Genomic DNA, 144,179 nt, shown 5'->3' on the forward strand with positions numbered 1-144,179 from the left:
TTCAACATCCATGTTACCTACGGGTTTCTTTGCCATTGTTTCAAATTCAGGAGATGTCTCAGCTAATTTTCTCTTTGTCTGTGGTGTCGAGTTTGCTGTGTATTTATTTTGCATACTCTTTTAAAGGAATAAGTTTAATCCGGCTTTTTCAAAAAACGATCACGTCTGGTAACGCCAATTTATTATTCACAATAATTAATTATCGTGGACATAAACCATAACCTATCTGTCATATAATGAATGCACAGGGTGGCAACACTTTGTTAAGATGACAGATGTCATTCGTTTGTATTGATTTGGTATTTGTTTACTTACTGCCTCGGATAATGTTGTGAAACGGTTAACATTAACAAAAAAAAAAAAAACAATATTTTACCACTTTCCAGGCAATTTGTGAAAAAAGATATGAATTTCGACTTTTAATTTGTGAAAAAAACGGTCGTCGCTGGCTATACACACTCCGCACTTTCTCCAACAAGTTCCAGGATCGTAAGTGTTTCTATTGGTAGGATTCTCAGCCTTCAATTTTCCATGTGGACACCAATAATTGATGTAATACAGGAGCTGCCGCAAAACGTGTATGTACTATTTAACAGTGCGTTTCCTTTTTACAGCTTTAGACAAATCCCTAAACGTACCATTTTGTGCATTTTAATATCTAAACGTACGAATTTCAAATAAATACCCAGTCACCCGATATATACTCTCAAGCTGCATCGTTATTCCAAATTTCAGAGCTCTAGCTCAATCTTCAAAGAAAGTACCATTTTGTACGTTTTAGTACCAAAATGTACGAATTTCACAAATTACACGAATTTCATTGTGTACCTGTATCCCAAGATTCAGAGCTCTAGCTTAATCCCTTAAAAAGTACCAATTTGTTCGTTTTAGTAGCTAAATAAACGGATTTCAAAAAAATCTAGTCTCCCAATATATACTGTTAAGGTAGACGAAAATGTGCTTATATGTACTATTCTGCACTATTTTTAGTACCAAGATGGTCGAATATTGGAATAATAGTTCTATGTATATGCGAAATTTCGAAATTCTAGCTCAATACGTAAAGAAAGTACTAACCTGTACGTTTTAGTACCTGAATGTACGAAATTCAAAAAATTCGTTCAGTTGCCCAATATATGCTATACATCTGAAACTGTATTCCAATTTTGAGAGCTCTAGCTCCATATGTAAAAAATAAAGTACAATTTTGTATGTTTAAGTACAAAATTGTACAAATTTCAAAAATAAAATCTTTTTGTCTGGTTTATACTGTCAAGGTGTGCCAGTATTCAAAGTTTAGAGCTTTAGCTCAATCCACAAAGGAAGTACGGTTTATTCCGTTTTAGTGTCAAAATGTGCGAATTGCAAAGAAAGTATCATTTTGTACGGTTAAGTAGCTAAATGTACGAATTGCAAAAAAACTTCTAGTCGTCCGATATATACAACAACAACAAATACTTGTATCAAATTTCAAAGTTTTAGCTCAGTCAATGAAGAAAGTACCATTATGTACGTTTTGGTACCTAAATGTATCAATTAAAACAAGTAAGAGCGTGCTAAGTTCGGCCGGGCCGAATCTTATATACCCTCCACCATTGATCGCATTTGTCGAGTTCTATGCGCGGTATCTCTTTTTAGACAAATAATAATAATTGAATAAGAACTGTTATCCTATTGGAGCTATATCAAGTTATAGTCCGATTTGGACCATAATTGAATGCTGATTGACATTGTAGAAGTCATTGTGTAATATTTCAGTTCCTTCGGATAAAAATTGCGCCTTGTAAGGGCTCAAGAAGCAAAATCGGGAGATAGGTTTATATTGGAGCTGTATCAAGCTATTGATCGATTCAGACCATACTAGACACGTATGTTGAAGGTCATGAGAGAAGGCCTTGTACAAAATTTCAGCCAAATCGGATGAGAATTGCGCCCTCTAGAGGTTCGAGAAGTCAAGATCCCAGATCGGTTTATATGGCAGCTATATCAGGTTCTATATCGATTTAGGCCATACTTAGCACAGTTATTGGAAGTCATAACAAAACACCTCATGCAAAATTTAAGCCAAATCGGATGAGAATTGCGCCATCACTTGGCTCAAGAAGTCAAGATCCAAGATCGGTTTATATGACAGCTATACCAGATTATGAACCGATTTGAATCATACTTAGCATAGTTGTTGAAAGTAATAAGTAATTTTAATTAAATCGGACGATAATTGCGCCCTTTAGAGGCTCAAGAAGTCAAGACCCAAGATCGGTTTATATTACAGCTATACCAGATTATGAACCGATTTGAACCGTACTTAGCAAAATTGTTGGATATCATAACAAAACACGTCGTGCAAAATTTCATTCCAATCGGATAAGATTTGCGCCTTCTAGAGGTTCAAGAAGTCAAGACCCAAGATCGGTTTATATGGCAGCTATATCAGCTTATGGACCGATTTATACCATACTTTGCACAATTGTTAGATAATACCAAAACACGTCGTGCAAAATTTCATTCAAATCGAATAAGAATTGCGCACTCTAGAGGCTCAAGAATTCAAGACCCGGAATCGGTTTATATGGCAGCTGTATCAGGTTATGGACCGATTTGAACCATACTTGGCACAATTGTTGGATATCATAACAAAATACGTCGTGCAAAATTTCATTCAAATCGGATAAGAATTACGCACTCTATAGGCTCAAGAAGTCAAGACCCAAGATCAGTTTATATGGCAGCTATATCAAAACATGGACCGATATGGCCCATTTACAATACCAACCGACCTACACTAATAAGAAGTATTTGTGCAAAATTTCAAGCGGCTAGCTCTACTCCTTCGGAAGTTAGCGTGCTTTCGACAGACAGACGGACGGACGGACGGACAGACGGACGGACATGGCTAGATCGACATAAAATTTCGCGACGATCAAGAATATTTTTACTTTATGGGGTCTCAGACGAATATTTCGTGTAGTTACAAACAGAATGACGAAATTAGTATACCCCCCATCCTATGGTGGAGGGTATAAAAACATCGTCAATCATTTCCTAGTTGTACCTGCATGCCAAATTTTAGACCCATAGCATTTTTGGTAAGAAAATACGAAATACCAATTTTTAGTATCAATATTTACGAATTGTGAATAGATCGTTTAGTCACCCATCAATTATTTCCTAGATGTACCTACACACACACTTTTCGACCTCTAGGTCCATTTGTAAAGAAGGTACACAGAAAATACTAAATGTAAGACATCTGCTACATAATAATAAGGGTGAAATGAAAAAACAGAAATTTTTACTGGCAACGGGAGAAAACGTACGTTTGGTACCGGATCTCTCTTAATGGGTTCTCAATGTAGATCCCCAGACCCACTCTATTTTCTAGTCATGTTCCATCTCTATAGCACGATCTCCCAGATGGAAGTACCAGAGTTCCCTCAATCCAAGACTGCGCCTCTGGCAGCAGTGTCCCGCACTCGACCTCAAGTAACATCTCAGATATCCGATCGGAAACCTCTTCGGAAACGATGGTATGACCTTCTCCTATCCTCTAGCCATTCTCACATCTCTCTAAGACTTATAGCCACAGTGGCTGCCTCACACTAAATCTGTACGTCAATGGGTCGGATATCTAGAATAGTCTCTAGTGCTCCAATGGGCTCCGCATATGTCAAGAAAACATGTTCTCTGAAGCTCAGGCCCCATTTCGAGCCCTTAGCCTGTCTACAAAGAGCCCAACAACAGATATCGTTCTATTAAGGAAACGTGGTTCAAGTTTAAGCTCAATGATAAGGGGCCTCCTTTTTACAGCCGAGTCCGAACGGCGTGCCGCAGTGCGACACCTCTTTGGACCTCACAAATGTTGCCAGCATTAGGAGGGGAAAACCACCGCTGAAAATTTTTTCTGATGGTCTCGGCGGACATGCTAACCTCTGCGCTACGGTGACCTCTCCTTATTTATGTCATGAGACCCACTATATATACACCTGTTTCTTTGAATATGGTTTATCCAGTCCTGTTCACCCGGACCCTGTTCACCCGGATCTTGTCTAAGGATTGGATCAGTGTGTCGGTCTGCACATTGTTAAAAGCCCCCTCGATATGATTGCATACTGCCTATGTGTACGTCTAAGCATCACAGGATTCTTCTATTTTATGCAGTCTTCACCGACCTTCTCTTGACATAGGCATGCTGTTAGTATTACAACTTGCCTTGCCGGTCTTGGGTTTAAACACCACCCTTGTCTCCTGCCAGACTTTCGGAGTAAATGAAAGTCCTAGGCACGCTGTGAATATATTGGCTAGATGAGGTGACAGAGTCTGCCTCTTTCTGTAGTAACGCCGGAAATATTCCATCAGGTCCGGGTGATTAAAATGGTTTGAAGCTCCTCAAGGATTCCTTCACCATAAATTCCGTAATTATAAACCTTCGATCAAAGTTATTATTCCAAGATTCCGGTGTCTCCGTAGAATGGTGGAAAATGGGTTTTCATTAAAAGCCTCGACATGTCCTCCGTTGTCTCTGCTCTCACTCCCATGTCGTCTACTAAAGTTTCAGTTTGGACATGGGTTTGTGAGAGAATTTTTTTATCTTGTCGGCGTCATTAACACCATAGACCTGTTCGCAGAAAAGCTTCCAGGAGGCACGTTTTTGCCGCTCTAGTAATCTTATTGTATTCGTTGAACCGTGTGTAAAACACATCCCAATAAACTTCCGCTTTTTTACTACGTGCTCTGTTAAAAAGTCTGCGGACCTCTTTCCCAATATTGCGAATTTCCCCGGTCATCGAGGGTTTTTCTTGGGCTGATTTCCTTTCCCGAGGAGGACAACTATCTTCGACGGACCCCACCAGTGCAGTCGTAATCCTGTTGACTTTTTCGTCAATGTCCTCTATGCTCGGACGATCTAAATTATTTAGCCCAAGTCTTCTTCTGAGTAGCCTTCCCAATTTTGTCCAGTTGGTTTTCAACTAATTACGGAAGCTTATCGGATTCGGCACTGGCCGTGCTATTCTAAACACAATGTAGCGATGGTCAGAGAAAGAGTGTTCCATGGAAACCCTCCAATCCTGAACCTCATCGATCAGATTTTCCGAACATATCGTCACATCTAATACCTCCTTCCTAATCCTATTAACAAAGGTAGCGGTGTTACCAATATTAATTGTTATTAGGTCGTTAGTATTCAAGAACTCTGCCAGGGCTTGGCCCCCCTTATTAGTGTTAGTACTACCCCACGAAATGTGGTGAGAGTTCGCATCGCACCCTATTAGTACATCGTTTCTTGTCTGTTTTGCTTTCTTCACCAGCCATTGCAGCTCCGACGTGGATGCCGGTGTCAGAGAGTTCAAAGGCAGATAAAGTGATGCCAGGTATGCTCCATCGTCTCCCTTCCTCACCAATGTTGCATCCGACGTTGACAACTTTGGGAAAATATATAATTCAAATTTTATCACTAATAACGCAGGTCCTCGGACGAGTACCAGTGTTAGTATAGAATAATTGTTAGTTAATATGGTTCAGTCCAGAATCTTTGTTTTGGGTCATCCATGGCTCCCGAATTATGGCAATATGAATCTTGTCCTTGCTGATTTTCCCCATCAGAGCGTGTGTAGCAGTCTTGCTCCGGTGGAGGTTTATCTGTATTATCTCAATCATTGGTCCTCAGGTAAATGGGCATCTTTGAAGTAGAGGATCGTCTGCTCCCCGTTCTTTAGACTGCATTAACTTTCCTGTCACTGTACTGCCTAATGTCATCGTTTTAGGTTCATTGCCTAGTCTAGTCTTCCGACTCTTCATAAAGTCGGTAATGGTTCCATCACCGGGTCCCTGTTCGTTAAGCTGTATTGGGTTTCCATTTCCTTTACTGCCTGATGTTTCAGTACTAGGATCCTTGCCAATCTTAGTCTTCCAAATTTTAATCTCCGCAGTAAATGGGCTTCTTGGGAGCAGGTGATGGTACAATCATCGGCTCCCTGTTCGTTGGGTTGAGTTGAGACTCCTGTCGCTGCGCTGCCTAATGTTTCAATACTAGGATCTTTACCTATTCCAGAATTCCGAATCTTGAAGTCGGTGATGGGTCCCTGTTTGTTAGGCTGTGTTGGGTCTTTCTCCACTGCATGATATTTTAGTATTAGGATCTTTGCTTATCCTATTGGGAGAGGCAATGATTGTCACGTTGTCAGCCCCCTGTTCGTTGGGCCGGTGCTGAATAACCTGCCACTGTATGGGTGATGTTTCAAAATGAGAATTTCTGCCTATCCCAGTCTTGAAAAAGACAGCTTTGCTCCCGTAGTGCGCCATGTCTTTAGTCTTAGCCAAACTCGTCACGGAAATTTGATCAATGCCAAACACAAGGAGAGTTCATTCCTCCTTCTCCTCTCTGTGGAAGACCTCTCACTTCTCTGCGACCAAACCTTGGTTTTGCTTGCCAAGAATCCCAACATGCGATCCGTCGCAAATTTACTGCCCCATCCCTTGGTGGAGACCGTCGCCTTTGTGAGCTGGAGGTTATCCATCTTTCTCACCAGGTCGAATTTCGCGCTCTCCCAGGGAGCGTAAAGATGTCCCTCCTATACTCGCAGCTCATCATTTGTATGGGCGGACCCTCTACAGAATTCCACACATGTTCGAAAATCCGAACGTTAACCAGATCCTCCACTTCGGACCGATTATCTACCGGATGCACAGCCGAAATTGATGACTGCATAAGTCAGCTCATCCTGTTGTGCATCCTTGCCACTCTGCCGTTAGAAGGAGGCTCCTTACCAATCTCAGCGACCATCTTCCCCTTCCGTGATGGCTGTGGTCTCAGTTTGGAAGTCATAGTCCTCCATGGAGACTCGGAGGCCGTGCTCGCTTCCTTCGTTTCTGTTCCAACTTTGTCTACCTCCACAGGACATTGTCTGGAGCGGGATGGCTGGCTTGGTTTTCCCAGAGTACTTGAAAACGGGGAGCTCTTTGTCTTCTTCAGTATTTTAGTAGCGTTATGCTCTTCGGGAGATCTGATTCTTTCTCACCTTTACTTTAAGGCTGGGGACGAACTGTGCATCCCTCTGGTTTATCCGTTTCTTCCTCATTAATTAGTCTGACGACTAGTTGTGCGCTTAAAGCATTACCCTCGACTACAGGTGCCAAGGCACCCACACCTATATTAGAGGAGGACAACACGCTACGGTCTGACGCCACCACCGCAGATGTTGAGTCTTTGGAGTCTATTTCTAACATACTCCAAAAGGCTTTAAATTTTTTTGTAATAGTCCGAGTTACGGATAGATTTTTTTTTTTCTTTGAGGAGCGAAATAAAAACAAGTCCACTCAACGGCTACAATAGTTATATTTTTCTTAATATTTGCTGCGTTTTTATTAGACCTATCCAGTGCAAGTGAGATGTTCTGGATAGAATATCAGTGCAAAGTTGCACTGGTAAGTTATCGATATAATGTAGTTATCTCATATAAGTTATCTCACGCGAAAAGCTGTTAACAGCCGGCCAGGTTTGACGGTACTCAAATGACTTTTGTTTGCATTCTCTTTTTATCTTCTTTCGCGATATTCTCTGCTCATGTGCGCACATGTGTGTGTTGGCAAAACGTCGATCAGCTTGAAGACAACATGGCGCATTGTACCATATGGTTTGTGGTTGTTGTCCACAGCGCCTCGTGTGTTTGTCCCCCACGCCCTTAATTCGGACTTCGTCGACCCAAAAGGCTTCGGGTTAACCAATTTGATGGCCTTCACTGAAATATCGTCTGCCTTTTCATTTCACCTTAATTCGTTATGGCCCGGCACCCAAACGATGCGGATTGTGCCATCCTCAAAACAGGCGTTTATCTCCTTCTTACACTGAAAGACTGTTCGTGACCTTACCATCCTCGTTACTATTGCCCTTATGTTAATTTAATTTTAATTTTAATTTTCGTTCGTGACCTTACCATCCTCGTTATTATTGCCCTTATGTTAATTTAATTTTAATTTTACTTTCCGTAAAGATGTTCACACTCCACGTCCTCACGTTAGTACCACACCACCTCACGCATTCCGTGATCACCCGGATCTCTGCTTGCAAGACCGTATTATGATTAGGCAGTCTAAAACAGATCTCAGTCTCTAGGTTCTCAATGTAGATTCCCAGGCCCACTCTGTCCCCTTGCTTTGATCCATTCGTGTAACATGATCTTTCAGACGTCAGTTCTAGGGTTCCGTCAATTCAAGACTTTGTCGCTAGCGATCGTGATACTCATCGCTCCGCCTATGCCAAGACATTATGGTCTCTGAACCTGATGTATGGTCCTAACGTTGCACTTTTTCTCCATAGCAGTACATCAAACTACTGAGGTGTAAGTAAGTATTGGTCTAGTCACGCTCCTGTATAGCCAGTGGACTATCCTCAGATTCAGGCCCCATTTCGAGCCTACGGCCCGTCTACATAATGCCCAACATCTGTGAGCATTCTGAGTACGCTCCTGAATGTGACACTTCCAATTAAGTTTCCTATCCAAGATCACTCCTAAGTATTTGACCTTCTCAGATATCGACATAATTTTTTTTAGGAATCGTGGCGTCAAATTCGCCCGCCTTCGTCTTCCTCGTGAACAGGCATATTTCAGTCTTATTTGGGTTAACATTGAGACCCCTGGGTGTAGTCCAGTCATATGCTATATGCAAGACCTTTTCAGACCTTCTGCATAGCTTGTTCTGATCCTTACCCCTTAGAAGTATTATAACATCGTCTGCATAGCACGCTATTGATAATTCATTCCTCATTTTCATGGCTTTTCTTTAAGGAAAATAAATTTTCACGTATATTCGTCGCTTCTCTGGTAAAATATCTTTCGATGGATGTCAATTTCATTAAAATTCATTAAGCCGTTGACCGTTATATGTACCATAAAACCCTGTTTATGCTTAAATAATATATATATGAGTCCATTAATAGGGGGTGGGGTGCTATTTAAACCAACTTATCGTTTCCTGATATCGCTTCTAGCACGTCGGCCGTAAGGCTCACAACATTCCAGAAATGCAGACGATTTTCGGTTAACCTTATAGCAAGTTTACGATCTGGATTTAGGTAAATCCAAAAATAAATCCTGACCGTTTACGCGCATTTGTTTGTGTAGTTTTTCATTTGTAAAAATTAAAATTCCAAATAAACGCGACAGAAAAGTTGGTGCACCACCAACAACAGCAGAAGAAAGTGTATATACAACAACAGCCCCCACCTCCGCCACCTACAATGCAACAACAATATCAACCTCATCCCCAAGAGCAAACTTATCTGCAAATTATTCACCAACAGCCGCCACCACCGCCTCCCCAACAACAGCATATTTTACAGAGCCCCAAACATCTGCAGGTTCAAGTACAACTGCTAACCAGCAGCAGCAACAACAACCTCAAATAATCTACAGAATGCAACCGCATAGTCACAACAACCTCAACAGCAAACCCAGCTGGGCAATGTACAACTGACAGTGCAACAGCAACAACAGTGTTGTCTAATGGCTGGTACTATGTTAATTTTTCAGCGTTGAAACCCCTTTTTCGGCTATTACTTTTTTGACACATTACAAAAATAACAATTTTATTAAAATTTTACAAGTATTGAATGTCATACTGAATGAAATAACCAAGTTTTTTTTGCTTTAAATTCTATTATCTAAAAAAGGAATCGGCGAAAATATCGCGAAAAGCGAATATAGTACCAGCCTTTAGGCGATAATCGCATTGTAAATTTTACACCACAATAAGCAGCAACGCAGCAGCAACAACAACAGCAAACCTCAGCTACAGCACATACAACTGCAAACGAACGGCTTGAATCAAAATCCATCGGCTCATATGGTGCAGCAAACATTACGGTACATCAGGCGGCGCAACAACACAAGCCATCTCGGCATCAACAAATGCTGCAGAATGTAGTGCATCACCAGATCCAAGTACAAAACATTCAGATACCGAAGCATCCATTCAACAGAATTCTGGTTGTTGTTGTTGTAGCATTGTATTACACACTTGCCGATGAAGAACTCCATCGGATCAATCCGGAACATATAACCGGTTGCCATGTGATTGCAGAATTCTGGTGCTCACCAGCTGCAGCAACAAACCCAAATGGTAGGTCAAATAACAAATCCAAACGGAGCTACAATACTTTGAACTACTGGTGTATGAGGCAGAAAAATAGGACGTTTTGCTCGCATGCCAGGCATGACTGCTGGAATTACGACGTCAGATGTTAATGCAACTGCGTGCATTGGAGGTGGTGGTGGTCGGATTTTAGGCTCCATTCGACCGCTAAGTGTACGGAACTCATCTAGCCGATGGCAGTGATCAACAGCAAATACACTTAGTACAAGCTCAGCCACGGAATCCAGGTGTTGTAGGCCGTTTTAGATCGCCTGGTGTGGGAGTGCAACAACAATCGCAGCAGTAACCTCCACCGCAGCCACAACAACAGCAGCTAGCTACTCCACAACCGTCGCCACTACAATCTTCCGCCTCAAACTCAAGTACAAAAGCAACTAGTAGGCGGTCGCACCTGGTAATATTGCAGGTACTATTCTCACCACTTATTATGCGGCCAAGGATGATGTTAAAAATCGTCTATTAAAAACACAAAGTGGGGCGCATATGACGTTAGCCAAGTATAAAAGCCGTAATGCTGCTGGCAATTCCACGCCGATTGTACAAATTCGAATACTACGTGCATAAAACCTCTGCCACAATCGCCAAAAATCTCTTTACCGGCTGCTAGTTAGCCCCTTGCACTCTGACCAAGCGGAAGTTCGTGTAACCAATGCGAGCCCTGTGCTTAATAGGCCGCCGGCAGGTTCATCAGTCTATCGTACATCGTACAGTAACTACGAGATACAGACACAACATGTCTTACAGAATAGAGATCGTAACAGTGCCAAAATGGTAGTTATATTGGTGTCGGGAGAGCAACGCTTGACGTTCACACTACTGAGAGAATCGTGTACGAACAGGACCTGCTCGAACAAGTGCGGGATCCATTTGATTATAACACCACAATACAGTGTGTCGAAAATCCTGGCGCAAACATAGACTTTGTGGTGACGGTTGGCTTTCCGGTACAGGAATCTGCTAGTGAGTTTATATCTTGAGCCGAGCCGAGCAGAGCGTTCAGATAAGTTGGCAACCGGAAAGTTTGCAGCAGAATTCTTCTCAGGCCAATTCACATGACTCGGAAAGTAAAACAGCTGCACAAAGTACAGCGCAGCATGCCGCTCCAGCACCCGCACCAGCAACATCAGCTACTCCAACTAAAGTTGTTTCCACATCTGGCATAATCAAGCCCAGCCCCATCGGAAAGTTTTACTAAGGATCGAACGGCGGCCCCACATTCATCAGTTGCAAATACAATGATAGCAGCAGCTTCCAACTCACCAAAATCTAACAAAGATGTTGCTCAGCGTAAACTTAAACATTGCGATTTAAGCGGTTACGATCATTCGAAATGCGAACGACGCAAGCGTGTATTTGACGAACCACCCAAAAAGATACCAATCAAACAAGCAAATACGAAAGCCACATCAACAGGTAACTTTAGTAATTTGAGTGCATCTGCACCTTTGGAATCTACCAGCCCCAACGCAATGCCAATGGAGAAGAAGCGACATCATACTGATAATGCTACAGCTGTCGGTGGTTCGCCAAGAGGCAAATCGTCAGTTGCGTACAATCCTAAAGGCCCTCCGACTAGAGAACGTAGTCCCAAAATCCGACCAAAAAATATTTTTGGAGACCAAGCAATTTATCTGAGCTGCCGCAAAAGCTAAATTTTAACGCGCCAGACATTATTTTTGAACTTTGAAATACTCAAAAATGGTGGTGAAAATCGAATGCATATGGAATCGATTGCTGAATACAAATTAAGATTGGTCACGGTGTAACATTACCTTTAGTAATTATTAACATAAATAATAGAAATAAAAGTAGATAACAATTATTTTCAATGTTTTTTTTTTTTGGTTTATTAGGGGGTGGAAAAATCAAAAACGGTTTGGTACTGCAATAGAACCAATAACAGATTGGCATTGAAACCAATGCCAAACGGTGTTGCTTTACTATCATTACCGTATGGTACTGAAATGAGCACGTTTGGTATCAACTTTTCTCTGTGTGCGATGATGACGAGTTGAATTTTAGGAAATACGATATAATCGCCATTGTCAATCAATTACATGGCAGCCGGTTGTACGTACCGGATTGACCCGATGGAGTCCTTCATCGAAAATAAGAGGTCCTTGCTAACTGCCGAACAACGCTTTCTTTTGCGTTTGCTGCACTAAAATAAAATATTACTTTTAATGCAATATTACTTTTAACTAAAAATTAATTAAATTTTTTTGTCCATTTAACCGTTTTTAATGTTTGACAATCAGCTGTACAAAAATAAACATTAATAGCAACAGTTGCATTTTTTGGTACTTTTGTCGATTATTCCAGCCATGAAATCGGATATATTTGAGATTTAAAAATAAATCCTGTACAAATGGAGTTCCTAAAAACTCCATTTGTACAGTTTGTACAATAATTGTACTTCGGGAAAATTGGTCATAGCTTCAAGAGAGTCTCAATACAAAACTTTGCATTCCTATTGCGGTGGTTTAGATCATTTAGCACACATAATGTATAGTTCTGTCCAATTCCTAAAATGTCAAGTTCATGATATGTACACGCAAAAAACTAATTTATTAGCCATAATAGAAATTTTCGAGAAAAAATTTGTTTTCTGAAAACCATTGGGACTTAGCGTACGATGAAATTGAAAGATTTTATATGATAAATTAATGTAAGATTTTTTTCCCCCGGAATTTAAAGGAATTATTTTTTTTTTGTTTTTTTTTTTTATTTGATGTGAGAGTAAACAATTAATCATTTGTCTTTATAAGTAGAATAAACATGATTACGCCAAATAAAATAATTTTTCAAGTATTTAATATAAAAAAACCAATTTTTTGCATTTTATTTGAAATGGTAGGATGAGACTCTATTTGTTCTCCATAACTGTATATATCAACCAAATTTAGGTAAAATCGCCATTTACGACACCCAAAGGTTCATACAAACATTGGTCTATATGGCAGCCTTGATCCGATCTAGGTCGAATTCTGCACGAACGTCGAGGAAACTAACACAACTTAATGTTCCAAATTTAAGTGAATATTCACCATTCTTGGAAATGAGTTAATAAAAGATCTCCAATATGAGATCGGTTTATGTGGCAACTATATCCAACTTTAAAAATAACTAGCCACGAATAAATGAGGCTTTTATGAGTCCAAGGCCTAAATCGAAAGATCAGTCCATATTGCAGCTATATCTAAACATGATCTGATATAATCCAAACTCGGGAGTTCCAAATTACATTAAAATCGGGTAATAAATACGACTTTTAGAGAATCAATAGTTTGAATTGGTAGATTCAAGCGGCCGATATAGGGGCTATATATCGAATGTTTGGGCAAAGTGACAGCTCAATATCTTCTTACCAATATGATTTTAACATTTATGTCTATACTAATCTATATAAAGGGGGGCTAATCTATGACCGAAATATTGTTTTTTTGTACTATATCATCCTGAATTATATAAAATGGAAAGACAATTTAATAATTCAGTTTGATGTTAGTTTGTATGTATTGCAAGATATTCCCCAATATACAGTCTACTTCACTATATCCTCCAACAATAATTTTAAGAAAATAATTAAGATTAGTCCATTACAGTGAAGTGGGATGCTATTTAAATGAGCGCCAGTGTATCCAGTTAAAAATTTTTTGTTCATTTATTTGTAAAGCACATCATTTTGGGCGCAGCCGCATTGCAAGACAGTGCATAAATTGTGTGTCAAAACGAAGTGAAATATATACCTTAAAATACATTCATTAGTAAGGGTGATTTAGTTCATATGCAGAGTTTTAAATCATAACCGGTCGTGTATATGGTTACTGTGCTTAGAACTGCATTACAATTAAATTGCGATAATTCTAATTAAAATATAGAACAACATCGCTAGCTTTGACATCGTAATCAGGAGTGTTCAGAAATCATTATGCCTATTGGTAGTATTTTTAAAAAAGCTTCAAGTTTTTTACTTGGTGAGGAAAAAGGAAAAAAAATCGATATTTCATATGAAGACAACGAAATTTTGTTTTGCAAAAATAACGTTTGCATTCATCCCCCAATTGTTGCGAGGCAACAATGTGATATTTTACATCATCCCGGATATCTAACAGTTACAACGAAAACATTTACTGACCAACATAACAGTGCAAAACGTCCGACGTTGCTTTTATCTTGGATTCCCAATTCAACTTTATGCAAATATCCCTCTAATGATGGTAAATCGTCGTCACGATGTGCGAAAGAGTCTCCAGTCTGTGAGGAGGGCCAGAAGTCGAAATGTAACAACGCACCTGGTAAAAATGAAGAAACATTTAAAACATTCCAAGATTGCAATCAGACTAATACAAATAAAGATGATGACATTGCCACAAGTGCAGATATGCTTGAACTAAGAAATGAATTGCAGCCTCTTTTGGGAGGAAAGAGGGCATCACTAGAAGATTTAGAAGCACTGATAAAAAAAAATCCTATTACCTCTGTTAACATAACAATATCGAATCCTCAAATAGAAAATGCCCATATACCGCAAACTTATAACTGTATTGCACTTACGGATGGAGAGGCTCATAAACAAGAATCAGATGGATCTATTTCAGACGACAACAATCCAAACTGGATGACTCCTGAGTTATTAGCTTTCAAGCATAATTTATCGTTTCCTGATAGCGCTTGTAACACCCCGACCATAAGGCGCAAAACCGTCCTAAAATGCAGACGATTTTCGGTGGACCTTAGCCAGATGCGCTCATTGCGATTATTTTTCAACGACAATAATTGTACTTCGGGACAATTGGTCATAGCTTCAAGAGAGTCGCAATACAAAATTTTGCATTTCCATTACGGTGGTTTAGATCATTTAGCACAGGTAATGTATAGTTCCATCCAATACCTAAAATGTCAGGTACAAGCCATAATCGAAATTTTCGAGAAGAAATCTTCTTTCTAAACACCGTTAAGACTTTGTTTCAGGGATGATAAATGAGGTTAGCATAATGGTATTGAATACAAGTTAAAAAGGTCATATGAAAAAAAAGCAATAATGTTAACAGTTTTGGGAGCTTTGAACAAATCAAATGGATTTGGGTTGCGCGTTAGCGGCGCAGTAATCTTTCACAACTTGAAAATGTTTTTTAATTAAGTTTTTTAATAAAAGTAAAAAATAGTATAAGTTACTATCTTTTTACAACAACAGAAAATTATTTTCCTAATTTTTTAAGACCATTTAAGCACGGTACTCTTTTTTTAGTTAAGTAAAACTTCGTCTTCTTGGTTTGGCTCGAGGTCATCGAATACTACAAAAACTGGTGATGGCGTTTTATTTAATTGTTTTATTTGTAATTTTTACTAATATTTCGAACCAATATTTTAACAAAGAAGTAATTTTACAAATAATATATACATTTGAAAATGATAGCATTTAGTAACAAAAAAATCGACTTTTCCTTTACAAGTTCGAATAAAACTCTTTTATTTTTGTCTGTATTTTTATACCAAATTCCTATAAATTTGTGCACAATTGTCTGTGTCTTTCTTAAAGTTCAAACGTTTGTTTGTAGGGGTGTCAATAATATGAACCATTTCTAAAGTAAATCGTCATTTCTGATTGGATTCTTGTGCTAGTATGTCTACGTCTGTAATATTTGGTGTATGTCCTGATAAAGTGCAATGTGCTGCAAGTGCAGTTTTTTGTCAGATTTGTGAGATGATAATCTTGTTTTTAATTTCGTTTTGGTTGTTCCTACATATGACTTCTGACATAAATTAGCTTCATCCCCGTTACATTTAATCTTATAAACTACATTTGATTGTCCTCCTTTCTCATCCTTGATTTAGTCCTGCTGAATATACTATTTAGTGTGTTTTGGCTTTTTAAAGCAAGCTGGTATTTTTCCTTGTTGTATATATTGGAATTGGTAAGCCTTTCCGAAAACCCTGGAATATGCGCCGTTTTCTTGAAGATTTTTGGTGTTGGTTCTATTTCGTTGTTCGCTGTTCTGTTCTTGAAAAATTTTGTAACGTCCTTAATGGCGTTGTTTGGGATGTCATTTAATCGAAGCATTTGTTAAACGTTCCTTTCGTTTTGCTTGATGATATATTTTGTCCCTGATTTTTAGCACTCTGTCGATGAAATTAGTAGCCATATTTTTTTTATTCTTCTCAAATGATTTGAATAATAATTTATGAGTCTCCCAGATGCTGTATTTTTTGATACCAATTTAATTTTAACTTATTTTGATGTCGGTAAACGACGGTGTCAAGATATGTCAATTTGTTGTTTGATTCACATTCCATTGTGAACTGGACTTGTGGGTGGATGGAATTAAGAACCTGTAGAGTATTTTCCATTTCCGTTCTTTCCAACACACAAAATATATCATCCACGTATTTGGTCAGAAATCTTGGTTTTGTTGTCATTTTCTCAATTGAAGCGTCTGGTAAGTTTTCCATTACAATATCGGCGATTATCGGAGAGATGGGCGAACCCATTGGCATGCCTTTGATTTTGTAAATTGTTCGATTACCTCGAGACAAAGTTATAAAATTCCAAAGGTCAACAATAAAATCACAGAAATTAAGAAAAACTTCAACAAAATGTCTTAATTTATTTAATCATATTTACGGTAAATTTTTGCACCAACACAATCCTGCCATTGTATTACACTAAGATTAATTGTACCTAATTGCTTCATTTAAATTTGCACCCGTTCCTTAATGAAATGTTCACTGCATTTCCATTTTTGCTTCTTTTAAGTCATTACCATAAAAAACATCTTAATTTTTCACACATTTTTCATTTGGAGGATTTTGTATATATTATATAGAGTACCAGCCCTTAGTGATGAAAAGTAGATTTTAATGACTTCGATATAAAATCGCACCTGTTGTCGAAAATGGTAGGCTTATCTTTATAAATGTTTTGTTTTGTTACATGGGAAACATCAAATGCATCAAGATCCTCAAACTGTTTCCAGAAATAACACTCCCAGGATTTTTCAGGAAAATTTTTGTTTGAAATTTCGAGCTATAAACAATTCCTGACTTTGTACAAACCAATTTTCACTAAAACATGACCTGATGCGACGGGGAAATATTTTTTTAAAGTTTCATCCGTCCATTTTATGCTCTTTCCGAACTCGAACTACAATTATTTTAAAACAGTTCTATTCTTGGTTTTTTTCTATCAACTCGGCGTTAATTGGTGCCGTCTGATTCTGAACATTTAGCTCATTACAGCCGAGTCTGAACCCGGACTATAGGTTAAGATAGCTCCCAAAGAGTGTATTTCGTATTTAATTGCTTTTCTATGAATAATTTATATCACTATTTATCTTCCAAAAATGGTCCGCATTGAACAACATTTCGACACAGTACTAATATTAAGCAAATATTTAAGGAATATGAAATGAAGAAAGTTGCTAATGTTGATAGGATATGCTTAGCCGGTGTCTTTTTTTTCTTGAGTCGTCAATATATGTATATATGTATGTAGGTTAGGGTTTGACTGAAAAGTGGGTGCAGATATTAATCCGCCCCATGTCACTATGGACATACACCTAACCCAGTAATCGGCTCGTTGTGCGCTCTAAAAACTAACTTTGAAAAATAATTTTTTTAAGTTAGGAATTCTTGTTTGATCCATTGAGTGGAGCGGACGTTTTGTTATTTCGCTCCCCAAGAATTTTTCTGTAACTCGTAATAGGTTATTATTATTATTTTTGGAAGAAATATTTATCAAGCCGTGGCATGTTGTCCACTACTGAAACCTCGACTGGTGGAGCGGCTGCTCCAGGCTCCACTATTTTCAATTTTATATGGGTTCATGCAAATATTCCCAATCAAGTAGAATGGGAGCTGGCCAAATCAAAGGGGGACATGATTACTTCTGTGGCATGGTGGCCTTCAATACGATATGCATAGATACTAGTAATTTTTAGAAAAGGGGTAGAACGAATTCTCAAAAAAATTTATTAGCAATTGGAGTCAGTCATTAATTGAATCTTGATTGTGTTTCTCTCACGCGTTTATTTCTTCTTCTTTTGCTTGCCTTCATCAGATACAGTTCTACTTGAAGAAGCCTGGCTGGGTTCTGGTCTTGGCTTTTGCCATTCCAAAGGTTTCTTTCGGAACATGGGCCAGGGAGGAATTGCTAGTAATGAAGCCAAAACAAAACCAGCTTCCAGGGTATAACCAGTTTGGGAAAATTGTTGAATTATTGCTCCCCAAATCAGACCCACCACTCCAAACAAAGTGATGATGCAGCGAGAATACATCTCCGCTTTGTGTTGGCCAACAAAATCCATATGAGTTTGTATATTTAAGTTGAACATTTTTTTCAAGAACCAAGAATTTGTTAAAGCAATGTACAAAAATAAAACACGTAAACACGTCGTCAACGTCAATACACAATATGGACCTTGTCGACAGACGACTGATCAGCAAGGGCTTTCGACGAACACACTTGGTTCGAGTCTTAAGGACAAGGCCGAACCTATTCAATCTTTGCATGCCTATAATTTGCCTACGCCATCGGCCTTCCCCAGCAAACCAAAATGCCCTTTTAGAAAATGCATAGCTCTCAGGTTATGGAGAGACTTAGTGCGAATGATCCTAAGACTCTCACTTATAGGGAGAGAGGCTCCCTAAATTGGCAAGGGAGTGACATACTCAATGGACTGTCATCAGTATACTCCGATGTTTTTGTAGAATTTCCTGGGTCTCCTTCAGTTTGTGAAGATGCAGGCTGGTGTCGGGGCCGATAAAGACTAATTGCCTTTGGGAATAAACGCTCAGTCGAAATGTATCGTTGTGCGCAAAAAAAGATTGGTGAGATCTGGCCAGGCGCATCACTAGATTAAGTCAAGAAGGAAGATATTTCTTCCTCAGATCCTGAATCCATACTTGGAAGACTAGGGGAATGTAATCCCATACTTTCAACCACCAACTGGAGGATTGTTAGATTGGATGAGGCTGATGGTGACCGGAGGCATGCAATATTCGTACTAAACTCCAGCTGTCTCGCAGACCTCAACAAGTCTGAGGGGTTTTATCCTACGGATTCAACAAGTTGAAACTGAAGGTCTACTGAAACTGAAGCGGTGGGGTTGGGGAATCAGGAGATGACTCAGCAGTTGTTGCTGAACACTTGCCTGGGGAACTATCGACCACATCGCTAAAGTCTGGCGGATTGGAGGAGACAGAAAATCCCTCTGCCACAATCGATACAGGAGGAGAAGGCATCGAAACGGGACCCGACAAGCCCTGTGTGGGTGCGGCATCCGGTTGCACTGGGCTCAAGGTGTGCGCCATCGGGGAAGGACGGGTCTTAAAAAGTACTTCGACAGAAGCAGCTAGTGAAGCATCTAAGGAGGAATCGTCCACACCGCTAGAGTCCAGTGTCCTGAGGAATATTAATCTGGCCGATGCCACTATAGACATACACCTAAGCAAGTAATTGGCTTGTTGTACGCTCTAAAAACTAAAAAGTATCCTCGAAAGTTAGAAATTCCATTCTACTTACAGAATCTTTAATTGTTTTTCATGCCACTCCCCTTCAGTTGGCTCATGTCCGGCATAGTGTCCTAACTTGAGTGCCGGTATCTGTTAGACGCGAAAGCCGGCCAATGACAAGGGAAACGCTCCAACGTCTAATCATCTTCCCCACATGCCCTACACATGCTATTACTTGCCGCACCGATTTTACAAAAGTGAGCTCGTAGTCCTATGTGTCTCGTCATGATACCAATAGCTATAATGACCTCATTCTTACTTCCTCTCAGTAATAGTCTCGTCTTCTCACGAGCTGGATCGCCCATAGGATTTTCGCCGTTCTACCGATCGTTTACTGCTCCACAGGGTTGTATGAGTATTCATCGCCCACGCCCTTAACTCGTACTGCGTCGACCCGAAAGGCTTCGGATTAACCAAATCTATTGACAGCAGTCCTCTGGCCTTCATCGCCAAATCGATTTCCTTTCAATCCCCCTTACTCCATTATGGCCAGGCACCCAAACGATGCGGATTTTGCCATACTCAGAGAACGCGTTAATGTCCTTGCAAAGAGTAGTCTAAAGGTTTTTCTTCTTCCGTCACTAAGCACTGAAGATTGAGTAGTAGCCATCCTTGAAATTAATAAGTCCCATTACTGGCTGGCTTTGTAATACCGGGTATAAGCCGATCTTTATTACCCGGAAAAGGCAGGAGGTACTAGATATTACCTTTGTATCGGAAGATATAAGCGCAAGAATATGCAACTAGGAAGTGTAGGTTGACCACATCTTCAGCCTTGGAGAAAATACTGCAGAAGTGGTCCCTCGGCTGAACGGAAGAAAGGCGGATTGGGATCATTTTCGACACAAATTCTGCAAGTCTATCCCTTCTAGACCAGAAAACGAAGTGGAAACTACAGAGGATATAGACATAGTGGTCAAGCGGATCACGAAGGCCCTGAAAGTCTTGCTTGTGTCAGCATGTCCTAGTGCCAAGCTAAGGGGCAAACAGCGACCGCCATGGTGAACCCGAGAGCTGGTTGGTCTAAGGAAGGACTGCAGAAAACTCTTCAACAAAGCGAAAGCCACAAGAGCACCACTCGTTTGGGTCATCTATAAGGCTGAGCTGAGAAAATATAAGGGCGAGCTGAGAAGGGCTCAGAACAGATCTTGGGTAGAATTCTGTAACTCCGTTGAGGATACTTCTCAGGCCTCTAGGCTAAGGAGGATTCTGTCGTCGAGACCTATTACGGTGGGGTAAATTCAGAAGTCAGAGAATGTATGGACAATGTGTAGTGAGGAAACACTAGAACTACACATTACCCTGGAAATTATCTAATGGACAACGTGGCGCCAGAGAGGTTGTCACTCCTTTAAGTCGCCAGACTCTGATGATTTATACCGGTTGAATTACAAGCTGTGCCCGATAGACTGGCTATTTAGACTTACGGAGATATACTCTGCTTGTATCAGAATGTTATATAAACCTATGGGATGTCTTAGGCAAAGATCGCCTGTCACGGCGGTAGCATGCATATAGTAAAGGCAAATCCACTTAAAAAGTTTTTCACGACCTAGTCAGCTACATAGACCGTTCTCTCGCTGTCAAAGAATGTATAATGTTGGCATTTATTGACATTGAAAATGCTTTCAATAATGTAAAACCGGCGTCAATCACGAATGAGTTGATCAACTGTACCGAACGAAAGTTTATTAATAACTTACTTACCAAAAGATGCATTACGGCAGGCTTGGGATCTGTGGATTTAAAAATTGGGTCAGCAGAGGAACACCCCAAGGGGGTTTGGACCGCAAGTCATGCTTTGGATATATACTGCAGTTTTCAGACCTATAATGCTATATGGTGTTGCCGTCTGGTGGAGGGCGCTTCAAAAGTCCACTTACTGTTCAATAGTCAACCAGATCCAAAGAATGGCTTGTTTGTGCATCACAGCCGCACTGAAGACGACGCCATATGATGCTACATCTAATGCCTCTGGGCATAGTGGCTAGACAAATTTCTGCGACCACTGCCGTAAGGCTAAGGGAGCTTTCTCTTTGCTCATGTGGCGGTTACGCACATTGTGTTATGATACACATTGTGTTATGATACTTGATACAATATCCGATGTTCCAGGCAGTGTGAATTACACCCTACCTGAGCCCCGACATGTAGTTTAAGTTTTCACGACTAGTCACGAAGGACAACGAATGATAGATGGTTACAAAGAGGGGGCAGTGAGTATTCCAAAACTATGTGACCTAATCAAGACTTGAAAAGATCTACCGCTTTGCTGTCACTGGTTAGAACAGACGTCTCAGTCATTGAGTACGTCACGACAAGTCACTGTCTAATCGGAAAACATGCTGACAGACTGAAGGTTGCCAGCAACGACTTTTGCAGAAGCTGTGAGGACATCGAAGAAGAAGATACTATAGAACACCTTCTGTGTGTTTGTCCCGCACTAACAGTCAGAAGGGGTTCCAATTTAGGTTCTCATTTCTTTGAGAACCTGTCTGATTTAGCGGATGAGAACATTCGAAAGCTGTTGAGTTTTTTAAAGCGATCTGTATGGTTCAACGCTTCTTCCTTCTTCTGTTCCTGTGGTGTTACAACAAACTTAGACAAAAACGTCTAAGTGAGTCTGATAGCACTGCCACTTAAACCAAACCTAACCTTATCTAGGAGTTTCGTGCATCTAATAAAATCCTTAATTGTTTTCCATACCTATCTCCTAAGTTGGTTACCTTTCGTGCCTCACCTGAGTAACTGTGTCTGTTAGCAGGGAAAGCCTGGCAATGACATAGGAAATGCTCCAAAGTCTCTTTATCTTCCATCACTTGCCACACCTGTTTTGCATAAGTGAGTTCGTAGTCCTATGTGTCCCGTTATGACACCAAAACCTAAACTGACTTCCTTTTTACTTCTTTTCAGTAGTAGACTCATCTTCTCACCATCTGGACCCCTCCTTAAGATTTTCGCGGTCCTACCGACTATTTATTTTCCTGTTCCACAGCGTTACATGTGTATGTCGCGCTCTTATATCGGACTGTGTCAACCCGAAAGGGTTCGGGTTAACAAAGTTTATCCACGGCAGTTATCTGGCCTTCACTGCCAAATCTTCTCCCATTTATTCCCCCTTACTCCGTTATGGCCCAGCACCCAAACGATCTTACATAGCAAGGCTGTTCGTGACCTTGCCATACTGGTTGTTATTGTCCTTATGGCCATTTTAATGTCGGGAAATATGTTCATACTCGACGTCCTCGCGTTAGTACCACACCACTTCACACATTTCGTGATCGGCCGGATCTCCGCCTGCAGGACCGTATTGTGGTCAGGCAGTACAAAACAGATTCCAGTCCCTGGATTCCAAATGTAGACCCCTAGGTCCACTCTGTTCTTCAGCTTTTATATGTCCATGTAGAAGGTTTCTTATCGTCGCCTCGATTATACAGCGATGATATGAGCTGCTTCCTGCCTCAATCCCTTCTCCTATCGCCTTATGTCTCATAGCCGTAGTGGCTGCTTCACATTTAATCTGTATGTCAATAGGTCGGATTTCTAGAATAGTCTCAAGTGCCCTATGGGCGTGGTCGTCATTGCTCCGCCTATGCCAAGACAACATGTTCTCTGAACCTGTTGTATAGTCCTAACGTTGCACTTTTCCTCTATAGCAGTCCACCAAACTACTGAGGCATAGGTAAGAATTGATCTAAACACGCTTCTGTAGAGCCAGTGGACTATCCTCAGATTCAGGCCCCATATCGAGTTTATGGCCCGTCTTCACAGTGCCCAACAGCGGTGTGCCTTCTCAGTACGCTCCTGAATATGACACTTCCAATTAAGTTTTTATCCAAGATCACTCTTAAGTATTTGGCCTTGTCAGATATCGAAATTGTTTTATTGAGGAAACGTGGTGCGTTAAATTGGCCCACCTTCATCTTTTTCGTAATCAGGCATGTTTCAGTCTTCTCTGGGTTAACATTGAGATCGCATGACATATGAATATATATTAAAAAAAAGGGTTATTCTTGAAAAAGCACCAAATGACTCGCCGGGACTCTGGTACTTTCGATGTTTGAAAAGTATAAAAAAGTACAAAATTGTCAATATTCCTGCTTTTTTGCGATGAAATTGCAGGATCCTATATGATAAATTAATGCAAAAATTTCGACGAATACAAAGCTTGCCCATTTTTTCTGATAAATAAGACACGTTAAAATGAATTTCATATGACTTTGTATAAGTAAAAAATATCTTCTTATATATTTTTTATACTCTCCACCATAAGTGCGGGGTATACTAATCTAGTCATTCCGTTTGCAATCCCGCGAAATATTGCTGTGGGTATATATAATCTAAAACAATGTCCGTTCGTCCGTCTGGGGAAATCACGAAGTTATCTGCTTGGAATTTGCACAAATAAAACGTATTGATGTAGGCCGTTGAAGATAGCAAATCGGCAATATAGAAACCGATCCATTGATATGACTTCTTTATCTCCTAGAGGTCGCAATTCTTGTCCGAGTTGGCTGACATTTTGTTCGTTGATCTCTAATATGACCTCTAATTTTCGTGTCTAGTGTACTCAGAGGAAATGTTACCAAACATGCTCATTTCAGAACCAGGTAACGAAGCATTACTATCTGGTACGGATGAAACATAAAATTATTAGTACCATTTGGTATTAGTTTTATTACCGAATTGTTATTGGTTTCAATACCAAACTGTTATTCTTTTTATTACCACACTGTAATTGGTTTTAGGACCAAACCGTTATTGTTTTAATACCAATCTCGTTATCATTTGAACATCCCATCTCCTAATGAACCAAAATAAACTAGTAAAAACGTTTTAAGTTGTTGAACTTTGTATACCCACCACCATGAATATATTAATCATACTTTAAATATTATAACTCCGCTAACATGTCCATACCTATATCCAAATTTATTTTTTTTATTCTTAAGTCTATAGATGCATATGTATATACTTACAGACTAATATAAATATACATATATACAAACAAAATTGATATTTATCTAGGATTCAAGTATAGTATAATTTTTTTTTTTAATTAGTATCTATCCTCAGCAAGATCAAAAAGATGGTAATATTTATTAAAATCTAAACAAATACGACAAAGAGGATCATTATATGCAAAATCGCTTTGATGATATCGAATATTAAGCAGTTGAAAATTTCTCGTTGGCCTTGGAACGTTAATATTAAGCCGGCTCAACAAAAATTCGGACTTCCAATTCCCGTGTAAAACATTTGCGATGAAAGTGATGATCAAAATTTTCCTGCCGCTACTGAGAGTAGGGAGCTTTATTAAATTTAATCTAAACGTATAAGAAGGAAGTGTTTGATAATTCCAACAACAATTACGAAGGTAAAATAGTAGAAATTGTTTCTGTACCCAAATAACGGATCCATATTTAAGTGTACTTCGGACAAGAGAAATATATAAGTTCATAGTAATTGAAGGATAATCAAATTCTTTACTCCATCTTTTCATAAATCCAAGAGAACTCAAAGATTTATTCATCATCATAGAAATATGTTATCTAAAATTTAATTTACGATCTAAGAGGATGCCAAGATCTAGAAAGGTAATTCTTCACGACCGTTAAGATGATAACTATTTGACAAGTGCTGCGTTCTATAAAAAGACATTAAATTACATTTCGAAATATTTAGTTCCATTAAATTTACATTACACCGCAAACAAATGTTATCAAGATCGAGTTGTAACAAATACTGCTCAGAAGAAACACAGAGCGATTAAAAAATTTTGACGTCATAAGCACACATTAAGATTGAAGAATTTTTAATAACACAAGATAAATCATTTATAAGCAGATTAAAAACAATTGGACCCAGATGACTGCCCTGTCGAACACCGGATTTCACAATAATTGACTTAGAAAAAGAATCGCCGAAGTGTACATTCCGAACAGGAGAAACCCCGATTTTACCGAGCTAAAACAAAAGTAGGTCATGATTGACTTTATCGAACACCTTACTAAAATCGGTATCCATCATAGACAAGAGTTACTAACTGTAAAACATTTGTAACGGTTGATCGAGCATTACGAAATCCGTGTTGCGCATCTGAATAAATTGAAGAAACTTGATGGGAGATGTTATCAGACATAATCTTTTCAAGAAGTTTAGATATAGTACTTAACTTTGCAATGCCTCTGTAATTTGATACGAACCAACTTTCAGATTTAAATAGGGGAATAATATAGGATTTCTTCCAAAGTTCAGGTACAAGCCCTAATTTTATTTCTAAATTTATTTATTTCAGAAGACAATTCTAAAAAAATTGCAATTAAAACTACTCCTCCACCTTTTTTTGAATTACTATTCCGTTTACATCGAAAAGTTTGGTATTTTGATCATAAAATGTCAGAGTTGATAATATTACATTTGAGCGAAGTTTCAGTAAAAATTATAATATAACAAAAACAAAAACTATTAGTGTACAAGGAAGATAATTTGGTGTTAAGCCCTCTAGCATTCTGGTAAATTACAGATAAAAAATCTTTAGGTGGAGTAATTAGGTTTTTGGAGCTTCGATTGAGGATGAAAGTAAAACTACAAAACCCGATCTTGGGATGACTTCATTAATAAATTCGTGAACAACGGTTCTAGGTGGCCAAAAAGTTGGATTCACCACGTCTTCAAAAACGTCTTCCGGTACAAATATATTTAATGAGGCCATTCTACGCTTCTCAGCAAATTGAAATTTTATAACTTCAACATCAACATTTTTGTTCAGATTCCATTTTATGTACGATATGATTTCATCAGATGATGTTTCACCAGCGAAACGCGAAGCAAAAATAGTCTTTTTTCGGTACAAGATTTTTTAGCTTTCCATTAAAGTAAGATGTCCCGGGAGTTTTAGATAGTATTGTACCAGGTGACGTAGCAAAAGAATAAAATATATTGTATTCAGAAGATATTGTGTTCACTGCATCCCTACCATTTGGGATGAAGTTTGCAGTTGGAAACTGAAAATGTGTAGAAGCGCTATTTACGGCGGCTCCAGTTGCTTCAACCACGTTGATAAAAGGAACTGAAGTTGTAGATATTATTGACATCAATGGGTTTCTTTCTTTTCCTTGTCTGAAGAGTCTGAAGGAGAATGTAGATATTTCTCAAAACAAGCAGCATTAGTGAGCATTTCTTTATATTTATCCTCAAGTAAGTTGTCTACAGTGCCGGCGGCTAACCCCACGCACTTCGAATGATATAAAGATAAACAAAGCCAACATGAGAAAATGCATTCGGTTTCATTATCAATTTTGCAGTTCGACTTGGAGCAACTCATTATTATTAGATTCAATCACTAGTGTGGTTTAAGTATCAGAGGTGAATACAAGTGGCTTTTCGAGACAGCAAACAAATAACAAAAAAGCTAAGCGAGTTCAACAGCCTTTGGTGTGGTGAGTAGAGTAGAATTGACAAATATAGGATAGACACAGAACAACAACGACGATGACAGCAATTACAACAACACCGGAGTAAGACTATGGTTCGATGGTTTGTTCAAGAGAGTACAATAACAAATTAAGGAACAAATAAGCTCTCACTATTGATAACAAAGAACAAACAGGAAATAAGAAAAACACAATCAACGACGGAATGATGAAAAACTGTTCTTAAATTTGCACCACAGCTAGTTAAAAGCGCTTTCAAAGATTTGTGAAACACAATGATATACAATCTTTTGAGTATGGATTTTAGCAACTTTTAATTTATCAAACAACAGATATAGATGAGAACAGTATGCGCAAACAAAAACACGTCCGTACGGTTTGACAACTTAATTCTTGAGACTGGTCTGGATCATATTTACACAAGCCTCTGTTTCGGCCAAATCGGACAATAAATCCTCTTTTTATAAGTTTAAGACCCAAATAAGAGGATCGGTCTGTATGTCACCTATAGTCTGGTCTGGACTATAAGCTGGTCGGATGACGGGAGGTCACTGTGTCCAAATTCAGCGAAGACAATTTGTTCAATTTCAGCGAAATCGGATAATAAAGGCGTCTTTTACAAGATATAGACACTATCGGCAGATCGGTATATATGCCTGCTATATTTAAATATTGACTAATCTGGGATGAAAGGAGGTGAAGAAAGTTGAGTAAGAACTTTCTTTTTAATGAAACCTTACCTGGCAGAACGTTGCAGGACACTTTCATTTACCAAAAGAGTAGCAAAGGCACGCAGATTTCAGAAAGTAGAAATCTACTACAAATCCTAACGACCAATGTAGAAAATGATTGCCTTTGACCTAGAGAGGGGAGAGAGAAAAAAAAGACAGACCAAGTAATGTTTGAGACGAGTATTTTATTGTCACCTTCCTTTGTGCGATGTGTGTAGTTTAGAGGACAATAAAGTAAAATTGCCAACAATAATGCCAAGTTACAGTATAGGATTTACAGAGATGGGAAGAGATTGTTAAAGTTAGGGTCAAATCTCAATTTATTGTTCAACAAAGTTGGACAGGAAGCTTAAAACAATTCACTTAACAAATTTCAGAAAACACGGTTAACAAATGCAGTTTTTATGGACTTAAGACCCATAATCCGCAGATCGGTCTTAATGGCAGATTTATCTAAATATAGTCCGATTATGAACCATATTTGGTTCGGATATCGGGAGTTTTAATATCACTCGCTATTTCAATTTTCACCGAAATGGTATAAGAATTGCCATTTTTATGGGATTAAGACCATAAATCAGATTTGGCCCGTTCAAGAACTTAAGACGAATTTGTGGCAAATTTCAACTCAATATCTCAATTTTTAAAGGTTGTAGCGTCATTATAACATACGCACGGACAGACACACGAACATTGTTAAATCGTCTTAGAAATATACGACGATTCGAAATATATACAATTTGTAGGCTCGGAAATTGGCATTTTGATGTGTTGCAACAGTCCTATGGTGGTTTTATGCACACCACCTAGGACCGTTTATAACACATTAAAATTAATTTTATTTCGATTATGTATACTAATAATACAATTAATTAAATCGAAAAATTATGTTACACCGTGACCAAACTTGATTCTTTGTATTCAGCAATTGATTCCATATCCAGAATTGGTTTTCATATGAATAAATTAACATAGCATCGATTACCACACAACAGACCGTATCATATTTTTGATAGAGATAACATCCTTAGAGTTTGTACTACATATTTCCATTTTCATCGTTTTCGAGTATTTTAACACGTTTTTACGCACACAAATTCTACAAAAAATTTATTGAATTAAAAAAAAGAAAAAAACATTTTATGATAGCGTCAATATGGCAGATCCTTGATTGTGACAGCGAACGGGCGTGTTTTTATTTGCTGCGTATTTAATTAAAGTTTTGTGTTGTTTTCCCCACCTAAAAGCTGGTACTACGTTTTTTTTGGGCAAAAAATTTCCGAAAATCATTCTTTCGGTGCTATTACAAGTTTACCACATTTTATTTCCGATTAAATATTATAAAGAAAATAATTAGATTTTATTTATTTTCATTGGTATAAGTTAAATAAGCACAAGTTTCCAAAAGCCTTTACCAACATCTTCCAATTGTTTAAAAATAATGTTGTTGTAATTGCAAGACCACAACACGTTCTTTTACATTCGTCATTACTTCGTACAGATTTATTGCAATAGCTTGCTATGAATGAAACATTTCTATTTATTTTAGAAGTATATTTATTTATAATTATATACAGACTAGCTGACCCGGGCCCGCTGCGCTGCGCCTTCTTTTACTTTATATGGAAGAAAAGTTTCCTTGGAATATTTATTTTCGACAATTAAAGATCTTCTAGTGAAATACCATGCTAACTTGACTAACAGTTTAACAATATAAGTGCCTTTATCTGAATCCCCTATGATCTTTATTGGTCTACGAATTTAAGTTTGGATGTAAGGTGTACTCCATTCTTAAAATACTTCATTTCAGCCCGATATTCTCATGACGTCTGATTTAGTGGTGTTTTCGGGGGTGAGGTGGTCCCCCAGATACTTGGCCCTGAAAAAATATTAGCATCGTGCTCTTCTCTCACATGCCATTTATTTAAACCCATATTGCCATTGGCTTAAGAGGAGTTTACAGGATGAGGTGTTCCCCAGACACATGGCCCCAAAATAGGTTATCAAATTCGTTTTCTTATCTCAAATACCTTTCATTTGAATCTTTCAATTTGTACCCTTTGGGGGTGTTTTGGGAAAGGGGTGATGCCCTAAATACATGGTCCTACATTTGGATATCAAATTCGTATTCTACTTCCAAATACCTTTACTTGAGCCCCATATTGCGATTGGTCCCGAAAGTGGGTATTAATTCTTGATCTACCCCCGAATACCTTCATTTAAACTCCACATTCACATGGTCGGTAAATATGCCCGATTTAGGGGTGTTTTAGAAATTGGGGTGGTCCCCCAAACACTAAGCCCGGAAAATACAATATATCAGCAACGTGTTCTATTCTCATATATCTATATATCATTTATTTGAAACCCATATTGCCATTGCCCTCAAAATTGGATATCAAATTCGTTTTCTAATCTCATTTAAACTCCTTATTGCAAAAGTCAGCAAATATGTCCGGTTTGGGGTATTGACTCTAAAAACTATGAATATGTAGTTCCACTCTCTTTAAGACCCAAATTGCCTTGGTGAGCAAATACGTCCTATTTGGGGTTGTTATGGTGGTGGGACGTCCGCTGGACAATTGGTCCCTAATGTTGATATCAGATACGTTGTCTACTCCCATATCTCTTTAATTTGAGCCCCATATTTCCAAGGACAATTGGTCCCTAATGTTGATATCAGATACGTTGTCTACTCCCATATCTCTTTAATTTGAGCCCCATATTTCCATAGTCGGCAAACATGACCGTCTTGGGGGGTGTTTTGGGGAATGGGCGGCCACTCAGTGAGTTGGCCTTGAAAATATATATCGGATTCGTGTTTCACTTTAAAAACCCTCTTATTTGAGCTTCATATTGCAATTGTCAGAAAATACTTCCTATTTGGGTGGTGTTGTGGGGTGGGGTGGCCCCATAGACTCTTATCCCGAATATTGATATCAAATTCGTGCTTTGCTCCCAAAGAGCTTTCATTTGAGCCCCATATTCCTATGGTCGTAAATTTGTCCTCTTTGGGAATTGTTTTTGGTAAAAGGCGGCTTCCAAACACTTGGTCCCACATTTGGATATCGGATTCGTATTCTACTCGCAAATACCTTTCATTTGAGTACCATATTGCCATGGTCGGTAAATATGTCTGATTTAGGGGTGTTTTGGGGCTTGGGGTGGTCCCCCTAGGACTTGGTCCGACAATTGGATATCAGATACGTTTTCTTATCCTAAATACCTTTCATTTGAGTCCCATAATGTCGTGATTGGTCTAAATATATGTTTGGTAGGTTTTAGGGTGGGGCAGCCCCCCTAGGTACCCCATCCGAAATTTAGATACCAAATTTTTATTTTTAAGGTATTATATGAGAGCACACAAAATTTCGCTTAAATCGCACTACCCATCTCCGAGATCTGGCGTTTCTGAAAATTAGGGTAAGGGGGAGAGTCCGCCCCCCTTCAGATATCAAAAAAGTAGCATTATGCACCATCTGTGAAAATTTCAAGAAAATCGGTTCAGCCGTTTCTGAGTCTATAAGGAACACACAAACAAACAAACCTACAAACAAACACAATTTTTTATATATAAGACACTTTCTTATTTATGCAGCCTCAAATACAAAATTTTCTCCACCTCAAGTATGTAAGTAAATGTGAGCAAGATCACTGACACTAACAAACGTTTAGTTACAGTCAGAAGTTTGGCGATCGCGTTTTTTTTTTTTTTGTAAGAAAACGAATTGCTACATCTCTCTTAACTTTAACAGTGGGATAGAATATAAGTAATTTGAGCGTCGGATGATATCTACCCTCAGGACTTACAATCGGATCATTAGAACATAAACATAACTCACATGGTTGATTAACGACAACAAGATCGAGTAATTCAGAAAATGAATTGTTTGTGTAATTAATTTGAAAAAGACCAAAATTTCACAATATGCCGATGCATTCATTGGAAATGCCATTTGGTATCACGGGTATTAAATCATGTGATTTGGACGAATAAATTCTGTTAATTTGAGGAAGATTAAAATCACCAAGGGCGATCAATGTGTCTCTTGGTTGAGATGACTGAAATGCTGATTGGATTGCAGATACGTGTTTTACATAAATATCCTCACATGAAGAGTGTGGGACGTAAGAACATGAAATAAATATTGAAACTTTTTTCAAAAATATCTTTACCGCTACAAATTTAATATCCAAGGAAGATTCCACCATTTTTTTCTTCAGAAGAAAATTCAGTGGAGACTATTAGCACACCACCGCCAGATTTTTTCATTTTATCGTTCCGATCACGCCTATATATTTGATATTTGGAATATAATATTTCAGAATACTATACCTTAGGCCACCGTAGCGCAGAGGTAAGCATGTCCGCCTATGAGGCTGAACGCCTGGGTTCGAATCCTGGCGAGACCACCTGAAAAATGTTCAGCGGTGGTTTTCCCATCTTAATGCTGGCAACATTTGTGAGGTACTATGCAATGTAAAACTTCTCTCCAAAGAGGTGTCGCACTGCGGCACGCCGTTCGAACTCGGCTATAAAGAGAAGTCCCCTATCATTAAGCTTAAAACTTGAATCGGACTGCATTCATTGATATGTAAGAAGTTTGCCCCTGTTCCTTAGTGGAATATTCATGGGCAAAATTTGCAATACCTTATTCTGAAGCCAAGTTTCAGTTAAAGCGATAATATGATAATGGGCATTAAAGCTATCTGAATAGAGAGGCCAAAGTTTTATATTTAACCCTCTTAACCGATAAACTAGAGATATGTAATCAGCAGAAAATGAAGTTTTTTTTTTTTTGAATAATTTCAGAGTTAGAATTAGTTGGACGTAAACAACATCAGATCGAGGCGTATCCGTGAAGATATACCCTCGGGTAAATGCCTTAGAGGGCCAAAAATCAGGGTTTATAACGACTTCAAAAATGTCTTCTGGAATAATGATTATTCGGAAAAAAGCTTTGCTGCGCCATTCATGGTACTTAAATTTATAAACACTCATTTCGACATCAATGTCAATCTTTGATTTTATATAAAATACCATGTCATCGGTGGAAGTTTCAGCAGCGAATTTGGCTGCTAAAATCGCTCTCTTATTCGGGGCAACTCTTAGTGGTTTAAGAGTCGTAGCTGGTAGTTTGGGTGTAGCTTGTGGACTGTAAAATTTTGTTGTGCCAGACGGTAATGCAGAGGCGCTAGGAGCACTCGATGAAGCAGCTATTTTCAATGGCGTCAATGGGCCAGTAGGCGGTAGAATATTAAGTCTCGTGTAATCCGCCACTAAACTGATTGATGGTTGCTGATCCATTGAAAATTCAATGTTAGACGGAACTGCGTTTATATTAGGATTCACTGGTTTTCTTCTTTTACGCATTGAATCGATGCGTGATTGCAGAAAATTCTCCAGGCATGATGCATTTTCAAAAACCGTTTTGTATCTTGCAAATTTTTCCATTAAGGCGAGTTTTCTTAAAAGATGGATAAAACTCAACATCGAATACTTTACACTTTGCACAACACCAATGAAGTCTTTTGTCTTTTCTTATGTTATCGGCAGTTCTTGCAGAAAGTCTGACGCACTTTGCGTGATAAGTCGTATAACATAGCCAGCAAGATACCATAGGTTCTTCGATTTTTTTAATTGGACATTTCGATTTCGCACAGATCATGTTGAGGTAAATAGTGGACAAATGATCCTATTGGGATACAGTTTTATTTCAGTTAATGTTAAAAAGTGAAGTATAGTTTTAGGGATAGATGGTAAATTTAGTCGCAATTGGTTTGGGTCACAATAAATTTTTACTGAAAAGCTCTACTTATTGAAATTACAACAAGGAAGCTCTCTATATATTTGTGAGAGATGTACAGCAGTTGCACTAGACACTCTTGTATTCGTGTTATTGTTTTGTTTTTAGTCTTCTTTTTCTAACTTTGCAAATACATATTTGCACATCTTTTTATGATTTTTTATGTCTTTTAATGCACTTTTCAATATACTAAACGCAAGAAATGTGTCACCAGATCGATTCAAAATCGTGTTTTTATTGTTGTTCATATTAATCACGACTGAAACTATGAAAAATTGCGTTTTTAATACGAACTTTCATAAACACACTTTATGACAGCTTTTTATGGTATCTCTTGTTATTAGTAAATTCTGTATGTTTTATTATTTTTAAATTAGTTATTATTAAATTCTGCATTAATAATGTCTGCCCAAAAAGAACAAGACTTCAAACGTTGCTATTTATTTAAGACATGACATAGATTTTTTACTGTACTTTCAATTAATATACAGTTCTCTTACAAATTCTTTACTTCACAATGATTTATTGATCTACTTATTTGTTTTACAACTTGCTAACTGCTGTTTGCTGATACGTTCTCAATACGCGCTTTCAGATAAGACTCCCTCGTGTTGCGTTTTGCCACTGCCTTAGGGTTGGTATTCTATTCTGCTTCCGGAAGAGTCGTGGACATTTTAATTGTTCCGCGAGCTAAATTTGACAGCAATCAAATGTTTTTGTTTCCATACCAAAACACGTTTTTTTATCTGCACTTATTGTTTTCTCTCTTTAATTTATTTTTTTGGAAATAAAAAACGAAAAACGAACCATTGAAACAAATAAAACATACAAAAATTGGCAATGGTTTCAAATTTTGCTTTTTGTTGATTTTTTTGCCATTTTCCTCACTATAAGCAGTGTACTACTTTTCCGCCTATTTTTAGCCAAAGTTTTTCCGATTTTTTTATGGAGTTTGACAGTACTGCACTTGAAAAACTGAACAGAATACTCAGCTTTATATACCTCTTGCTGGCCACATCCATGTTTCGACCATGTCCGATCTGGTAACCTCGTTATTTAGTAACATCTAGATAACATAAATCTTTACCGATGTCTGCGTACGTGACCAATGTTGGCAAGCACATACAGTCATATATGACGTTCACATAACAGACAAACACATCCACTTACAAACATAAACAATCATGAACGGATATTAAACGGATATTAAACTAAAAGGAACCTTAAAACTAATAAACCCCAATTGAAACACTACCCCCCGCTTAAGTCTGTTCAGCCCGAACAGGACAGTTCCCGTTTTGTGTGAGGCCAACCGCTTTAGATGTCTCACTTTCATTTTGACCTTGGACTTTCGTTCTTCTGCTATACTGCATCGTTTATTTTGCAGTTGACTACGCAGTGACTTTCCCAATGTTTTTGCAATTTCGGACATAATCTCTTCTTGGAAGCCTCGTTCCTTCCTGGCTATTTTTATTCGACGGTGTATTGAAATGTTCCTACCTTTCTTTCCGTAGTCTTCATGGCAATTTGTTTTAAAATCCATTACCTATGCACCAGGTAACTTTAACTCGCATCCGAACAAGACCATAGACATTGTCTGCGATGTTGTATCGTGTACTGCAGGTCTATATGGCAACATAAATGTTGATATGTGCATATCTTGATCTTCTGGCATTCTTCCGGGTTACGAGCAAAACTTTTCACAATGCTGTCGGATTGCGGATGGCGACGCCATGTTCTGGTATCATCTGGTTCAATCGCCGACATTTTACCTGTTCCACAATCTCAATTCTCTGACACCCTTCTGATTGGTTCGGCTTTTGTAGTCAGACATCTAATAAGGATATTATCACGCGATGTTCTGGTATCATCTGGTTCAATCACCGACATTTTACCTGATCCACAATCTCCATTCACTGGCACCCTTCTGATGCTTCGGCTTTTGTAATCAGACATCTAATAGGGATATTCTCACCCTAACCAAGTTGTTGAACCAAGTCATCACACGATGCTTCATATCCAGGTCAACACCGAAGGTAATCGTAAAATCGGCACCAATAATAATTTATTCCACAATATCGTCTACAATAAACTCATTTAACGGATCGATTTTCAACTCCATAAGAACCTTTCCTTTGACTATTGCGTGATCCCCCAAGGCCGTATGCAATCTCACTCTATTTAACGGAGTTATCCTTTCTTTTACCAAATCTGACCTAATAAGAGTTTTTGATCCGCCCATATCCAACGTTAAGATGCGCCTGTCCCAATTGATGTAACCGGATGTAATTAAGTTGGTGTTTTCCTGTTGAACTATGGCTACCGAGATTGTGGGGCCATTATCCATGGATGTCAGATCATGCCCTGATGAAATAGCTCGGTTTAGCTTTAAAAGTGGCTCTTGCGAGGAATTTTCAGCCAAACTTTTATATCTCTGTGTTGAAAGTGGCAATGTCGATCTAAAACATTCCAGTCTCGCTCTACATTCCCGGGCAAAGTGTCCAGGTTTGTCACAACAAAATCATTTTATCTTTGGCTTACTTGTTTCTCGTTTAATTTCTTCCACCGCCTGCTTTATTGCGTCCTTCACAAACTCGATTCCTCGTACATGGTCTCCAACTTATGCACCTCGTAAATCTGGGGTTTCGCAATTATTCTAGTCGTTTCTTGCACAAGAGCAAAATTTGTCACGCATGTGTCGCACATTTAATTTCAGAGTCACCCAAACCATTTACGAAGGTCTCAATATTCCTGCGGTCCACCAACGGATGGCTTTGTCCTGGATATGCCACCATTACTAGTCGCTCGATCTCAGTGGCGAAATCCTGCAGCATCTCATTTTTTTCTGCACTCGTCCTCTCATTTTCAGTCTATAGATATCTTGCTTATATTCTCCCCGTACTTACGTTGAAGTGCAGCTATAACTTCTTCATAATTCCCAGTATAACCTCTGCAGCACTTCCCTTTAATGCAGGCAGAAGTTCTATCGCCTTATCCTAATCGCTCCATGAATTTCGCGCAGCTACAGTCTCGAACAGGAACTTAAAGACATCAAAGGCTGTTCATCCGTCAAACACTGCAGGCTTGGTTTTTATAGCGCTGTCGATAACGCGCACTGGTCCGCCCTTTATTTCCAATTTCGACATTTTATTCTCCATGTCCAGAAATTTCTCATCATACGTCAGGAACTTCTTATCTGGTTCCTTAATTGGGCCTTCTACGTTTTCCACTCTTTTTTCTATAGTTTTAGAAATTTCCTGAAGTTTCTCGTTTAGAATTCTCGCTTTGTTTCGCATCCAATTCATCCAGTTTTTCTTCCATTCTTCTGGAATTGTCTTCCATTATTTTTCTGGAATTTTCTTCCATCATTTTGATAATGTCAGCTAGCATTGCTGTAAAATTTATATCACTTGGAGCTACTTTCCAAACTTCAACGCCAACGAACTCATATTCGTTGATGTCAATTTTACGGCGCTCAAATTCCTCTAACAAACGTCTTTGTAGTTCCGCCTTATTGCCGGTATTTAGTAGCTCCAGTTTACGTAACTCCTTTTTCAAGTCTTCTACACGTAGATCGGTGAATTTCATTGTAGAAGTTTATAACGTACTTTCACTTCACCAGTTGTAACGTTTTTACTGTATACGTCTTACTTCCAATTCAAGCACAGTGCTTTTACAATTACTTTACTTCACAATGATTTATTGATCTACTTATTTGCTTTACAACTTGCCAACTGCTGTTTGCTGATGCGTTTTCAATACGCTCTCAGATAAGACTCCCACGTGTTGCGTTGTGCCACTGCCCTATATACCTCTTACTGGCCACGTCGATGTTTCGAAAATACCAAATCTGGTAACCACGTTATTTAGTAACATCTAGATAAAATAAGTCTTTATCGATCTCTGCGTACGTGACTAATATTGGCAAACACATACATTCATACATGACGTTCACATAACAGACAAACACATCCACTTACAAACAAACAATTACGAATAAACGAATGACAACAATTAACAATGAAGAAATTCTAGAAACAATGTTTGATGACGAAATAAAAGAACCGTTACAATTTGAAATTTAAATTAACGGAAATTAAACTAAAAAGATCCTTAAAACTAATAAACCCCAATTTTAACAATATTTTTGGTAAATTGCACTGTCAGTGTAGAAAAGTTCTGGTTGGGGTTTTATACTTTATGAAGAGACTTGAAGATTTAAACTGTCATTATAATGATATATAATAGTCGCGGGTGACTTTATTAGTAATGTGTGATACCAAGATATATTCATTTACAGGTAGGAGGTGTTGCCCAACATCAAAATATTGAGTTCACTATCTGTCCAAATCAGTGATTAGTGCAATTCTGATTTTGTGTTTATTACAGTTAGCGTTATTTTTCGTTCGTTGTGTGTGCTATGGTTCTTAACTATAATGAACACACATCCAAAACTCGCGGAAAGATAGTGCACTTCGCGAGAAAAAATCATGCTCAGCTGCTGAATGCTAATTCTTTTGGTGGCAGTGTACCGCAAACAGCTGAGTGCAAATTTTTCTCGCGGAGTACATTATCTGCCAACGAGTTTACATAACGTTCAATTATGTGTGTGTATTACAGTTACCCATTTGTCCAGTCGAGATCGAATTGGCACCAATTTTGTCTCTGCAATTCCATATTATGCAAAATTTTAAGAAATTTAGTTATTTATAAATCTGCACCCAGAAAAACAAGTTTACTGATGTCGGCAAAACTTTTCAGCTGATTTTATATGAAAGATTGACGAAAGATGTTGACCCTTACGATTCCCAACTACCAAAACATGAAATGCTCCTTTAAATTCGTTAAGCTGTTGTAAGTGTTTTTGCCGATGATCATAAAATGATTGTCAATCATATTTTTCATTTTAAGTAATACACACTAGAGCTCACATTAACCGCAACACACGCAGTCACTTTTCAAAGTTTTAAAGTGCTGAAATTAATTTATGTGCTTTGTAATGGCTTGGGTAAAGAAAAAAAGGGGCTTGAATCCGAGGAAATTCCACTGGCTCAACAGGAGCGTGATGAGACCAATTCTTACTTGCGCCTCAGTAGTTTGGTGGACTGCGAAGAAGAAAAAGTAACATGTTGTCTTGGCATAGGCGGAGCGACGAGGAACACGCTTAATGGGGCACTGGACACTATTCTACATACATATTCAGTGTGAGGCTGCCACTGCGGCAATGAGACTTAAGAATGGATAAAGGATACGAACAGGTCATACCATCGCGATATGATCGAGGCGGAAATTCGGATGGATTAATAGAGGTTTACGATTGGATACCTGAGATGGCACTTGAGGTCGAGTGCGAGACACTGCTGCCAGAGGCACAATCTTGGATTGACGGAACTCTGGTATTGCCATCTGGGAGATCATCCTTCAAAGCTAGAGGACAGAGAGTGGGACTTAGATCTCTTTTCGACTGCCTGAGCATAATGCGGTCCTGCAGGCGGAGATTCCGACGATTACGGATTTCGTGAGGTGGTGTGGGGTTAACGCGAGGACTTCGAGTGTGAACATCTTTACGGACAGTAAATTGGTCAACAGGCCAATAATAACCCGGACGATAAGGACACGAAGAGTCTTACAGTGTAAGAATGCGATTAGCACCTTCTCTGAAGATGGTACGATCCTCATCGTTTGGGTGGCGGGTCATGACGGAGTAAGGAGGATTGAAAAATTAGACGATTTGGCAGGGAAAGCCAGAGAACTGCCGTCAATTAACTTAGTTTACCCGAAACATTTTGAGTCGATGCAGTCCGCACTAGGGAGTATACGAACGTGTAACGTGTAACACTGTACAACATTAAAAATCCTTTGCGGAGATCCGGATCGTGAGAAGACGAGTCTATCACTAAAAGGAAGTAAGATGGATCTCAGTAAAGCTTTCGGCATCATAGTGGGACACAAAGAACTACATGCTTATTTATGCAAAATCGATGCGGCAAGTGATAGCATATGGGGAAGATGACGAGACGTTGGAGCATTTTCAATATCAATGCATGACTTTCGCGGCTAATAGACATCGGTACTTAGGTGGGGCCACAATACCAGGCATGAACCAATTAAGGGGCGTGATATGAAAAACACTTAAGTATTTCATAAGTAGCATGAAATTCGTAACATATATTTTCTTTTTGGATGTTACTTTTTAGTATTTAGAGCGCACGGATTCCACTTTCGGCCTACCTTTGTATGTGTTAGTGACACAGCAGTAAGCAAAACAACAACATTCGGGGTGTTTTATTTACCAATTAAGAGGATTTCTCGCTTAGTTTGAATGGAGGAAAATCCTATCCCCGATTAGTTAAGTAGCTAGTCTTATCGCCGCATACTATCGCCGTTTATTAAATGATATGGTGTGTGGGGTATATCATTCAATTTGAATGACAAAATTAGAAGAGGAAGAACGCAACATATTTATTCAATGATTAAACGTACTGGAAAGGCAAAATTGCTTATTAATTTAAATAAAATCACTTTTATGACTTCCGAGCAACATTCATTTAAAATTAAAATGAATTATATCGTTTGTCTGTTTGATATTTAATTATTACGGATGTGTGCCAGTGCTCCCAACTTAAGGTTAGATTGAAAAGAGGATCTTGGTACAATTAGAAGGTAAAGTTTTAAGCCCAGCTGATTAAATTTTCCAATTTCACAGTTTGGATTTTAAAAGTTTCTTACATTTTGTTTCTTTTTTCACATTTTTATCGTTTGAAATTATAATTCACAAGTTTATTATCATAACTCTTTTTATTTTATGGCTGCTACACATGATAATGCAAAATAAATCTACAATGTCAATTTGACAGTGTACTGAAGTTTGACAGCCTAGTGGGAATTTTTGCACCACCATCGCCACAGCGTTGTATCGTTGTTGCTGCGTTTTACCTTCTAATTGTACAAAGGTGAGGATATTAGACCACCACATGCCACTATGGACATACACCTAAGCCAGTAATCGGCTTGTTCTGCGCTCTAAATGCTATAAAAGCAACCCCGAAAAAGAAAATCTAAGTTAGAAATTCCGTGCTACTTACAAAATCGTTAATAGTTGGTTTATGTCTGGTATTGTGTCCCCACCTAAGAAATGCTCCAACGTCTCATCATCTTCCCCGCATGCCCTACACATACTATCACTTGCCGCACCAATTTTACATAAGTGAGCTCGTAGTCAAAGCTTTACTGACCTCCTTTTTCCATTCTTTCACTAAAAGCCTCGACTTCTCACAATCTGGATCTCCCATAGGATTTTCGCTGTCCTATCAACCATTTCGCTGTTCCACAGAGTTACATGAGCATTTGTCGTCCACGCCCTTAACTCGGACTGCGTCAACCCGAAAGGCTTTGGGCTAACCAAGTTACTCCTTTGTTATTTCCAGTTACTCCGTTATGGCCCGGCACCCAAACGAAGCGGGTCGTCAAGATTAGACCATATTTGGATAAAGCTACCATATAGAACGACTGTGCCAAGGGCAGCAGTGCCTTGCACTCGACTTCAAGGTTCATCTCAGGTAACCTATCGTAAAACTCTTTCCTTCCTCCCAAGGAAAAATTCCTCCTCAATCAGCATCCGTAATAGGTCATTTATGGTGGTCACCCAAAGGAGCGGCGATAAAATGCCCCCCTGTGACACTATCTCCCTTATATTTATGCCATGGGACACACAATTTATCCACTTGTTCCTTAGCATATGGTTTATCCATTCTCTTAGGGCCGGGTCCACCCTATACAGGTCTAAGGATTGGATCAGTGTGTCTTCACATTTTAAAAGCCCCATCGATGTCAATGTATACCGCCAATGTGTACGTTTTGGCATCGAAGGATTCTTCTATTTTATGCACAACCTCGTCCAGGGCAGTCTCCACGGACCTTTCCTTGGCATAGGCATACTATTTGTATTTACTATTTGGTTTGAAGCTCCTCAAGGCTTTCTTTATCATAAATTCTGCAATAATAAGCCTTCGACCAACCTATTTATTCCCAGATGCGGGTGTCACAGTGATTCCCGTCGTATCCTGGGGAAATACGTTTTCATCAAAAGCCTCAACATGTCCTCCGTTGTCTCTGTTCTCACTCCCATGCCGTCTACTAACGTTTCAGTTTCGACATAGGTTTTTAAGACAAACTTTTTCATCTTGGCGGGGTGATTAAGGCTATCGATCTGTTCGCAGAAAAGCTTCCAGGAGACTTGTTTTGCCGTTCTGGTTATCTTTTTGTATTTTTGTATATGGGGATCTGGGCCTTGAAAATTTTGAACTCGAGAGGTTTTTAAATTTTTTTAATTAAAAATTTGCCATATTTGAAGTGCGTATAGCACCCGTTTAATCAATGAAAATACTTTTTTTTGCCAAGAAATAAATTTTTTTTGTCATTTTTCGACTTTTAAGATGTATAACTTTTAACAAAGTCGTTGTAAATTTTGTTACAAATCGAAATCATGCATAAAAATGAAAATCGAACAAATGCCTTTGCAAATTGCAAAAAAAAATTGCACAAAAAATTAAAGTCGAATGTCTCCGAAACCGGTGGAGATATTGCAGAACTTTTTGTAGGGATTTTCGAGCACTATCCTGTAAAGAAAATCAGACCATAAATGAAGATTTGGCAGGCCGAACAATTTTTTAAAATACCGAGGCATCAAGTTTTAGGAACCTGCCAAAAGGCACCCGGACAGCCTAATGACTTAAAATTTTGCCAAAAATTTGTTGCTAACACCTCAGCTCTAAGCATTTCAAATTTCAAAGAGATATCTCTACTTGTTCTCACACGCATATTTTTTACTGTTTTTTTCTCTATTTTCTACCACTCTGGGTCGCCGGGTCCCTGTTCGTCAGGCTGTATTGAGTCTCTAGCTCCTGCACTACCTGTTGTTTCAGTGTTAGGATCTTTGCTTATTCTAGTCCTCCCAATATTGAGAGAGACGTTGATTGTCTCGTTGGCCCCAGTTTGTGCACGGCCCGGTGTCTCAATATGAGGTCTTTTGCCTGTCCAAATATTCATAATCTTGAAAAAGACAGCCTTGCTACCGTAGTGCGCCACGCGTTTAGTTTTAGTCTTAACCAAACTTGTCACGGAGACTTGATCAATACAAACCACAAGGAGAGTTCCTTCCTCCTTCTCCTCCCTGTGGAAGACCTCCCACCTCTCTGCGGCCAAACCTTGGTTTTGCTTGCCCAAGAATCCCAACATGTGTTCCGTCACAAATTTACTGCCACATCCCCCGATGAAGACCGTCTCCTTTGTAAGCTGGGGGATGTCTATCTTTCTCACCACGTTGAGCTTTGCGCCCTCCCAGGGAGCGTGGATACCTCCGAGGAGCTGTTTGACGGTATCAATACATTCCGCCGACGAAAAACGCAGTGTAATAATATTCCCTCTATACTCGTACCTCATCATTTGTATAGGTTGACCCTCCTCCGATTGAGACCGATTATCTGGTGAAAACCTACCGAATGCAATGCCGATATTGATGATTGCATAACTCAGTTTATCCCTTTTGTGCTTCTTTGCTACTCTGTCGTAAGAGGGCGGCTCCTTACCATTCGCAGTGACCATGTTGCCCTTCCGTGATGGCTGCGCCATCCTTTTAGAAGTCACAGTTCTCCATGAAGACTCAGGGGCCGCACGCGCTTCCGTCGTTCCTGTTCCGACATTGTTTCCTTCGCAGGACACTGTCTGGGATCTCCATTGCGGGAGGGTTAGCTTGGTTTTCCCCGAGGACTTGGAAGCGGGGAGTTTTTTTCTTCTTCAGCATATTAGCAGTGTTATGCTCTTCGGGAGATCTGATTTTCTTTCCAGCTCCGTAGAAGTGCTTGGAATGTCAGTTTCATTCCTTCCAGCATCCTGCACTTTTGCGCTGCCGGTACATACTCCTATGACCCTTTCGTCGTGCCCCGGATCGCTTTCTCGGTCTGCTTGTAAGCTAAGTAAAGCCATCATTCACTTCTGCCGCCATTCCGCTGCCCTCATCTCTCGGTTCGGCTGCGATGACTGTTTCACCTTTATTTAAAGGTACAAAGTATTTAACGGGAAAATATATATATATATATATATATATATATATATATATATATATATATATATATATATATATATATATATATATATATATATATATATATATATATATATATTTACTGCTATAATGGTAATTAAAATAACCCATTTACCATTAGGGTGATGACTTTTTGTCTTTTTTCCTCAAAAACAATTTCCTGTTACACGAATGATTGAGTTTTTTCCTATTAATGACTAAAATGACATTTATTCCATTTAAATATTGAAAGAGGTTGCGCACAAGCCACTTGGAAGTTTTATTTTTGTTTTTTATTTTTAAATCATATAAATCCAAAACTGGAAAAAGTGTCATGGTTTATAACCTTCGCGAAAAGCCACAAAACTAATGAACAAAATGAGACCTTCATTATTAAAATTTATGCATATCTCTCGTTTTTATGTACAACTAGCCGAATCGGGCCCGCTGCGCAGCGCCTCCTCCAACGCTCTTATACCTTTTATTTGAGCCCTATATTGCAATGGTCGATATGTATATAAGTCTTGTTTTGGTAGAGTTTTTAAATGGGAACATTTAGCCCCAAATATGGATATCAGACACGTGTCATTGAAGCGCAGAGGTAAGCAGGTCCGCCAATGATGCTAAACGCGTGAATTCAAATCCTGGCGACAATATTGGAAACATTTTAGTGGTAGTTATCCCCTCCCTATGTTGGCGACATTTGTGAGGTACTATGCTATGCAAAGAAGTTATGTAAAAAGGAGGTTCCTTATTATTGGGCTTAAACTTGAATGGGAAACAACTCATTGATATGTGAGATGTAGACCCTCTTTTTTAATGAAATGTTTAGTTGAAAATGTTTGCTCTACTAAATTATACTTTTCTTTGGACTCCTTTATAGTTGTGGGTAAAAATTATGTTCGGTTTAGGGTGTATTTTTGGAGTGCGGTGGCCACCCAGACGCTTGAAAATTAAAGTAAGTATAAGCGACAGCCGATGGTGGTTTTTGTGTTCAGAAATGCGTTCTGCCTGGCTGTCTGAGAAGATATTTATGCCAATCTTCGTAATGACATTATATCTTAGATATTCCACCACTTCCTTAATTGCAAGGATTTCCGCTTGATACACACTGCAGGAGTCGGCTAACATTTTCGATATGACCAGTTCTAGATCTTTAGAGTTCACCCCAAAGCCCACCTGGTCGTTTAATTTGTAACCATCAGTAAAGAAGTCAAGTTACATAGACTGTTACCAGGGATATCGTAGTTTCAATCGGTTTTTTTTTTAAAAAGCGACTCAGGTAGGGTGTAATCCACGCTTCCTAGGACATCAGGTATTGTATCAAGGATAACATAGTGTCCGTAGCATCCACATGACCAATGTGAAAGCTCCCTTAACCTCACGGCAGTGGTCGCTGCAATTTGGGTAGCCACAATGTCCAGAGCATTAAATTCAGTGCCTCAGGTGGTGTAATCCTCAGTGCGACTGTGATGCACAAACAATGTAGTAGATGGACTTTTGAAGCGCCGTCCACAAGACCACAACACCATATAGCATAATAGATCTGACAATTGCAGTTGTTGTTGTTGTTGTAGCAGTATGTTGTGTTCTATCTTTCGTCTGCTTGATTCTGTTGAGTGGCAAGACCCAAGAACTCCGCGACTAAGATGGGGTGCGTCCAGTGGGATCTGGGTCTGAGTCGAGAGGGTCTGGCCGGGCAGTAATACAGGTGACGTGTATCGTGCGGTCCCTAGTTACAATCGGGACATACTTCTTGCACGTCGGCATCAATCCTTGCTCTGTAGGAGTTGAGGTGGCTGCATCTGCCGGAACGTAATTGAGCCAGAACTACTCTGCTTTGCCGGGGGAAGCCGATTTCTTCAGGTGCAATGGGAGGCGGTCGTTCTCCAAGGACTACATTCTCCTGGTAGCCATTTATTGCATCTGCTACCGTGTATGGATGAATGTTGTTTAGACCTGCTTGATGTGCCGCTTGATCTAGAGGTTCCCTCTTTTAGCGCTGCACCTCACGCTCTAGATCACGTAGATCTACCTTAAGGCTTCTGGGCGGTGGATATCTATCCACAAGATGATGGTTTGGATGGTCTTTGCGCCCAAAAGGTATTGCTTAGACAGCATGTAGTTATGTCTTCGCACTGGTAGGATCTTTGTCTCCTGATGGAGGTGGTCCAGATGAGAACTGAGGAGACAGCCCGTCGCAGTTCGGAGGGCGGCATTCTGACAGATCTGAATATTATTCCACTGAGTGTCACAAAGTTGACGAGACCACACTGGCGCTGCATAACTTAACACAGACCGGCCAATTGCTTTGTACGATGTCAACAAGGTTTCTTTGTCTGCACCCCAAGTGCTGCCACCAATTGACTTGAGGACCTTGTTTCTACTTTTGACTTTATCGCAGATTGCTATGGCATGTGGGGAGAATGTTTAAGAGCTGTCTAATGCGACGCCAAGTATTTTGGGACACTTGATGGTCGGAATCATTTCTCCATCGACCATCACAGTCAGCTCAGTATTCACCTAACGCGTATTTGTAGTGAATAATGTGGCTGAAGATTTGGTGGCAGATATCTTCAGATTTCTTGGAGCGAAATATGAGGCAAGTTCATTAAGGTAGACGTTCAACCTATCGCAGATGTTGGGGAACTCCCTGTTTCACTCTACGGTGCTTCGACTTCTTATCCCTAAATTCTACAAATGACTGGCAACCACACAGATAATTCGCGACCCATCGTTTCAGGCCTGGCTGGAGGAACGTGTTGGCGATGGCGATGGTGTCGAATGCCTTCGACAGGTCCAGTGCCACGAGGACCGTCCTATCACATGGCCTGGGCTGATTGAAGTCACGGCAAATGTGTGCGGTGATGGCATGCAAAGCTGTTGTAGTGGTATGCAGTCTTCGAAATCCATATTGATGCTCGGCGAATGGAAATACTCTACGAGGCTCGGGAGGAGTAATGCCTCAAGCGTCTTTGCCACTGGTGAGAGAAGGGAGATCGGTCTGTACAACTCCCCCAAACTCGGGTCTTTTCCAGGATTCAGTAGCGGGATCACTCTGCCCATTTTCTAGACATCGGGAACTATAAGAGTGGTCAAAAACAGGTCGAGGACTGTGGTAAGGTACTCAACTCCAGATGAATCCAGATTTTTCAACATGAATGTAGAGAATCCGTCGGGGCCCAACGCCTTAGATGATTTGGTGCCACGGATGACATTCGTAACTTCGCCTAGGTAAATTGTGACGGCTTGTCATCGGCTCGGAGACCACTGATGCGGCGAATGGCTTTCCTCCTTGCCCTGTCACACTCGGGATGCACAATAAATTGACGGTTGAACAACCTGGCGCATCTCTTCGGATCAGTCACGGTTACTTCGCCAAAAGTGACTGAGGTCCTGTCATCCCGTCTACCGGGGTTCGAGAGTGACTTAACAGTGGCCCACAGTTTGCCTAAACCGGTGTCTAAGTTACATTGCTCCAAGTGTTCCAGCCACAAATTCCGCTTATATTCGTTGACTACCCTGTTTATTTCCAGATTCAGCTTACTGATTGTGGGGTTTGTGGGATCCATACAACGAATCCCATCACGCTCATTTGCGAATACCACTGCTTGCGCCGGTAAATTGGGTCGCACTTGGGGCTGCGTTAATCATGTCTCGGAATTTCCTCTCGGCCACTAGCACATCAGAGGGCGTGGCAGTTCTCTGAATCGGCGATTGATATACTCTTTGAAGCCAACCCAATCGGCCTTCTTATGATTGATAAAGGTCCGGCGATCGGAAGTTATGAAGTCGGGGGGTCGGTCGATGGTGAGAATTATAGGGAGGGGGTCTGACCTCAAAGAGATGACGGCTTGCCAGGATACGTCACTCAGAAGATCAGGGAATGCAATGGAGATGTCTGGCGAGCTGCTGCACCTCCTCGTAATCCTAGTGGGGGCATCCTCATTCACCGTGTAAAACGTGGAGCTTTCAATCTGCTCTGCCAAAGCTGTGTCACGTTGGTCGTTACCTAGAGGAGAATGCCATGAAGTGTGATGCGCATTAAAGTCCCCTAGAACCAGACGATTAAGGCCCAGATAGCAACTCACTTTTGTCGAGGTTGTAAGCCTATCCGTTAATCGGGACACAGCTACCAACCGGCGGTGTGTACACATTGTATAGTTCTATCTCGGCAGTACCGGACCTGACTGCTATCCCCATGCATTCCATGTAGGGGTCATTAGCGCCATGCGCAGGCGAGATGGGTCTATATTGCACGAAATTGTGTATCACGAAGGCCAATTACCCACCTCCATTCCTTGAGCGATCCTAACGTAGCACATTGTAACCGTGACAACTGCGCAAGCTGCAGGTGTTGGTCAGCTTTGTGTCCTGGATCGCTGCGACAAATATGTATTTCCGATTCATAAAATCCACAAACTCGTCGATCTTGCCACGGAGACCGTTGCAGTTTAACTGCAAAAACGATACACTTCCCGGCACTGGCCTGGCAATATTTGGGTTGGGATGCTGCCGTTGTGTAAATTGTCGTACAGAAGAGGTCAGGGGGGTCACATAGTCCGACGATGAAGACGATGCTTGTGACCCACTGCTGGCTATGTTCGCACGACACCTTGTGAGGCCTCACAAGTCTTGGGTCTCTATAATGGTTAGTATTCCACTGTGTCAGAAAATACTGTAATTTTTTGGTAGTTCACATTATTTCAAATATTTTATTTGTTTTTGACTGTTTGTGTAGTTGCTTTTGAAAACATTTCATTCTAAGAAAATTTTCTAGTGCGACAGAACGAATTGTCGGAAATTTTTAATTATTAAAAAAAGAAAAAGAAAATAGATTGGAAATTGGCTACAAAATTTTTGATTTTGTTTTCGTGTGACTCAATCGTTACGGAGTGGCGTTTTTCTTCGTAGCTATGAATGGATTATTTATCGTGAAAAAAACTTCGATTTAAAAGGACATACAAGGACTCATTGACTGTGAGAGAAAATCCCACAGTTACAATATCTTACAGAAATTGCATAACGGATGCTGTTTTTATTATAAGTGACATGCATCCTTTCTAAGGACTTCCATTCAAATTAAGGCACAATTGCAAGATAAATGAAAACCACCAATTCAACGCATTAGGAAGACCCTAGGTTTTTGAGATTTAATGACGTTTTCGAATTCTGAGCTGCGCAAAAATCTAAGCTGATTGATGTAAAATTACATTAAATCCAAAATCATCAACATTGCAGCATCGACCAAAGGACTTTCAGAATATTTTCATCACTCTCAAAGGCTATTTTTTTTTTATTTAACCCATTAATGTTATTACATACATTAACTTTACCAACTACATCGTTTTGTTATACATCACAAAAAGAAAAGGTTTTTGACCCCTCATCAATATTTACAAGTGTTTGTCAATGTTTGGGGGTAAAACCCGTGAGTATACCTATATTTTTGTACAATACTACGCTGAGACAAATGTTAACATATAATTAATTTCACTTTTACTATCTAAAATGTTAATTAATTATATATACTTATAACTTTTCATATACTTACATATATCACTTATAAGAATTTTGTTAAAAAACATTTTTTCCCTCCATTTTATTATTTTTTTTTGTTTGTTCACTAATGTATGTGATATAATTGTTTAATTAAACTTGAATTAGTAGATATGAATTGCTAAGCAGTTTTAAATAATTTCCAGGAAAATGAAATAGACTGGTCAAAGATTATGTGGGCTGACAGAATTATATAATAGTCGGCAAGGTAGGAAGGGACACGGCTATTGATGAAGAAAGAATTCCATCTTAATTTCTTCATCCATACCTAACTACATTTCGGTTATATAAAATGGTCATCATTAACTCTTTTTTTTTTATAGCTACCTCAACTTATTTGTTTTTGTAATTGACCGAGGTTCGTCTCTTTTAGTAAGAACACCCCCAATGCCCTGAGCATGGCCAAGACAATAGGTAGAAAACGCGGGAAAGAGACAGAATCTGTTTGATGAGGGTCGTTACAACCTTGCGACATAACCAGTATGACTATACTCCCGTAGTGAAGTGAGGCCAGAGCATGATCGGAAATGTACCCACTCCATGCACCGGTTACACCTCACCGACACCGACCGATGATAGAGACGGTTCTGACAAACCGATCAGAACCAGGTTCCGGGGTTCTTTTCAATCTCGGACTAGAATCGTGCGGAGAAGGCACTCCGGGATGTGCCTCTCCCATGACGAAAAAAGCGCTTGCCGGTGGAATTCCATCGGGTCAATCCGGTACGTACAACCGGCTGCCATAGGATTGACAATTGCAGTATATACCCAATGCATGACACGCAGTCTAAACCCCCAACTTTTGCCAATGGCTCTCTTGCATGTGTATAGGGAAACTCTCCCCTAACCGCAATTGTCACGTCATCAGCATACGCGACCACTTCCAGATACAATATATTGTTAATGGCTGCATTCCAAAGTAGATGAGACAGTACACCTCCATGAGGTGTTTCTCTGCTGACGTAAGTTATTAATAAACTTTCTTACGATAGAGTTGATGCCTAGAAGCTCTAACTCCTTCATGATTGACGTCGGTTTTACATTATTGAAAGCACCTTCAATGTCAAGAAATGTTACCATTGTATATTCCTTGACAGCGAGAGAATCCTCTCTGTAGTCAAATAGGTCGTGAAAGGCTGTTTCAGTGGATTTGCCTTTATTATATACATGCCGCTGCCGCGACAGGCGATCTTCAGAAATATTTACCCTAAGATATGCTTCTATTAACCTCTCTAGAGTCTTCAGCATAAGATGACTGACTAATAGGACGAAAATCTTTCGCCTTCGTGTGGTAGAGTTTTCCTGCTTTCGGAGTGAAAATGACCTTCGTGTACCTCCATTCCTCAGGTATATATGACATTCTGATACAAGCAGAGTATATCTCCCAAAGCCAGGAACTACGACCATATTACGTAAGTCGGTAAGAAATTCCTGCTCCATTTCTGTCCTATATTGTGATTGGTCTATATGTCCATTTGAAGGGGAGTGCTTTTTGGAGGTGGGATGTTGTCTCAGACACTCCGCCCAAATTTGGATGTCAAACAAATTCGTGCTCTACTTCCAAACCCCTCTCATTTAAGCCCAAAATTACCATGGCCGATTAATTTGAACGGATTGCAGGGCGTTTTGGGGCTGAGTCTGGCAATGCGTCACTTTGCCTAAAAATATGTACCAAATTCTTCCTTTACTCCCAAAAACATTTCATTTGAACCCCATATTGAAATGTTCGGGAAATAAGTGCTTTGGGGCTTTTCTACTCGTAAATACCTTTCATTTGAGTCCCATAACCTATTTGAGGTATTTTAAAAACGTTAAGTGCCACTTAAATACCCTTAACAAAAATTTTAATGTTATTTTCCTAATCTACTCCCAAATTGCTTTCATTTAAGTCCCATATAGCCTCGATCGGCTAATATTCCCATTTGGCGGTTTTCGGGGGTAGGGACATCTTAATCTACTCCCGAATATCCGAATGCCATCTTGACATGAACATCCACTATGTCTGTTTGGAAGAGTTTTGGGGTTGGGGCGGCCCGCTAGGTATTTAGACTCAAATTTTAATACCATATTCGTATACTACTCTCCAATACCTTTCATCTGATATTGTTCCGATCGATCCACTTTTGCTTTTAGTGGTGTTTTTGGGGTAAGGAGGAGGATCTGCCCCCTTCCGGTATCGAAATATATTGGGTTGCCCAAAAAGTAATAGCGGATTTTTTAAAAGAAACTAAATGCATTTTTAATAAAACTTAGAATGAACTTTAATCAAATATACTTTTTTTACACTTTTTTCTAAAGCAAGCTAAAAGTAACAGCTGATAACTGACAGAAGAAAGAATGCAATTACAGAGTCACAAGCTGTGAAAAAATTTGTCAACGCCGAATATATGAAAAATCCGCAATTACTTTTTGGGCAACCCAATAATATAGCCTATTGTAACGATCCTCACTTCAGATCCAATTCTTTCCTGACCATTGCTACCAAAGATTCCGACCGTGCTCAGGGCTTGGGGGTGTTCTTGTCCAAAGAAATAGATCTCAACCAGTTACAAAATATTTAAGTTTTACTTGGTAGCAAATTATTTTTAATAACAACGATGGACCAAATCAATGTAAAGGAAAATCTGTGTACTTGTATATAAGGTGTTGTTGATTGTACACGATTTACGATTCGCCCTCCCAACCATGCTAACCGTATTATGTCGGCCCACTAACATTCTAAACGTTCATGCCTTCAATTTAGTGGATATAATTCGACGTTTATATTAAATAAAATGCCACATCAATCAATATTTAAACCATATAATATTTAACACAAATCAAAAACAAACACAAAAAAAAATAATAAAAAGTGGAATGACAATTTTCAATTTGTTACAGATATGCAAATTGCAAAAAAAAATGGTATTTATGATTGTTTTAAATTAAGAAAATATTTAAAATTATTAAGTAAGTGTCATGTCCAAGTTATGTGACAAAGTTTTAACGTAAAGTGAAATAATTCTGATATGGAAATTTAACATTCTAAAATAGGAATATATACACTAGTTAATATTTCATTTAATACTTACAAAAATGTCTTATGTTGAAACCGCGTCGACAAGCGCTTGTTGATTGTTCAGCAGAAGTGGCTTTATATAAGAAGTATGGATTAGTTGTTGTTGTTGTTGTTGTAGCAGTTTATTGTGTACTATCTTTCGTCTGCTTGATTCTGTTGAGTGTCAAGACCCAGGAACTCCGCGACTAAGATGGGATGCGTCCACAGGGATCTGGGTCTGAGTCGAGTGGGTCTGGCCGGGCAGTTATACAGGTGACGTGTATCGTGCGGTCCCTGGTTACAATCGGGACATACATCTTGCACGTCGGCATCAATCCTAGCTCTGTGGGAATTGAGGCGGCTGCATCTGCCGGAACGTAATTGAGCCAGAACCACTCTGGTTTGCCGGGGGAGGTCGATTTCTTCGGGTGCAATGGGTGGCGGTCGTTCTCCAAGGACTACAATCACCCGGTAGCCAATTAACGCGTCTGCTACCGTGTCTGCATGAATGTTGTTCAGACCCGCTTGATATGCCGCTTGATCTAGAGGTTCTCTCTTGTAGCGCTGGACCTCACGCTCTAGATCGTGTAGATCAACCTTAAGGCTTCTGGGCGGTGGGTATCTATCCACAAGATGATGATTTGGATGATTTCTGCGATAACAGCCCAAAAGGTATTGCTTAGACAGCATGTAGTTATGTCTTCGCACTGGTAGGATCTTTGTCTCCTGATGGAGGTGGTCCACATGAGAACTAAGGAGACAGCCCGTCGCAGTACGGAGGGCGGCATTCTGACAGATCTGAATATTATTCCACTGCGTGTCACAAAGTTGACGTGACCACACTGACGCTGCATAACTTACCACAGACCGGCCAATTGCTTTGTACGTGGTCAACAAGGTTTCTTTGTCTGCACCCCAAGTGCTGCCAGCGAGTGACTTGAGGACCTTGTTTCTACTTTTGACTTTATTGCAGATTGCTGTGGCATGTGGGGAGAAAGCGTAGGAGCTGTCAAATGTGACGCCAAGTATTTTGGGACACTTGATGGTCGGAATCATTTCTCCATCGACCATCACAGTCAGCTCAGAATTCACCTCACGCGTATTTGTAGTGAACAGTGTGGCTGAAGATTTGGTGGCGGATATCTTCAGATTTCTTGCAGCGAAATATGAGGCAAGCTCGTTGAGGTAAACGTTCAACCTATCGCAGATGTCATCAATGGGTGGGGGGCCTGATGCCATGATCGTACAGTCGTCCGCATAAGATACGATCTCTATGCCGTCTGGAGGAGGTGGGATGGAGGATAGGTAGAGGTTAAACAGAGCCGGAGATATCACCCCACCTTGGGGAACTCCCTGTTTCACTCTACGGTGTTTTGACTTCTTATCCCTAAATTCCACAAATGACTGGCGGCCACACAGATAATTCGCGACCCAACGTTTCAGGCCTGGCTGGAGGGACGTGTTGGCGATGTCCTCAAATAATTTGGCATGGCTGACCGTGTCGAATGCCTTCGATAGGTCCAGTGCCACGAGGACCGTCCTATCACATGGCCTGGGTTGATTGAAGCCACGGCAAATGTGTGTGGTGATGGCATGCAAAGCTGTTGTTGTGCTGTGCAGTCTCCGAAATCCGTGTTGATGCTCGGAGAATGGAAATTCTCCTACGAGGCTCGGGAGGAGCAATGCCTCAAGCGTCTTAGCCACTGGTGAGAGAAGGGAGATCGGTCTGTACGACTCCCCCAAACTCGGGTCTTTACCAGGCTTCAGTAGCGGGATCACTCTGCCCATTTTCCAGACATCGGGAACTATAAGAGTGTTCAATGACAGGTTAAGGACAGTGGTAAGGTACTCAACTCCAGGTAAATCCAGATTCTTCAGCATCAATGTAGAGATTCCGTCGGGGCCCAACGCCTTGGAAGGTTTGGCGCCACGGATGTCATTCGTAACTTCGCCCACGGTAAATTGTGATGGCTGTTCATCGGCTCGGAGACCACGAATAAGGCGAATGGCTCTCCTCCTTGCCCTGTCACACTCGGGATGCACAATAAATTGACGGTTGAACAACCTGGCGCATCTCTTCGGATCAGTCACGGTTAACTCGCCAAAAGTGACTGAGGTCCTGTCGTCCCGTCTACCGGGGTTCGAGAGAGACTTAACAGTGGCCCACAATTTGCCTGCACCGGTGCCTAAGTTACATTGCTCCAAGTGTTCCAGCCACAAATTCCGCTTATGTTCGTTGACTACCCTGTTTATTTCCAGATTCAGCTCGCTGATTCTGGTGTTAGCGGGGTCCATAGCACGAATCCCATCACGCTCGTCTGCGAGTACCACTGCTTGCGCCGGGAAATTGGGTCGCACTTGCGGTATTCGACCGGCTGGTATAAAGCGAGCGGCTGCTGCGTTGATGATGTCTCGGAATTTCCTCTCGGCCACAAGCACATCAGAGGGGGGTGGCAGTTCATTGAAGCGGCGATTGGTATACTCTCTGAAGCCAGTCCAATTGGCCTTCTTGTAATTGATGAACGTCCGGCGCTCAGAGGTTATGAAGTCGGGTGGTCGGTCGATGGTGAGGATTATGGGGAGGTGGTCTGACCCCAAAGAGATGACGGCTTGCCAGGATACGTCACTCAGGAGATCAGGGGATGCGATTGAGATGTCTGGCGAGCTGCTGCACCTCCTCGTAATCCTAGTGGGGGCATCCTCATTCACCGTGCAAAACGTGGAGCTATCTATCTGTTCTGCCAAAGCTATGCCACGCTGGTCGTTACCTAGGGGAGAATGCCATGACGAGTGATGTGCATTAAAATCCCCCAGAACCAGACGACTATGGCCAGATAGCAACCCACTTATGTCGGGGCTGTAGGCCTGGCCATTAATCGGGACACAGCTACCAACCGGCGGTATATACACGTTGTATATCTCTATCTCGGCAGTACCAGACCTGACTGCTACCCCCATACATTCCATGTATGGGTCACTAGCGTCAAGCGCAGGCGAGATAGGTCTATACTGCACGGAATGGTGTATAACGAAGGCCAATCCCCCACCTCCATTCCTTGAGCGATCCTTACGTAGCACATTGTAGCCGTGACAACTGTGCAAGCTGCAGGTGTTAGTCAGCTTTGTCTCCTGGATCGCTGCGACCGATATGCTCTTCCGACTCATAAAATCTACAATCTCATCAATCTTGCCTCGCAGTCCATTGCAGTTTAACTGCAAGAACGATACATTTCCCGACACTGGCCTGGCAATAGTAGGGCTAGGGTGCTGTCGTTGCATAAATTGCCGTACGAGAGAGGTCGGGGGGGTCACATAGTCCGACGACGAGGACGCCGAAGGCGACGACGGCGACGCTTGTGACCCACTGCTGGCTATGTTCGCACAGCACCTAGCGACATAGCCAGTATGACTATACTCCCGTAGCGAAGTTAGGCCAGAGCAAGAACGAAAATGTACCCACTCCAAGCACCGGTTACACCTCACCGACACTGACCGATGATGAAGGCGGTTCTGGCAAACGGAACAGAACCAGGGTCCGGGGTTCTTTTCAATCCCTGCACGGACCAGAAGCATACGGAGAAGGCACTCCGGGATGTGCCTCTCCCATGACGAAAAAAAACGAACACGTACACTGAGGCGGCAGCCCTTGCCGATGAGGATTCCATCGGGTCAATCCGGTGCGTACAACCGGCTGCCATGGGATTAGTTGTTATGGATTAGTTGTTAATGTGTGCAAAATTCCAATAGAATAACTAAATCTATAATCACAATTGCAATTAGAATTATATAAATTAGATAATTGAAAAAAAAGTGTTATAATTGATATATAATATCAGGTCATCTCACGGGGATTAGAAAATAGCTTGGTCTTAAAAGTGATTAACTTGACATGAGCCTTCAGGAATTGACTTTTTCTTTGGCAGTTTATTAATAATGTTTGAAGCTTCGCATTGAGAATTCTTAATTTTAGTTTAGATGATAATTCAAATTCCATGGCAATACTTCTTATAATATGCGATATTTGAAGTTTTTTTTTATTGCCAAAAACCGCGTTCACAAATTATATAGCGGACTTTACTGTTCTTCAAATTGAGGGAAGGCTTGCAATTTACTTTGTGTAGAGTACTAGAGGTGACAAACATCGAATTATAATTTTGGCCAATTTTAATAATTTTTCGCTAATAAAGTACATATGTGCTGTAATTAATCGTTTCTGTTTTATGTTGCATGGAGCATAAATGAAACAAATTTTCATTCTTAGTTGCAAGAAAAAATTCACCAATGCCTATTTTAGCTGCGTACCTGCAAGCGAAATTTTGGGTAACGGTACCGCTATAAAAAAGCGATCTTCCGATTCTTTTGCTTGGGCCTCTAAAGCGCCCTATTTTTATCCAATTTTGCACAATGCCTTCTACTATGATCTCAAACATTAGAGCCAAGTATGATTTGAATCGGTCCATAACCTGTAGGTCTCCCATGTTACCAAATTAACAAAAGAACTTGACAAATGCATTGAAGACTTACTTGCCCACGTGCATTGTCTCAAACAAAGTTTAAAATCATTTCCAATTTTATAAACAAAGTGGGTTTATACTTACCAATTGCTATATATTTTACAGTAATCACCGAAAAAATTGGGATATGTTGGTTGCTTAGTTCCTAAAACGTTATTTTTACTTATCCACATTATATTATCTATTGAAATTTCAGAGTTGTAGAATGGCAAAATGTTCAAGATAGTGAACATTTTTTACTTTAGTTTAGATTAGGTAAGGTTGAAAAGAGGGAGTGGATATTAATCCGCCCCATGCCACTATGGACATACACCTAAGCCAATAATAGGCTTGTTGTGCGCTATAAAAAGCATCGAAAAAGAAAATCTTAGTTAGGCATTTCGTGCTACTTACAAAATTCTTAATTGTTTTCCATGCCACTCTAAGTTGGTTCATGTATGGTATAGTGTCCCCACCTAAGTGCCGGTATCTGTTTGACGCGAAAGGCGGGCAATGACAAAGGAAATGGTGTAACGTCTTGTCATCTTCCCCTCATGCCTTACACATGCTATCACTTGCCGCACCGATTTTTCGATTCCTATGTGTCTCGTTAGGATACCGAAAGCTATACTGACCTCCTTCCTACTTTTTTTTCAGTAATAGCCTCGTCTTCTCACGATCCGGATCTCCTTATAGAATTTTCGAAAGTTTCGCTGTTCCACAGTATTACATACGCGTTCGTCGTCTACTCGGACTGGGTCGACCAGGAATGCTTCGGGTTAACCTAGTTTATTGGCGGCGGTCCTCGGGCCTTCACTGCTTTTTTAAACCACTTTACTCGGCTATGGCCCGGCACCCAAGCGATGCGGATTATTTTTTTCTTCTTCCGTCGCTAAGCACTGAAGATTAAATAGTAGCCAGCGTTGAAATAAACAAGTCTCATTACTGGCTGGCTTCCCTATATATAGCATACGATTCAGAGATGCCGCCTTCAAACCTTAAGTCGCTGGTTGAAGCCGCTTCTGTAGGGAAGAAGAGCCTCATTGTAGGAAGTGATGCTAATGAACATCACTAGACATATGGAAGTCAACGAAAGGGGTGAGCTGCTTATCGAATATATTGTAAGTTGCAATCTGGGATTTGTAATAAAGGGGATAAACCGACCTTCATTACCAGGAACAGACAAGAGGTACTAGATATAACCTTTGTATCGGAAGATTTAAGTGGAAAAATATGAGACTGGGATGTGTTGGATGACAACTTCACACCTTCTCCGATCATCGGTATATTAGTTTCAGCCTTAGAGAAAATACTGCAGAAGTGGTCCCTCGGCTAAACAGAAGAAAGGGGTATTGGGAAACATTTCGGCACAAATTCAGCACGTCTATCCCTTCCAGACCATAAAAGGAAATGGAAACTACGTAGGATATAGACATAGTGGTCAAGCGAATCACGAAAGCTATTAGAGAAATTGTGTCTGAGCCGAAAATCCGTTGGGCGATAAGAAGTTTCGACTCGTTTAAGTCGCCAGTCCCTGATTATGTATCAGAGGTTGAATTACAAGCTGTGTCTAATAGATTGATTCCTTGGCTTAGGCAGATATTCTCTGCTTGTATCGGCATGTGGGATGGAGGGACACGAAGGTAATTTTCATCCCGAAAGCAAGAAAACCTTACCATACGAAGGCGAAGGATTTTCGTCCTATTAGTGTCATCCATTATGCTGAAGACTGTTGAGAGGTTGATAAAACATATCTTAGGGCAGATCGCCTGTTGCGGCAGCAGCATCAGCATCCACTGAAGCAGCCTTTCACGACCTAGTCGACTACATTGGAATATACAATGGTTCTTAATTTCTTTGACATTGATGGTGTATTCAATAATATAAAACCCACGTCAATCATGAAGGAGTTGGAATTTCTAGGCATCAACTCTACCGTAAGAAACTATTAATAACTTACTTACTAAAAGATGCATTACGGCAGGCTTGGGATCTATGGATCTAAAAAGATGGGTCAGCAGAGGAACACCTCATGGAGGTGTACTGTCTCCTCTACTTTGGAATAGTCATTAACAAAAAAGAAAAAGGTGTAAAAGTGGTCGCGTATGCTGATGACGTGGCAAATGCGGTTAGGGAAAGTTTCCCAGCACTCCAACAGATATACTTCAGGAAGCTCTACATGCAACAGCAATATTAAATAGTAGCCAGCGTTGAAATAAACAAGTCTCATTACTGGCTGGCTTCCCTATATATGGCATACGATTCAGAGATGCCGCCTTCAAACCTTAAGTCGCTGGTTGAAGCCGCTTCTGTAGGGAAGAAGAGCCTCATTGTAGGAAGTGATGCTAATGAACATCACTAGACATATGGAAGTCAACGAAAGGGGTGAGCTGCTTATCGAATATATTGTAAGTTGCAATCTGGGATTTGTAATAAAGGGGATAAACCGACCTTCATTACCAGGAACAGACAAGAGGTACTAGATATAACCTTTGTATCGGAAGATTTAAGTGGAAAAATATGAGACTGGGATGTGTTGGATGACAACTTCACACCTTCTCCGATCATCGGTATATTAGTTTCAGCCTTAGAGAAAATACTGCAGAAGTGGTCCCTCGGCTAAACAGAAGAAAGGAGTATTGGGAAACATTTCGGCACAAATTCAGCACGTCTATCCCTTCCAGACCATAAAAGGAAATGGAAACTACGTAGGATATAGACATAGTGGTCAAGCGAATCACGAAGGCTATTAGAGAAATTGTGTCTGAGCCGAAAATCCGTTGGGCGATAAGAAGTTTCGACTCGTTTAAGTCGCCAGGCCCTGATTATGTATCAGAGGTTGAATTACAAGCTGTGTCTAATAGATTGATTCCTTGGCTTAGGCAGATATGCTCTGCTTGTATCGGCATGTGGGATGGAGGGACACGAAGGTAATTTTCATCCCAAAAGCAAGAAAACCTTACCATACGAAGGCGAAGGATTTTCGTCCTATTAGTGTCATCCATTATGCTGAAGACTGTTGAGAGGTTGATAAAACATATCTTAGGGCAGATCGCCTGTTGCGGCAGCAGCATCAGCATCCACTGAAGCAGCCTTTCACAACCTATTCGACTACATTGGAATATACAATGGTTCTTAATTTCTTTGACATTGATGGTGTATTCAATAATATAAAACCCACGTCAATCATGAAGGAGTTGGAATTTCTAGGCATCAACTCTACCGTAAGAAACTATTAATAACTTACTTACTAAAAGATGCATTACGGCAGGCTTGGGATCTATGGATCTAAAAAGATGGGTCAGCAGAGGAACACCTCATGGAGGTGTACTGTCTCCTCTACTTTGGAATAGTCATTAACAAAAATGAAAAGGTGTAAAAGTGGTCGCGTATGCTGATGACGTGGCAAATGCGGTTAGGGATAGTTTCCCAGCACTCCAACAGATATACTTCAGGAAGCTCTACATGCAACAGCAAAGTAAATTGCAAATATTTGCAAATTTTGCCCATGAACATTCCACTAAGAAACAGGGGCAAACTTCTCACATATCAATAAGTGCAGTCCGATTCAAGTTTAAGCTCAATGATACCTTCTTTTTATAGCCGAATCCGAACGGCGTGCCGCAGTGCGACACCTCTTTAGAGAAAGGTTTTATATGGCATAGTACCCCACAAATGTTGCCAGCATTAGGATGGGAAAACCACCTCTGAACATTACAGTGCAACAGCAAAGTGGGTTACCGATAGTGGTCTAGGTATAAATCAATGCAGTGGAGATGCAAGTTGCCTACAGTGAAACCTGTTTCCTTGGGAGGAGAGAATGTTCCATTTACAGAAATCGCAAAATATCTTGTATTTTGCTATACAGGAAATTGAACTTTAAATCCAACATTTTGGAGAGGGCAAGAAAAGCAACTCTTGCCCTATACACCTGCAAAAGAGCCATTGGCAAAAGTTGGGTGTTTAGACCGTGTGCCATGTATTGGGTATATACTGCAGTTGTCAGACCTATAATACTATATGATATTGTTGTCTGGTGGACGGCGCTTTAAAAGTCCACCTACTGCTTAATACTTAACCTGATCCAAAGGATGGCTTGTTTGTGCATCACAACCTCACGGATGGCGACACCATCTGATGCACTGAATTTAATGCCTCTGGACATTGTGGCTACTTAAATTGCAGTATCCGCTGTCGTGAGGTTAAGGGAGCTTTCTCATTTGTCATGTGCTATCCTTGATACAATATCCGATTTTCCATGAAGTGAGGATTACACCCTACCTGAGCCGCTTTTCGATAAAAATTACAGTACCACTATCCCTGATAGACCCGTTTGGAACTACGATATCCTTGGCGGAGATCCTTGCAATTAGGGAAGTGATGGAACGGCTAGGATAAATTGTCATTACGACCTTTGGCATAAATATCTTCTCAGACAGACAGGCATCCATTAAATCCCAGGAGAACTTCTTTCTGAACTCAAAATCGCCTCGACTGTAGCAGATCTCTCAAACAGATGGCTGAATAGTTCAAAATTCACCTTTTCTGGGTGCCGAGCCACAGAGATATCCCATGGAACTCCAAAGCGGACGAGCTTGCGAGACTAGGAACTACCCAAGACATTCCAGGGTATGCCCCTAGCGATATGTAAGCTAAGTTTTCAGGACCAGGCCCGAAGGACAACGAATGATTGATGGTCACAAAGAGGGGGCTGAGAGCTTTCCAAAACTATGTGGCCTAATCGAGACTTGAAGAGGTCTGCTTTTTTGCTGTCATTGGCTAGAACACAACGACTTTTGCAGAAGCTGTGAGGACATGTGAGACTGTGTGCGTGGCCCGCACTAGCAGTCAGGATTCAGAACTTCCACCACTGTTGTGTTAGTCTCGTCTTCTGATTCCACCAGGAGTTCATCCTCACAAGATTCTTTAGATCATGTCATGATGAGCTTCCGCACGTTCCAGTGGCTGGTGAGAAAGCTGTGGAATCAATCTTCCTCAGGACACTAGACACTTGCGGAGTGGATAATTCCTCCTTAGATGCTTCACTAGCTGTTGCTATCGAAGTACTTTTTGAGTTCCGTGCTTCCCCTCTGGCGCACACCTTGAGTCCAGACTAACTGGATGACCCACCCACACAGGGCTTGTCGGGTCCCGTTTCGATGCCTTCTCCTCCAGTATCGATTGTGGCAGGGGACTTTCCGTCTCCCACAATCCGCCAGTCTTTAGCGTTGTGGTCGATAGTTCTCCAGGCAAGTGTTCAGCAACAACTGCTGAGTCGTCTCCTGATTCCCCATCCTCACTGCTTCTATAGACCTTCAGTTTCAACTTGTTGAATCCGCAGGACAAAACCTCTTCAGATTTGTTGAGGTCTGCGAGACAGCCGGAGTTTAGTACGAATACTGCATGTCTCCGGTCACCATCAGTCCATCCAATTTACCAATCTTCCAGTCGGGGGTTGAAAGATTGGGATTACGTTCTGTTAGTCTTCCAAGTATCGATTCAGGATCTGAGGGAATTCTTGGTATCTTATCATGCGCCATTGGTCGAGAAGGAATAACTTCCTTCTTGTCTAAATCTAGTAACACTGTGAAACAGCGAAATGTTTGATAGGACGGCGTAAATCCTATGAGGAGATCCATATCGTGAGAAGACGAAGGTATTACTGAAAGGAAGTAAGAAGGAGGTCAGTATAGCTTTTGATATCTTAACGGGACACATTGGACTACGAGCTCACTTATGCAAAATCGGTGCGGCAAGTGATAGCATGTGTAGGGCATGTGGGGAAAATGATGAGACGTTGGAGCATTTCCTATGCCATTGCCCGGCTTTCGTGGCTAACACATACCGCACTTAGGTGGGGTCACAAACAATTAAAGATTTTGTAAGTAGCACGAATCCCGGCCGATACGGGATGACTATGAGCACCACACAGGCTGGAACTTTGAGCTCCGACTTGTGTGGTGCCCATCGTTATCACGGGAAGCTTAGGTGAAAGCTACCGTCCACAGGTTGCGGATGGTGGAAAGCTCCGTTTTTATGCGGAGTAGCTGCAAATGCGGCCGCGGGCAGTCAGCGATTTTCAAGAGGAGAGTCTCAGTGAGGAGTCAGGTGGCACTGGCTCTTAACTAAATACTGAGTGCCGATGATACTCGAGATGACGAGGCGAGTTATTGGCGCCTTGAAATAACCAATGGCCAACATCAGCATCTGTTCCCAGGTTAGGGGCGGCTGGCGGCGAGCGTCGGATCTTGGAGCAAGCTGCTCGCCACAACGAGGGATACATGCAATCCCACAAACCCATGGGGTTGGGGCGCTGGGCCAGTAACCCGCCCCGGGAAAACATAGAACTACTATGAAAAACAACGTTGACGACCCACGCAAATGAAAAAAGGACCATGATTTGCGGATCTGCACCTGGAATGTCCGCACTCTTTATAGAGAAGGTGCAGTATACGCGCTGGCGGATGTATTAGAGAAGTAAAAGGCAGACATAACCGCCTTACAGGAAGTGCGATGGACTGGGAATGGCGTCACTACAACACCAAACGGTGACGAACTATACTATAGCTGCCATAACACGAGGCATGAATTTGGCTGCGAATTTGTGGTTAGTCGAAGACTGAAACACCTAGTCTCCAGCTTTACTCCGGTGGATGAGAGGCTAGCCACAATCCGCATAAAAGCCAAATTCTTCAACATCAGTCTTATTTGTGCCCATGCCCCGACGGAAGACAAAGACGAGCAGACCAAGGATATTTTCTACGAGCGCCTAGAGAGAGAATATGACCGCTGCCCCGCCCATGATATTAAAATCGTTCTGGGAGATTTTAATACGAAAATAGGGAAGGAAGAAATTTTTGGTCCAACATTCGGAAAGTTTAGCCTCCACGAGATAACGTCCAGTAATGGGTTGAGGCTGATAGATTTCGCCGTGGCAAAAAACATGGTAGTTAGTAGCACCAGATTTCAACATAAAAATCTGCACAAAGCCACATGGCTGTCACCCGATCAAAACACGAGAAACAAAATTGATCACGTTGTGATAGATGGAAGGCATTCATCCAGTGTGAGATGTACGATCGATTCGTGGAGCGAATATAGATTCGGATCATTACCTTGTTGCAGCAAAGGTTTGCACCCGTTTGAACATGGCGAGGAAAGTATGATCTGACACTGCACGAAAGCTGCAGACACAACAAATGGCAGCGGCATACTCCACTCGACTGACCCAACTGCTTGATGAAAGCACTCCCTGTCCCGATGATATAATGGCGCAGTGGCAAACTATTGCCCACTCCATGGAAAATGCCGCGAAATCCGTAATTGGGTACCGAAAGCCTCCTCCAAAAAATCCATGGTACGACCAAGAGTGTCGAAATGCTACAGAAGCCAAGAATGCGGCATATAGAGCAACCCTGCAATCAGTAGCAACGCGCCAGATGAAGGAGAGATATCGGGAGAAAAGGAGAGAGGAGAAACGTCTATTCCGCAGAACGAAAAAGGAAATGGAAAGACGTGAGTGCGAGCGAATTGAGATGTACAGGAGTCAGAATGAAGTCCGGAAATTCTACCAAAGAATTAAACACCAAACCGATGGCTTTGGTGCAGGCACATCCTCCTGCAGAGACAAAGAAGGAAATCGGTAACTGACACAGACAACATGCTGAGGATATGGAAAGAACATTATACCCAACTGCTAGTGTCCGATGTTGGCGACGAATAGAATGTTTACCTCCTAGTCCGAATGAGGTCCAAGTAGCAGTAACCCGACTAAAGAACAACAAGGCAGCAGGAGCCGACGGGTTACCCGCTGAACTATTTAAGACCGGAGGCTACACGCTGATAAGGCGTATGCATCAGCTTATATGCGCAATCTGGCTAGAAGAACGCATACTCGATGATTGGAACCTCAGTATACTATGTCCCGTACACAAGAAAGGAGACAAGACGGAATGTGCCAACTACAGAGGAATAAGTCTCCTCCCCACCGCATACAAGATACTCTCGAGCGTACTGTGTGAAGGATTGAAACCTAAAGTCAATGAGATAATTGGGCCCTATCAATGCGGCTTTAGACCTGGTAAATCTACCCTAGACCAGATATTCACACTGCGCCAAATCCTGGAAAAGACCCGAGAAGGACAAATCAACACCTACCACCTCTTTGTTGACTACAAAGACGCCTTCGATACTCCTTTACGTTCAAAGGTATTTCAAGCCATGTCTGAGTTTGGTATCCCTGCAAAATTAATAAGACTCTGCAGGATGACACTTGCTGATACGCGTTCCTCAGTAAGAATAGAAAAGAATCTCTCCGAACCATTTAATACCAAACGAGGTTTCAGACAAGGAGACAGCCTCTCGTGTGATCTCTTTAATATCCTGCTGGAGAAGATTATACGAGATGCAGAAGTGAATAGATATGGCACACTAATCACAAGAGAGCACATGCTACTTGCCTATGCCGACGATATCGATATCATAGGTCTGTCACCGGAAGTAGTAACTGCAGCCTTTGAAAGAATCGAAAGAGAGTCAGTGAAAATGGGTCTGGCAGTAAATGGAGATAAGACGAAATGGATGGTTTCAAATCCCAAAAAGCCTTGCACAACCGAGCAGATAAAGAAAATGGAGAAAGTTGGGAACCACAACTTTGAGACAGTCAGTAACTTTATCTTCCTCGGCACCGCCGTAACCGAAACGAATGACACCAGTTTTGAGATAAAGCGAAGAATAATACTGGTAAACAGATGCTACTTTGGACTAAGTAAGCAGTTTAGAAACAAGGCCATCTCTCGACAGACGAAGACTACACTTTACAAGACACTGATACTACCCGTGCAGTTATATGGTTCTGAAGCATGGGTGCTTGTGAAAGCAGATGAGGCAGTGCTTGGAGTATTTGAGAGAAAGATTATTCGTAAAATATATGGACCAGTTTGCGTTAACGGAGAATATAGGCGACGTATGAACCACGAGCTGTATGAGGTGTATGACGAAGATAGCATAGTTACACGCATACAATTGAACGGCTGCGTTGGCTGGGTCATGTTGTCAGAATGGATGAAGAAGCTCCAGCAAAGAAGTCTTTTGAAGGCAAACACGGTGGTACACGCAAACCGAGAAGACCAAAAGCCCGATAGAAAGATCAAGTTGTGGGAAACACCTCGAAACTTGGTGTCAGAGATTTTAGAATGAGCGCAGAAGATCGAGGCGCTTGGAACGCTATTCTACGTTCGGCTAGTGGAAGAAATATTCTGTCATAGCCAATTAAAGTAAAGTAAGTAGCACGAATTTCCCAACTTAGGGTTTCTTTTTCGAGGTTACTTTATTAGTATTTAGGTTAGGTTAGGTTAGGTTGAAAAGAGGGTGCAGATATTTATCCACCTCATGCCACTATGGACATATAACCAAGCCAAAAATAGGCTTGTTGTTCGCTATAAAAATCTTTAAGTAACCTCTAAAAAAAAGTTGGGAATTCCGTACTACTTACTAAATCCTTAATTGTTTTCAATACCACTTCCCTAAGTTTTATTGGTATTTAGAGCGCATAACAAACCGATATAGCATGGGATGGATTAATATCCGCACCCTTTTTTCTACATAACCTATGGTGTCAGTGAAAAACAAGTGTTTTTACCTGTGAATTCAACTTGAACTAGGACTTGTTTGTGGGAAGTTTTAGTTCTCACCAAATTGGTAATATAGACGAATGGATGGGCACGGTGAATGATGTGCTCCTTTGCAGAAGTCGAAAGGTTAACCAAATAAGGCCAAGTGATGGACCCGTAAGCTTGAAACGCCAGACGTCTGAGTAAGCGATTCTAAAGAGCCAGAATTTGCAATGCTAAGGATTTTGTCTCGACTGACAAATCACTTTAGGAGATTAGACAGGACAACAAAGATGATCCATGGGGACAGGATATCGCGTGTTCCGCCGTGGTGGCTAACAAGTTGTAAGTCAGGGTAACCTGGTCGGTTTTAGAGTGGGGACAATGTATTGACTTCAATGAACGAGCTAGGTTGTTAATGGGAACGTTTTTTTCCTAATGCGTATGAGCACTAGAGAACTGGAGCGAGTAGCAAAAACACACTTGTTCAGCGACTCGATTTATGTTGATGCTTTTGTTTGGGTGGATGAACGGAAAGTGACTGCTTCTTATTTGCTCGAACGAACATTCAGTTCGAATTACTACATTAGTAATCAAACATGAATGTCCGTACACGCTCGTTTTCATTCAGTAACGAAGGATGGTCAAACAAGCTATCTAGAATTGAATGAACTTTTTGATTTGATTCGAGTTTGTTCGGGACAATTGATTGTTCATTGCAGATTTAACCAACTCAGTGCATGTTTACTGTTTTCTTTGTTTGAAATGGCTGAAAATGTTGAAAGTGGAAACTACACACCGTCTGGCCAACACAAAGGGCGAAGTTTTGTGTGGAGCATTTTGGCCAACGTTCATCGGCCACCATCGACATGCGGACGGATAATTAATTATGTGACATTCCATTATGAGAAAGATCATAAGATAATTGATTTGGTGCAAGGCATGAAATCAATGGATTGGAAGAAGCTTATATATACATATGCATTTTTAATGAAATCGGTGTCCCAAATATCGAAAATTTAAATTTCTATATTTTTCTAACATTAGATGTTAAATATCATTAAATTAATGATATTTAATATCTAATGTTAGAATTAACCCATAAAACCAAATGAAAGTAAAGGTTTTTCTGTTTTGTATTGAAGCGAAGGGATTTATGTAGCTTGATTCCAATCAGACTTGTTCATTTACACTTTGAACAAGTCAAATCAAATGCAACAAACAGAAAAATCATATCAAGCACGAGATTAAAAATTTAGCGACCCGTGGTGCAGAATCATTTATAGGTTTCTCATCACAACAAGCATGTGAAATGTTTGATTGGAACCTAGTGATTCAATCAATTCGTTTTTAATCACATAATTTTCGTTGCGTTTAGAGCGAGTTGGATAGATTGGTGCATCAGTCTCCTCCCCGTGCTTGCAAAAGTATTGTAGAGGATAATGGTGAAAAGATTTAGGGTGGGCTAGGAGGAGGGTACTTCTCCGTACCAGTTCGGGAGGAAAAGAGCACTATTGATGCCTGGATCCATGTGCAGAACTGTGTGAGAGAGTCGAAGGGCAAATATGTTCCCGGCATATTTGCCGATTTCAAAGGCGTGTTTGATTACCTTTCGTGGCGTAGTATCACGGTTAGGCGAAATATTTTGTTGGGAAATTTCTCTCTGTCGTTGTTACTTCTCTGATGGAATAGCATGTGTGGTTGGTGCAAGAGATACGGTTTGAAAGGCTGAATATCCTTGGCTGCCCTCAGGGGTCCCCTGGATGGATCCCCTGCTGGGACGTCTCGCTGAGTCCTTTAAAATCAGTGCATATGCGGATGACCTGCTCATCCTGGTTGAAGGAGATTCCAGACTTGCGCTGGAAACTCGAGGTGAGCTTTTGCCATGGACATTGTGCTTGGCTTGCTTGCCTGTGTGTAGGTCTGTTTCGACAGATGCTCTATAGGCTTGATTTACTCGTGAGTGACATGGCTGTTCTATACAGTGTGAAAAAGGGAATTCCATTAGTGCGTTAGGCTCACTGCTTCTGAGCTGGCAGATGGCATTTTAGGCGGCTCAACGCACTCCTTTTGGAGCGTCGTGATTACGGGTGAAGAATAAGATGCACGAACAGTGACAGAGGTTAGGTGACTTAAGAATTTATTTATGACGCGAAGTTCGTACGAGACCGCCAGGGCTTAGGCTTCAGCCTAACTCTGGGCTAAATACTGAAAGGGAATGGCTCTTTTAATGCATTTTTGCTTCAGAGGAACTTGTCCGCGACTGTCGGAGACCTGAGGACTGGAGGCATGTACTAACGGAAAGTCCGACGTTAGAGAATTTGGCGCGATGGGCATTAGCGAGGCGGTGTGGGATTTCAGTTGAGCCCTTGAAGACGAGACGACTGTTGCAAGGCTGGCCACCCTTTCCCGGGAAGTATTTATTAGGAGACGGACAAGACTTAATGGAGACATGAATACACGCTAGTCACAATCTGATACAATTGTATCTCGAATTTTTCCGAGATATAAACAGAACCAATTATATATAATAATATCTAATTGGATCTTAAACTAAAAAATAAAAATGCAGTTGTTTTTTTTTATTATACTTTTAAATGTTGTTGTTTTCAATTAAATTCTTATTTTTTACCATTTTTCAATATTAAACTATTTGCTGACAGTGGGGTTAGAACATGGGTCTTCTCGTTAACTAGTCAGTTGCACTTCCAACTCAGCCAACCACTTGCTTATAACGTGCGTGGCCAAAGGTAAACAAATACAATTGTCTTGGAACAAACAGCATAAAACAATGGGCCAAACGGCAAATAAGTTGGAAATAGGTCTACGTTTTTTTATCTATTCATTATATCGATAAAAAATGTTCTAGACATTTGTTGAGGAAGACATAGGCTTTCAGGAAAGTTGTTGTAGGCCCATATCTCTAACACAGGGTAAGATACATGGTATCAAAATTTACCTCTTTTGAATTCTCCAACTTGATAAGATCAAAAAACATGCATAATGTAACATGCCATCGTGTACCGTTAATGAGATATGGATTATATAATTTTAATATATCAAAATTTTTACTTGGTTTTTGCAGTGGTTTTGTATAACTCTGTCAATTTTTAAGCTTTATACTTAATTTCACATAGATTGTACCAATATATGTATACACAGAATAAATATATCATATCAATATATTCAGCGGTTTAAAAATGCCATCGTTTTCAATAAAAAAAAATATTTTTGTTTATTAAAACTTTGCGAAATTCAAGTTATCATTTATTTCAATTTTCATAATTCGGAGGTATTAAGAAAAGTCTTAAATGCTAATTTGTTTTATTTTGATATCAAACCACCCCGCTATCTTAAGATCGATATGGTAAATTTTTCATTAAAATTTCAAAGTTTCACACTAAAAAAATTTCCACGGGGATTTTTTACCTTTTTGGAACTTGAATCAAAGCTTGAAAAGTTTCCAATAACATAAGGCATATTTCGCTATATCCTAGCCATAAATCAAGTCATGGCAGCCAAAATACTAAAAAAAGTAGATTTTCAAGTTGTGCTATATTCACTGTTAAAAAAGGTATTACGTCAAACTTTATTGCTCATATGCGTATGAAACTTTTATTTGGTATCACTTCTTCTAGAAAACACAAAAGAATCGTGGATCTCTATTCCGTGCGAATTTATGTAACCGGCAACATTAGGTCCATTTTACAAAAAAACCGAATTTTCCAAATTTTTTTGTTTTCGTCACCATTAGCCATGATAAATGACCGCATTGTTTACCCAATATACCATTTAAGGAAATTTCACTACCATTCCAACGATGTATTAAACATTTGGATCCCAATTCGGATTCTATCTACTCTAAATTCATTTTAGACTTCACTAGACTAGGTGTAAAAATCGCTACTTTTGAAAAGTATGGGAGCTTCAACAAGGTATTGATTTGTCCATGGGTTGGAAGAAATCAGCAAGGGCAAGATTCATATTGCCTTAATTCAGGAGCCATAGACGACCCAAAACCTAATTTCTGGACTGCACCATATCAACCACCAATTGACTGGTACTGGGCCGAGGACCTACCTTATTAGTCATAGAAATTTGAATTATATATTTTCCCCAGAATTGTCCACGTGGGATGCAACAGTGGAGAGACAGGGAGAGGGTGGAGCATACTTGGAATCACTTTATCTGCCTTTTGACTCTCCGACATCGCCACCCACGTTGGAGCTGCAAGGGCTGGTGAGGAAAGCAAAACAGACAGGAAACGAGGTACTAATAGGGTACGATACGAACTTTCAACACATTTCGTGGGGTAGTACCAACACTTATAAGCGGAGACAAGCCCTGACGGAGTTTTTGAATACTAACGATCTAAGAACACTTAATATTGGTAACACCGTTACCTTTGTTAATAGGATTAGGTAGGAGGTATTAGATGTGACGATATGTTCGGAAAATTTAAACGATGAGGTGTAGGATTGGAGTGTCTCCATGGGACACTCTTTCTCTGACCATAGCTACATTAGGTTTAGAATAGCACGGCCAGCGCCGAAATAATAATAATAAAATAATTTAGATTGTTAAAGCATAGAAGACATTGACGAAAATGTCACAGGATTACGACTGCACTGGTGGGGTTCTTCGAAGGTGGTTGTCCTCCTCCGGAAAGGAAATCAGCCCAAGAAAAACCCTGGAATGCCCAGGGAGATTCGCAATATTGGGAAAGAGGTTCGCAGACTTTTTAACAGAGCACGTCGTACAAAAGCGGTAGTCTTATTGAAGGAAAACAATAAGACTACCAGAGCGTAGTCCAGAAACGTACCTCCTGGAACTTTTTCTGTTTCTCTCAAAAACCCATGTTCAAAATTAAACTTTAGTAGACGACATGGGAGTAAGAGCAGAGACAACGGGGGACATGTTGAGCCTTTTAATGAAACCCCATTTTCCATAGTATACGACGGGACTCACGGTGATACCGGAATCTTGGAATAATGATGTCGATCGAGGGTTCATAATTACGGAGTTTATGGTGAAGGAATCCTTGAGGAGCTTCAAACCATTTAAGTCACCCGGACCTGATGGAATATTTCCCCCTGGCCAATATTTTTACAGCGTGCCTGGACTTGCATAAACTACGAAAGCCTGGCAAGGGTGGAATTTATACCCAAGCCCGACAAGACTAATTATGCGACACCAAAGGCCTACAACCCATACGCTTTATGTCTTTTCTACTCAAAACCATGGAGCGTATTGTGGACACCATGTTAAGGAGTAGGACATCCAGCAAACTACTCATACTCAAACACCATGCCTACGTCAAGGGAAGATCGATGGGGACTGCCCTGCACGAGGTTGTGCATAAAATAAAAAAATCCTTCGATGCCAAAACGTACGGTATGCATTGACATCGAGGGGCGGATCGACACACAGATCCAATCCTTAGACCAGTACCGGGTGGACCCGGTCCTTATAGACTGGATTAACCATATGCTAAAGAATAAGTGGATAAATTGTATGTCCCATAGCATTAATATAAGGGAGAAAGTGCGCAAGGCACGCCACAGGGACGCATTTTATCGCCACTCCTATGGGTGACCATCATAAATGACCTATTACGGATGCTGACTGAGGAGGGATTTGAACCCGTGTGCTACGCAGACGATGTAGACGGGCCGTGGGCTCGAAATGGGATCTGAATCCTAGGATAATCCACTGGCTCTACAGGAGCGTGATTAGACCAATACTTACTTACGCCTCAGTAGTTTGGCGGACTGCTATGGAGAAAGAGTGGAACATAAGGACCATACAACAAGTTCAGAAAACGTGTTGTCTTAGCATAGGCGGAGGAAGATCGCCACACCTACTAGGATACTGGAAAATATTCTAGATATCCGACCCATTGACATACAGATTAAGTGTGAGGCAGCTACTGCGGCTATGGGATTTAAGGCGATGGGAGAATGGATTGAGGATGGCATCAGCTCATACCATATACAATTGAGGCAACAATAGAACTGCTGCCAGCGGCACAGTCTTGGATTGACGGAACTATAATATTGCCATCTGGAAGATAATGTTACATGGATGGACCAAAGCTAGAGGATAGAGTGGGAGAGGTCTGTTTTAGACTGCCTGGCCATAATACAGTCCTGCATGCGGTGATCCGGGTGATTACGGAATGCATGTGATGGTGTGGTGCTAACACGAGGACGTCGAGCTTGAACAGCTTTGCGAACAGTAAACAATCCATAAGGACAACAACAACCAGGACGGTAAGAACACGAACAGTCTTGAAGTGTTAGAAACAGATTAACGCCTTTTCTTATGATGGCAAAATCTGCATCGTTTGGGTACTGGGCCATAATGGAGTAAGGAGGAATGAAAGGGCAGACGATTTGGCGGTGAAGGCAAGAGGACTGCCGTCAATAAACTTGGTTAACCCGATGCCTTTCGAGTCGTCGCAGTCCGAGTTAAGGGAGTGGGTGACGAATGCGCATGCTAGCCTGTGAAACAGCGAAACGGTCGGTAGGACGGCAAAAATACCTTAAGGAGTCCAGATCGTGAGACGACGAGACTATTACTGAAAGGAAGTTGGAAGGAGGTCAGTATAGTTATTGGTATAATGACGGGACACATAGGACTACGAGCTCACTTATATAAAATCGGTGCGGCAAGTTATAGCATGTGTAGGGAATGCGGTGAAGATTATGAGACGTTTGAGCATTTCCTTTGTCATTGCCCGACATTCACATCTAATAGATGAAGGGGACACAATATCAGATAGAAGCGTGGCATGAAAAACAATTAAGGATTTTGTAAGTAGCATGGAATTCCCAACTTAGATTTTCTGTTTCGAGGATACTTTTTTTGTATTTAGAGCTCACAACAAGCCTATTACTGTCTTAGGTGTATGTGCATAGTGGCATGGACGGATCAATATCTGCACCCTCTTTTCAACCTAACCTAACCTAGTTGCAATACTTATTGATTAGTTATTGTTACTTTTGGTATTATATGTGTTGTTAGTTATATCAGCAGTTTTATTTTAGTACTTTATAGTGCAGCGCAAAAAAAATTGCATGAAAATAAAATCTATCCAGGACAACGAAGATCTGGATAAATTACCACTGCAGGGGCAGAATTACAGCATACGAGATCGAGTGCGCTTTCGTTTCGAATTAAATATCATCTCGAATTTAATAGATGTTATGCCACTTGTATATAAATTTTTATGTCAAAATTTTTATAGTAATGATTAATTTAAGCAATCGGGTTCCTACATTACAAAAATTGTCTTTCAATAAAGAGATACATAATTCACAATAGAGAGATTTCGAACAATTTACGAACAGTTACGTCACCTATGCGGTAACTCGGCCCCAGGCTTGTGTAAAACATCTGTTGTCAGGATTGCCAAGTTATGTTTTTCACAAATAAGTGTGGCCACTTGCAGAAATATCTCTATTGTGAATGGTAAAATTAAATTTAAATCAATTATATACATAATTTCGTGCACATATCTTAATTAATTTTGTTAAACTGCTATGTCCACACACGTTTTGCAAATTTAAGGTACAAATTTTAAAAATATTTCCGCTTAATGGCAAACAAACAGACTCACAGAAAACTTTTTTGCGTTTTATTTTTGCCCTTCACGGCTTATCCATTCACTACTAAAATAAAACACAATTGTATGTTTTATTAGTTTCAAATATAGTTTTTTTTAAACGATTAGTTCTACAAATCTTGAATAAATTCCTGTTGAGCTCAGGAATAATGTTTATATTTTTTCGCAAAAAGACGTGTGTATCTTAAGCCCTCAAATATGCGCTTCAAATTCTTTAAAAAACCTCTAGCGAAATTTTCGATTAACAGTTTTTATTTGCGAATAACTTTATTTTATGTTGCATGGAGCTATTAAAGTATAAATTTCCATTCGTAGGGTTGGTATTCTATTCTGCTTTAGAAATAGTCGAGAAAATATTTAATTGTTCCACGAGAGGAATTTGGCAGTTACGTTTTGTTTTTATATTCATACCAAAAGAAGTTTTCTATCTGCACTTTTGGTTATATTATTTTTTTTCGCAAATAAACAAAATAAAAAACGAACCATTGAAACCAATGAAACAAAAATGACACTAAAACCAATAAACAAAAATGCCACTAAAATTTGAGCGTTTCTTCGACGTTTTTTTATATGAAGTTTGGCAGCATTCCGCCTAAAAAGCTGAACAGAATACTCAGTTGTAGTTGCGAGAAAAAATTCACTAATGCCTATTATGTCACCCTGTTACGCAAAGAAAATATCATTTGAGGTACAATGTACTTGTAGGCGAAATTTTGGGTAACTGTATCGATAACGAAAATTTCGTTTAGGATATGTCAACGCATTTCTTATGGTAACGATAATTTCGGCAGAGGTGCATACTGCGCTTAACAAGGAGTTAATCATCCTGCACCATGTGTCTAAAGGCTCTAAAACACTACATGTAGTTGTCCTATGACATGTCAAATTCAGCACACTTTGAATTTTACATGTCGTGTGATAAAAACGTACTTAACATATGAAAATCACTTTTTTTACTGTTTTTATTGTCAGTCGAATGAAAGCAACCCCAAATTAAATTGTTTTCAAAAATTTATGATTAACCAGTTTTCTCACAACTTTAACAATTTCTACGTATAATAAATCAGCTTTTGCTCAAACTTTTGGGTTATGTCATATGAAAATGGCATACAGGTGTGATAGAAAAAATTATGAGTCGTATGTAAATTGACAATTTTGTCAAACATTTTCAATTACCTGTGAATACAAAAAGTGAAATGTCATGAGATATCTATATGCGGTGTATTAGCGCCTTAATAACTAACTTTTTAACATTTGATGAGTGTATGTTTTCCATGACATAATTACCAGGTAGTGTACCTTAAACAGCTGAGTACAATCTTTCAACGAGTTTTGGTTGTGTATGTCTATTATAGTTAAGAACGATGACACAAACAACGACAATGGCGTGAACTATTAACATACACAAAATCACAGTTGCACTAACACCGATTTTGACAGATAGTGCACTCAATATTTTGTTGTTGGGCAACTGCCACTACCTTTAAATGAATATATCTTGGGTTGTTATTTAACAATAATGGACAAAAGTACCGCCGTTAGTTATTTTTCTATAACGGAGTTAATAGTTTGTTTACCTGACATGAGTCTATCTGTCAAAATCAGTGATGTTGGGCAGCTGCCAAGGCGGATTTAATAAGGTGGTCTCACGCGAGCAGCTGTTAACAGCCGGCCAGGTTTGACAGTATTAAGATGTCCGATTTTTGTTTGCATTCTCTTTGTTGTTATCATCTTTCTCGCATATTCTCTGCTCATGTATGCACACGTATACACACAAGCACACAAATTTCTTTACCTGTGTTGGCAAAACGTCGATCAGCTTGATACCAAGATGGCGAATTGCACCATATGATTTGTGGTTGTTGTATAAATGAGACCACCTTAATTGTTTCGCCATGGGCAGCTGTCATTACCTGTAAATGACTATATTTTGTCTGTTTTCTGCATTTTAAGTTTCATTTAATTGCCAAAAAATTCATACGAAAACAATGCTGGGAAAATCAAAAATCATACATGAAAAAACAGCAATAAATTAGAATCTTTGAAAAACCTCTAAGCAGAGAGGAGAATGAGAAGAGTCAAAATTATTATTTCATAATTATTTTTGATATTCAGAAAGCTCTCCTCTCAAAACATAATTTGCGCGCCTAACAGCCCGCTATGGCTTTTTTCAATAACATATGTTATAAACTAAATTTCCAACAAGTCACACTATACACCATAATTAAATCATCTCACTGTTAAATTTTTAAATGTAAAAATTTTTTTTCTCAGTCCAGTAATTTATAAAAATTCTTGACTGTATGTATTTCTTCCTCCTAAACTCGTTTTTAAATCTACTTTATATTTTAGATCGCATTTTTTTCTTAATATAAAATGTTATTATTCTACAATAAACAAATTTTTCAACAATTTTTTTCTTTAAACTTTGTTCTTGTTTTTAAATTGATTTTATACTTTGAATAATTTTTATAACAATTTTTTTCACATAATTTTATTTTTGTTAAGTGGGATAATTTATAAGATTAAGATTATTATATAATATAGAATTATTGTCTTGCTGTGTAGGTATTTAAAAAAAATAAATAAATTAAATTGCAACTTAAGAATTTTATCTAAGCACGCATATTCGACGCCATCAGGAATAGCGAATTTTGTGTTGGTTTGTTTTCTTGTTTTTTTATGGCGATACAATTAAAGTTGTCTCATTTGTATAACAATCACAAATTATATGGTGCAATCCGCCATCTTGCCATCAAGCTGATCGACGTTTTGCCAACACACACAAAGAAATTTGTGTACGTGTGCGTATATGAGTAGAGAATATGCGAGAATGAAGATCACAAAAATCTGACATCTTAATACCGTCAAACCTGGCCGGCTGGTAACAGCTATTTGCGTGAGACCACCTTTTTAAATCCACCTTGTTTTTTTTAGGAATAGTTCAAGATATATTAATTTACAGGTAGTGGCAATTGTCCAACAACAAAATATTGACTGCACTATCTGTCAAAATCAGTAATTAGTGCAACTCTGATTTTGTGTATGTTACTAGTTCTCGCCATTTTTCGTTGTTTGTGCGTGGCATTATTCTTAACTATAATGCACACACACAACCAAAACTCGTTCACAGCTAATGCACTTCGCGAGGAAAAATTGCATTCAGCTGTTTACGGTACACTACCTGGTAATTATGTCATGGAATGGTGGGTGGCGGAAATTCTTTTCTCCACACAGGAAGAACGATAATTTTCTTCGGGCGACATCTAATAGAAACTTGTAGTTCTGTAAATAATTTAATATTTAGTAACAAGGCTGTGTGTCAGGATTCACTGAATAAGGTTAAGCCAAGCGATCAGCCGATATACTTTTTTTAATATTTGACAGTACTTGGCATTGAGGATGTCAACTTGTTCTCTTTTTACATTCATTCTTTGTTTACGTTTTCTCCTATATGATGACATTTTCAATCGTCAGATTTGACATCCTTAATGATGTTTATAGGGCCTATCCACTTTATGTTTTTACATGTGACCTAACCTTCTATTAGTGAATTCTGGCTGTGTGTAGAATGGTAGCAAAATTGTGGGGATAGTAAAAATATGACGTTAAGTGTGGAGAATAATTTTTGAGTATCCCAAGGGCTAGTAAGTGGCGCGAACTATTAACATACACAAAATCAGGGTTGCACTAAACACCGATTTTGACAGATAGTGCACTAAATATTTTGTTGTTGGGCAACTGCCACTAACTTTAAATTAATTTATCTTGGGTTGTTATTTAACAATAATGGACAAAAGTACCGCCGTTAGTGATTTTTCTATAACGGCGTCAATAGTTTGTTTACTTGACATGAGTTTTGTTCATCATTTTTATGTAAACATCTCCATGTACATATCTCCACGTTGCAACGTTCGCATTTGCAATATAACTGCTAGCAGTAATGGAAAATATTTTTGAAAAATATTCATTACGCAAATAATCATTATTTTCTTGCTGTTTCCTGTATTGTTATGTGGCGCGCACATCTTTTTTACTTTTGACTTTTTTGACAATCGTCAACATTTGTCAGTTAGAAAAATGGTCGATTGGCACACCAAAATGAAAATTTTTTCTCACCAGTGTAAAAAACAATCCCCTATATCATTTTTACATCTCATCATAAGAGATTGCTATCATTCGACACGCTCTAACTACATAACTCTTTTTGAACTTTGATTATCTCCTTCTCTGAGGATGGCATGATTCGTAACGTTTGGGCACTTGGCTGTAAGGGCCTGAGGACAGCCATAAATAAACAAAGCTAGTCGCGCGCGCCCTTGGAAATGTGAAACCGTCAGAAGGAAGACTAAAATCCTATGGATGGATCCGCATAGTGGGAAGACAACGGTATTACTGAGATGATGTACGGTGGACGTCAGTGTGGCCTTCGGTATCATTGCGGGGCACATAGAACTTCGGGTGCACTTGCGGAATAAGTGCGGCAAGTGACGGCGTGTACTCGGTTATACTATGAGATGTAGATGCATCTCTAATGTCAATCATGATATATTCATTCAAAAGTAGTTGTAGTTGTCCAACAACAAAATATTGAGTGCACTGTCTGTCAAAATAAGTGATGAGTGCAAGCCTGATTTTGTGTACGTTACTAGTTCGCGCCATTTTTCGTTGTTTGTGTGTGTTATGTTTCTTAACTATAATACTCACACGCAATCAAAACCCGTTGATAGACAGTGCGCTCGCGAGAAAAATTTGTACTCAGCTGTTAACGGTACACTACATGGTAATTATGTCATGTATGTCAAAGCCTGGATTTCGCGGCTAAACCATGATACTCTGTTCAGCTTTCGTAATAGAAAAAGGATTTCATTTATTTCACTTGTTTTTCTACACACCACTATAGGGGGAATACTAATCTAGTCATTCCGTTTGTAACACCTCGAAATATTGATCTGCGATCCCATAAAGTTTATATATTCTAGACCGTCTTTACATTCTAAGTCGATTTAGCCATATCCGCCCGTCTGTGGAAATCACGAAATCGGTTGAACGCCTAGGGCTGCGCGAAATTTTACACAGATACGTCTTATTTATATAGGTCGTGGGGATTTCAAATGGGCTGTACCTGTTCAGATTTGGATTTGACTTCTTGAGCTCCTAAAAGCTACAATTATTAACCGATTGGGCATATAATTCTGTTACGACTTTTAACAATCGCCGGTTTATATACCTGATATAGCTCTGTTTATAACCTGATATAGCTCCCATATAAACCGATCTCCCGATTTGACATCTTGAGTTGTTATGCGATTAAGCTGATAGGGTTCTGTTATAACTTTCAACAAACGCCAAGTCGGTGTATATCATGATATAGCTCCTATATAATCCGATCTCCTGATTTGACATCTCAAGCCACTGAAAGCAGCAACTTTTATCCGATGGGGTTGAAATTTTGTACGTAGTGTTCTGTTACGACTTCCAACAATCGAGTCAAGTACGGTCCAAATCCTTTGTGTAAAACCCCGTTTACACTGCTATTTAATCTGGATTTAATGGCTTTATCATGAGTTTTCCCTTTATAAAATCAGCTGACGAGAGCCTTAAATCCGGATTTAATGAGAAATGTAAATGGGGTTTAAACTCTTAGCAGAATCCATGGTGATGGGTTCTATGGAACCCAAAGACAACTTTAAATTTTTCGATTAGTCGACTTTTTGTGTAAAAATGTCTAAAAGTCGAAGTTGATTTTCACAGGCTAAAAAGTCAAATAATCGATTTTGAAGTTGAAAAGAAAGCTGCACCGAGAGAAAAAGATGCAAGTTTTGCTTTGCTTATTATACTGCTAGCGATGCGTGACGTATCCATTTCCATCTGAGATACATTTGGGTGCTTTATTCTCAAGTGCTACGATTCATTACTCTTTGGTTTATTTTTGTTGCCATAAGTATATTTTTGAAATTGAATACTTATATAAAAGTTGAAACGTTATTTAGACCGAAGACAATATTTGGTGATATCTTTACATACTATGATCGATATCCAGATTATACATCTTAAGCCTATAAAATGCGAATGTGGCCCATATCGGGCTAACTTTAGGTGTTTTTACTCTGAAACCCACATTTTTGTTCCAATTTGTCTAAAATTTGGCAAGTGATATTTTCTCGGCACGGCAAATGTATATTCTATGATGGACGAATCGAACAATATTTTATAGAAGTTCCCATATATGATATATGATAGATAGTCGACGATTTAAGGTGTTTTTTCGTGTTTAATGGTTACGACAGCAACGAAATTAAAAAAATTTTACATTCTTGAAAAATGGTCTTTGATAATCCTCGATACATGAAATCGGGTAGTATAGAGATATTTGTATGTTCCTTTTTGGGTTTTATAGAGGAAGTGATAGAGAATAAAAATTCGCGACTCATATGTGCAATAAAATGTTAACATTCGGAGCAACACTATTTGAAAGTCAGCTAGGATATATAGACCATTTCAAGTTTTAATTCAAACACAAAAAAAGGGGACAGCAAATTTTTGGTTTTGACAATAAAACGCAATATCGCATTTAAAACTCTTCTTAATATAATAGAAAATAAAAATAAATTATTTAATCTTGATGACAAAAGTCTTCGAAAATTTGTATTTTATTTAGAAATTTTTGACAAAATGTCGAAACGTTTACTTTTGCAAAAGTCGAAAAGTCAACTTTTTGCAAAAATAAGTCGAAAAATCGCCTTTTGCTACTTTGATAAAATTCGAAAAGTCGACTTTCCGTCCCAACTTGTGATCCCTAGTGGGTTCCCAAGATTCGGCCCGGCCGAACTTAGAACATACTACTTATTAGCTTATATGAATTTTTTATATCGATTTCGACAGATTTCCCCATGAAAAGAAGAGAACAGCACTTGGGTACCTACAATTCCAGACTTGAACCAGGGAATAGAATGGAGAATGTTCATGGATTTTATGAGCATCATCCTGAAATGGATTTTTCGGGATTACTTTTTCGTATTATTAGCGATTTGGGACGGTTTATAATCCGCAACCACTTCCCATAGTTTTAAAAATTACTTTTGTAACAAGCGTCATAGTTCTATTGGTTATTTTTTTATTTTAATTTATATTGGTCTATTGATTCATTGATTATTTTCATTACCATATTTAAGCAAGTTACTAGAATATTTAAATGATCACTTGTGTATTTAAGTTTGATGTTTCATAGTTCGAGTCGGTTTAAAATATATTGAAAATTTTATGTTTATTCAATTGCTCCCAATATTCCAACTTTTGATTTTTAACGATCCACTGCTCTATAAAACTAAAAAGCACATTGTACAAATATTCATCTTATGACTTGTGACCGTCCAATAAAGAACACCTTGAAGAAAGGCGGACATTTTATTTGGGAGTCTATACTAAGGCTACGGGCTATACTGTCCAGGTCTTGACTAATGAAATTAAATATTATAATATTTAGTGGACGACTTGAACGTTTGTCTGGTTTGGCCATTAATATTATTTTAAATAAATTAATATTAATAAGAAGTAGTCTCATCCTTTACATTGGCGACCAACAATAGGTTAGGTTAAAAAAAGTGCGGAAATTAATCCGCCCCATGCCACTATGGACATACACCTAATCTAATAATCGGCTTGTTGTGCTCGCTAAAAACTAAAAAGTAACCTCGAAAAAAAATTTTAAGTTTAAGTTAGCTCTTTGTCCTATGTGTCCCGTTATGATATCAAAAGCTATACTGACCTCCTTCTTGCTTCCTTTCAGTAATAACCTCGTCTTCTCACGATCTGGATCCCCCCATAGGATTTTTGCCGTCCTACCGACCGTTTCGCTGTTCCACAATGTTGCATTAGCATTAGTCGCCCACTCCCTTAACTCGGACTGCCTCGACCAAGTTTATTAACGGCAGTCCTCTGCCAAATTGCCTGCCCTTTCATTCACCCTTCGCCGTTATGACCCTGCACCAATCGACGCGGATTGTGCCATCCTCAGAAAAGCATTAATCTCCTTTTTTCCTGGTTGTTATAGCCCTTACGGCCGTTTTAGTCTCCGTAAAGATGTTAACACTCCGCCTGCAGGACCGTATTATGGTCAGGCAGTCTAAAACAGATCTCAGTTCTTGGGTTCTCAATGTAGACCAACAGGCCTGTATCTAATCTGTATGTCAATGGGTCGGATATCTAGAATAGTCTCCAGTGCCCTAGTGGGCGTGATCTTCATCGCTCCGCCTATGCCAAAACAACATGTTCTCTGAACTTGTTTTATGGTCCTTATGTTACACTTTTTCTCCATAGCAGTCCTCCAAACTACTGAGGCGTAAGTAAGTATTGGTCTAACCACGCTTAGAAAGAGCCAGTGGACTATCCTCGGATTCAGGCCCCATTTCGAACATACGACTCGTCTACATAGTGCCAACATTGCCAACATCTGCGAGCCTTCTCAGTACGCTCCTGAATGTGACACTTCCAATAAGGTTTCCTAAAGAAGATCACTCCTAAGTATTTGATTTTGGCAGATGTAGAAATCGTTTTGTTGAGGAAACGTGGTGCTTCAAATTGGTTCACCTTTGTTTTCCTCGTGAGCAGGCATAATTCAGTCTTCCCTGGTAACCATTGAAACCTCTGAGTCTAGCCCAGTCATATGCCATATGCAACCCCCTTTTGACTCTTCTGAATAGTTGATCCGTATCCTTAAGGTAAACTTTGGCTTCTTCAAAAACAAAAAATTAAAGAAAAAACCTCACTAGCGATGCAGAATTGCGTTGAAGCTTCCTAATCGCAATTCTGTGTTATTGTTGGACTTCACGAAAACGTAATCGGAAACGAAGTTTTGTGTATTTTGAGTTCTAACAAGAAATCATCGAAGACGAAATTGTTGTTGTTGTAGCCCAAGAAGGCACTGTAGTAGGTGAAGTTTTGTGTTGTTCAATTCCAATAAGACATCATCGCAGAAGTTGTTGTTGTTTTCATCTGCTCTTTCGGATGGTGTTTGTTTGAATGTTGGTCTGTTTTCAACTTGAGTAATAATGTATCATTCCGCTAAGGAGAGAAGTGGGAGAAAACACCAGAGAAGACTCCAACGGGTGCTTTTTAAAATTCAGTGAAATTGACATTGAGAACTGTAATAAAATTGTAATTTTCAAATCTAACTCAATTGAATCACATTTACAGTGCGACGAATATTTACTTATATGACAATTGAAATCGTACTATTAGTTAGTGAAAACGCCAATATGCGTAGAAGCACACGTAACACCCCGAAAAGTTCCCAAATTCTAATACGGGACAACAGCTGACGCAAATGCCAAATATGTCGACTGATCAGGTTCCTTAACCGAATTATAGACAGTCTAACATTCAAAGAACGGGTTCTGCATTGGTCTATTTGAACGATATAATGCACTGCCAAATGCTAGAACTGTCACTCTAATAGTTCAGTTAAAATAACGTTAACACAGGGGCAATTTATGGAATTACTTGGAAGTTTAAACATCAGACAGGAACCTAAAAGTACCTTTGCAAAATGCAGTGCTCGGTTTAGTAAAACTACTAAGGTTGAGGATTTCATTGCCACCATTTTGGTCTATAAAGATGATGAAAAGTTTTCGGATTTTCTTGCTTTAACAAGTTTGTCACTTCTCATTGAGGCCTATGCATCCGCCTGATGGCAGGAAGTCAAGGTTGAAGCCCAGACGTTTGAGATGGCGATCGATTTGTTGAGAAAATCATTGTTACCGCCCAAAAACCGATTGGAGTATATATTATTCGCTGAGCTCAATCAAGAAAAACATAAATCTTTCGGGTCAACAGATGGTTTTAGTAAACATCGTCTTTTTGCTCGTTTATAGGAAAATACGATAGTAAATATTATATTTTCGCAACTTCCTATTTCGATACGAGAAGAGATATCAAGGGAAGGCGTAAGCTCTTTCCAAGAGGTGGCAATGCTTATCATAGAGAATAAAGAACCTAAGCCACGACCTCCCTTCGAGGTTCGTATTGCCGAAAAGAAATTCATACAGCAGAGGGGTTTGAACAAGTATTCGCCATAGTCAGACGTGTTTTTCATAAGCTCCAGTCGTTGCTGCCGGCTACTTACCGCATCCTGACACCTAAAATTGGCTTGACGATCTGGGATACTACATATAATCACTGAGCAGAAAGGGCATCGGTTTCTGAACTACAGGTGACTGTTAATCTTGGTGTTTTTTCATCAGTATTTGCATAAAATCAAAAGAAAATACTGGAATAATTTTTTACCACCAAATTAAAAAAAAAACAAAACATCAGCTGAATTCTTCTATCGAACCTGCCATATTCTATACAACGATAACAAATCAACAGCTGGTGGTAAAAGAGTGTTATCGATAAGTAAAAGTGCTTTTCGTGTTTTTTAACACTGAACTTGTTTAAATACTTTTCGCCTAATGATATGCTACACTTCTTTAAATAAATGAGTGCAAAGCGACCGTTACTATCGACATCGCCAGAAACAACAGATAGCACTTCGAAAAAGCGTAACCCTAACAACAATATGACTTCCAACGCAAAAGATGTGTTTTCTTGGAACAAATTGGGAGAAATGTTAGACGAGAAGCTGAAAGATGTCGAAAGAAAGAAGACTTGATCGAAATGAAAAATGAAATACGGGAATTGCAACAAGAAAATATAAAGCTAAAAGAGGAAATGAATAAGCTAATGACTCGCCTGGAAACAATTGATAGAAGGTCACGTTCATCAAATGTAGTTGTTAGCGGCTTAACTTGCACGTCTTCTGTTCTTGCAAAAAAAGAGTTTATTAAAATATGTACTGAAAATCTGAACGTGGATGTCGATGTGTTTACAACTAGAATGGTTGCATCAGGAAAGCTGTTTATTTTTACATTAGGTTCGTGCATTCAGGCTCAAAAAGTTTTATCTGCTAAAAGAAATTTAAATGAAAAGAACATATTCATCCAGCGAGACTATACAGAAAGCGAGCAAAGCATCCGGTATAATATGCAAAAGCTAAAAAATGAGGTTCTGAACAAAAGAAGCAACGTAAATGTACGATTAGCCGAGTTTTCTATTTATATCAACGAAAAGCGCTACAACTGGGCTCAGGGGAAAATTTCTGCTGTCTCGGAAAAAGATGCCACCTTTTTAAAGGACATTATTGGTGATACTATGTTTGATATTATTTCTAGAGATAGTTACAATAAGGATAATGATACTTATAAATCTGCTCAATAGCAATTCGAATCGTGCCTTCTAACCTTCAAAAAGCACTTAATTATGATAATTTCTTAACTTATATACATAAATAAATTTGAAATATTTTTTTCTTTTTGAAACCCACGTAGAAGCAAGTAAAATGTCATATTTTTCAAAATTTTTAAGAGATTATTACATACATTGGATCGAGGCGACAAGAGTACGTAGATCTGGTCGTGCAAGTGGTGGGTGCCTTTACGGTTTTAAAAAGGATGTTAAAAATAAATTAAAGCTAGAGTTCATTACGATTAATAATGTGACTGTTCTGTCTACCAACATTAATGGGTGTGTTTTCAATTTGATTCCATCGTATTTGAATTGCACAAAATGGAAAACAGAAGCAGAATGTTTTGAAACATTTCTAAAGGAGCTCAATCCTGAAAATTTCTGCATAATGGGTGACTTAAACGCAAGAATAGGGGAAGGACAGTTGATAGAAAACAGATTTTTTGAAGATTTTGAATATATAAGTGGTTACCGTAGATCTAAAGATAAAACTGTGAACACAAATGGCATAAAGATGTTGCAAATTATTGAAGATATAGGTGGAAGTGTTTTGAATGGTAGAACAATAGGTGATACAGAAGGAGACTATAGCGGAGTAATGGGTAGCTCTGTATTAGACTACTATATATGTTCCTTCAACTTTTAGAGATATGTTGCAAATTTGAGTGTGGATGTGAAAATTCTCTCCGACCATATGCCTTTAAGCTTGGAAATCAAGATACCTAATCGATGTCAGATGATTGATAACAATATAAAGAACATACAGAAACTATTGGGTTGCCCAAAAAGTAATTGCGGATTTTTCATATAGTCGGCGTTGAAAAATTTTTTTCACAGCTTGTGACTCTGTAATTGCATTCTTTCTTCTGTCAGTTATCAGCTGTTACTTTTAGCTTGCTTTAGAAAAAAAGTATATTTGATTAAAGTTCATTCTAAGTTTTATTAAAAATGCATTTACTTTCTTTTAAAAAATTCGCAATTACTTTTTGGGCAACCCAATACATTGGAAAGACAAGTTTAAGTTTCAATACAGACATAACCTCTCAGCACTGTCCAACAATTCATATTTTTCTACGAATTTACCAGCATATACCATGATTGACTCAATCATATCTAACATACGACAATCGAACATGGTTAGCAAAAGTAAATCAGTTTTTGGCCGAGACTGAAATGGTTCGATTGGGGTTGTTTTCGATTGCGGGCGAATATGATGAAAAATTTAAGGAAATACAAAAGTTCTCACACTCATGCAAATCGAAAAAGTTATTTTTTATCTAGGGCTAAATTTCGGTCTTTATGCTATAAAAAGAAACACGAGTATTATAAGAACAATTTAAAGAAACTGGATTCGATAAATTGCAGTAAAGAATGGTGGGCGCTGTCCAATTCGTTAAGAATCTCTTCTGGCTCCCATAGGGGAAACCTTAATGCAGAACAGTTCAGATGCCACTTTGAACAGATTTTACAAACAACTGATGAAGATCAGGATATAAGCTGGTGTATGCCATTTTTCATAGAACCCTTCCTGGACTCGCCTATAGAATTTGTCGAATTGCTCGATGTTATTAAAAAGCTGCAAACAAACAAGTCCCCAGGGCAAGATGACATACCTTATGAATATTATAAATATGCTCCCATAATTTTCTGAGGGATGTCCTCCTCATCTTTAATAAAAATTTTTTACACGAGGATTATCTCTCATGGATACAATTTCGAAAATTTTCAACTCTATTTTACTGAATCGTATTACAAGTTGGCTGGAACGTGAAACCATTCTTAATGAATTTCAGGCTGGTTTCAGAAAGGAATATTCAACAGTTGACAACATTTTTAACCTTGTGAATACGGTATATCTCAATATGAATAATAATAAATCCACGTATAGCCTTTTCGTTGATTTTTCAACGGCTTTTGACTTGATCCCTAGAAACAGCCTTTTTTACAAATTGTCAAGCATGGGTTTGTCTACGAAAATTATCAGAATATTGCAAGGTCTGTATGAGGATACGACTACTAAGGTATGGGACGTTTACGGTTTTTCGAAATCCTTTAGAGTAAATTCGGGTGTGAAACAGGGATGTATTTTAAGTCCGACACTTTTTTCATTACACATCAACGATTTGCCCAATGAATTACCGGGCGGAGTCAGTGTCGCAGGTTGTTATATCAAAGTATTACTTTACGCAGATGACATAGTAATTCTGCCTGATTCGCCCACCGGTTTACAAGAAATGATAAACGCTCTGCAAGGGTATTGTACTAAATGGCGTTTAAAGGTCAACTTATTAAAATCGAAAATACTTGTTTTTCGTAAAGGTAGTCGAATAAGAACGAATCTTAGATGGCATTATAACAATCAAGAAATTGAGATTGTAAACCGATACACTTACCTAGGGATTGAACTAGCTTACAACTTATCATTCAACGCTCACTTACAGACAAAACTTGTATCTTCCAAGATGGCTATAAATTCGACATGGTCGAAGTATTTGGCCCACCCTAAGATATCAATGACTAATAAACTGAAAATGTTCACAGCATGCTCCAGATCGATAATGTTTTATGCATCACAAATTTGGGGCTTTCAGAAATATGAATGTGTTGAGAAACTATTAAGGTTTTTTATTAAGAAAATGTTATATCTTCCAAATAATACGCCAAACTATATGGTCTACTTAGAAACTGGTCTATCCACTTTATATATGTCTACGTTAAAAAATCATTTTTGTTATATCAACAGAGTTCTGCGTTTAAGGTCACACAGGTTGCCACGGATACTAGCAGAAAAAGTTATAGAATTGAATATATATTGGGCAAAGGAATGGTCTAATATATGCCACAGGATACAATACTCTCCCCCTGATAATAATGTCCGTCTTTGTTCTTATTATTGGAGGGAGATTATTGACGTTTTAAATACTCAAGAACTTAATGATTTTTGTATCAGTGCCAATAACTCGCAATTCCATGATCTCTTTCCTTGTCTCCAATACAATCAAATACCATCTTGTACAAAAGATCTATCTTCACATGCAACCGGCTTGATTTTAAAAGCTAGAGGAGGTTTGCTTGATTTAAATGCCAGAAATTTTACAGGAAGTAATAATCAAAATAATTTTTGTACAATTTGCAATTTGAACCAACCGGAAAACACATATCAGTTTATTGGAGCTTGCCCAATTTTTGCCGATTGCAGAAACCTATTTTTTGGTAAAAGCATTCTTGAAGAGAGTGAAGTTATTGATATACTAAATGGCGCGAAGTTTCTGTCATTATATAAATATATTATTTCAAGTTGTAAATATAGAAAATTAATACTGAATGAATATAATATCTAATCACATTTGATTTTTTTAATTGTGTAAATATATACATACTAGTATTGAAAAAATGGCTAACAGCAATATCGCTATGCCAAACATTGATGTAAAACAAGTTTTTATATATATAAAGGAATTAATACAAGCAATATGTAAATTCATCTATTAATAAAATAAAAAAAATACAGCAGAGACGTACTACAAGAAAATTAAAGCTGCCTCAAAGGATACCCAAGACTACCTTAAATTGTTAAGACTGTGGTGTAGCCGGATATTGCAGAAATACCCTTAATAATCCGAAAAAACTTGATTTTAACGCAGTCTACACAAATGTAGTTGTAAACATCAATATTAATGGCTTAAATGGCGAAGCATTTTTGGATACAGCTGCTAGTCTGAGTGTAGCTGGATGTACCTTGTTTAAAAAGCTTAGACCGAAAGAAATAGAATTTCAAAAGGTTTCAGCAGAGATAATTTCGGCTGATGGTATTCCCGGGTGGAGATCGTTTACTCCACAATTGTACATATCCTCATAGGTAAAAGATTAAAGCGGATTAGCTTCATTTGTTTGCCTAAGGCAAAGGACATCAGAATACCAATTGGAATAGATTTTCTCAAACCAGCAGCAAATGCGCTTGGTTTATCTCAAAAATTATTTTTTTAGTACCACATTTAAATTCAAAATGAATGAGCCATGCATGATAAAAGCTGTTGCGCTAAGTTAGGCAAATATTAAAGAACACAGTGCTGATTTTCGATGACTTTTTCGGTTGGTTTGAAAACTGGAACAAATTGCCTACAAGTGGAGCATTAACACCAATTTAGTTATCGAGTATATATGTAGCTGTTTGGTTGAGTTATTCACCTTAAAAGTCGCAACAGTAGAAAATTGCACAACAATTGTTCTAAGTAAAATTTGATTGCGATATTGTATCCCACGGCGTATGCATACCGAGAATGGTTGTCAATTTGTTCAGCGATTTGTAGGGGATTACGTATTGTTTGGGTATTATTCAAACGTATACCATACTACCACCCAGGTGCTAATGCAGTTGAAAGAAGAAACCGAGATTTAAAACTCAATTATCAAAGCAAAGGACACAGTACAAGGAATTTAAAATTACCAACAATTCAGTTTGCAATGAATACACCATAATGTGAATGTGCGGGTTACACAGTTGTGTATTTGACGTGAAAAAGACGTGAAAAGTCAGAAGTTCGACAACTCTACATCTTCTTAGAATTGCAGACACTTTAAAAAATGCAAAAGGTGTACAACTCCGGCAGAGCCTTCTAGTGGACTGTGAAATAAATCTACCAGAAGTGTAAGGAAATAATATAAAATGAAGAAAAAAGTTGTAGCTTCGAAATGTTGCAGAGTTTTATTGGATGATGACCCTTATCGCCTTCTATCGTTGCTGCTGCACAAGTGAAAGATGGCAGTGACAAAAGTAACTAAGGCGTCATACGAAATGTATTGGTTAACATAAAAATGTATTTCAGCGATTTAAGTTGAAGTTAAAAGGAGACAGGTATGTGTGTTTAGGTTTAGTACAAGTTAACATGGCCAGGTTTGCAATTTTGCAAATATGAATTGAGATATTGGTATTTATAATAACAAAGAGGGGAAAATTCATATTTATTATAATTCATTTAACTCGTGACATATAACTAATATGGGGGCAGATTTGGAAGTATAGACAGATGTTGTTGTCGAACTGGGTTCAACAAAAGAATCGTTGGAAAAGCAGCAAGATCGAAATAAAAAATATTGTGACTCAAATCATAGACCTTGATTTCACATTGGTGAAAATATTACTTCCAAATTCATACCACGTAAAGATGGCCCTTACCAAAATATCGAGGAAAATGAAACCTGATATTCTAGAGCCACCATCAAAGATCCTGAGGTGTCACTTGGAACTTGATACGCATCAGATTTGACTCTAAACCAATGGTCCTGAAATGAGCACATATATCTAATGAGAAATATGGCTCTCCTACACTAATATTGAACCGAAAACAAACTCACACAAGCGCACAGACTTCCTTTTTTGCAGAAGCACAAAAAAAGTGGGTGGGTGGGTGTGGGCGCTTTCCCCCCAAACAACGGACAGAGATCCTATTCCGCTGAAGCACAGAACACACATACATCCAAAAACAGGAAGAGTTTCTATTTCGCAGAAACGCAAGTCAACGCACATAATCAAAAATGAAAAAACGCTCACACCCTGGCCTGACGTATGTAATACGATGGAAAGAAGACTTCGACCAAAATAATACAAAAAGTTTTAAACTAGGTTCAGCCAAATCATCGTGACGACTTCAGTGGCTGAGTCTATAATTTTTTTATTTTTATTGATCGCTTTATTCTTGTTTAAACAAGTTACTATAATATTTAAATGATCTCTCGTATGTTTGAGTTTAATGTTTCACTATTTGAGTCTATTTAAAATATATTGGAAATTCATTGTTTACTTATTTGCTCTCAACATTTCAAGCTTTAATTTCTAACGATCTATGAAACTAGGAAACACATTGTAAAAATATTCATTCTATGTATGTCTTGTGACCAACCAATAAAGACTATTTTATTTGGGAGTCTGGGCCATTGGCTATACTAAGTCCTAATTTAAATAAATATTTCTAATAAAATGAAAATACTTCAAATCGTCGGCGGATTTGTTCGTCTGTTTTAGCCTCGACCAATAAAATTGTAAATTATAACATGTAGCGGACGACTGTGACATTTGTCTGGGTTTGACGCTAAATATTATTTTAAATAAATTAATATTAGTAAGAAGGAGTCCCATCCTCAACAGTTTTAACTTATTTTTTAGGAAAAACATCTTTGGTTGATAAAAATTTCAAATTTCAATAAGCGATTTTACCTATATCGCTATGTTTAATATTATAACTGCTTTTTACAATTCACTTTTAGGTATTACATCAATGGCACTGTTTTTTGCACAATAATACCAATACTGTTGGGCTTGACAGACAACACATACAATATCGTCAGTTTATGGTATGTAGGCCAGAAGTTAAGAGATCTGAAATGCACCCAGACGAAGGATGTGTTCAAAGGATAACCACACATTTTTTTTACGCTACACTGCTTAATGAAAAGGGCCAAATAGACGACGATTTAACCCTGAGAAAGTGTGTATTTTTTGGAGGCCTTGAAAAAAGTCTTCGGAAAACTGTATGGCCTTTCTTGCTTAAATGTTATTCATTTTCATCTACGTTCGAAGATCGGGCGGTATTGATGGACATCAGAAGACAAGAGTATGAAGATATAACGAGAAGACGTACGTATTCAATGTCACCAGAAGAACAACTTCATTTTTGGAGAACCGTGCAATGTGTAGTAGAAAAGGATATTGTAAGAACTGATCGCTTAAACCCATTCTTTTGTGGTGAAAACAACTCCAATACCGAAATAATGAAAAACATCCTTTTAAATTACGCGTTCTACAATACTGGAATATCCTATTTTCAAGGAATGAGTGATTTATTGGCACCAGTGTTATGTGAAATACAAAACGAGTCCGAAACCTTTTGGTGTTTTGTTGGGCTTATGCAACGTGCCTTCTTTGTATGCACGCCAACAGACATCGATATTGATCGTAATCTTAACTTTTTGAGGGAGCTTATACGCATTATGCTTCCCCGATTTTATAGCCATCTTCAATTACATACTGATGCTATGGAATTATTATTCTGCCACCGTTGGCTTCTGTTATGCTTTAAAAGAGAATTTACTGAGGCAGTTGTAATACGCATGTGGGAAGCTTGTTGGTCGAATTATTTAACGGATTATTTTCATCTTTTTCTATGCTTAGCAATTATTGCAGTATATGCAGATGATGTCATTGCTCAAAATCTCAGATCTGACGAAATGCTTTTACATTTTAGTTCATTAGCAATGTATATGGATGGCCAATTAATACTAAGAAAAGCTCGTGGAATGCTTCATCAGTACAGGCAACTCCCGAAAATTCCTTGCACCTTAGCAAGACTTTGCAAACGTTGTGGTCCAGGGATGTGGGATTCAGAACATCGACCAGCTATTGAATGCGTCGGTCATACGGAGGATGAAAAGTGTTCCTTGGCGTTGGACTAAATTTATGATAACTATTAGCATTTTATTATATTGCTTTTGTTGACTTATTGTTACAAATTAATTAATGTTATAAATAAAATTGCTTTAAATATGCCTAAAACATAACAATCAATAAAATTATATTGAAACAGTGGTGCACGAAATTAAAATTTTCTTTACGCTAGCGTTGATGCGCCCCGTAACCGAGTTGGTAGCGTGCTCGGATTACCAGTGCCGGTGTCGTGAGTTTGATGCACACCAGAGCCCTTGGTTTGTCGCAAATTTGGTATCACAATGAACTTCAAATTGCCTAATGGTGATTTCAATTGGAGCATGTCTCACTGAAATCGAAATCTTGTGTCCGTTTGTCCTAAAATATGTAAACCCACCAATACCGGGTGTAGTGTTCGTTTGTATGGGGTTGCCTACAGAGAGTGGAAAAATGTTGTGCCAAGTTCATGATGGAGAATGTCACACTTAAAATCAACGGCTATCATTCAAGCAAATTTTGTATGAACAGAAAAAGAAGAAGATAACATTTGTTGAAAAAGAGGCAAAAAATTAAGCCCAATCGGACAATATAAAAATTTATCTTATTTTTTAGATCCCGCGACCTTAAAATATTGGAAACATTTGCAGCTTTCGTGCGATGGACTACAGCCTACAGTATGCTTTCTGATGGGCTAAAGGAGATAAGTTTCGACTATATATGTAATATATATACATATATATAAAAATGGAAAAAGTGAATGCGTTTTTTTATGCTAACGGCATGTTAGATGCATTATGAGAAAGTTCTTCATCTGAACGCGGTTTTAACCTAATATTTGGTCGAAATAACTATGTACATATGGACATATGAACATGTTCAATTGAAAATGCAAAAAGTGTAACACTATGAGAGGATTGGGGCGACATTTGCAAAATATTGTCCCGTATAAGTCAACATTAGTGTAACATTTATTTCTGAATCGATTACATCGTTTTTGTATTTTATTTTTAAAAACAATGTTTTTTTTTCTAATTAAGCGATAGGTAAGAAAGAAACATTCATTTATTTTGTTTAATATTATGTGTTTTTTAAACGTCAATACTATTATCGGATGAATAAATTTTTATCCATAGTGAGAATAATAAAAAATTATGAAGGGTGTCTTTGACAAACTATTTGTTTTACCTTTTTTTACAAGTCTTGGTTGGTTTTTGTTTTTAATTCAGTTTATTTTTTCATAGGTTTGTATTTTTACGTTCCACTGTGCAATCATTTTACAATTAATGATAAGTTTTATAAACTTAAGGTGCAATATAAAACAAGGTAAGTGCAATGGAACTTAGCTTCAAACTCTTGTGCAATAATAAGGTTGTGATATATGTATATATATACACATAGCCTATAAAGTCTGCGTTCTTGTGACAATTTCTTTTTTAATGATTAAAAAACAACATTAAAAAATATATAAAGTTAAGTTTTGTTGTATATGTTGTTTCTTTATATTTCTTAAATTAGAAAACAAAAATACAAGTTTACTTTTGCTTTTTTCTTCTAACGGTACTTTTGTCTCATAAGAAGAAATTATGGCAACCAAAAAGTCTACGTTCACTTTGTTTACTTCGAAAGTACCGTTACTTTTTATGATGCTTGTTCTTATTTTTGACCAGTTTCAGTTCATTATCATAACAAGTGTTTTTTTTAAATAATAAATTTGGAAACATGGAAACTAAAGGAAAGGAAATATGCATATCTGAAAGAAAAATAATTACTAAATTGTGGAAAGAAGGATAAAACTTTGGAAATATTGGTGGAACAGTTGGAAGAACGTATTCTTCTGTCTAGCGCGTAATTAATAATTACAAAGAAACCGGCATTATAAAATCAAGGCCTCGGCCTGGGCGTCCAAAAAAATTATCCGTTAGAGAAGAGCGCAAAGTGATTAATATGGCAAGCGACAACCCTCGTATAACATCAACCAAAATTGTTTAAAATATTAAAACAATGTTTAAAAAAAGCATCTGTGCCGAAACTGCCAAAAAAATATTACAAAGAGCTGGATTTCATCGAAGAGTTGCTCGAAGAAAGCCGTATATTTCAGTCATAAACAGACAAAAGCGGATTGCATTCGCTAATACTTTCATCAATAAGCCTCCTGAATTCTGGAAACATATTATTTTCTCCGACGTGAGCAAATTCTGTATTTTTGGCATTAAAGGTCGGCAATTAGTGTGGCGCAAGTCCGGGACTGAGCTGGAAAAACAAAATTTAGTTGTAACGGTGAAGCACGGTGGGGATGGAGTTATGGTGCGGGATTGTATGGCTGCTAGCAAAGTGGGTCAATTAGAATTTATTGAGTCCAAAATGGATAAATGGGGTTATCTCAATATTTTGAAAAAAAAAATTGAAACCAAGTGCTGCTAAACTATGGTTAGCAACGACATTTTGGTTCCAACAAGATAATGATCCAAAGCATACATCGGAGGTTGTTAGGCTTTGGATTCTATATAACACTCCACAGCAGCTTAAAACACCACCCCAATTACCAGATCTCAACCCCATTGAGCATCTTTGGGATCTATTGGAGAAGAAAATTTGTCAGCACGTTATAACCAGCAAGGAGATGTTACGAAGTGTCATGCAGGCAGAATGGGCGAAAATAACATCTGAGAAAACAGAGAAGTTGGTAAACTACATGCCAAATAGACTAGAGTGAAAGTGCTTAACCAAACTTAGAATTTTGTTTTTGTTTTTTAATGTTAGGAATATGAAAAACAAATATATGTAAAAGAGTTGATTTGATTTATAATTTTATTTTGTGTTCTTTAACCAATCATAAATGTTTGTCAGGTGAACGCAGACTTTATGGGCTATGTTTATATATGCAGGTAAGTTTTAGCAGTTAAGACAATAAGAAGTATTGTATTTTTTAATAATTTTTATTTCAGGATTTTTATGGTAAGTATTTAATGTTGTTGTAATTTTAACTTCACTGCTTTCTTTAGGTAAGTATTTTGTTTTTTCTTTTATTTTCAGGGTTTTTAGATGATTATTATGGTTCATACTGAAGGTAAGTAATGTTGTGTTTTTTTTATATTCAAAGTGGTAAGTATTTTAAACAATCTTATTTTAAATGCCTTTTTTTGTTTGTACAATTCACTTTTCTTCCTTTAATTTGCTCAAATAGATCTATTGTTGTTGTTTTATAACTTTATTTTACTTTAAACACTTTGTCACCGGAGTTGTGTGCGAACGATAGATAAGCTTGACTTCGAATAATTATCAAAGGAGAAAAAATGTCATCTGCAAGTGATTGGAGATGTCCATTTCTTTGGCTGAATAACAACAAACAAGTATGTATGTACTTAGCGACTGCAGACCCGCACATTGGTATGAGTACATGTGTGTGATTTACATGGCAGACCGGTAGGTACATACCTGTTGCGTTTAGATATCACAACAGTTATGATGAAAAAAATAGCACAACCATGAACATTCCGCCCCCCATGACCAAGTGTTACATTCCAAAATCTTAAAGGCTACGTAAGTATGACGAGGGAAACCTTATGGATTTAGATTTCTGATAGGGCCGGATATTACGTATCCTAGGACCGTCCTGTAGGCGTTGACGTCACCAAGTTCAGTGAAGATACGACCCTCTCGATGAATGGCGGAGTATGTATCTGCTCCAAGCTCGAGGTCGATAGGAACATTGCTTCTCGGGTCGGATCAGCTAATGAGCTATCGGTTAAATCACGGGTCGGGTCGTGAAGTAGAGGGTCGGAGTAGAGTCGTCAATGCAGCTCGTCCGTTATGAGAGCGTTGACCTTTAATGCCCAAGTGCTGTTGGTGTGGCGAGACATGGTTTTAAAGTTGGCAAATCGTTTACCTTGGTACAAAAAGGTTCGAAGTCCAAGGCGGCGAAAAGTTGCATATGCAATTCAGGACATTGTGGAGTAGTGACTTACAAGAACCCACACCGATGTCCAACTGATTATGTCGTCAGCGGCTAGACGTGTGATGGCAGTCGGCACAAAAACAATGTCCCATGCAAAGCTGGAGGTTGTCACAGGCACGTCTATGTTGAGGGGGGCATTTTCAATTTGAGGGGCCCCATTGAGTAGAGAGTGGTGACGGTCATTGCAGCGGCGGCACCCTGTGAGACTTGTGCAGTCTGGCGCTAAGTGGCTTCTGGCCAGGCAGTTTCGACAATAGCCCCTCCTCTCAACGGTTTCGTATGGTTGATACGGGGTCTTGTCCCGAAAACGTTGGCATGAATTCAGAGCGTGGTCATCTTGACAAAGCCCGCAGGTGTACTGCCATGGACGCCTACGCTCGCGTTGCAAATCCCGACCCGCTCCAAACTGTCCTCGTTCCTGGCGATTGCCTTCGGGTCTCTGATTGTGTCGGGGTTCACGGTTATTTTCCCGAGCCTTTCCTCCTCGTCTTGCCAGTCTCGAAGAGGTAAATACGCTGCCATACCTGTAACGAAAACGTTGTGAGCACCATATTCTACGGTTTGTGAGTACCCGACTAGTCATGCGGAAAATAATTTGACGATTTTTGTGATGGGTCTGGTGATTGTTCCGCCTGACGTCCTGACATCTACTACCCTTATATTTTGATCTATACCAAAATATGTCTTTTCAATGCGACTCATTGTCCACTCAGTAGGAGGGAACCTATCGTCTCTGATTACAACTAAATCATATTTTGCTAGATTTTCTTGCTGATATTTCCATTTAGTTCTACGATGCAACTCCTTCAAATACTCTGATTTCTATCGTTGGTAAAAGTGTTGAGAAACTATTTTGAGTCTTTTCCACCTATTTGCAAATGAGACATCCTGATCTGAAACATCAGGCTCTGCTGGAGTCAGAAGTGGAGTACCAATAAGAAAGTAACCTGGAGTCAAAGGAGAGAAGTCATTGGGGTCATCGCTGGCTGGACTAAGGGGTCTGTAATTTAAGCAAGCTTCTATTCGAGTCAAAATTGTGGCCAACTCCTCGAACGTAAAGTTCATCTTTGGTATAAATTTGCGTAAAGTCCGCCAATATGAGGGGCACCTGGAGGTATAAATTTCCAAACTTAACTTTGATAGATATTTTCGTGCAAAGTTCTATTTTGTAGAGTCTTCTTAGGTAATTCAGAGGCGCCCACAAAGTTTTTCCATTATCGGAGTACATACAGCCTGGACAAACTCTGCGAGCAATAAAACGTGAAAAAGCCGCTAAAAACGTTTGGGTAGAATACCCTTTGTCGCAAAACAAACAAAAATACAGACGTATCCTTTGGTTATCACACAAGCACGACCTGAATAATTTTTAATGTTGAAAGGTCCTGCAAAGTCAACCCCAGTATTCGTAAAGGGTCTTGAGAGTAAAGTGCGTTCAGGTGGAAGGAACGCCATTAGTTGTGACTGCAAGTGCTTTTTGTACAAATTGCAGATCTTACAATTATATATAGTATTCTTAACAAGGGGCTGTAATCGAAATATCCAAAATTCCTATCTCAACAATCGTGTCATGAGCTGGTTTCCTCCGTGGGCAGTTAATTTGTGTGCAAATTCGACAAGAAGTTGAGTAATTCAAGCATCATATGGCAAGAGAATGGGATGCCTTTCATCGTAAGACAGGGCCGGTGATTGTACTACACGCCCATTTGATCGCATAATCCCTTTCGAGTCTAAAAATGGGTTCAATGACAAAAGGCTATTACCAGGCGACAAATTGGTTTTTTGTTCTAAGTTGTGATATTCGGAAGCAAAGTAATATTTTTGGGTTATTACTAAAAGTCGTTGCTTTACGTCTTGTATTTCTTCAAAGGTAATAGCCCTAGACGAGATTCTAAGATGCGATCAACTTGTACTAGTATTCCGCCAAAATCGTAAAATATAACATAAAACTCGATATGCGCGCGACAAGGAAGGAAATCTTACAAGGGGGTCTTCAAACGTAGCATAGCTTCAAACGTAGTAGCATAAACCTTTACTACCTTTGCTTCTATGTTCGTGTCGCCAAAACACACGTTGGCCATCTGTCCTTTGGAAGTTTTAACCATTGGGGGTGGTGAGCAACCTCAACTATCAATATCCGCGAGATTGCTTTCTGAATCAATGTGTCGCCAACTTTCAACACCGACGTTCTCTACAAATGTACTCCATGCACATGGTGGTTTTTTGAGCCAAGCTAAAACCATTGTCGAGTCAGTCCAATATTGGTTTGTGAAATTCGAAATTTGAAGATTTGCTATAATTGACGACGCAAGCCTTGATAACAGAACTGCTCCGCATAATTCAAGTCTTGGTGGCGAGATTTTCTTGATGGAGGCTACACGAGTCTTAGCGAGCAAATACGTGTCTGTTTGGTGATCTTCGTGCTACACTCTTATGTAAAGAGCTGTAAGCACGTAAGCACTCTCAGATGCGTCATAGAAACCGTGAACCTCAACTTGACACGAAGCCACAAAATGAATTCGTCTTGGAACTTTTACTGATTCTAGTTTCCCACAGTTCTTTACAAAGGTTTGCCAATTTATTAACGTTATTGCTTTAAGCGTGTCATCCCAATCTATTTTGTCAAGCCATACTTGCTGCATGACCAGCTTCGCGACTACAATAACTGGGGCCAACCACCCACAAGGGTCAAACAATTTAGCAATGGACGTTTTGTGCATGTTTGTCTGGCTTCTGAAGATGGCTGATTGAATGTGAAATAATATCCAGAAATATTCCACCGGATGCAAAGAGTTTTTGTTGAAGAGTCCTCAGAAAGCTCAAGCCAATAAGTCCTGAATGGCTTTGTGATCATTTGATGTCCATTTATTGAGCTGAAATCCTGCAGAGTCCAAGGCTTTGATTAACTCTTTTCGAGATTTAATGGCTTCTTCAATTGTATAAGCCCCGGCAAGACCATCATCAACATACAGATTCTCCTGAATGATCTTTCATGCTAGGTGGTATGTGTCCGTCACGTCTTCCGCAAGTTGAAGATGTGTGCAGATTGCAAGGAATGGGGCGCAATTTATTCCAAATGTGACTGTCAAGAGCTCAAAATTCTCGACTGGGTGTTTTGGAGATTTCCTAAAAAGTTCTCTTTGGAATTGTGTTTGACTAGGGGCGAGAGGAATATGCCGGTAAATTTTTGTCACGTCCGCAGGAAATACGTACTTGAAGAATCTCCACTTCAAAATTTGTAACAAAAGATCTTGTCGAAGAATGGGTCCAGCAAACAGATTATCGTTGAGGCTTCTTTTGTTTGAAGAAGGACTGGAAGCGTTGAAAACCACTCTTAGTTTCGTGGTGAGCGATCGGGCTTAATGACGGCATGATGCGGCAAATAGTAGTTGGTCTTAGTTACCTCCTCTGCCGATATTTTCCGCATGTGCCCAAGTTCCAGATATTCAAGAATGGTTTTGTCATATTGGTGCTTTATCTCAGGCGTTTTCTGCAACTTCCTTTCCATTCGATAAAATTGAGCTAACACGATTTTTCTCGAATTTGCTAGTTCTTCGCAATTTTTAAACGGTAGGGTCACAACGTATCTTCCATCCTGATTTCTGTAAGTGGTTACCTTAAAGTTTTGTTCACAACCCATATCCTCTTCGGACCTAATAATCTTTTTGTGGGTCTCCTCCACCTCCCAAAAACGTGTTAGAATTTTCTCTATTGATATTGTATTGTGTAGAGAAATAGGGTTAACAAACGCAGTTCTTTGTGCTATGGGTCCACCAACGATCCATCCAAAAACTGTGTTCTGTGCCAAAAGTGTGCCGATTGATTTCATAGGGGACCCAATGTCAAAAATCAGGGGTCCTATATCCATTCCTATTAGAAGGTCAACCGGTTGGCTAATGTAGAATTTCGGATCTGCAAAATCAAGGTTGACAACATCCCAAAGTTGTGCAAGGTCTAAGTTTCGTTGCGGTAAATTAGAAGGAAGGGTCTTCCAGACGGGCGACCAAACCTCTAATTGAAAACTAGGGTCCACACGAGAACGCAAAGTGAAAAGACAAGCTTTATTCGACGTTTCAGCAACGATTTGATTAAGTCCCGTGACGTGTACCAAGTTTCGCTTTGTTGGAAGGCATAACATGTTCTTAAGTTTCTCTGTTATAAAGGTGGACTGCGATCCAGAGTCAATAATAGCTTTGGCATCGAATAATTGTTCTCTAGATTCTATTTGTACCACGGCAGTAAATAGTAAAGTCCCTTCAGTATAATTCTCACTAATTCGATTATCCTGAAGGGTCAAACTCGTTAAGTTATTTTGATCTGATATGGGTGTGGACTGTATTAGTGTCATAAGAGCTGCAACACTAGTACTAGGTTGTACTGCATCCCTAATTGGATCTTGACTTCGGGTCTCCGTTTCCTTGTGTAGCATTGTGTGGTGCTTTAAGTTGCACTCTCTACAAGTAAATTTGCTCTTACACTCTTTTACTCCGTGAGTCGATGAAAGACAATTTTTTTTTTTTTTTTTTTTTTTTTTATTTTAATTGCAACTAGCTTTCAATAAGAAGCTAACAAGCAATTTTTTTCAAATTTAACATAATTATCATTGAAAATATGTAAATTTTATATAATCTATCTGAAAATTTATTTTACATTGGAAACAAAAAGAAAATAAATAAGTTTAAAGCTCATGATATTAAGAGATCATAGGGTTTAGTTCTATTCAGTCTACGTCTGGTACTTGGATCATTGAGATTAATGGCTTCTGGATTTACATGAAGGCGTAATCTGGCATCATGTTTCGTTGCTGCAATTGATATTTCCTCTGACACTGTGTTCATGCGGAGGTCTCTATGGAGATCACTGTTGCGAACATACCAAGGGGCGTTAACTATGCTCCTTAGTACTTTATTTTGAAAATTTTGAATCATGTAGATATATTTCTTATGCGTGCAACCCCATAGTTGGATGCCATATAGCCATATTGGTTTTAATTGTTGATTATATAAAAGTAATTTGTTTTGAATGGAAAGTTCAGATTTCCTGCCCATAAGATATTTGAGTTTTGACCATTTAATATTAAGTTCTTCGATTTTCTTCTTGACATGCGCTTTCCAGCGTAATTTCGAATCCAGGGTCATACCAAGATATTTCGCATTGTCCGAATAAGGGATACTGACTCCATTTATATGCACGGGGATGTTCCTGGTAGCTTTATTTGTAAAGTTTACATGAACCGACTTCGAATGGTTCAACTTTATTTGCCAAACAGAGGCCCAACGATTTATTTCATTAAGAGCTTGTTGCAATTTAGTGATTGCTTGCTCCTCTGTATCTGCCACAGCAAGTATAGCAGTATCATCCGCAAAAGTTGCAATGACTGAGTTTGGTGGTTCTGGCAAATCGCTAGTGTATAAAAGATATAGGACGGGACCTAGGATACTTCCTTGAGGCACACCTGTACCAATTTTCTTCATGTCTGAGTAGGAGTCATCCTGTTTAATTCTGAAGAATCTATCCGATAAGAATGATTTTAGAAATTCAACATATATTTCAGGCAACATCCTGCTTAATTTCCTTATAAGCCCGACATGGCATACTTTGTCAAAAGCCTGCGACACATCTAAGAATACAGCAGAACATATTTTTTTATCCTCAAAGCTTTGTTCAATAGTATTAGTTATGCGGTGTATCTGGTCAATAGTTGAATGGGAATTTCTAAAACCAAATTGATGGTCTGGTATGAAAGACAATTGGAACATAAATGTGAAACCTTTACAGTATGAATTCTATCGTTGACATTTTTCTCAAGAAACTTCGGACAATCCCGAATAAAATGCGTCGATTTGCAAATCTGCAGCTTTGAACATTTTGGTCCGATTAGTTGTTGATTATTTGGTACTAGTGTTATTTTTCGCCCCAGAGTTATAGGTCTTCTGTGACACATTTGTGTGGAAACTATTAACAAACTTCCTGTTTTGATCCTGCTTATTGTGATTCTGCTTATTGACAACTGGTTTAATGTTGCTTACAGATTCGAGGGTCTTAAACACATGGGTCAAGAATTTGTCAAACTCCGCCCAATTTGGAAGAGTCTTACAAAACATCTAAAGTATTTTCGAATTCTTCTAGAAACGGTCTCGGCAATTTTGCAGAACATAAGTAAATTAGGATCGGATCCTATTTTCTGACGTCTACGCTAAGTGTCTCCAGCGTCTGCATACAGCTGCTAACAGTTCGCTGTAGCTTCTGAATCGACGGAGAATATTCTACCGAAACATTCGGCAGATTGAAAAGAATCTTCAACAGTTCGTTGACTTGCATTCTTTTATTATCATACCAGTTACTTAAATTGGACCACGCTAACAAAAAGGAACGTCGGTTATTATTTCTCTCGCTTCACCAGCTGTCATCTGTTGTAAATGAAAGAGCTTTTCCACATTACTCAATTTTAAATTTCTAATGTGCTTTGCCGTGAAGAGGTCCCTAAAGGTCGGCCAAACTGTATACCCTCCCTTAAAGGTTTCCGTATGATGCGGGGGGAGTCTAGAAGCTGGGGTAAAATCCATTTCCTCGGGTCTTACTGGCGGCTGAGAGTCTCTCTCCAGTTTTTCCTGTGCTGCTTGATTCTTGAGTACATTGATGTCGGCGTTCAATGAGCTGATTACTCTCATGTAGCACTTCCGTGTTCCGTTTATAATGTGACCCAAGTTTATTCTTGTCTATTGGCACTTCTTCTAATGTTGGTATATGATCCCGACAATATAGGTAAGTTTTCTTCACATTATTCCATAGAGAATCTAATTCCACCCGCAAAGCTTCAAGCGCGTGTACATTGTCTTCGGATCTCGCAGCAGCATAAGTGCTCTCGGAATCTATTAAGTCGTTGACGCTATTTTTATAGATAATCAATTTTTAAACAATAAAAACAGGATTGGAGCAGTTGTTATTAAATAAGAACATTTTATTACTTTTACACTTACAATTGAATTATTTTGGTTTTGGGTTCCTTATTTTTATTAACTTGCTGCTACTTTATACTTTACCTTTCTGTTCAAAACTGTACAGACAACTATTTATTGCAACCTATTGGCATAAATAAAGGACTTGCTTTGCATTTTTGCAACGCGACGCTCAAAAACAAAGCTCATCGCTCCCATTCTGTTTCGGCTTTTATTATACTTCTGCGTACCCAATATGATATGAGAGGAGCACCAGTTGCAAGAGGAGCTTCAATTAGCATCACGGTTGCCAGATTTTTTGAGACAGATTCCCAGAATTCCAAACATATTTCCCCAAAAAATTCCCAATTAAAATGTTTTTCTTCTAAGAAAATCTCCTAAACAAAAAAAAATATACTAATTAAAGTTTTTTTTATAAAATTTATGTTTAATGCGCCTTATAAGGTTCTAAAAAGACACGCTTTTCCCTTTACAATTTATGATGGCAAAACGGCTCGTTTGCCACAAGAACGATTCGTTCAAACCAAGTCCAAATAACTGCCTAAATTGTGTTAAATAAACAAAGTCATGAATAATATCAAAAAATAAAAATCGAATTTTTTCCAACAAAAAAACTTACAGAATAAACAAAATTTTATAGATGAACTAGTACTAACTTCGAGTTTTCGCCCGAACAGTTGTCAAAACGCACTATAAAAAAACTTTTGTAAATTGAGTACGAAATTTTTTCAAATAAGCAATACTAAGTTCTTTTTACAAAATGATTTCCACATGTTGCAACATTGTAAAATTTCGTAGATTTTAAATTTACATGCCTATTAAATGCAGCGAACAATGACAATCATCTGTTTACAAAAATTGTTAGTTTAAATTTTTAAAGAAAATTGTATATTTATTTTGTTTTTTTTTTTTTTTTGTGTAGACATACTAGGGTTACGAAAGACACTACATCCGAACAGAAATCTATGAATCTCTATTCCCTAGGAATTCAATAGAAACCTCTGCTCCAGTGAACCCATTCAACTTGGACTAATTCGTGTGTACAGAGGGACCAGGGAAGTTCGGTACGCCCCCAGCCCAAAGCTACCTCTCCGAAAAGACAAACTCCAAGTCGTCTAACAAAGATCCGTCCGGCAATGCCAATGCCATGTAGTCGTTCCACGCCATCGCATACAGAACAAACGAATGCCCGAAATCCGAAGAGCCCGAGTTTCTGACTCTCCCAATCAGAAGACTGTACTCAACGCAACGCCCTCCACGTACAAGTGCAAAGGTCCCACATTAAGTATCGCATTCAGTGCTACTCTTGGAGCACTCCCAGTCGCCCCCGATATCAGAACCGCCACAATACCCCGTACATTATCATCAACACTATCGTAAGGAAGTTTATTAATTAGTTACTTAGAAGCATTACGGCAGGCTTGGGATTTGCAGATCTAAAAAGAAGGGTCAGCAGAGGAACACCTCAAGGAGTTGTGGTCTGGTGGACGGCCCTTCAATGCCTCTGGACATCGTGGCTACACAAATTACTGCGACCACTGCTGTGAGGTTAAGGGAGCTTTCCCTTAGGTCATGCGGCGCCTAAGGACGCTGCGTTATTCTTGATACAATGCCCGATTTCCCTGACATTATGGATTACACATTGCCTGGGGCGTTTATTGATAAAAAGTATTGTACCACTATTCCCGATAGAATCCATTGGAACTATAATATCCCAGGTAATTAAATTTGCATAGACTTCTACACGAATGATTCAAACTAGACGACCAGATGGGCTTGGAGTGTAACCTGAAGAACTTGGACTGGTTATAACGAGAAGATTACCAGACCACTGCAGTATGTATCAAGCGGATATCTTGCGATTAAAGAAGTGGTGGAATGGCTAAGGAGTATGTATCAAGCGGAGATCTTGCGATTAAAGAAGTGGTGGAATGGCTAAGGATACACATCTTACATGTTGCCATCAATCCTAGCTCTGAAGGATTTGAGACGGCTGCATCTACCGGAACGCACTTGAAGAAAACTACTCTGGTTTGCCGGGGGAGTAAGTTCATTCAGGTGCAATAGGTGGAGGTCGCTTTCCAAGGACTATATTCACCAGGTAGCTTTTCACCACATCTGCCACCGTGTCTGCATTAATATGCTAGACCCGCTTGAATGCCGCTCTGTAATACCAAACATAAAGCAGATTCTATTTCTAATTAAATTTTATTTTCTTAAATACGAAGCGGATGCTTTGTACTTAAAAATACCAATTTGGAGAAAAATTTGTTTTCAAGCTGGATGATAGTCATATGATAACAATGATGTCAACATACAACTGTTTTCTACCAAAACAACGGTTTACACACCAAATAAAAAAGTTTAATTACAACAAATTAACAGTTGGAAACATTGTGAGATTTCACAAAATTTAATTGATGTTTAGCAACATTTTCCGCACAATCGAAGTCAATACTAGGATTTAAAGTAAACACCAAATAATTGTCCGCCGTTCAGTTGAGGATTTTCCATTCATTAGCGAAAACGGTTGGTTTTAATGATGTCGATTATCGTTAAAAGTGGCTACTGAATACTTTTGGGCGTCGCTTTTGTGGGATTCGTTTGCAAAATTTGCATTTTTAATGCTCGCACATAGAATGTAACTCCACCTTATGGCTGGTTCTATGTTCGATTTTCACCATTGAAACCCCGTTTTTTCACGATTACTTTTTTGAAACATAACGAAAATAACAATGACAAAATAACAATTTTATTAAAATTTTACCATAAGTATTGAGAGAATCAGCAAGTTTTCTTCCTTTAAAATCTAGCATAGTATATTCGAACATAGTATATTCGAAATATACTATATATACTATACTATACCATGAAATATTTACCAGATAGTATACCGTAATACAAGTTTTTCTCGCGAAGTGCCCTATCTGTCAACATAACACACACAAACAACGAAAAATGGCGCGAACTAGTTACATAAAAAAAATAGCGGGCTTTAAGCAATACGAGAAAAATGTCCGCAAAAATTTTATGCGAATAAATTGATATTGATAACACTTTTCCTAAATAATTGTGAACATTTTATTTAAATTGTTGATGTTGTTAAAGTTTGCCTAGAAGCTAAAAGGCAGAAAGTGGACCACTAATTAGGGAAACGTTGTACGGTTTTTCGCGACAGCTACAAAGGTGGCCAGGAGCCTTCCTTTCCCTTCCGGGTAAATGAAACGCAATTAAGTTTCAAAGGCAATTTTATTCAATAACAAAAATAAAAAAATATCTAGTTGTAATAGTTGCCGCTGCCGGTTGTGACAGTCCCTAAAAGCAAACGATCAAAGCACGACAAGAAGTGGTTATCGGCGAATCCCAGTAAAACCACCCGTTATCGGTTTCGCATCCCAATCAAGTCCGGCCACCGAACTCTGCGCTAGCGTTCACGCAATGCGCATAGCTCGTATACATACGTACTTCTTATAGAGATGATCTTTCGTATGTACTTTGCATGCCACAACAACAACAAAGCTGCCGACGTTAACAGATGTTTCTAAATTAAAATAAGAATTACAGGCTATGAAAATAATTTTTTATTATTTTTGTCGATTCTTTTTGTGCTTTTCGTCTTTTTGGGTAGAGTCGCCAAGAGAAAAAACAGATAACGAGAACTGTTAACTAGGAATAAGAGAATAAAACAATCTAAACTAAACGATGTTCGTTATAAATTACAAAATGGCAGTGCAAGTGTGTGTTGTACTGTGTTGCCAGTATTGTAAGTATTGGGGAATTCTCCCCAAATTGAGGATTTATTTTCGAAAATGGGGACTACTTTTTGTCTTGGGGATTTGTTGATGATTCGAATCAAAAATTTAAGATGTTTCTGGGAGGAATTTTCTGTTCAAAAGTTTGTATATTATCTTACTATTTATACCCTTCACCACTACTGTGGTACAGGGTATTATAACTTTGTGCATTTGTTTGTAACACCCAGAAGAAAAGAAGATAGACCCATTGATAGGTATACCGATCGACTCAGAATCACTTTATGATTTGTCTGTCTGTCTGTGTATATATTTTTATCCGATCGTCTTCCAAATACTATTGAAATAAGAAAAAATCGGTTAAGATTTGGATATAGCTCCAATATATATGTTAATCCGATTTGCAGTAGTAATGCAATAAAATGGTCATTTGTTAACCGATTCTCTTAAAATTTGGCAGCAAGAGGTTTTCTCTTGGCTCTCGACATTACTGGAGAATTTTATAGTAATCGGTTCACATTTGGATATAGCTCTCATATACATATCGCCAGATTTTCAATCCTAGAGCCACTGCAAACGCATTTATTGACCAATTTTCCCAAAATCTTGCACAACGCTTTCCTCGACGACTACCACAATATCTGAGAGTTTTTCTCTAAATCGATAGAGATATATGTATATGTTCGTTAGATTTTGGGGAATTTGCCACGGTTTATTAAATAACCAATCTGAAACCATCCGCCGAGGACTATTAAAATTTGTTCGAAATTTGATACGGGTTGTTAAATAACCAATCTGAAACCATCCGCCGAGGACTATTAAAATTGGTTCAGAATTGGATATAGCTCCCACTTTGTACTTATAGGTTAGGTGAAGGGTATTTACAGTCGGTGTGGACCGAATTTTGCCTATCCTTACTGGTTTTTATAGTAATTTTTGTTAAAAATTTAGATAACATAAGTCAGTGCAATTTATACCAAGCTATATGTAGCATATAACTGGTAAATGGATGGTTGATGTTAATTTGGAAGACTATTGATGGCCATGATCGCTTAGCATCCGGCCATGGTACAATTAAAAGGTAGCGTCATTAGCACCACACTAAAAATCAACCCCCAACGAAACTACCTTGATTGGTTATTGCCGTTAATTCAAATGTCAAAGTGGGTTTAGATATAAAGGTGGTTTTACAATTTATCTTCTTCAAATGTGTTTCATATTTGTATATTTATTATTATAACACTGTTTTGTTGCTTGTGTGTGGAATATCTGACTAAATAAAATATCTTTTTTTAGATTTTAGAAAAAATTCATAGCTGTGTTACAAGCATTTGACATTTAGATTTATTGCAAAATCAAAATTAAAATAAAAAAAAATTCTACTCAGCTGTTCGCATGACCTCACCTTATAAGAACATCCTGGCATCCGGCCTTATTGCTCGTCGGAAGGGGGAATCGGAGGGCCTCAATGTCCCGGTACCACCTTGCAACACAAAATATAAAATTGTTTGAATGCATATCAAATAGATTTAATTAGAACGATAATAAAATGAAAACAAAAAATTAGAAAGGTAGAACCGGTGAGAATATTGAACAAAGTGTCTGTTATATAACAGAAAAAAAGAAATGATCAAGGAAACGGAAAGGTTAAAGTCGTCTAAATATTGCAAAGCAACCTGATGTTGTGTTGCGTGATGGTTGCAACATAAAAGTTTTCCAATCTATACCAGATGTGTTGCAACCCCTAAAATTTTCGCAACAAACCTTGCCTACATGTAATGGCTGGTACTATGTTCGTTTTTCGCGACATTTTTTCGTGATTACTTTTTTTTTTTAGATTTTGAAGGAAAAAAACTTGCTGATTTCATTCAGTAGAACATTCTCTCGTTACTAATGGACGAATCTTCATAAAAGCATTATGTTTTCATTGAGATTTTTTAGTTTTTCAAAAAAGTAACCGTGAAAAATGTGTGTTTTCAACTGTGGAAAACGAATATAGTACCAGCCTTAAGAGAGAACAAACAGATGCGTTTATAAAGTTTAGTCACAATTCACAATGAAGTTTTTATTCCAAGTTAATTTAAGAAAAATTACCATAATTTCCTAATATATGTAAATTACAATCTAAATAGAATATGATCATTAATATAAATTATTATAAAGACACATGCAAAAAAAATGAATTTATTACAAGAAAATTCATCTGAATTTCATATAAACTTGAATAAATTTTATTAAGTTGAAAAATTTATAATAAATAAATAGTGGTAAAAGAAGATTAAAAAAAATCAGTATATTCGAGCGTTATTTTCCACAAAAAAGTTTTTGGGAAAACAAAAATGTTTTTTTATTATTATTCATCAATTTAATAGGGCAAATTGTTTATATATTGGGTTGCCAAAAAAGTAATTGCGGATTTTTCATATAGTCGGCGTTGACAAATTTTTTCACAGCTTGTGACTTTGTAATTGCATTCTTTCTTCTGTCAGTTATCAGCTGTTACTTTTAGCTTGCTTTAGAAAAAAAGTGTAAAAAAAGTATATTTGATTAAAGTTTATTCTAAGTTTTATTAAAAATGCATTTACTTTCTTTTAAAAAATCCGCAATTACTTTTTGGGCAACCCAATAGTATTTTTTATGCGCAAATTGACTTCAAAATATAAACAAATACAACAACAAAACTAAGAAAAGGCTGACCTATTTCTAAATGTTATTAAATGGATGATTATAAAAATAAATCTTTATTTTATACACTTATTTTACATTTATCAATTTTCGCAAAAGAAATAGGACTTTTTATGTGACTTTTCAATCACATAAAAAACTATTGAACGATTTAAAATAACATGGTCACCTTATTCCTTGTTTTTGTCATTCTTTTTCATTAACTCTTTTCAAATATTAAATAATTGGGGTTATTGACTTACGTGCTTTGTTGTGCTCCCTCGTCGAAAGTATTTTCGTAGAGATCAGCTGGGTGTAACTACACAGGGTTATGAATTAAAGAGAAGAGCTGAAAAAAACTTACATTGATATGACGGTATATTGTTCTTATGAAAGTACCAATGAGATGTTGCTGGACTCATTTTGCCAGACGTGTTGAGATTAAATACAAAAAAATGGCAAAGCTGTTTTTTTTTACATTTGAATCGAATAATCATTAGATTAACAAAATTTTGCAAATAGGCATTGTTCCAAACTGAATGCCTGAATGTTGCCACCTTATAGTTTTTGTTTGCACTCAGAACGTAATTAAAATCAAATGAGTACAAAAAAACAAAGAATTTTGACAAATTAACACTCGACCAGAGATTCAAAGATTCTTTAAAACAATGCTAATTACTTTAAAATTACCAATCAAAAGGGGAGGAAAAAATCTAAAGCTATAATGACAATTTCTTTTAACAGTTGCAATAAAGGAATTCTAAAGAATGGTGAACAGGAGTGGGGGTCTTCCAGTTAGACGTGAAGCGGGGTTAGAGCGGCTGTTGCTTTGAGAAAAGAGAGGCGGTGACGTCACTGGCGGAATTCCCTCAGTCGATGCTGTGTGGACTGTAATAATATGCGATGAACTAGTCTTATTATTCCTCATAGAGCGAGGAATAATAAGTTAGATGACGAGAAGGTAAACCCAACGAAAAAGAGTTAGAGAAAAAAAAATAACGCAATGGTAAATTTCGGGTATTGATAAAGAGACACTAGTTTTATTATGAGAGAAAGAGTAGAGATGTGTTGCTCACCTTGCTGCGGTTGTAGAAGGAGTGGGCAGTTCATTAGTAAAAAAATTGCAGATGAGCTTAAGTACTAAAAATGGCTTAAGATTAGAAATTCACAATATGTACACTTAGTGCTACAAATTCATTTACAATTCACAATTTGACTTCATATACTTCGACTTATTCTACGATAGATATGTACTTAAATTAAAGGGACAAATTCAAATTTGTCCATGGCGCCGGCCTTGCGCTTGCGCAAGATTTGGTGAAGCGCATAGCACTGTTGACAACGACTTGATGGCTTCAGATAAAATTAAGTAGTTGGGTTGTGGAGTTAATGGACGCTCTTTGTTGTCCTTTTGGGTTTTCGATTTTCGTTGGTGCTTGGGCATGGGTTGTTGTTGTTGGGGGCTTCTTTGACCCTTTGGTTTATTGTGCCTTTTGGCTCGCCTTTGTTGTTGTTGTTTTTGGCCAGCCGAAGCTGAGTACTGACGTTGGCCAAGGCGTGATTTGGCTGTGGCATTGGACTGTGCTGCTGGATTTCTTTGGGCCCGAGATGAAGTTGGTTGGTTAGATGAGTGCGACTTGGAGGCGGCGTTGGAGATTTTTGACTTCAGTACAAGTTTTCGTGGGTGCAGCATTGTGTGATGCTGAAACCCACATTTTCGGCACGTATCCGTCGACTGGCACTCTACTACGGTATGGCGTTTTGCCAGACAATTTCGACAGTAATGGTGCTATCGAACGGCGGCTCTCCTGTCTTCTACAGTCATCAGTATAAATTGTGGGCAGTACATGAGGGCATGACGTTTTTTGCATAGCATGCACTTGTAGAAATCTTGGGCATTCATATTTGACCTGAAAGTAGACAGATGTTAATGATTTGGTAATGCAATCAACAAGTGACACAGAGCATGTGAGAACGAGATAAGATGAGTGATAAGATGGTTTAGCAAACACAATGATGCATCGAGATAGTATTATACTAGGATTTCTATTGGGGTTGATTGAGCAAAGGTAAGTGGCATAATTTAACAATCGGTCGCGTAATGACTCCCGATGCAATTCTTACGTCGGCTACCCTAATGTTCTTGTCCGAACCATTGTGAGTCTTGGCCACTCTTCCTAATCGCCATTCGCTAGGCGGTAGTAGATCATCCATTACGACCACAAGATCGCCGACCCTTATATTGGGAGTAGTGGTTTTGCATTTATATCGCTCCTGTAGCGTCCTCAGATATTCTTCCTTCCATCGTATTGCAAACTGGTGATGGATTGCCTTAAGCTTCGACCACCTATTCACCAGGGAAATGTCATCAGCACTAGGCTCGGGAAATGCCATGATTGGAGCACCTTTCAAAAAGTGTCCGGGTGTTAGGGCTGTGAGATCATTAGGATCCTCAGAGATAGCGGAGATGGGCCGTGAGTTTAGAACTCCTTCAATTCGAGCAAGGACGGTCGAAAACTGCTCGAAGGTAAACAAATGAGCACCAGCTACTCTTTTGAAATGGTGCTTGAAAGATTTAACGGCCGACTCCCATAGGCCACCCATATGTGGAGCATGAGGGGGTATGAACTGCCACTCGAAACCCTGTGTAGCGTATTTTTCCGCAATGTCGCTTGCCGCCACCTGAATAAAACTTCTAAATTCTCTAAGCATTTTGCGACTGGCCCCTACGAAATTTCTCCCATTATCAGACACTACCTTTCTAGGTAGGCCTCGCCTCCCAAGGAAACGAGAGAATGCGGCTTCAAATGCTGCTGTGGAGAGCTCGGAACATGGCTCTAAATGTACGGCCTTGGTAGCGAAGCACACGAAAATGCTCACATAGCCTTTCAGGAGAGGGGATCGGCGCAGGGATGAAACCATAATTTCAAAAGGTCCTGCAAAATCTATACTAGTCACGTGAAATGCTGGTCAGGGGGGAGTGGAGCCATTATTTGGACGCACGGTCTCTTCTTAAAAATGATGCAAGTCTTGCATTTATGAATGATGTTCTTCACTCTCGGCTTGAGTCGTGAGACGTAAAACTCTGTTTGAATCATACGACACATGAGAATGCACTCACCGTGGGCGAGAAATTCGTGCAAATGGAGCAAATATAAATGGCAAAGGCGAGAGTTCCCCGGCAGTATGATGGGAAATCGTTCGTTGTAGGGTAAAGAACAGGCCGCGAGTCGGCCATTAACGCGTAGGACTTTGTCCCGATCTAAGAAGTGGTTCAGACATTGTAGTGAACTTTTGTTGGACAATTCCTCAGCCCTACTAACCTGCTTGTATTCCTCAGGGTACCATTTCATCTGGGCTAACATTATTAAACGGGATTTGGTGTGCCTTACCTCATCTTGGGTAAGAATGGGAGAGGAGTTTCTTGTGTCACCTCTAGATCTACCAAGGCAGTTATGGTAGAATCTGAATATGTAGGAGATTACCCTCAGTGCTCGCGGGTACGAAGAGAATCTGAGCAAGAGGTCTGAATCTTCTACTCTCTCATGTATAACCAGGATATCCAGGCGCTTCCCTATTTCCGGGGAAACCAAAGGGTTCCTGTTCGGCCATTCTGACGGTGGGTTCGTCAGCCAATTCGGGCCATGAAACCACAATGTGTTGCAGGTGAGGTCCTGCGGCCTACAACCTCTTGTGCCGAGGTCCGCTGGATTGTCATGAGTAGGGACATGCCGCCATGTCCCCCTGGAAGAAGGTCATGAATTCTGGACGTCCGATTTGCCACGTATGTTTCTCATGTCCATGGTGGTTTTGTTAACCAACCAAGGACAATGGATGAGTCCGTCCAGAGAGTTATGCCACTAATGTCTAGATCGAAAGTGCATAATACAAAATTGACAAGCTTTGCGAGGAGGTACGCTCCGTTGAGCTCTAGACGTGGCAGGCACACTGGCTTCAGTGGGGCTACTTTGCTCTTTGCGAAGAGCAAATTCGAGAAAACAACCGAGTTGGAGGTTTGACACCAAATGTACAAGCATGCGCACATTGCTGCTTGAGACGCGTCAGAGAACCCATGAAGCTCCACGGTATTAGAGGGATGATATTGTAGCCATCTAGGTATGGAAATCGCCCCGATGTGATTCAAATCATTCACTAGAGAATTCCACTTCAGCAGGGTCTCTGAGCCGAGTTCGTCATCCCAATCCAGCCCTTCTAGCCAAAGTTGCTGTATCAGTATCTTCGACCTGATCACTACAGGGGCAACCCATCCTGCAGGGTCAAACAATTGCGCGACGGCAGAGAGGACCTTGCGTTTGCTCATGGGCTGGTCTGTCGGTAAAGGGCCGAGGGTATAACTAAACGAATCAGTGAGCCTGATACCCAGTGTCTTGGTAGTGCTTGATTCATCGAAGCGTAGGAAATCGGAGTCATACAGACTCTCCGGTGGGAGATGCGCAAGCAACTGTGGATCGTTTGCAGTGAACTTGACGAGAGAAAACCCGGCTTGCTTCAGGACTGATCTCAAGTCCTCTTGCGCCCGAGTGGTGTCCTCTATAGAGAAGCCGCCGGACAAAATGTCATCGACATATGTCTCTTTCCTCAATGCTTTCGCGACATTGGGAAATTCGTGCGAGTGTTCGAGAGTGTGCGAATCGCCAAAAACGGTGCGCAATTCATGCCGAAGGTAACCGTTTTCAGTTCAAAATCTCTCACCGGTCCCTTAGGATCCGGTCTGAAAAGTATTCGCTGATATGCTCTATCGATAGGATGTAGCCATATCTGCCTATACATCTTTTGAATGTCCCCACAGAACACATATCGGTATCTACGTTAGCTGAGGATCACAGATGTCAAATCGGTTTGTAGTGTAGGCCCAGTGTGCTCTGCTCGGACAACTGCGTGTTGAGGGAGATAAAAGGAATTGTATTTTCCACCGCAGTTAATCTCCTGAGACGAGGTCTCCTGAGCATGATCGAGAGAAATATATTCGTTTAACACCGAATTGTACTCGGTGTTTAGCTCGGGATCATCAGAGAGCTTTGTCTCCATCCGATTGTACTGAGCTAGCGCTAGAAAACGGGATGAGCCAAGAGATAGGGCGTCGGAGAATTCTGCTTTGAAAGGCAGTCTCACGACGTATCTACCATCCGGGGATCTGGACGTAGTTTTACAGTAGAACTCTTCACAAAACTGATCTTCCTTGCAAAGAGGGGGAGCCAGAGGTACCTCTTCTAGCTCCCAGAATTTTCTCAGAAGTTCACTTATTTTCACATCTTCGGATTCAACCACGTTTGTGGAAAATGAGAAAATTCTCTCAGTTTGCATTGGACCGCTCAATACCCAGCCAAAAACTGTAATGTATGCCGAGGTATCGCCACATATATTCTTCCTGATACCTTCAATATTTATGAATCGTTCCGAATCATTGCCTAAAATCAGGTCAATTTGAGCGGATTTATTGAAATTTGGATCGGCCAGATCTAGCTCCTCCAACTCTGAGGGATTTGAGATTTCGAACGAGACGGACGGAAGCCATTTTGTCATTTTAGGCAATACTATTGCCGAGACTGAAAAGCGGACATCGTATTTCTCCGCAACAATGACTAGTTGGCATTCTTTATTCGACGTCTGAGTCTGCTCGCCAATTCCAAAAATCTCAAAATGCGCTTTAGAAGTGGGAATTTGCAAGCGCTTCTGAATTCTCTGTGTTATAAAGGTTCGTTGAGACCCGGGATCAATAAGAGCTCTTAGCGTAAATAACTCCCCTTGATGTTCAACACGAACTGGAGCTGTTCGTAACAAAATCATGTCGTTGTTGGCCGAAAAATTGACCTGAACTTGTGAGGATCGCCTTGCGGCTGAAGTTGAGGGAGCCTCATTATGAGACGTGTTTCTTGAATTTATGCCAGAAGATTTTATTTGACCCTTGTCATCCTCGTGACCAGAATGGGTTGTATTATCCTCAGTTTTTTCTTCTGGCTTACCTCTTAGATGAAGCAGAGAGTGGTGTGGCTTATGACAAATGATGCAAGTGTTCACGCTCTTGCAATTTGTCTTGAGATGAGATGAGGAGAGGCAATTTATGCACCATTTGTGTTTGTATGCAAAATCTATGCGTTGTTGTGCAGTATATTTCCGAAACTGTTCACAACTCCTTATTGTGTGGTCGGAACTGCACAGGGGGCAAGAAGAGCTTAGCTTTTCTTGCGAGTGATAAGTTTGAATCTTACCACTGCTTTGAGACGGGAGCGAACTTCTGGTCTTTGTGGCTTTTATGCTCGAGAGCCGTTCCACGATTTCATACCTGTTGATGAGAAATTCATCGAGCTGATTCCAGGTAGGAAGATCGCGATGAGATCTGAGGGATTGTTTCCACAGAGCCAGCGTTTCATCTGGCAGCTTGGTCGAAACCAAGTATAGCAGTATGGGATCCCAGCTTTCTACATTGACGTCAAGAGTCTTGAGAGTGCAGAGACAATCACTCACGGTGGATTGAATTTTGTGAATTGCCTCACTGTTCTCCACAGAAGCTGAAGGAATGTTGAAGAGAATCTTTAATTGATTATCTACTAAGACACGCTTGTTCTCATAGCGAGCCTTTAGAGCACTCCAAGCGAGCTCGAAGTTTTCGTCGCAAAGAGTGTATCTTTTGACTATGTCGCCGGCCGCACCCCTAGTCTTGTTCCGCAAATGATACAATTTCTGAGCTCTTGTCAATTTCGGATGGTTGACGTAAACCGCCGTGAACATGTCACGGAATGACGGCCATTCTTCGTAACCTCCTTTAAATACCTCTGTATCACATGGCGGGACTTTGATGTAACTGTTAGCAACATCTTGAGAAGAGTGGTTAACCGAAGGCTGGGGAATGTAAGCGGGAATAAGGCTATGTCTCGCGTTTTGGCGAGAATTTCCACCTGACATTCTTAGAATATCTAGGATTTGGGACCTCGCCGTGTAATAGGCCTCGGAGCTAGCATTGAAATTAATTCTAGCATTCTCCCGGAAGTCTTTGGTATTGACATTCCTTGGAGCTAGCATGAGACCTTCATAGGTAGCCTGCAGTCGTTGCCACCGATTCTCGAGATCTTCCAATTTCACTTCCAATACCGAATCAGTTTGATCCTGAATGTCACTCTGTTCAAACTGAGTGCAAAAGTTGATCAAATGGTCACAATCGAAAAGAAACTTGTCATGGCTCGACGAAGTTTTGATTGCGAAAGCGGAATTCGATAAAGGATTAGATACTGAAGGCTATGACGCCAAGTCTGCCGTTGCGTTTTCCAAGCTCATCATGTACTGATTCCGTAAAATAAAGTGAACGAGGGCAAAGAGAGCGAGTAAGCGTACAACACAGTGTACGATGAGAAAGTGGGTGAGTAAGCGAAGAGTAAAGAGTTTTCAATTCCGGTCTGAAAACAAACCTAGCGTAGCAGAATTAGTTGGTAAAAAGTCGTAAGAAATTCCGTTTGCCTCTGGAAACACAGGAAAGTGCATTAAGAGACTTGGGCAATTAGGGTATTCAATAATTTACAACACCTGCAGATGATAGTTGTTGAAATTTACTTGGAGTTGGTTTCTTGATCATATGTGTAAATCAATTTCCAAAAATTGTAAAAACACATACGCCTTTATAACCCCATAAATTTCCTCAAATATCTCTGTTTCATTCATTAAAAATTTTTAACTTGTTGAACAAGTTCACACAAAGGCTGAAAACCAGGTAAACCATACGTATATGATTTGTAATGAAAAGGGTTAGTTAATATATATATTGATTCTGTTAGTATGTAAACTATTCCTGCTTATCAATTTAGATTACATATGAATTGAAAGGTAAATCCCCACGAATGCACTGCCGCTGTATTTATCCAACATTTATTTATTTATTTTTTATCTTTTTTTTCCGAGTGTATGTCTGCTGGCGTTATATGAACACCACTGTTCTTCTACTCCCAAACTTCTATTCTATTTCTATGGACGGGTTGGTTTTCCGTCAACTTACATAAGCGCGGAAAATTTTCCAGAAAGACATGAATCCCACAACATATTACCAACCCACTAGTCTGGCAACACCGCGTATTTGGTGGTTTGTTTTGATCCTCATATGACCACTTCTAGTGAGAGCGAACCAACCTGCCTACATATGTACGTGTGTGTATCAGGTGGCTGAACGCGTGGGCTCTGCCTGTCGAGCAACGGCAGAGTCAATGCGTAGGGAGTAAGCAGCACAGACGAGACCCCTTGAACAAACATACACTCATACTTGTCAGTAACAGAGCTTAAGCGGAGAATGGCGCGTATGTTTTTTTTTCACTTTGTTTATTTACGCTTTATGTCTTCAGTTTAATTTTCTCTTTTTTTCGCAACCCAGTTGCTTTGATAGGTTCGTGTTTTTTTTTTGTTTGTTTACGTTTGTCGCAGGTGGATGATGACAATTATACTTGAAATGTAAATGGAGATAGAATCGTGCAATAATGTACAAATGTGAGGGAGCCGTGCAATAAAAACTATAGTGCTGTGATTTAGAATTAGTGTTTCAATAAGTGCAATATTTTTTTACACTTCTTTTAAATTTTGCCCTTTGTTTTCCTTTTAATTATTTCATTTCCATTTACATAGCTTCAAATCTATTTAAATGTAATAAATTCTTCTTCTTGTAAGTGTGTGTCTGTCTGTCTGAGTGCTTCTTCTTTTCCTTTGCTCTTCATTCGTTGTTGGCATTGGCCTTTCCTGTTGCAGTTTAGTTATTTGTTCTCTTCTCAATACCAATCTAATGAGAGAGCTAACATTAATCTCCGTTCCCTTATACACTGTACGAAACGATCGTTGAACTTTGTGTTGTATATAGAACCGCCTATGTATTACCGAATCTTATGTTTTTGATATAAATTATGTACTTTTTCTTGTAATCATAATCCGTTATGTAGACTTTAAACGACTTTCATTTGACTTTAACGGGATTTATGGCAACGAACAAAATAACACTACTTTTAAGCAATTTTCAGAGACGCGTAAAAATATGTTTTAAATAACGTTATTTTCAGCACTTTTCACCGTGTCCAACACATGAGGACAGACAGAAACAACACTTCTTTGCACTTTTAGCACTTTCCTCTCACAATTGACGATTCTATCTTTTTATGTATATAGACATAGGCATTTACATACACACTTTTTGAGAGAAATAGAGACGAGCTGATAATCTCCGCAGTATAACAAATTGTATCTCTTTTTTAAGGGATTTTACGTAGAATTTCCCCTGTTTCACTCCGCATTTAAAAATGCGTTTTTTAATTTTCACATGCGATTTTGACCTTCTGTAAATTTTCTGTGTGGCACTATCTCCTTTTTTCTATCTCTTTTTTTTTTTGAGTGTGTATGTAATGTATGCTGCCTTTTTATGTCTTTTTGTTTTGTTTGACCTGACTTCTTAGACAACTTATGTGGTTTCACTTACCGAAACGATGACACACATCTACGTATGCTAGACACTGCAGACGGGATTTACCTCAATTGATGGTTAACTCAGTGAACGGTTTCGAAGGACCATGAACAGGAGTGGGGGTCTTCCAGTTAGACGTGAAGCGGGGTTAGAGCGGCTGTTGCTTTGAGAAAAGAGAGGCGGTGACGTCACTGGCGGAATTCCCTCAGTCGATGCTGTGTGGACTGTAATAATATGCGATGAACTAGTCTTATTATTCCTCATAGAGCGAGGAATAATAAGTTAGATGACGAGAAGGTAAACCCAACGAAAAAGAGTTAGAGAAAAAAATAACGCAATGGTAAATTTCGGGTTTTGATAAAGAGACACTAGTTTTATTATGAGAGAAAGAGTAGAGATGTGTTGCTCACCTTGCTGCGTTTGTAGAAGGAGTGGGCAGTTCATTAGTAAAAGAATTGCAGATGAGCTTAAGTACTAAAAATGGCTTAAGATTAGAAATTCACAATATGTACACTTAGTGCTAATAGATATTTTCTTACGTGCTACAAATTCATTAACAATTCACAATTTGACTTCATATACTTCGACTAATTCTACGATAGATATGTACTTAAATTAAAGGGACAAATTCAAATTTGTCCAAATGGATAATTTTTTTTAATTCATAACTAAAGCCAAAAAATTCTTATGATTATAATGTGCAAGTCTGGTTACTTCCGCATTTTTATTGTCAATCTTTCCACGGTTTACAAACCATTCGCCGCTCCTATTTCAGACACAAATCTTGACATTTTTAACAATTATGGTGAGCTTCTTAAGCCTATTGGAGGTGCAGGGTGCACTTTTGTTGGACTTTTCAAATCAATTTCTTCGCAAATACTTAAAAATTTTCAAATTTTTGTATGCACCACATTATTTGAACTAATAGTAGGCCACAGGTATGCTTAAGCCGTACACAAAATCTTAGATGCGTAAATCACGGCAGCTCAACAAAACTGATTACTGGTTTGATAAAAATAGAGCAGACAATCGCAAACATGGAGAGCAAAGAATAAATGTAGGTCTGATAAAATTGTATATTATGCTTCATCTCAGTAGTTTGTTCGACGTCCGGTTCGCAATTTAATATTGTCAATAGTTTTAAATAAATAACAAAAAAATTCAGTGATTACAAACACAAAAAAAAAAACAAACCAAACAGATAATAAACGAAACAAACAATAACAAAACACCACCTCGTTACAATAAAGAAATAAAAAACCAAATCCACACTCTAATATCGAAACGATTAACAAACAACAATAGCAAACAAATGGATTACAACAGAAAAAACAACACCAATAGCAACACGCAGACACACACATTCTTTCTCTTGGGAATTTTGCAAAAGACAACAACGTATCTCCCTCACACAAAGGGCATTTTTTGTGCTCTCTTAGTGGTGTATTAGCTCCCCACTCCTCTCCCATTTCATATCGTGTCTTGAGGTTGACATTCTTGTTCTCTTGTCGCTGTGGTCCCATTGCCTAAGGCACAAGTATTGAACGAGACAAGAGATTCGAGTCTGTTAACCTTATTACACACGCCAATTTGTTTTTGTTTTCTGGTTGACAGTACGTTGGATGGTTTCGAAATACATTCAAACTCAGGATTGGAACACACATACGTTTCTGATTTTTATATAGAAGTCCAAACATGGTAAGGGAGGCTTCCATTAATGGCTTTCCGGACAGTGAAATCGTTGTCGCTGGGGATTTTAATGTCCATAACTTCTCTTGGCTTTCCCATTCAAGCCACACGACTCCGGGGGGCCAATACGCCGGGCTCTTTGCAACGCAGAATAAATTGACTTAACTAGTGAATAAACCGACACACATTCCGTGTGTGTACTCTTGATCTTTTCTTAACTTCGCATCCTGAAAAGTACGAAGTTAATGTATTGTACATGCACCTCTTGGAGATTCCGATCATTGCCTTATTTCAGCATCCTTTTCGCATTCTACCCTTCGTGCCGCTTTATCTACAGCCCCAAAGCGGACAATTTTTATGTACGAAAAAGCTCGTTGGGCTGATCTAAATGATTTCTTCCGCAATTTCAATTGGAAACTTTGCTTTCTTGATTGTGACTTCAAATAAAAATAATGAATTGCTGCGCAAACAGACAAGAACTTCTTGTTCCAGAGTACTTAGACGCGAAAAGTTTCTGACAAACAGCGTTTTCGTGACAAAGTTCTTTCTTCTTAAAGGGGAAGTAAAAGTTTTTGGTCGTTTGTGAAAAGAGTGAAGGGCAACTCATCGGCTATACCGATATCCAGATATTCACTGACGCGGTTGATAAGGTTAACCTGCTGGCTGACATGTTTGCAGGAAATTCTTCCCTGCCGGAAAGCGATTAACCACTCCCCATTATTGAAGACGTACCTAGTTCCATGCCTCAGATATATTTTCGAACACGTGGAGTCAAAAGGGTTCTTGCAGATCTCGACGTAAATAAATCCCCGGGCTCGGATGACATATCGTCAATTGTTTTTATTTATTTATTTCTGTTGGATTTTTTAACAAGTCCCATGTTAGCAATACAAAAAGATTCAAGCAACAACACTAAGTTTGTAGAATAGAAGTTAATAAGTTTTAAGCGAAATACATTATTCGAGTGTGAAAAGATTCTTAACTCGGCGGGAAAAACATTCCAATTCCTGGTCACACGAATACAGAATGATCTTTCGAAAACAGACCCAAATAACCGGACAAGTTTATCTGAGTACTCCTACTCGAGCGAGAAAAATTGAAGTAGCTACGCAGTGATATCGGTGTTCCACTTTTTATATTGGGTTGCCCAAAAAGCAATTGCGGATTTTTCATATAGTCGGCGTTGACAAATTTTTTCACAGCTTGTGACTCTGTAATTGCATTCTTTCTTCTGTCAGTTATCAGCTGTTACTTTTAGCTTGCTTTAGAAAAAAAGTGTTAAAAAAAGTATATTTAATTAAAGTTCATTCTAAGTTTTATTAAAAATGCATTTACTTTCTTTTAAAAAATCCGCAATTACTTTTTGGGCAACCCAATAACTTTTTAAAAGAATAAGATATTTCGTAGATCAATAAAATGGTCAAAAGAAGTTCCCAAAAAGGTTGTGACATACCCAGAAATGTTGTCACGAACACATACATTATATACAAACCTAGCTACTGCATTCATAACCCGTTTCAGTTTAAGAAGATTATAGTCAAACGTTCCTGACGTCATCTCCAAGCCATATAAAAGGTGAGGCATTAACAGAGCGTGAGCAAATCTGACTTTCACCCACGAAGGGAAATAAATACCTGCCGAATACAACCGACGCAAAATACCATAAACACGAGAATGGAGAGAGTCAATATGACAACCGAAATTAAGGTTTTTATCAATCACTATCCCCAAACATTTAATCCTATCAACCAAATTAACTCTAGAATTTCCCACAAAAATATCATATCCAGGCTGCATCTGGGATCCAAACTGTAATGCCTTAGTTTTTGAAGGGTTGTTAGAAAGCGAGTTAAGACTAGACCATAACAAGATTCGTCCTATAGAAGCATTAATATTCATCTCCAAAATATTGCTAAAACCACGATCCATACTAAAAAGAAGATATATATCGTCTGCAAAAAGGAAGGTTTTACACAAGTTAGGTTCAAGGAATTCAGAAAAATCATTAATGTAGAGTATAAAAAGAAGAGGTCCTAAGACCGATCCCTGCGGCACACCAGAAGAGAGGGGAATAATGCTAGATCGAGCTCCATTAAAATCGACAAATTGTGATCTACCGCACATATGCGATATAACAAGCCTGCAAGCAGATCTAGAAAATTTAAAGTTATCCCTTAATTTATCAACCATTGTACCAAAGCAAATAGAATTAAATGCCTTAGTCAAGTCAAGAGACAAAAGGACACAATCTTTCCCATTATTCAAGCCATTCCGTATTGACTCAGTAAGATGAAGCAGCATAGATGTCGTGCTGTGACCTGATCGAAACGCATATTGGGAATCAACAATTTTTATCAATCCCATCGCAGCCGGTTGTACGCAACGGATTGACCCGATGGAATCCTCATAGCCAAGGGCTGCCGCCTCAGTGTACGTGTTCGTCTTTATTCGTCATGGGAGAGGCACATCCCGGAGTGCCTTCTCCGCACGCTTCTGGTCCGTGCCGGGATTGAAAAGAACCCCGGACCCTGGTTCTGTTCAGTTTGCCAGAACCGCCATCATCATCGGTCGGTGTCGGTGAGGTGTAACCGGTGCATGGAGTGGGTACATTTCCGTTCTTGCTCTGGCCTAACTTCACTACGGGAGTATAGTCATACTGGCTATGTCGCTAGGTGCTGTGCGAACATAGCCAGCAGTGGGTCACAAGCGTCGTCGTCGTCGCCTTCGGCGTCCTCATCGTCGGACTATGTGACCCCCCCGACCTCTCTCGTACGGCAATTTATGCAACAACAGCATCCTAGCCCTACTATTGCCAGGCCAGTGCCGGGAAGTGTATCGTTCTTGCAGTTAAACTGCAATGGACTGCGAGGCAAGATTGATGAGATTGTAGACTTTATGAGTCGGAAGAGCATATTGGTCGCAGCAATCCATGAGACAAAGCTGACCAACACCTGCAGCTTGCACAGTTGTCACGGTTACAATGTGCTACAAAAGGATCGCTCAAGGAATAGAGGTGGGGGATTGGCCTTCGTTATACACCATTCCGTGATTCCGTGCAGTATAGACCTATCTCGCCTGCGCTTGACGCTAGTGACCCATACATGGAATGTATGCTCAGGCCTAACTTCACTACGAGAGTATAGTCATACTGGCTATGTCGCAAGGTGCTGTGCGAATATAGCCAGCAGTGGGTCACAAGCGTCGCAGTCAGGTCTGGTACTGCCGAGATAGAGATATACAACGTGTATATACCGCCTGTTGGTAGCTGTGTCCCGATTAATGGCCAGGCTTACAACCCCGACATAAGTGGGTTGCTATCTGGCCATAATCGTCTGGTTCTGGGAGATTTTAATGCAAATCACACGTCATGGCATTCTCCCCTAGGTAACGACCAGCGTGGCTTTGGCAGAGCAGATAGATTGCTCCACGTTTTGCACGTTGAATGAGGATGCCCCCACTTGGATTACGAGGAGGTGCAGCAGCTCGCCAGACATCTCAATTGCTTCCCCTGATCTCCTGAGTGACGTATCCTGGCAAGCCGTCATCTCTTTGGGGTCAGACCACCTCCCCATAATTCTCATCATCGACCGACCACCCGACTTCATAGCCTCTGAGCGCCGGACTTTATCAATTATAAGAAGGCCGATTGGACTGGCTTCAGAGAGTATACCAATCGCCGCTTCAGTGAACTGCCAACCCCCTCTGATGTGCTTGTGGCCGAGAGGAAATTCCGAGACATCATTAATGCAGCAGCCGCTCGCTTTATACCAGCAGGTCGAATACCCCAAGTGCGACCCAGTTTCCCGGCGCAAGCAGTGGTACTCGCAGACGAGCGTAATGAGATTCGTGCTATGGACCCCGCTAACCCCAGAATCAGCAAGCTGAATCTGGAAATAAACAGGGTAGTCAACGAACATAAGCGGAATTTGTGGCTGGAACACTTGGAGCAATGTAACTTAGACACCGGTTTAGGCAAACTGTGGGCCACTGTTAAGTCACTCTCGAACCCCGGCAGACGGGACGACATGACCTCAGTCACTTTTGGCGAGTTAACCGTGACTGATCCGAAGAGATGCACCAGGTTGTTCAGCCGTAAATTTATTGTGCATCCCGAGTGTGACAGGGCAAGGAGAAGAGCCATTCGCCGAATCCGTGGTCTCCGAGCCGATGGACAGCCATCACAATTTACCTTGGGCGAAGTTACGAATGTCATCCGTGGCGCCAAATCATCTAAGGCGTTGGGCCCCAACGGAATCTCTACATTGATGCTGAAGAATCTGGATTCACCTGGAGTTGAGTACCTTACCACTGTCCTCAACCTGTCATTGAACACTCTTATAGTTCCCGATGTCTGGAAAATGGACAGAGTAATCCCGCTACTGAAGCCTGGAAAAGACCCGAGTTTGGGGGAGTCGTACAGACCGATCTCCCTTCTCTCACCAGTGGCAAAGACGCTTGAGGCATTACTCCTCCCGAGCCTCGTAGGAGAATTTCCATTCGCCGAGCATCAATATGGATTTCGAAGACTGCATAGCACAACAACAACTTTGCATGCCATCACCGCACACAGTTGCCGTGGCTTCAATCAGCCCAGGCCATGTGATAGTATGGTCCTCGTGGCACTGGACCTATGGAAGACATTCGACACGGTCAACCATGCCAACTTAATTGAGGACATCGCCAACACGTCCCTCCAGCCAGGCCTGAAACGATGGGTCGCGAATTATCTGTGTGGTCGCCAGTTATTTGTGGAATTTAGGGATAAGAAGTCGAAACACCGTAGAGTGAAACAGGGAGTTCCCCAAGGTGGGGTGATATCTCCGGCACTGTTTAACCTCTACCTATCCTCCACCATTCCACCCCCTCCAGACGGCATAGAGATCGTATCATATGCGGACGATTGTACGATCATGGCATCCGGCCCCCCACCCAATGATGACATCTGCGATAGGTTGAACGTCTACCTCAACGAGCTTGCCTCATATTTCGCTGCAAGAAATCTGAAGATATCCGCCACCAAATCTTCAGCCACACTGTTCACAACAAATACGCGTGAGGTGAATACTGAGCTGACTGTGATGGTCGATGGAGAAATGATTCCGACCATCAAGTGTCCCAAAATACTTGGCGTCACATTTAACAGCTCTTACACATTCTCCTCACATGCCACAGCAATCTGCAATAAAGTCAAAAGTAGAAACAAGGTCCTCAAGTCAATCGCTGACAGCACTTGGGGTGCAGAAAAAGAAACCTTGTTGATCACGTACAAAGCAATTGGCCGGTCTGTGGTAAGTTATGCAGCGCCAGTGTGGTCTCGTCAACTTTGTGACACGCAGTGGAATAATATTCAGATCTGTTAGAATGCCGCCCTCCGAATTGCGACGGGCTGTCTCCTCAGTTCTCATGTGGACCACCTCCATCAGGAGACAAAGATCCTACCAGTGCGAAGACATAACTACATGCTGTCTAAGCAATACCTTTTGGGCTGTTATCGCAGAAACCATCGAAAGCATCATCTTGTGGATAGATATCCACCGCCCAGAAGTCTTAAGGTAGATCTATATGATCTAGAGCGTGAGGTGCAGCGCTACAAGAGAGAACCTCTAGATCAAGCGGCTTATCAAGCGGGTCTGAACAACATTCATGCAGACACGGTAGCAGACGCGGTAATTGGCACCGGGTGAATGTAGTCCTTGGAGAACGACCGCCACCCATTGCACCCGAAGAAAACGACCTCCCCCGGCAAACCAGAGTGGTTCTGGCTCAATTACGTTCCGGCAGATGCAGCCGCCTCAATTCCCACAGAGCTAGGATTGATGCCGACGTGCAAGATGTATGTCCCGATTGTAACCAGGGACCGCACGATACACGTCACGTCAAGCAGACGAAAGATGGAACACAATAAACTGCTACAACAACAACAACAACAATTTTATGCCCAGCACCCAAGATTATCTGGTCTTTAAGAATATGTTCGAAAACTTTAGAAAGTACTGGAAGAATTGAAGTAGGTCTTAGATCATCAGGACCACGAATAATAGAAGAGTTCTGAATTGGTACTACACGCGAAATTTTCCATACATCAGGAAACACAGAAGAAGTCAAAATAGAAATTAATAAATGCAAAATCAAATCAGAAGTGTAGGGAAATAAGTCTAAGAAACTTGATAGGAATACCGTCAACACCAATGGACTTAGCCTTAATTTTTCCTAAAGCTCCCGCAACATCATCAATATTTACACAACGAAAGAAAACGGAATCTCCAATATCAGGAAATGATTCAAAATCAATAATAATAGGTCGGTTAGCTTCAACACCGGAACCAAAAAAATTGTTAACCGTATCAACATCACCATCATAGACTAGACTGTCATCGCCAAAGCAACCAGAACTCTTAAGAACACGCTAAAAGCCCTTGGAATCCAAACTACCAAATCGTTCAGAATAATATCTATTTCTTTCCTTCCGTATAACGGATTTGGCCTTGTTCCGATATTTACAAAAAGTCTTCCAATTCTCAGGAGTACGATGCTTTTGATATGCACTATATGATAAATCTCTAAAACGTTAAAAAACCACAATTTAAACTTCAAAGTAAATTGGGATTGCAAGCACCTCAACAAACCCCGCAGTCAAAATCAGACTTTGGGGGTAAAAATGTTGCCACCAAAGCTGATAACGCTTGCAAGACAATTTCACATCCTGATATCTTTGACATGGCGCACGGCTATAAAATTACCCTGCAGGTCTACCAGCTCCATGTTTGTACCTAAATGTCTTCTAGTGCTTTTAGGAACACAAAGTCCCTCCTCAACAAGCAATGTAAGGATGTCATCTCCTAATCTTCTAATTACATTATGCTTTTGAAAAATTGTACGTAATCTTCCTGATAGCTCAATATTCTCGGAAATGCTTAAACTATCATGTGTAACTGCCTCATGTGAACCTCATCGACTTCGTTTCCTTTTTCTGCCTCTTGACTGGTATTGCTGAATTTGCAAATTCTGCTCATGAACATTCCACTAAGGAACAGGGGCAAACTTCTCACATATCAATAATTGCAGTCCGATTCCAGTTTAAGCTCAATGATAAGGGGCCTCCTTTTTATAGTCTAGTCCGAACGGCGTGCCGCAGTGCGACACCTCTTTGGGGAGAAGTTTTACATAGCATAGTACCTCACAAATATTGCCAGGATTCGAACCCATGCGTTCAGCGTCAGGGGGACATGCTAACCTCTGCGCTACGGTGACACTATTTAGTCTTTGTAAATATTGTTCTTGCTTAGCAGCAATTTTCCGTTGAATAAATCTCAACGATGACATTTTATATTAAACCCGTTTTAAACGAATTTACCTGAAATAAATCGCTCTAATTTTATTTTTTACTTTTGTTTTTAATCACTTAAACAATTATTTTCTAGCCAGCGGTTGATACTTAAATGACTAGACAGCGTCCAATTCAATCTCTTTGTCGTGGTATTTTGTACCGTTAGATTTCTATTTTTCAACTTCGCTGACGCTTTACTAGACATGGTTAGTTATCATATCTACAATCCGTCGTTATCATCAATCTATAACGATGTCTCAGGAAAGCGTCAGTTTTTTTGGGAAATTAATTAGATTTGTAGTTTTTGCACTGTTGTAAGTTAAATAAGCGCAACTTTCCCAAAGCCTTTGTCAGCATCTTCCACATTTATCTAAATATTGTTGTTATAATTGCAGACCAAAAGCACAATACATTCTTTCACAAATCGTTTTATTTCGTACAGATTGATTGAGTTGCATGTAGTGAATGAAATATTAATTTTTTCGAGTATTTTTATTTATATATAAAAAGTACTTTCTTATTTATGCATCCACAAATACTTTCTTTTTTCCACCCAGAGTAAACACGTATAAACCACATCACTTACACAAACAAACACTCAGTTCCCATTAAAAGTTTGGCGATCGCGTTTATTTGGCATTAGAAAATGACTTTTTGCGTCGCTGTGCAAAAAGTCATTTTTTAATGCCAAATAAACGCTCTTGTGTGCTCTCGTTGTGCTCTCAATGCGCGTCCCGAAATGTACATTTTCGTAGATGAAAAACAAGTTATGACGAAACGAACACATTTCAGTTAAGCACAACTTTCCAAAAGCCTTTGCCAGCATCTTCCACTTTATCAAAGTAATGTTGTTGTAATTGCATGCTCAAAAGAATGACACGTTCTTTCACAATCGTTGTTACGTCGTATAGATTTATTGGAATAGCTGTTATGACAGAAACATTTATTTTTTTATTTCAGAATTATATCTATTTATATTTATATACAAATACTTTCTTATTTGTGCATCCACAAATACTCGCTTTTTTCCACCCCGAGTATGTCCATGTAAGATCACTTACTTTACTTTAATTGGCTATGACAGAATATTTGTTCCACTAGCCGAACGTAGAATAGCGTTCCATGCGCCTCGATCATACTAACACTAAAATACACGTAGTTACAATTAGAAATTTGGCAGGTCGTGTTTATTTTACGTAAGAAAACGACTTTTGACCAGCGACTGGGGTTGTGGTCTTTTTTGGCGTCGTGAAATGTAAATTTTCTCCAGATGAAAAAACAAGTTATACTTTGAATACTTTTCATTAATATTCTCCGCTTATTTTTTTTTTTATATGGAGTTTGACAGTGAAAACCGAATATAGTATTAACCTTTAGACTTCACAATCAATTATTCGTCTTTTTAATCATTGAAAGTCAACATCCCTACATCAACGCACCAAGCCGAAAAGAATCAACGACGATAACGATTCTTCGAAAATAAGAAGTTTACGAACACGAAATAATTTATGTGTTTTAATTGTTGAAAGCAAGGCCATCACGCTGTTAACTACACGGAGCCACAACGAAAAGGGAGATGTGCAATATGCAATTCAACTGTCGCAAAAAAAAAATAACGTAAAACTTTGTTTTGATGAGATAACATATAGCATCGAACTTTTTACTGTGGAGGACGATATGCTTCCGTCAGATAGATTAAGGCCGGTACTAAATACATTCGGTTTTCACGGAAACTTCAAACGGAAAAATTTGCCGAAATGTGTGAAAAATTTACATTTCGGGACGCCCATTGAGAGCAACAAGTCATTTTCTTAAGCAAAATAAACGCGATCGTCAAACTTCTAATTATAACTGGGTGTTTGTTATTGTTAGTGATGTTGCTCATATGTATTTACTCTGAGTGGAAAAAAATAAAGAGTTTGTGGATGCATAAATAAGAAAGTATTTTTTTAATATAAGTAAATATACTCGAAAGAAAAATAAATATTTCTTTCACAACATGCATCTCAATCAATCTGTACGGGATAATAAGGTTTGTGAAAGAATGTGTTGCGTTTTTGTCTTGCAATTACAACAACAATATTTGGATAAAAGTGGAAGATGCTGACAAAGGCCTTTGGAAAGTTGGACTTATTTAACTCATAACAGTGAAAATACTAAAAAATCTAATTATATTTACAAATAAATTCTGCATTTGTCTCCTTCTAAATTGTTTTGTGTTTCATTATATGTATATTAATTACGAAGGGGTGGGTTTTGGTTGAAATAACAAAACCATACATGAATTTCAATACGACCCATACACTCACATTTGTGTGTACACATGCTCGTAAGCAGCTGATAAATTGTTTGATGCCATATTATTTTTTTATATGTAAATGGCAACATTTTGGTCAAAGAAACCCAAAAAATTAACCTTGTCAAACCACCGAAAGAACGATTTTCGGAAATTTTTCCGTAAAAAAACGTAGTACCAGCCTTTAGTTGGCAAAGACTTTCTATGACGAAGGGGTAAGCGTACCATTATCGAAGGAAACGACTGCTGGGTGCAGAATGTACAAACGATAAAGTCAAGCGATAATTTGATCAACGTAGAAAACGAAACGCTACGAAGAATACTTGACGAAGGCCGAGATTGCTTCTATGAAAAGGCGAATGAATTAGGGAAGTGCAATTTTGTGAAAATGATTATTGAAATTACGACCAACCAGTCGATTCATGTAAAGCAGAATTGCATTTACATACACATAGTCCATAAAGTCTGCGTTCATGTGACAATTTCTTTTTTAATGATTAAAAAAACAATATAAAAAAATAAATAAAGTTAAGTTTTGTTGTATATGTTGTTTCTTTATATTTCTTAAATTAGAAAACAAAAATACAAGTTTACTTTTGCTTTTTTCTTCTAACGGTACTTTTGTCTCATAAGAAGAAATTATGACAACCAAAAAGTCTACGTTCACTTTGTTTACTTCGAAAGTACCGTTACTTTTTATGATGCTTGTTCTTATTTTTGATCAGTTTCAGTTCATTATCATAACAAGTGATAGTTACACGTGTTTTTTTTTTTAATTAATAAATTTGGAAACATGGAAACTAAAGGAAAGGAAATATGCATATCTGAAAGAAAAATAATTACTAAATTGTTGAAAGAAGGATAAAACTTTGGAAATATTGGTGGAACAGTTGGAAGAACGTATTCCTCTGTCCGGCGCGTAATTAATAATTACAAAGAAACCGGCATTATAAATTCAAAGCCTCGGCCTGGGCGTCCAAAAAAATTATCCGTTAGAGAAGAGCGCAAAGTGATTAATATGGCAAGCAACAACCCTCGAATAACATCAACCAAAATTGTTGAAAATATTAAAACAATGTTTAAAAAAAGCATCTGTGCCGAAACTGCCAGAAAAATATTACATAGAGCTGGATTTCACGGAAGAGTTGCTCGAAGAAAGCCGTATATTTCAGTCATAAACAGACAAAAGCTAATACTTTCATCAATAAGCCTCCTGAATTCAGGAAACATATTATTTTCTCCGACGAGAGCAAATTCTGTATTTTTGGCATTAAAGGTCGGCAAATAGTGTGGCGCAAGTCCGGGACTGAGTTGGAAAAACAAAATTTAGTTGGAACGGTGAAGCACGGTGGTGGTGGAGTTATGGTGTGGTGGTGTATGGCTGCTAGTGGAGTGGGTCAATTAGAATGGATAAATGGGGTTATCTCAATATTTTGAAAAAAAATTGAAACCACATCTGAGGAAACATAGAAGTTGGTAAACTCCATGCCAAATAGACTAAGTGGAGTCTTAAAACAACTTGGCTATCCTATCAAATATTAGGAATGTGTTAATATGTTTTTATTTTGTGTTTAAATAACTCTTTTGTTTATTTTTAATTACTGAACGCAGATTTTGTGGTGCTTATATTTAATTGTTATCTTATTTAAATCGCTCTAGAGTGAAAGTGCTTAACCAAACTTAGAATTTTGTTTTTTAATGTTAGGAATATGAAGAAAAAATATATGTAAAAGTAATTTTCTTTTGTGTTATTTAACCAATCATAAAAGTTTGTCAGGTGAACGCAGACTTTATGGGCTATGTGTACATGAATCGCACCATCTGTCTTCCAGGCAACGATGAACCGTTTAGCGGAGCTAATGAACGCTGGGGAAGTATTAGCTTATCGGTATGACGTTATAATTACCAGTAAGACAGTCAACAAAGGACTAGGCCGATTAGAACGATTTTTCGATATTCTAAAAAGGTGTGGACTTACCTTGGGTAAATGCGTTTTTCCCTCGAAAAGGAAGGTGTATTTGGGCCACATACTCTCCGGAGAAGGAATATCGCCTGGAGAGGAAAAAGAAATCGCGATTAGAACTTTTCGAGTACCTCTGACGTTATTGACAAAGAAAAGCGAAGAGAAAAAATTTCAATGGGAAGAACCCCAAGTAAACGCGTTTCAAAATCGAATCGTTCTTTGCAAAGAATCTGTATTGGCGATCTACGAGCGAGCAGTTTGGGTTTAGCTGGAGTACTGCTACATTCAGATGAAGGAGGTTTGTATCCCGTATTCCATTTTAGCGTCGATTGCTCGGTGGCCGAAGCAAAATATCATATCTACGAGCTTTACGATTTAACAGAGTTTCCGGATTTATTTGCTCGTCAAACCTTATAGTGTCGTTACCGATTGTGCTGCAATAACAAAGGTTAATTCTACGATGGAACTATTACCAAGAGTAGCACGTTGGCTATTGATGCTTTTGTAGTTCAATTGCAACTTTTTTCACCATGAGTGTACACGTATGGCCCACGTCGATGCATAAGCCGATAACCACTTAATGCCGCAAGAAATAGAACCATCCGGATTCATCACGAATATTAACTTCAACAGCAACGATGAACTTTAATGAAATGGGAGTTGACGAGTGAAAGAGCTAGAGAAAGATTGTACGAAACAACACCGTCTTTCAAATACTTTCAAATGTGAACAAAATATTTGAAGATATATTAAAGGAGAAATTGATAACGAATTTATCATAAATCCCATTACAAACTTCTAGTTCGGGTTTAGAAAGTGTCACTTTACACAACACGCGTTCCTGAAGTTCCATTCTGACGAATTGGACATGCGTAAAAGAGCAAGCTTGCACTATAGCAATATCTCTAGATATTCAGAAAGCCTTTGACTCTGCTAGCCATAATGGAATTCTTTACAAATTTTTCGATCTTGGTGTAGATCCTTTTTGTCCTTTTTTGCCTCACCGATGAATAAACTGCATCCGACTTTACCCTTCTAAATAAAAACACTATAAATTTGCTTTAATATTTCTTGCATCCATTCCTTTTATTTATTGGCACTATAGAAATGGTAGGTATGAGTGAGTGTGCGTGTACAATGATGATATGGTTTGGCTTAGTGTAGTTTAAGATGGTTTATTCACTATAAAAAAAGGCACAAATATACACTTGTATTAGAGGAATAAATCACAGTAAAATTATGCAAATTTAAGTGAACAACTTAAAGATATAAAATTTAACAAAATAGGAAATAGGAAAATAGGATCAGTCTTACTTATTGTTTTCGGTTATGAGCAAAAAAGGGAAGATTGTTTTGCCTGATGGGCCTATTTATATGCTCTTTAAGTGCTACAAAAATACAATCTTCTTTCTAATACATAAACAATTTTAAATCAATATTGTAAATAGAAGGATCATGTTGTTGTCCTTCTCTCAGCTTGGGATATTCTGGGGTTGGATGACATTTGATTTGCGTTACCAAAGCTAGGGTTACCATCTCCAACATCCCCGCCTCCGTGAACTGAACCACCGGGTGAAGATTCACTTCCAATACCAACGCCAAGCTTGACATCCAGCACCGCCAGTTTTGATAAAGGCCTTCGCAAAATACCAGTGCTGGTCCTCACATCAGCAGACCGAGCTACGCCATCTTTGCCTTTGTGAAGTTCAATAACGCGACCACGTTTCCAATGGGACCTTGGAGCCTCCACATCGCATATAAAAACCAAGCAGCCGACTTCAAGAGGTTGGGATGGAAGGCACCACTTTGTTCGACGAGTCAATTCGGGCAAGTACTCACGGATCCATTGGCGCCACATGCCATTCTTTAAACATTGGAGTACACGCCACTGCTTTCTTAGGCATAACAACCTGGGCTCAAAGGGGGCTGGAGTTTGTGTAGAATTTGTGCAGCCAAGTAAAAAATGGTTAGGCGTCAAAGGCTCAGGATCATCTGGGCTTATCGGAAGATGGGTCAAAGGCCTTGAATTTACCATATTTTCCGTTTCGATTAAGAAGGCCTGCAATGTTGCCAGCCTGGGTGCCTGCTCCTTCAGCATAATGTAGAGCGCCTTTTTGACCGACTGTACGAGCCTTTCCCAAACACCACCTTCACTGGGATTGGACGGAGTGTTGAAAAGCCATTTTATGCCTAGTGCTGTTACACCTGAAGCGAGAGAGTCATTGTTAACAAAGTTACTTACACCTTGCAGCTCCTTTGGTATTCCAACGAAATTCGTCCCGTTGTCGCTGCGGATGAGTACTGGGACCCCTCTTCTGTTGACAAAATTTCGGATACAAAGGAGGCAGGCATCGCTCGATAGATCAGCTGCAATTTCCAGGTGCACGGCGCGGATTGTAAGGCAGGTGAACAGGGCTACCCACCTCTTTTCACGCCTTCGTCCTATAGCAACACTCACCGGTCCAAAATAGTCCAAACCAGTGTAGGTGAAGGCTCGTACATACGGGGTGACTCGTTCTACTGGCAGAGGGGCCATCTGTGGTTGATTTGGTTTAGCAGCACGAATTTTGCAAGCCTGGCATGCTGATTGAACGCTCTTAAGCAATTGGCGTAGAGAAGGTACCCAAAAGCGCAATCGGATTTCACTTAACGCCGTCGCCATGTTAATGTGTAAAAATTTTTGATGGTATGACTGCACGACAAGTCGAGTAAACGGGCTGCCTTTTGGCAAAATTATTGGACGACGTGCTTCCAATGACAAAAATTTTGCATTTTCTAAACGGCCAGACACACGCAGAATGTTTTCATCATCAACATACGGATTTAACATTTTTATGCTGCTGTTTTGAGACACATGACCATTTTTCCGCAAATCTTCTAGTTCGTCAGCAAGATACTGTTGTTGAACGTAGCGACACAAGTACAATTCGGCCTTTACCTCTTCCTCGACGTCCAGCTCACCCACCATACAAGTTTCGCCTCTAACACACCGCCTCAAATTTTTTATATAGCGGTGTATCCATGCCATCGCCCGCTTTAGCCTGCGATATTTTGAAAATCGATTAAAATTTGGTACGACAGCACATACCTGATGAGTAACAAGGATTCTATATTTTGCCCGTAGTTCTGTTGCGCTGCGATCTATCTTTTCGCCCATCTCCGCCACCTTAGGCCATTTAGATTCGTCTAACAAAAGAAATTTTGGCCCATTCTTCCACCGTCCGTCCGCGTTGTAGTTTTTTGAATACTTTGCCCTTGTGGCATCATCCGCAGGATTTTCAACACCTGGACACCATCGCCAATCCTTTGCACAGCTATTTTCTAAAACTTCCGCCACCCTGTTGGCCACGTACTGCTTGTACTTACGATGATCCGATCGAATCCACTGCAAAACTGTAGATGAATCTGTCCAAAAATAACATTTATTAATATTTTTCAAATGGTTTTACATAATAAGCTCCTTCAATCTCACGCCCATTACCGCCGCTTGCAATTCAAGCTTTGGTATAGTATGATAGCGGGTAGGAGCACAACTCGTCTTTCCCATTATGAATGCAACCTCAACAAACTCACTGTTTACCATCCGCCAGTACGCCACAACAGCCATCGCCTCTTCACTTGCGTCCACGAAGATATGCATGTCCACCAAACTCTTTTCGAAAGCTCCTGAGTAACAACGAGGCACAGAAAATTCCAAAATTTTCTGCAATTCTTCCAACCAGGTCTTCCAATGGCTATAGATATCCGGCGGCAGTACCTCATCCCATTTTGTACCACTTTTCCACACACGCTGCATTAATACCTTCGACGTAATCAGGAAATCCGCTATAAAACCAAACGGGTCGTATATCGACATGTTTAACGACAACATTTCACGTTTGGTTGGAATTTTGTTGCAATTTACTATTTCGCCGTCCACTTTGTGCAATTTTAATAGAAAATGAAAAATATCTGGTTGTGACAGCCAGTGAATGCCAAGTACCCGTTCGGTCTGGTTACTGCTGAGAAACTCATCACTATGGTTACTTTCAATTACAGGGTTGCCATACATGTTTTTAATAGTTGCCGAGTTGGATGAAATATTACGCAGATTAAAACCGCCGACTTTATGAATTCGAATTACGTCCTTTAAAACCTGAATTGCTTCCTCTTCTGACTGGAAGCAATCAACGTAATCATCCACATAATGACGCTCCACTATTCCATGGACAGCTCTCGGTGCCTCTTCTATAAAATTTTTTGCGTTAACATTTTTGATGTACTGTGCTATTGTGGGGGAACAGGTGGCACCAAAAATCAACCTCTGCATCACATATGTTTCCACCGGTTTATTGTCCATCCCGTCTCTCCATAAAAATCTTTGGCTATGTTGGTCTTCTTTGGTGATGGCAATTTGGTGGAACATTTCTTGGATGTCTCCACAGACTGCAACAGGAGCTTCTCTAAATTTGAAAAGAATCGAAATTAATGAGTTGTTTATGTCAGGCCCCTGTAATAGAGCTTTATTTAAAGAAAATTGATTAGTTTCGGCTGCCGCATCAAACACAAGGCGAATGCCTTTCTTATTTGGATTTTTTACACCAAAATGTGGCAAGTAAAAAATTCATTCGCTAGCATTTTCAATTTCTTCCTGAGATAATTTTCTTGCGTAGCCTTTTTTGATATAATCATTAATTTTGTCACAATATTGTGTGGCGTACTCACGATCCTTTGCCATTTTTCTTTCAATTGAATATAGACGTTTTAATGCTGTCGCATATGAATCTGGTATTGGTGGCACGTACTCCTTCCATAGCAATGAACACTCGTACCGTTCATGAACTTTCTTCGTATTAGATTTTAGCAACATCAAAGCTCTTTCGTCATCCTTAGACCTCATATTTTTTGTACTCACTTTCACACCTAGTGTTTCTATGTCGAAATAGCCCCTCATCATGTCATGCATTTCCTGCAACAACTGGTTTTCATGGTCATCCACTCTTCTCTGGATATGTAAACGCTTTGTTGTTGAGATTTTCTCTCCTGGAAAGGGACCATATATTATTGCTCCCAACCTTGTCATGGATATGAATGGACCACCATCTGCTAGCATACGTGGAACCTGCAATGGCACTGTTAAAAAGGAATGATTTAAACTTAAAATCAATTTTGGCTGAACATGTGAATAGTCTTTTGCGGGTATTTTTTCCAATCCACGGGATTTCAAGAAATGTGATATGTGGCAGCTCTGGATCGGCAATGACAGTTCAGGCGAAATGTAAACATTAGAAATTGTAAATTTTTCTTCACAATGACCAACTCCACTTACGGTTAAATTAATTTTTTCGGTTTTTCGAGATATTTGATGATCGTTGAGCCATTGGAGTTGCAGGATTTCGGGTTCGCCGCGTAAGCCAAGTTCTCGGGATAGGTTTTCGTCCAGCATTGACACGTTTGCGCCGTCGTCCACGAAGGCATATGTTGTTAAGGTTTTAGTGGTCCCATACAGTTTTACGGGCAATATTTGAAATAATATATTGTTGGCTTCGTTTGTTGCATGGCAAATTCTGGCATCGGCTTGTGGTGCTTCGGGTATATTTTGGCTTTCGTTCCGTGTTTCCATAGATGAGGTTGACGTTTGTTGTGTTGATAATGAAGTTGTTGTATTGATGTGCGGTTGTGTGTTGTGTAGCAATCGGTGGTGAAGTTTTGGACAATTGTTTATGCCACATTTTCTTTTCTGTGTACAAAATTTAATACGATGGCCCCGTTTAAGGCAACAAAAACACGTCTTTGTTTGTTGTATTTTGCTCCAACGATCGTTAACGGGCATCTGTAAAAAGGATTGGCATTCTTTGATATTATGGCACTCACCTTCACATATAAGGCATTTTTGAATGACTGCAACACAAGCATACTTTCGTCCTTGAGGGTTGGTAGAGGTCGTTTGACGGCGGCCGGCAGAAGTTGATGCTATTGGAAGAGTGTCGTTTACAATGTTGGCGAGTCGTCTTAAAATGGAGAGCCATTCGCAGAAATCGACTATAGTGGCTGGTCGCTCCAGTGTTAAAGATTTTTCGGCCCATTGCATTTGTCGATTTGTCGGAAGTTTTGAGACGAGTTCACTGAGCAGAGATGGGTTGGATAAATGATGCTCACCTTTGATATTTTTTAGAAATGTCGTCATATTTGAAATTTTTGTGGCATAGTTGACGAGTGAATCTAAGTTGTCGTTTGCTAGCGGTGGGATGGCGCGAACCTTTTCTATCTGGCTTCTGACTAGTTGTTCTGGACGACCATATGTTTCCCTGAGGATTTCCAAAATAGTGGCTACGTTTGCAGAATTTGACAGAAGTGATTCCACGGTTTCTCGAGCACGGCCTTTGATCGATTCTCGAAGGCGCATTATGTTGTGCAAATTTGTGTAACCAAATTCTGTTGTGGTGGTTTCGAAGGCTTCATAAAATGTTTGCCATTCCTCTGGAAGACCTGTAAAAATAGGAAGTGGATAAATTTTCTTGTGTGGTACCATAGAATAATTTTGTGAGTATGAGATTTCCGAAGCTGTCGACATTTGTGGCTGTTGTGTGGACGGTGGTGAACTTCGTGGGTTTCTTTGCTGTTGTGTTGTTGTTGCAGTGGATTGATTATTTGTGAAAAAACTTTGAATTTGTTGCACAGTGGCAGTGAGTTGGGCTTGCAATTGTTGTGTTGAGGTTAAGTACTCAGTTTGCATGGCTTGCATTTGTCGTTGGAGTTGATCCACTTGCTTCTTTAGTTCACGACTTAGTTTCGTTGGTGAGGTTTTGGCAGGAGGATTTGATAGTTTCTTAGGGGCATTTTGGGTGTTCGCGTCTTGACGATCCTCTGTGTGAATACTTGTACCTGCTGTGTCTTTTGCTGGCGAGTGTTCGATTGGCATTTCGATGGCGTAGGTTTTTAAGTAGGCTGGTGGAATTCCTTGCGTTCGTCTACTGGTTCTTCTAGGCTGATCTTGATCTTCTGACATAAGACCGACGAGATCACAATAACAAGTAAGTAGTACGAATCACATACAAATATTTCACGACAGAAATAGACAATAAATTAACATGAATTCCAATTTTACAACAGGTTATGAGAAATTTTTTCCACGACAGACCAATAATCCATAAAGATGACCACGTCAGGCCAAGACAATAATGAATAAAGATGTCCTTTTTTGCCTCACCGATGAATAAACTGCATCCGACTTTACCCTTCTAAATAAAAACACTATAAATTTGCTTTAATATTTCTTGCATCCATTCCTTTTATTTATTGGCACTATAGAAATGGTAGGTATGAGTGAGTGTGCGTGTACAATGATGATATGGTTTGGCTTAGTGTAGTTTAAGATGGTTTATTCACTATAAAAAAAGGCACAAATATACACTTGTATTAGAGGAATAAATCACAGTAAAATTATGCAAATTTAAGTGAACAACTTAAAGATATAAAATTTAACAAAATAGGAAATAGGAAAATAGGATCAGTCTTACTTATTGTTTTCGGTTATGAGCAAAAAAGGGAAGATTGTTTTGCCTGATGGGCCTATTTATATGCTCTTTAAGTGCTACAAAAATACAATCTTCTTTCTAATACATAAACAATTTTAAATCAATATTGTAAATAGAAGGATCATGTTGTTGTCCTTCTCTCAGCTTGGGATATTCTGGGGTTGGATGACATTTGATTTGCGTTACCAAAGCTAGGGTTACCATCTCCAACACTTTTTGATAAAGATTATGCAAATTTATTTTTCCAAATGCACCTTCATGGTTCAAATTCAGAATACATCTTCAGGTACGGAACAGAGTGGTGTACCTCAAGGCAGTGTTCTTGCACCGTTCTTATTCACCTTTTTTATGACTTTCTTCATCAACAGTAGGAATCTCAAGCCATCCTCTACGCAGATGATTGCTTTATATATGCGCATTATTCTTCTCCAAAGTGAGTCATGGACAGCGCAGAATCCCATCTCAGACTCATTAACCACTTCTATAAAAAATGGGGAATATATATGTATAAATATAAGAAAATATCGGGATCATTTTCGTACTTGCTCAATAACAAATACCTACCGCAAACTACGAAGCTGCTGCTTTGTAAGGTTGCCATTAGGTCGATCTTATTAAATGGATTTCCCAACTGGTTCAGTATTTCCCCCATTGTGGCCAACGAGTTGGAAATTTTTGAACGCAAAGTACAGAGAACATGCGTAAACAAACATGAGAATCCCCTGAAAAAATTTTAAACACACACATTAACGACAAAGCCAATGTTTAGTCACTATGTTGGTATGCTCCACTTCGTCAGAAGATATTTGTTGAGGTACTAATTATTCACGAAAATACATTTTTAAACGAAATTTTCCTACGTGAAAAATACTTGCGATGATCTGAGTCGGTTCATCTCTCTCCAATCGCCGTCCTCAACGAAATCTTTGACAGCTCTCTGCCGCAATTCTACAAGAAAACAACGTCAGGCGGTCATAGGGCCTAATAACAAAAGAAAGTAAATAAAAGAAAAATTAAAAAAGAATTAGGAAACGCAATAAATTTACATAAGCTTTGTGAATATTATTCACATTAAACGAAATCCATTCACTATTGTAACTGAAAGAAATCTATTCGTGTATTTAGATATTATAATTAAATGAACTATTAGTGTTAAAGTCCTCTTGATTTAACGAAACTTTACCATTTACCATTACCATTCATATTTTCATTGTTCATGAGTTCTGACTTAACTATTTTCTTTTTTGCACATATATGCTCGGATACGTTCACACACTGCAACTGTATTGAGTTTCGATTTTTATTTTGTTTTAAGTGTTATATATTTTTAATTTTATTTATTTTAACTGCCGACGTAACAGAAGAGGCCGAGAGCAAGTCTTACACATTAATTTTTACTCTCTTATTAATTTATCTCATTATCCTATCTCAAATAGTGTGCAGCTTTTCTTCATTGGTAATCGCATATTAGAACAAGACGTGTATAGTTTTATAGTTTAAATTGTTAACAGTTCGCTAAGCATTTATAATGTAATGTAAAATTGAAGAAGAAGACTAATAATGCATTAACTAATACTACTACTAACAACGCCGTCTTAACATCGTATTAAACAACGAATCAGTATTTTTCGTTTATATTAATTAAAGTCTCATTTTTAATTGCTAAATTACAAACTCAACGTCTTTGCATTCATATGAGCTGTTTAAATAGTCCAAAGTATTCGACACAACTTTCTGCTCGATAGCTTCATATTTAAAGATTGTAGAGCGCTTGCAACCGACAGACATACGTCTTCGAATTTAAAACAATTTATAATATTTTTAATATCTAGGGCCGACGGTATAGGTATATTTTGTCTTCACTAATTTAAGCCCAGTGTTTTCTTGGTAACTACGTTGACTTTGACATATTTGGCACAGCTAATGACGAATTCTTTACAAATGTTCATGGATTATTCGTCTTTTTCACTTTCACTTTTCACTTCAAGAATATTAAAATCTAAACTAAACTAAACATTTGATGTGTTTTGAATGTTTTTCTTTTAACTTTGTTTTCTCGATTTTCTCGATGTTTGAGTGTTTTCGCGCACACTATTTGCCAGCTGGAGAGAACAAAATACTTTGTTTTTGAAAAAATCGTAATTTCTAGTGCAGGGTTTTTCCTAGCAGCAAATGTCAACAATGGGTGCGGGTCGTCCGCATATGATACGATCTCTATGCCGGAGGGAGGGGGTGAATTGGAGGATAGGTAGAGGTTAAGCAGTGCCGGAGATATCACCCCACCTTGGGGAACTCCCTGTTTCACTCTACGGAGCTTCGACCTTATACCTAAATTCCACAAATCACTGGCAACCACACAACATAATTCGCGTTCCAGCGTTTTAGGCCTGGCTGAAGGAACGTGTTGCCGATGTCCTCAAATAGTTTGGCATGGTTGACCGTGTCGAATGCCTTCGATAGGTCCTGTGCCACGAGGACCGTCCTATTACATGGCCTGGGCTGATTGAAGTCACGGCAACTGTGTGCGGTGATGGCATGCAAAGTTGTTGTTGTGCTATGCAGTCTTCGAAATCCATGTTGATGCTCGGCGAATGGAAATTCTCTTACGAGGCTCGGGAGTAATGCCTCATGCGTCTTTGCTACTAGTGAGAGAAGGGAGATCGGTCTGTACGACTCCCCCAAACACGGGTCCTTTCCAGGCTTCAGTAGCTAGATCACTCTGCCCATTTTCCAGACATCGGGAACTATAAGAGTGTACAAAGACAAGTTGAGGACAGTAGTAAGGCATGCAAAGCCAGGTGAATGCAGATTCTTCAACATCAATGTAGAGATTCCGTCGGGGCCCAACGCCTTAGATGATTTGGCGCCACGGATGACATTCGTAACTTCGCCCACGGTAAATTGTGATGGCTGTCCATCGGCTCAGAGACCATAAATACGGCGAATGGATCTCCTCCTTGCCCTGTCACTCTCGGGATGCGCAATAAATTGACGGTTGAACAACCTGGCGCATTTCTTCGGATCAGTCACGGTTACTTCGCCAAAAGTGACTGAGGTCCTGTCATCCCGTCTACCGGGGTTCGAGAGTCACTTAACAGTAGACCACAGCTTGCCTAAACCGGTGCCTAAGTTACATTGCTTCAAGTGTTCCAGCCACAAATTCCGCTTATATTCGTTGACTACCCTGTTTATTTCCAGATTCAGCTTGCTGATTGTGGGGTTTGTGGGATCCATACAACGAATACCATCACGCTCGTCTGTGAGTACCACTGCCTGCGCCGGGAAATTGGACCGCACCTGGGGTATTCGACAGGATGGTATAACGCGAGAGGCTGCTGCGTTAATGATGTCTCGGAATTTCCTCTCGGCAACTAGCACAACCGAGGGGGTGTCAGTTCACTGAAGCTGCGATTGGTACACTTTTTGAAGCCAGCCCAATCGGCCTTCTTCTGATTGATAAACATCCGCCGCTCAAAGGTTATGAAGTCGTGTGGTCGGTCGATGGTAACAATTATGGGGAGGTAGTCTGACCCCAAAGAGATGACGGCTTGCCAGGATACGACACTCAGGAGGTCAAGGGATGCAATGGAAATATCTGGCGAGCTGCTGCACCTCCTCGTAATCCTAATGGATTACGAGAATGTGCAATCAATCTGCTCTTCCTTCTTGCCATGCTGGTCGTTACCTAGGGGAGATTGCCATGAAGTGTGATTTGCATTAAAGTCCCCTAGAACCATACGATTATGGCAAATAATAACCCATTTATGTTGGGGTTGTAAGCTTGGCCGTTAATCGGGACACAGCTACAAACCGGAGGTATGTACACGTTGTATAGCTCTATCTCGGCAGTACCGGACCTGACAGCTAT

At 39.3% G+C, this 144,179-nt stretch overlaps 5 protein-coding genes and 1 long non-coding RNA gene across 7 annotated transcripts; 3 read left to right on the forward strand and 3 right to left on the reverse strand.

Moving 5' to 3' along the window:
- The first annotated feature begins 5,326 nt into the window (after positions 1-5,326).
- Positions 5,327-11,344, forward strand: LOC131996079 (uncharacterized). The gene is made up of 8 exons (XM_059365527.1): positions 5,327-5,369; positions 9,162-9,361; positions 9,426-9,507; positions 9,751-10,116; positions 10,556-10,705; positions 10,757-10,920; positions 10,989-11,093; positions 11,141-11,344. Exons 1-8 carry the CDS (start codon positions 5,327-5,329, stop codon positions 11,342-11,344), a joined length of 1,314 nt encoding a protein of 437 aa, XP_059221510.1.
- A 2,558-nt stretch (positions 11,345-13,902) lies between these two features.
- Positions 13,903-92,925, forward strand: LOC106087636 (TBC1 domain family member 16). Its single transcript, XM_013252749.2, has 2 exons — positions 13,903-15,019; positions 91,592-92,925. The coding sequence occupies exons 1-2, from the start codon at positions 14,081-14,083 to the stop codon at positions 92,774-92,776; spliced, it is 2,124 nt and encodes a 707-aa protein (XP_013108203.1). The 5' UTR covers positions 13,903-14,080; the 3' UTR covers positions 92,777-92,925.
- Positions 18,141-18,553, reverse strand: LOC106087637 (signal peptidase complex subunit 1-like). Its single transcript, XM_013252750.2, has one exon. It carries the CDS (start codon positions 18,480-18,482, stop codon positions 18,177-18,179), a length of 306 nt encoding a protein of 101 aa, XP_013108204.1. The 5' UTR covers positions 18,483-18,553; the 3' UTR covers positions 18,141-18,176.
- A 21,979-nt stretch (positions 92,926-114,904) lies between the features above and the next one.
- On the reverse strand, positions 114,905-119,552 carry LOC131996080 (uncharacterized). Its single transcript, XM_059365528.1, has 3 exons — positions 119,535-119,552; positions 115,219-117,220; positions 114,905-115,143 (listed from the first exon to the last, which is right to left on the reverse strand). The coding sequence occupies exons 1-3, from the start codon at positions 119,550-119,552 to the stop codon at positions 114,905-114,907; spliced, it is 2,259 nt and encodes a 752-aa protein (XP_059221511.1).
- Positions 119,553-137,047: 17,495 nt separating this feature from the next.
- On the reverse strand, positions 137,048-139,893 carry LOC131995845 (uncharacterized). Of its 2 annotated transcripts, none has more exons than XM_059365041.1 (2): positions 137,689-139,893; positions 137,048-137,236 (listed from the first exon to the last, which is right to left on the reverse strand). In XM_059365041.1, exons 1-2 carry the CDS (start codon positions 139,780-139,782, stop codon positions 137,159-137,161), a joined length of 2,172 nt encoding a protein of 723 aa, XP_059221024.1. In that variant the 5' UTR covers positions 139,783-139,893; the 3' UTR covers positions 137,048-137,158. The 2 variants fall into 2 exon arrangements, with proteins under 2 accessions (XP_059221024.1, XP_059221023.1); XM_059365040.1 differs by lacking the exon at positions 137,048-137,236 and adding an exon at positions 137,383-137,619.
- On the forward strand, positions 139,720-140,046 carry LOC131995846 (uncharacterized). The gene is made up of 2 exons (XR_009397650.1): positions 139,720-139,807; positions 139,887-140,046. It is a non-coding gene; the product is annotated as an uncharacterized LOC131995846 (long non-coding RNA).
- Positions 140,047-144,179: the final 4,133 nt, after the last annotated feature.

This window comes from Stomoxys calcitrans, chromosome 3 (assembly GCF_963082655.1).
Source record: "Stomoxys calcitrans chromosome 3, idStoCalc2.1, whole genome shotgun sequence".
NCBI classification, from domain to species: domain Eukaryota; kingdom Metazoa; phylum Arthropoda; class Insecta; order Diptera; family Muscidae; genus Stomoxys; species Stomoxys calcitrans.

Bases quoted from the DNA above. Each gene is read 5' to 3' on its own strand.
- LOC131996079 (XM_059365527.1), top strand. From the start codon at position 5,327: ATGCCGGTGTCAGAGAGTTCAAAGGCAGATAAAGTGATGCCAG. The intron at 5,370-9,161 runs GTATGCTCCATC...TAAACGCGACAG, and splicing joins GGCAGATAAAGTGATGCCAG to AAAAGTTGGTGCACCACCAA. The intron at 10,706-10,756 runs GTGCATAAAACC...ACCGGCTGCTAG, and splicing joins TGTACAAATTCGAATACTAC to TTAGCCCCTTGCACTCTGAC.
- LOC106087636 (XM_013252749.2), top strand. From the start codon at position 14,081: ATGCCTATTGGTAGTATTTTTAAAAAAGCTTCAAGTTTTTTACTTGGT. The intron at 15,020-91,591 runs GTAATGTATAGT...ATTCACTTTTAG, and splicing joins GTTTAGATCATTTAGCACAG to GTATTACATCAATGGCACTG.
- LOC106087637 (XM_013252750.2), bottom strand. From the start codon at position 18,482: ATGTTCAACTTAAATATACAAACTCATATGGATTTTGTTGGCCAACAC.
- LOC131996080 (XM_059365528.1), bottom strand. The intron at 115,144-115,218 runs GTAGATACGTCG...CCCGTTTTCTAG, and splicing joins TACGTCCAGATCCCCGGATG to CGCTAGCTCAGTACAATCGG.
- LOC131995845 (XM_059365040.1), bottom strand. From the start codon at position 139,782: ATGTCAGAAGATCAAGATCAGCCTAGAAGAACCAGTAGACGAACGCAA. The intron at 137,620-137,688 runs GTGAGTACAAAA...TCTAATACGAAG, and splicing joins TAGAAACACTAGGTGTGAAA to AAAGTTCATGAACGGTACGA.